The sequence below is a fragment of the Nelumbo lutea genome, chromosome 6 (genome assembly GCF_056320005.1).
Source record: "Nelumbo lutea isolate HS-2025 chromosome 6, American lotus-T2T, whole genome shotgun sequence".
NCBI classification, from domain to species: domain Eukaryota; kingdom Viridiplantae; phylum Streptophyta; class Magnoliopsida; order Proteales; family Nelumbonaceae; genus Nelumbo; species Nelumbo lutea.
The window spans coordinates 29,703,566-29,806,285 of NC_142689.1; the positions used below are offsets into that span (position 1 = coordinate 29,703,566).

General features: G+C 37.4%; 3 protein-coding genes, 1 long non-coding RNA gene and 2 other non-coding genes across 30 annotated transcripts; 3 read left to right on the forward strand and 3 right to left on the reverse strand.

Moving 5' to 3' along the window:
- Positions 1-3,164: 3,164 nt before the first annotated feature.
- LOC148848269 (pentatricopeptide repeat-containing protein At2g13420, mitochondrial-like) lies at positions 3,165-40,633 on the reverse strand. Of its 11 annotated transcripts, none has more exons than XM_088949398.1 (6): positions 40,467-40,626; positions 38,825-40,315; positions 24,187-24,261; positions 23,977-24,092; positions 23,769-23,882; positions 3,165-3,606 (listed from the first exon to the last, which is right to left on the reverse strand). In XM_088949398.1, exon 2 carries the CDS (start codon positions 40,295-40,297, stop codon positions 38,882-38,884), a length of 1,416 nt encoding a protein of 471 aa, XP_088805524.1. In that variant the 5' UTR covers positions 40,298-40,315; positions 40,467-40,626; the 3' UTR covers positions 3,165-3,606; positions 23,769-23,882; positions 23,977-24,092; positions 24,187-24,261; positions 38,825-38,881. The 11 variants fall into 11 exon arrangements, with proteins under 11 accessions (XP_088805524.1, XP_088805523.1, XP_088805516.1 ...); XM_088949397.1 differs by having other exon boundaries at positions 23,769-23,889; positions 23,977-24,099; XM_088949390.1 differs by adding an exon at positions 24,756-24,944 and having other exon boundaries at positions 23,769-23,889; positions 38,825-40,617.
- LOC148848270 (uncharacterized) lies at positions 3,420-48,505 on the forward strand. 14 transcript variants are annotated; one of them, XR_016100685.1, is made up of 6 exons: positions 3,433-3,557; positions 5,944-6,195; positions 41,514-41,559; positions 42,792-42,884; positions 45,907-45,975; positions 46,088-48,505. It is a non-coding gene; the product is annotated as an uncharacterized LOC148848270 (long non-coding RNA). The 14 variants fall into 14 exon arrangements; XR_016100680.1 differs by having other exon boundaries at positions 5,962-6,195; XR_016100678.1 differs by lacking the exon at positions 41,514-41,559 and having other exon boundaries at positions 5,962-6,195; positions 46,088-46,126; positions 48,105-48,505.
- A 12,044-nt stretch (positions 48,506-60,549) lies between these two features.
- TRNAV-AAC (transfer RNA valine (anticodon AAC)) lies at positions 60,550-60,623 on the forward strand. Its single transcript has one exon. It is a non-coding gene; the product is annotated as a tRNA-Val (tRNA).
- A 138-nt stretch (positions 60,624-60,761) lies between these two features.
- TRNAV-AAC (transfer RNA valine (anticodon AAC)) lies at positions 60,762-60,835 on the forward strand. The gene has a single exon. It is a non-coding gene; the product is annotated as a tRNA-Val (tRNA).
- Positions 60,836-61,998: 1,163 nt separating this feature from the next.
- Positions 61,999-73,011, reverse strand: LOC148848273 (cell number regulator 6-like). The gene is made up of 5 exons (XM_088951848.1): positions 72,596-73,011; positions 72,388-72,495; positions 70,521-70,635; positions 65,941-66,206; positions 61,999-62,447 (listed from the first exon to the last, which is right to left on the reverse strand). The coding sequence occupies exons 1-5, from the start codon at positions 72,596-72,598 to the stop codon at positions 62,223-62,225; spliced, it is 717 nt and encodes a 238-aa protein (XP_088807974.1). The 5' UTR covers positions 72,599-73,011; the 3' UTR covers positions 61,999-62,222.
- A 10,223-nt stretch (positions 73,012-83,234) lies between these two features.
- Positions 83,235-87,112, reverse strand: LOC148848274 (uncharacterized). 2 transcript variants are annotated; one of them, XM_088948410.1, is made up of 3 exons: positions 86,010-86,953; positions 84,162-85,886; positions 83,235-83,747 (listed from the first exon to the last, which is right to left on the reverse strand). In XM_088948410.1, the coding sequence occupies exons 1-3, from the start codon at positions 86,815-86,817 to the stop codon at positions 83,332-83,334; spliced, it is 2,949 nt and encodes a 982-aa protein (XP_088804536.1). In that variant the 5' UTR covers positions 86,818-86,953; the 3' UTR covers positions 83,235-83,331. The 2 variants fall into 2 exon arrangements, with proteins under 2 accessions (XP_088804536.1, XP_088804535.1); XM_088948409.1 differs by having other exon boundaries at positions 84,162-87,112.
- Between the last annotated feature and the right edge of the window lie 15,608 nt (positions 87,113-102,720).

Consider the following 102,720-nt stretch of genomic DNA (forward strand, 5'->3'; position numbering starts at 1 on the left):
GATTTTCTTCAAAAACCGTCGATTTTGGTTAGCAAACCGCTGACCCAGTCAGTTAACCGTTCGAACGGTTTTGACCATTTTTTTGTTAGAACGGGCCGACTATTTGGTTCGAATGGTCAAACCATTTGACCTGGTAACTGTACCCTTGGCCGGTTCGGTCTCTAGATCGGTTTTAAAAACCATGCTGTTGACCCGATCAACAATTTGGCTGTTTTTTTTTTATTATTTTTTTTCAATTAGAATGGACCATTTGTTCAAACCAAATGGTCAAATCATCAACCTAAAAACCGATGGTCAAAACAATTCCAATTTCAATTAGGTTTTTAAAATTTGATTAGGAACATCTTCCATTAATAATTACATATAAATATGGAAGATATTTCCAATGTATAATTGGAACATATTGTGAGGAGCAGATTTGAACATATCATCCATCCAATTGGAAACTTTTCATAAGAGAATGTTCCTCACATCGACCTTACAACCACACCCCATTGTGGCACTATATAATGAGAATATCTCCCATAAATAATAGGGATAATTCTTGATCATTACCCTGTACTTTGGCTCAAGTGACAATTTGGTCCCCAAACTTTAAAATACGATAATTCAGTACCTGAACTTTCAAAATGTGATAATCCAGTATACGAACTTTCAAAATGTGACAATCTAGTGCCTACCGTTAACCATTCCATTAATCAGTTGTTAAGTGAAAGTTGAAAAGTAAAAAATGCCCTAAGAATGCTATCTAATTCTCTTTATTAACCATCCAAACATTGACAATAAAATGAACAGTCCCAAATTCTAGATTCTTCTAAACATTCATCAACTTTTCTGAATAGAAGAGTCTAGGATTTGGGACTATTCAATTTTTTGTCAACTTTTGAATAATTGATAAAGAGAATTACATGGCATTCGAAGAACATTTTTGACTTTTCAAATCACTTTACGATTGATTAACAGTGGGTACTGGATTGTCATATTTTGAAAATTCAAGTACTGAATTATCACGTTTTAAAAATTGAGATACTGGTTTGTCGCATTTTAAAGTTTGAAGACCAAATTACCGCTCGAGTCAAAGTACATGGTACTGATTGGAAAATTTCTCTAAATAATAATATATAAATAGAAAAAATGTTTCCCATGTGCCACAAAATCTAGGTTCGCAACGCCTTCGATATCGACAATCAATGTCACTTGGTTGAACTCTCATAAATTTTAATAATCTGAATTGGTAATCTTTTTCCGACTATCAAGCGCGGCCTTCACGGGTTTAATTAGCGAGAAATGTTGATGGAACATGGAAGAGATTCTTTTTCCGATTATCAAGCGCGGCCTTCACGGTTTAATTAGCGAGAAATGTTGATGGAACATAGAAGAGCTTAATAGGAAAATCACTGGATTTGAGGTGACAATCTGATGTGCCCACTGTGTCACCGACTCCACGCACACTAGATTCTGCAAGTCTTGGGCCGTGCCACCTGCGGCCCAGCATGGCATGGTCCAGCACGACGGTTGACGGGCTGTGCCAGGCCTGGCATGACCACGTAGGCGGTGCTGGGGCTGGGGTTTTAGGTCACAGGCTGGCTTGATACGGCATGACCGAGTGGGCCATGCCGCCCACAGCTCAGCCCATTATGGCCGGCGACACTGTCCATATATATTTTATACATATTTTATATATATTACATATATTTATATAATATGATATAATAATATAATATATTAATAAAATAAATATTTTTTAATTTTATTATACTAATTTATTTAATTGTTGTATATATAAACAATTGTATACACAAAATTCATATAAAATTAAAATTTTAAGTTTTTTATCATTTTTTTTAAATAAATAGCTTAGGCCCGATGCACGGTTCAACCTACACCAAGGCTTGGCCCACGGGCCAGCCCAGCCCATAACACAGCATGGCATGGGCCCGCATAGGCATGGGCCGTGGGCCATCTCGGGCAAACTCTCAAAATTTTCACCGGAGAGGTAGGCACGGCCTATGGGCCAAAACGGCACAACCCGCACTTTGCGCCGGCCGCCCATGAGCCATACCGGCCCCACTTTACACCTCTAGGTTTGGACTAGGTTTGTCCGGTACAAGGATCTAATACTTCAAATAAATTTTGGTATTTTGACCCATTTTACAGCTTACGTGACATTTGGGCATAAAAAATATTGCACATCAAGTAATAGGGGGACTAGGGGAGATCATGGGCCGTAGGCTGGCTGTAATCGGATCAGATTCACCTACCTCCGCATCCATCTGCGTCCATCTGATTGTGTTTAAAATAACTAAAATAATTAATTATTTTAACTTAAACATGTACAATAATGCATATAAACATAAATGCTGAAAATTATAAATTATAAACTTCAAATAGTTATATTTAATACCTATCTATCTATATATGAACTTTTTATCGGATTCGGATTTTAATTGTATTAAAGTTAAATATACTCCATTCCGATAATTAATCAGATGTAAATACTAACATTCAAATCCGGATAATTGAATTCAAAATTAAATCAGGTATGACTTTTAGAGTCCATTGACAACCTTAATGGGTCAATGGGTCGGGTCAAGACACCTTTGATAAGGGCTATAGCCTGGCGTAGCTTGGGTTTTGGGCTTAAAACAGAACCCCAAAATGGACCTTTTTTTTTTTCTGCAAAATTGACTAACTGTACCCCTATTGTTTGCAAAACGATTTAAAGTACTTTCACGTCTTCTAACAATAGAACATTGGATAGAAATATTGAAATGTCTATTTTACCCCTTATTATTCTTCACATTTTCAAAATATGCCTCTATTAAACAAAACAAAGTAATTCTAAAAATAGTCCAATTCTTGACAAAACCAGTGAACTTAAGGGATTGAGGTACGCAATGATACCAAAGGATTTTGGTACTTTTCTTCCCGTTTACCTGTTTGATTTGGACTACAATCCGCTTGTGACTCAAATAAAACCAGCTGACTGTGTATCGGTAGACCATTAATCGATATGTATTAAATTCCAAATCTTATAGTAGAGGTCCAAAGAGCTCCAACATCCAAGTTCAGGTGAAATAAGAGCCATATACGGACCTATGCACATCAACCCAACAATAGTAGGCTTAACCCAGAACTCTGGATCAAGGAGTTTATGTCCAGTGTTTGACTAATCCAAAATACCATTTCTTATATTACGTTTTTGGAGAATAACAATCTAATTTCTCAAAAAAGCAATCACAATAGTCAAAGCTCAAAACGTGGCAGGGAAGGTGCAAATGTGCAATACGTTTTTCTTCCCGAGTTACCGTGGTTTACAGGGGGAGATCAAACATAGTAATTCAACAATGTTGGTTTTTAACAGAGCACCCGGAATGAGTTGATAAACTTTTGGGCGATGGATACAAGGAGAAACTCCTCTCTGGAGACTGGAACTCCTCCTTCAAAGGCGATTGAGGCATCCCAAGGCTTTCTTGAGGGAATAAATCTTCTTTATTCTGAGCTTGTTGCGGCTGAGAAAGGAGATGATTGCTGCAACTTCCAGCGTCATAATTGAGGTTAATCCCATACAACTTTTCTTCAGTCTTCTCACTTTTTCAAATATTTCTGCAAAATTAAATAGAAGCTGATTTAGGGTGCCGTTCCTTCCGATCAAGGAACATATGGCGGAGACATCAAATGATTTTATAAAAACAGGGTAGGATGATTGAGGTGTCAATGCTGAGAGGGAACTTGGTCCAAGTGACCTTATTGACACATAAAATAAATTTTGAAATGAAACTTTAATGAGCAAGTAAAAATGAAATTTTGATGCACATCATTACAAAAAAGCCAAATTTGGTGAAGCCTTTGTTATTCTGATGCTACTATTGCAGAAAAAGCCAAGTTTAATGAAGCGTTTCTTATATCTCTTAGTACTCCCCTGGGTCGATCTAGAGAAACTCACAAACATGAAACCATTAACAAACCGATTTGAGCTTGAACCCAAATTATCCACTTGAAAACAAGATGTTTAAATCCACACCAACATGGTTCCCATGACATTTACTTCATGTCCAGCGACATGATACATGTGGAATCGAAACCCTCACCAATACCACCATGGCTATTGGGTCATTGTTGAGGCAAACAGTTGTAATCGTTTACTCATTGATGGCTTGGTTTTCAGGATTGTTATCTTCAGTGAGTTGATGAAGTTAAGAGAGCTTTTTTTTTTTATATATATAATTGAATAATAAATTCATTAATCAAAAGATAGATCTATTGCAAGTATCCCAGAGAGAGGCAGATGCAGCATCACTCTTAATACAAAAATAATAGAAAATACATGTAAACTACATGTAACCAACTAGAAATGAGATTATACCCAATTACAAAGCTGCCCAAAACAAAGAATCCCAATTAAACCCTTGTTTTGCAAGAGAGTCGGCCATCTCATTTGCTGATCTTCTTACCCATTGGACTTTCACTGTCATATTCCTTGTTAACCAAACCACTTTCTTAAGAAGATCTCTTAAACCCCAAAACAATCAAATCTGGATCCAGAAACCATCCCAATAGCAGCTAGTAGCTCTGCTTTGCTAGTCTCCAAAACCCACTGGGCCTGAGAACAAAGCTAAAACAATGCTGTCCTTATCTCTCAAAACCCCTCCTATGCCAGAGGGGCCAGGGTTGCCTTGGCTGCTCCCATCAAAGTTCAGCTTAACAAAACTCTCATGAGGGACCCAAACTGCACCATAACTCGAGGATGAACTACTAGCCACTGTTAACCACTTTCTCCAGAAGTCATAAAAAAAAAAGATAGGGACAGGTTTGTTGTTCTCAGTTAGTGTACTGCCCAGTGTTTTAAAAGCGCAAGGTGAGGCGTGCTGCACAGTCCATTTTGAAGCAAAGCGCAAAAATACAAAAAAAAAAAGATAAAAAATAAAAAGTCAGAAAATTTAAAAAAAGCCAAAAATTCAAAAATATTAAGCATAATATTAATTATATATATATAAACTTACATTTTAAAATTAATGTTTTAAGGAACCTATTATCTAAAATTAAGATACATAAACATAACATGTAAAATCCACAATCTCTTTTTTTTCCTCAATTGCATCACTTCATGTAGCCAATGTGATGTAAAACATATTACATTCTTGGTTCTACGAGCCGCCTTTGTGCCACGCCCCTCGAGAACCCTTGATCTAGGACCAGCTCAGTTCTAGTCCTTAGAAAATGTTGAATGGTCTTCTTGATCAGAGTTTTATGGCTGTCAATGGCTGTAATGGCTTCTTGAAGAAATAAGAGAGAAAATAGGGAAAGAAAGAAGAGAGAAAATACCTGGAATCACTCACAGGGTGCCTAGAATCACTCTAGGGCATGGGTATCACTCACCATTGCTAGCATAAGCTGAAGAAAACTCAATATATTTCATTGCCTTTGTATAAAACGTCCATAAATATTTATAGACTCTAAACTCATAATAATCCTAGGAGTCAAACTGTTAGACTCATAATAGTCTTAGGAGTCAAACTGTTAGACTTGATAATCCTAGTAGGACTCAAACTAAGTTGTCATATCCTATTTCAATTCAAAGAAGACTCAATAAATCTAAGACTACTTATGTGTTGAAGATTAATTAGTTTTATGATGTTTTTCTGAGTAGATGTTTTGTGTTAGTTGTTAGATAGGAGGTGGGGACCACAGTAGTTATGTGAGTCCAAATTTTATTATGTTTTTTGAGTGTTATATATGCTGTTTTATGTTTTACCGCCCTATAAGGGCATAGTTGTCTTTGTACTGTTCTATTATTTTAGTACAAATAATAAGTGAAGGGGGCAGCCAGATTATTGCTCTCTTTTCTTTCAACTTCTCTTCTTCTCTTTTCTCCTTCTCTCTTCCTTCTCTCTTCAAGAAATTACTTTCTTTCATATATATTTTTTCTTTTTAATTCATCAGATTTCTACTTGGTATCAGGGCATCGGCTAGGGTTTCTTGAAGCATTCTCATGCAGCCCTGGATCAGCCGACTGCATGAAGTAAAGGGCTGATTGATCTGCTATAGATTGCCCAGTTCTTGGAGTTTTTGATGGGATCTAGACATCAGGAAGGTGATCTACTGTTCGACATCAAAATCAGGAAGAACTGGAGTACGAGGAAGAGTCCCAGAAAAGTTGGACTCTTTGTTTTTGATCTGATCTTGGGCGCCCAGGTATTGTTAGTTTTCTTTCAATTTTTTGAAAAGGACGGTTTGGTTTCTGAAATTTTCTAGGCCTCCCGGAGTGATTGATTCACTTTTCTCTATTGGGAAGTGTGGGGAGGAGAGAGATTTCCCTCCAGCTAGGGTTTCTTCTTCCGGAAGGGTTGGTTTCTGTGTGTGGTATTAAATTATTTTTTGAAGGTCTCCAATCTATTTTTTTCTTACTGTTGAACTGTTTGAAATAAATGGAGAGTTGGAATACCGAGATAAAATCTACCGATATTGTGGGACTGAGTGTTAGAGGTAGTAGTGATATTTTTGGGTTTGGAATCATTACTACAATAAAACTTGATGGTACAAATTATTTGGAGTGGGCACAATCAGCTAAGATGGCTATTGGTGCCCGTGGAAAATTAGGGTATCTCACTGGGGAGGAGAAGAAACCTGATACAGACTCTTCCCGATGGGTGCAAGAGAATTACATGGTAATGTCTTGGCTGTGTAATTCTATGTTACCTCATATTGCAAAAAAATCCCTATGGGCTAATACTGCTAAGGAGATTTGGGATGGAGTGACTGAAACCTACTCTCAGAAGAAAAATGAAGCTAGAGCCTATCAGTTAAGAAATAAGATTATAAGTATGAAACAGGGAGAAAAAACTCTTGTTGTGTATTTCTTCATGCCGAAAACCCTATGGCAGGAAATAAATCACTTAGAAATTGTGATATGGGAAAGTGTAAATGATGTAGCAACTTATCACAAACTGGTGGAGAGGAATAGGGTTTTTGAGTTCTTGGCAGGGCTGAACCCCGAATTTGACATTGCTAGGCAACATATTCTTTCTAGGGAGGGTGTGACACTCTCTCAGGCCTATGCTTTTCTCTCTAGAGAGGAGAGTAGGGGGAATGTAATGCTGAGACAGCCTGGGATTGACCAGTTGGCTATGGTTGGTACAACAAAACCTAATTCGAATGGAGACAGGGGGAGTAGTGAGACTAGAAGGGAAGATAAGGACTTGGTGTGTGATTATTGCAAGAAGCCTAAGCATACCAGGGACATTTGTGGGAAGCTTCATCCAAATCTTATGCCTGCTCGGATAAGAAACAAGAAGGGAAATGCAAATGTAGCCACTACAGGAGACTCTTCAGCCCCTCTCTGCCAAACTGATTGGGAATCCATTGCAGTAGCAGCAGTGAGAATAGAATTGGAAAGGTTTGGACAACTTATGAGTAAGAAAGATTCACCCAGCTCTAGCCTTCCAAATGGACAACAGAATGCAGGAGGCAACTACACCACTTCCTTTGCACATATAGGTAGTTCATATGAAACTGTGAATCTTGCATCCACTTCAGGTAAGGAGGGACCTCCCTAGATTATAGACTCAGGAACATCTGAGCATATGACTAATGCCCCTACCATTTTCAGTTCCTATCAATTGTGCTCTGGTAGAGACAGAATCTCTACAACAGATGGTTCACATATGCCCATTGCTGGGAAAGGGAAAGTTAGAGTGACCAATAACTCTGTCCTCTGTTCCCTAAACTTCATACCAACCTACTGTCTGTTAGTTCTTTGACAAAAAATTTGAATTGTTCAGTGACCTTTCTTTCTGGTAATTGTGTTTTATAGGATCTGGAGTCAAAGAAGATGATTGGGAGTGGTCGTGAGGTGAATGGAATCTACCTTTTGGATGAGATTCCGAGACATCAGGGCCATCGTGTTAGTAGTAGTAGTAGTAGTAGTGGGTCAGAGTCAGTAAACCAGATTATGCTTTGGCACAATCGCTTGAGATATCTTTCTTTTAATTCTTTGAAATGTCTTTTCCCAAAGTTGTTTGAATCAATTCAATTATCTACTTTGGAGTGTGAGAGTTGTCAGTTAGGAAAGCATTGTTGACAGTCTTTTAAACCAAGTAATAAAAAAGTACTTTTGCTTTTAATATTGTTCACACTAATGTATGGGGGCCATATCAAATCCCTTCCATGGGAGGATTCCGTTACTTTCTCTTGTTTGTGGATGATTATACACGATATTCTTGGCTAAATTTGATGAGATCACATGATGAGGTTCCTAACTTAGTATGACAATTCCACCAGATGGTTCTCACACAATTTGGAGTGAGAACTAAGGTTTTTAGATTAGATAATGCCAGAGAGTACTTTGAGAAGGACCTAACCACGTATCTCTTAGAACATGGTGTAGTTCATCAGAGCAGTTGTGCATATACACCACAATAGAATGGAGTTGCTGAGAGGAAAAACAGACACATTGTGGAGGTGACAAGGAGTCTTATGATGTGTGCTTCAGTCCTTGTGTAGTCCTGGGGAGATGCAGTTCTTACAGCCGTACATGTGATTAATCGTGTTCCTTCACAGACTTTGGGGTTTAAGGTGCCATTTAGCCTCATTTTTCCAGATGGAGAGATATTTCGTATATCTCTGAGGGTTTTTGGTTGTGTTTTTTTTGTTCACATTCTTGGCCCTCATCACAAGAAATTGGATCCTAAGGCCAAGAAATGTGTTTTTCTTGGGTATGCTCAGAACCAAAAGGGGTATTGCTGTTATGACCCAGTGTCGAGGAGCAGATTTGTCACTATGGATGTTACCGTTTTTGAATCCACATTCTTCTTCTCGAGTGGTTCTCCTCAGGGGGAGAGTTTTGGGGAGGAGTGCTCAGAACCAAAAGGGGTATTACTGTTATGACCCAGTGTCAAGGAGCAGATTTGTCACTATGGATGTTACCTTTTTTGAATCCACATTCTTCTTCTCGAGTGGTTCTCCTCAGGGGGAGAGTTTTGGGGAGGAGAACTCACAATTTGTTCCTCAGGGGGAGAGTGGTTCTCCTCAGCCAGCACCTGCACCTCCAGTTTCATTACCTGAGCCACTACGGGCAGCCTCACAGCAATATCAGCGCCGACAGATGATGGTTGACTCCACAAATCCTCGACCCACACCACTCTCTGTTAGTCCTTCTGAAACTCCAGATTCGACAAATACAGTTCCATTTATTCCTCTTGAGCCTGTTATGTTTTCTGATGATAATGTTTCTGTCCCTAACACCATTGTTGCAGTTGATCCCACTGACCTTGATCTTCCCATTGCACTTCGTAAGGGGAAGAGAAAGTGTACAACCCACTGCATTTCACACCATCTTTCCTACAGTGCCTTATCACCCTCCTATCGTGCTTTTCTTTCTTCCCTGGATTTTGTGGCTATACCCCGGAATGTTACTGAGGCTCTCTCCAAACTTGAGTGGAAAACAATCATGCAAGATGAGATGGATGCTTTGGTCAAAAACCAAACTTGGGAAACAATTGATCTTCCCCCAGACAAGGAGACAGTCGGATGTCGATGGGTATTTACAGTGAAGTATAAGGCCGATGGCAAGATAAAGAGGTACAGGGCAAGGTTGGTAGCAAAAGGGTATACTCAAACCTATGGTGTTGATTATCTGGAAACCTTTACACCAGTAGCTAAGATGAGTTCAGTTCGTATTCTTTTATCTCTAGCAACCACCTATTCATGGCCCTTGTTCCAGCTTGATGCCAAAAATGCTTTCCTCAATGGTGACTTATAGGAGGAGGTATATATGGACATTCCAGCAGGCTTTTATGAAAATGTTGGTAAAGGAAAGGTGTGTAGACTCAGAAAATCTCTGTATGGACTGAAACAGTCACTTAGGGCTTGGTTTGACAGGTTCAGAGGGGCACTCATCCGTTTTGGATACACATAGACACAGTCTGATCACACCCTCTTTCTGAAGAGGAGAGATGCTTTGGTGCCAATTCTGATTGTGTATGTGGTGACAAGAAATGATCTGGAAGAGATTGATGATCTCAAAAAATCATTACAGCAAGAATTTGAGATCAAAGATCTTGGTGAGCTCAAATACTTCTTAGGACTTGAAGTTGCAAGATCCAAGCATGGGATCTTCATTTCACGGAGAAAGTATGTACTTGACCTAATGCGAGAGATTGGGAAGCTGGGGACCAAACCAGCAGACAATCCTATTGATCCAAATCACAGAATTAATGGTGTGGATGGTGAATTCGTAAAGGATGTGGGGAGATATCAAAGAATGGTGGGCCGACTGCTGTATATGCGTATGACACGACCATATATTTTTTATGCTGTCAGTGTTGTGTGTCAGTACATGCATGCACCTCGGGTTCAGTACTGGGAAGCTATTGAAAGAATACTTGCATATCTGAAAAAACACCCTGGCAGATGCATTCTTTTCTCAAATCATGAGAATCTAAAGCTAGAATCTTATACAGATGCAAACTGGGCAGGATGCTTAGATGATAAGAGGTCTACATCAGGAGTGTGTACCTTTGTAGGTGGAAACTTGATCTCCTGGAAGAGTAAGAAGCAAGTGGTTGTGGCAAGGTCAAGTGCAGAGGCTGAGTATAGATCCATGGCTCATGGTGTCTTAGAACTTCTTCGGGTTAGATCTCTTTTGAGTGAGATTGGGGTGAAAGTAGAAGAACTTATGATGTTATACTGTGACAATCAGGCTGCAATCAACATTGCCCACAATCCAATTCAACATGATAGGACAAAGCACGTTGAAGTTGATACACTTTATAAGAGAAAGGGTAACCGGAGAAGTTTGTTTACCTTATGTCTCTTCAGAGTTGTAGCTGACTGATGTTCTCACTAAAGGGGTGGCAACGAACAAGCTTGAACATGATCTACACAAGTTGGGAATGTGTGACATTTACCCCCAACTTAAGGGGGAGTGTTGAAGATTAATTAGTTTTATGATGTTTTTTTGAGTAGATGTTTTATGTTAGTTGTTAGATAGGAGGTGGGGACCACAGTAGTTATGTGAGTCCACATTTTATTATGTTTTTCGAGTGTTATATATGCTGTTTTATGTTTTGCCACCCTATAAGGGCATAATTGTCTTTGTACTGTTCTATTATTTTAGTATAAATAATAAGTGAAGGGGGCGGCCAGATTATTGCTCTCTTTTCTTTCAACTTCTCTTTTTCTCTTCTTCTCCTTCTCTCTTCCTTCTCTCTTCAAGAAACTACTTTCTTTCATTTTTTTTTAATTCAACAGATTTCTACTTTATGTAATGACTTTGAAATTTTAAACATAAACAAACTATAACTAGACAATCAAACCCTATTATTGGACCCTACAGAAAAATTATAAAATGGCAAAAATACCCTCGGTGTTCAATTCAGTCCAAATCCCAAGTACCATCACTATGCCATATCAAGACCTGTTGTAAGGATTTCTTATTTCTAGAATAAGTCTTCAAGGGTGCTGATCGATTCCTATCATCTCTCCTTAGCTTGAAAGAACTCGACCCCGACGAGTTAAAAGCATGGTACCTTTCATATAGTACGTGTATCTGGTGGTAAGGTAACTAAGTCAATTGGCCTCTTAGGCTGAATACCAGTCACCACTTCAAATGGACTTCTTCTTGTGGATCTATTTACTGAGTTGTTATAAGCAAACTCAGCTATTGGAACTTGAAAGCACTAGATCCCATCTAGAAGTATGATCACCAACTAGACACCGTAAAAGATCTCCCAAGCTTCTATTTACTACCTCAGTCTGATCATCTGTTTGGGGGTGAAATGATGCAGAGAATTTCAGTTGAGTATTATGTAATTTCCAAAGCGTCTTCCAAAAATAACTCATAAACTTAGTGTTCCGATCTGATACAATAGTAGAAGGTACTCCATGAAGTCGAACCGCTTCTTTGAAAAAATAGTAGCAATATGCGAAGCATCATGTGTTTTGTTGCAAGGTAAGAAATGAGCCATCTTGGAGAAACGATCCACCACAACATAGATTGTATCGTGACCCCTAGCAGTCTTGGGCAATCCAAGGACAAAATCCATGGATAGATCTTTCCATGGTTCATGAGGAATAGATAGGGTGTATATAGCCCAGGGTTCTGCTTTCTTCCTTTGGCAAGTTGGCATGTCCTGCATTGCTTTATTAAAGCAAGACTATGCTAGTTGTAAGGATTTCAGCATCATCTATACTGACTTACAAGCTGTGAAGCAAGATGAGTATCCTTTGTTTTCACTGCATAATGGTTATCTGTTTTATGATACCCGCCTATGTCTACCAAATACCTCTTTACGGGACTTTGTTATTTGGGAGTGAGAAGAGTTGGAACAGCACATGGACTAAGGCTTTGTCTAATAAAATCTTTCTTTAGGAGGTCATCAACTCATTGTTTAAGTTCTTGCTCTATAGGATTTATAAGATAAGCCGGTAAGTTGGGCAATTGTGACCTTGGCTGCAAGTCAATAGCATGTTGAATGTCTCTCTTGGGCGGTAACTCATTAGGTAGCTCTTCTGGTGCCAAATCTGAAAACTCATCTAATGCTTCAACCACTTCTTTAGGCATTTCAGTAGGTGGAACAACATTTGATTGCTTTACCTCCTTGGATATTACAACATACACAACTCTTGTCTCCTTGCTTTCTACTTCAAACTCTTTTTTGGAGAGAAAAATGTAATGGTTTTTTCTTAGATTCAGCAACGGGCCCTTGGGCTATAGTCTCCTTTTGAGGTGGTCTGGCATGCCTTTTAATAACTTCTGGTGACATTGGCTTCATGATAACTCGCTTCACATTAAATAGGAAGTGATAGGTGTTCTCTCTTCCACAATGGTAGATATCCCTATTATACAACCAACACCACATAGAATTAGAATAACTACCATAAGAAATAGTCACAAGGGCTCGTTTAGTTACCGGAATTGTTGTCTTATCAACCCAAGCAATCTTGTATGGTTGTGGATGTGGTTGTGGTGTCAACTTTAGCCGATCCACAGTGACTTCAGAAATCACATTCATACTACTGCCACCATCTATGATGAGCTTACAATACTTGTCTCCACTCTTTACTATAGTTTGAAATATTGTTGTACAAAGGCAATCTTCCTTGATTCTTCCTTTGGGATGTAAGAATACGCCAAACTATACCAACATAGTTGCTGTCTTCATCGAAAGCATCATCATCAGTGATGGAATAATCCTCTTCTTCAGCCAAGTCATCACTTGGGTCACCTACCGCTTCAATGCCATCTTCATAAATGATATTAAGGCTTTTGGTAGGACATTGGTAAGACATATGGCCCTTTCCTCCACATCTAAAACAACTAGTATCAGGCTGTTTTTTTTCTTTTTTTTTCTTTTTTTTTGGGTAACACCACTAGCAACTGATTTACTCTTATAGCCAGCCCCTTGATAAGGTCTGGACCCACTAGGCTTATTAGAGCTGGCATTACAATATGCTGGCCTAGAAGTCTTTCCCCCATCAGCTTGCTTACGAGCTGCATACTCCCCGGCTTGTGATACAAATTTCCTTGTATTTGTTTGCTTTAAACTCTTCTCAATTTTGATAGCAACTTGGTAGGCATCCTCTAAGTCAAAGACTCAAGCAGTTACCATCTCTTTCTTGATTTCAGCACGTAGTACATTCTTGAATTGAGCCAACTTTTGTCTCACTTTCAGTAGTATCACATCTAATAGATATTTCATCAAATTTACGCATGTACTACAGATAGTGTACTTTGCTTGAGGTTAGTCAATTCCTCATATAACTCATCTTGGAAGTCCATTGGGAGGTAATTGTCTCTCAAATGTTTCTTCATTTCTGGCCATGTAGAAATAGGACCATCACCTCTATTCTCCAATCACCGCTCCATGCTTCTCCACCATACTTTAGCATGACCACCAAGCTTCATATGTGCAAATTTGATCCTCCGATCATTAGTCATCAGTTAAAATATTCCTCTAGTGCAGCCAGCCAATCTGAAAAAGATTGAGGGACTAAATCTCAATTGAAATCAGAAACATCCACCTTTACCTACTTGGTTACATCATCTGGCATAACCACCATGTTCAGCTTGTTCCATCATCTCATCAAATAGATTTATGAGTGATGCTTCTTAATCAATCCCTTGATGGGTATTTTGGGTTCGATTAGCTTGTGCAGGTGGTACCCTTGTGCAGTTTGCAGCTCTTTGTCGTCCTCTAAGATTAACAGATCATTCATCTTCACCATTATTATCTTCATGGACAGCTCCGTTGTTTCGTCCTCCATCCCTTTCATTAATTAGAGGTGCTTCTTGTTGGATTTCTTCTTCTTTATCTTCTTGAAGTTCTTTTACTTGTGCTTCAAGGGTTTCAATTCTCTTGCAAAGGGTAGAAATCAATGAATCTCTTTGCATATTAGTCAGCCGACCCCTGTACTGCTTGCCACTACGTGTAGCCATGATGATAACAGCCTATAACCTTGGCTCTGATACCAACTAATGTAGGACCAGCTCAGTTCTAGTCCTTAGAGAATGTTGAATGGTCTTCTTGATCAGAATTTTATGGCTGTTAATGGTTGTAATGGCTTCTTGAAGGAATAAGAGAGAAAATAGGGAGAGAAAAAAGAGAGAAAATACCTGGAATCACTCATAGGGTGCCTAGAATCACTCTAGGGCATGAGAATCACTCACCATAGCTAGCATAAGCTGAAGAAAACTCAATATATTTCATTGCCTTTTGTGTAAAACATCCATACATATTTATAGACTCTAAACTCATAATAACCCTAGGAGTCAAACTGTTAGACTCATAATAGTCTTAGGAGTCAAACTGTTAGACTTGATAATCCTAGTAGGACTCAAACTAAGCTGTCATATCCTATAGCAATTCAAAGAAGACTCAATAACTCTGAAATTTTAAACATAAACAAACTATAACTAGACAATCAAACCCTATTATTGGACCTTACAGAAAATTATAAAATGACAAAAATACCCTTGGTGTTCAATTCAGTCCAAATCCCAATTACCATCACTATGCCATATCAAGACCTGTTATAAGGCCTTCTTTCTAGAATAAGTCTTTAAGGGTGTTGATCGTTTCCTATCAACCCTCTATTTGCTAATGTTGTTCATTCATTCATCTTAATAAAATATCTTCTTAGATTCATCAAAAATAAAATATCTTCTTAAAAGGCAATTAAAATTATGAAATCATTATTTTTTGTGTGAAAATTAAGAATTTATAACCCTAACATGGACTTGGTAAAGCCCCGACCTAGTAGCTAGGTTCAAAGAAAGCAAAAAAGCATAAATTTTTCAAAAGGCACACGCCTAGGCTAAGGCACAAGGCGCATCAGGCGTGTGCCTTTCGAAAGTGCTGCACCTAGGACCTAAACGAGGCGCCTACCCTAAAATGTGCCTCGCTTGTGTGCCTAGGTGTGCCTTTCAAATCACTGGTATTGCCCTTATCAAAATGCAGTCCTTGATCTTTGAAAGGCTTCTCTCCTTATTGTGGAAAATTCTACTGTTCCTTTCCTCCCAAATAGTCCATAAGGAAGCTGCCTTAATACACCTCCACATCAACGTTCCTCTTTTTGATTGCCAACCAAGGCCTAAGGCTTCAAACAACTGAGAAACTTTTGTTGGCATCAACCACCTGCAACCAAAGAGGGCAAAAATCCAAAACCAGAGAGCTGTAGCAATGGGGCAAGATAAAGGCAAGCGGTAACAATCCTCATCATTAGATCTGTAGAGAGAACACCAGTTTGGGGATAAGCATAAGTAAGGCATACTCTTCTGCACTTTGTCCAAAGTATTTATCTTCCAATGAAATAATTCCCAACAAAACACAAAGACCTTTAGGGGAATGGACTTGGTTCAAACTTCTTTACAAGGAAGGGTAATGTAATCATTCATGGAGAGAGAGAGACGAGAGAGAGAAGGAGAAGAGGTAGATATGATTGAGAGAAAAAGAAAACTACTTCTGGCTGCTGCCAGTTCATTATTTATATTAACTTAATATAAAAAGAATGGAGATTACAAGTATGCCCTTGGCGGCACTCCCTAGAAACAAACTAATAAGAAAGAAAGAAAATAACTAACTGACAGCATCTTAAGCTAACAACCCACTAACAACAACTATAAACTAACAATTAAATAATCCTCACAACACTCCCCCTCAAGTTGGGCTGAATATGTCTATCATGCCCAGCTTGTCACATAACTCATTGTGCCACGAGTATGGAAGCCCTTTTGTGAGGACATCAGAGAGTTGTTCCTTGGAGTTGACATAAGGGATGCAAATTTCCCTTTTTTCCAATTTTTCCCTTATGAAGTGTTTGTCCACCTCAATGTGCTTGGTCCTCTCATGTAGGACAAGGTTGCTGGCGATGTTTATGGCTGCCTTGTGTTTAACTGTAAACACCCACTTACACCCCAACGGGTCTTTTCCCTTTGGAAGATCCACCAATTCCCAAGTTTGAGTTTTATGAAGAGCATAAATCTCCTCCTTCATGGCATCTGTCCATTCGGGGCATTTTAAGGCTTTTGCAACATTTTTGGGAACAGGGATGCAATCAACTGTGGATAGAAAGGCTTGGTATGAGGGGGAAATGTGATCATAGGAGACAAACTGGGTAATGGGGTGTTTGGTAGTGCATGACCTGACTCCCTTTCTTTGAGCAATAGGAATGTCAAGGTCATCCACAGTAGGAGTAGGGGTATCAGTAGATGCAACAGGGATTGGACTTACCTCCTGAGAGTCTAATGGTGTCGGTTGCTCAATGTTTCGTTGCTCCACATCTCTATTACATTGCTGATCTCTACGACGTGTACGTTAAGACACAAAAGGGAGCAAGGTTCGGAATAGAAGGAAGAGAGACTTGGCGGACCTGAACCTACTTCTCCTCTTCCACACTACTACTCTCCCCCTGAGGAGAAGCAGAGAAGAATGGCTCAGACTCAAAGAAGGGCACATCCATAGACACAAAAAACTTATGACTAACGGGATCAAAGCACTGATTCCCTTTTTGAGAGGAGGGATACTCCAGAAAGATACAAGGAATGGACTGGGGGTCTAACTTCCCTCGAGACGGAGACAAATCATAGACAAAGGCACGACAACCAAAAACTCTCATGGGAATGGAAAATAAAGGGGACTGAGGGAACAATAACTGATGAGGGGCCATGTAGTTCAGAACTTTGGAGGGCATGCGATTGATGACATAAGTAGCTGCAAGTATAGCATCCATCCAAAACCTTTTTGGAACATTCATGTGTAACATCATCCCGCGAGCTACCTCAAGGAGGTGTCTGATTTTTCTTTTTGCAACACCATTTTATTGTGGTGTTTTGGCACATGAGCTACTATGAATAGATCCGTGGGAGGCAAAGAACTCATTGAGCTCACCATGGAAGTATTCTTTTGCATTGTCGAATTGGAAGATCTATATTTCAACATAGAATTGCGTAAATACCATCCTCTGGAAGTCTTTCACAATCTTTGAAACTTCGTCTCCACTACGCATAGGGAATACCCATGTATAGGGAGAGTAGTCATCGATCAATGTGATAAAGTACTTATATCCGCCCTCAGAGGTTACAGTAGTAGGCCCCCATACATCAGAATACACAACATGAAAAGGAACACTTGATCTTTTATTATTTGAGTGAAAAGTTGTTCTACATTGTTTGCTCAACTGACATGTTTGACACTGGCACTCTGACACTGAACGTGACTTAAATAAAACTGGAAACAAAGACTTTACTATTTCAAAAGAAACATGACCTAATCGACTATGCTACAAAAAAAAAATTGACTCTTATTTGACTGACTATGTGACTCTGAATATGACACCGAGAGACCAACTTTGTTGTCGAGAATGTAGAGATCATCCACTAGGCTCCCTCTACCAATCGTCCTTCCAGAAGTTAGGTCCTGAAAAACACATGAACCAGGAAAAAAGGTTACACTACAGTTTAAAGAGCTTGTGATACTACTAATTGAAAGCAAATTTATAGGGAGTTGAGGGACATGCAATACACAATTCAGGTTAAGGCCATGGGGAAGAGATATTGATCCTTGGCCTACAATGGAGGAGAATGAGCCATTTGCAAGCCTCACTTTATCCCTTCCAGACAAAAGGCTATAAGTCTGAAACAAGTTCGGCTTACCGGTCATGTGGTTAGAGGCCCCTGAGTCAATGATCTAAGGGGAACCAGCGGGAGTGACATGGAATGCAGAAGCCGTATTACTTGATGTAGATGAAAATGAAGTAGGAGTACCAGTGACTGAGCTATCCATCTGTGGCAAAGCCCTACCATATGACTCCAAGTGGTCTCTAAAGGAATTCATTATATCTTCCTTGGGGTCAAAATTATTAAGGTGGTCCCGGGTAGTACCAACAACCTGAGTATCTTGGGTTGCCACATGTGCTGCATGTTGTGTTCATCTTCTTCTAACCTTGCCCTTTACCCAGTTCTTGGTTCTTCACTGCCCACTTGGGTTTCTCGTGAATGTCCCAACATGTGTCACGTGTATGCCGTGAGCGCCGACAGTGGGTACAAAACAACTTGTCTTTATCATCAGCCCTCTTGGTGTCCCTTTTCTTCCCCATGTTGTTATTACTCATTGCAGCCAAAGCAACTTGTTGCTCCCCCTCGGTTGTAACCATCACACTCCGCCTACTTTCTTCCGATTGAACAAGGGAGTATACCCCGTGAACCGACGACAACTCTTTGCTTCCTAAGATCTGAACTCTCAAGGGTTCATAGGCAGGGTTCAATCCCAACAAGAAGGTAAACACACGTTGCTGAGAAACCAACTTCCTGTAGGCCTTAGCATCGCCATCATGTTTCCACTCTATAGTTTGATAATAATCCAATTCTTTCCATATGGAAGTATGGGCTGAATAATAGGAAGACAAACTACGATTACCCTGTTTACAGGTCGAGGATTCAACTTGCAACTAGTAAACCTTGGCATAATGCCTTTGCTCAGAATAGGTAGTTTTGGCCTCTTCCTAGATCTCACTAGTGGTGTCTGCCCACATAAAGTTCTTCACATCAGGTTCCATGGCTGCAAGGAGCCAAGACATCACCATACTGTTTTCTTGGTCCCACTATCATGTTCAGCTGTCTCACTCTTGGGTTCTTTCACCCTTCCATTTATGTAACCAGCTTTTCCCCTTGTCGTTACATAAAGTTTTACACTTTTAGCCAACTCCAGGTAGTTTAGACCATTTAAAGGGGTAATGGGCATGAGAAACATCATGTTTTCACCTCCCATACCACCTGTGCTGCGGGTTGGTGTAACCCCTGATGAAGTTGAACCATAGTTTGCCATAGAGTACTGCTGAACTCAGACCAAATCCCACACAACTACACAACAGCCACAAACAGAATACCAACCCTCAAGAAATTTACTTATGAGATGTGGAAAAGAAAACAAAAAACTGCTGAAATCAACTCAGTGGTGGTTCAGTCATTAAAACAGCCCAGTAATCAGTCCAACACCACCCAAGGCAGACGTTAGAATAGTATACTATCAGTCTGACTACAGCCCATACAGTCTAACAATCCAGCATCCAAACGAATGTATAGAACCAAGGAATTAGGCCTTCACACCATTGGCCAAAAACAAAAAAAAAGAACACATACCCTGTCTAGCACTTGTACGAAGGTGCCAACCAGAAATTGACTTCACAACATCGAACAAAGAAGAAAGGGAGTCTCTTTCTGCATTGCCTTTCTTCGACTAGGGTTTCCTTGATATTACGACCAAGGAAGAGCCGCAAATAGTCTGTTAGAATTTTTCTGTCTTCCACGTCCAAGAAATCAAAGAAGGAAAAGAGAACGAAGCAGGTTCAAATAGGAGAGACCGAAATTCTTTTATAACCCAGAACCTTGCTCTGATACCATGTAATCATTCATGGAGAGAGAGACAAGAGAGAGAAAGAGAAGAAGAGGAAGATATGATTGAGAGAAAAAGAAAACTACTTCTGGCTGCCGCCAGTTCATTATTTATATTAACTTAATATAAAAAGAATGGGGATTACAAGTATGCCCCTGGTGGCACTCCCTAGAAACAAACTAATAAGAAAGAAAGAAAATAACTAACTGACAGCATCTTAAGCTGACAACCCACTAACATCAACTATAAACTAACAATTAAATAATCCTCACAATAGGTAAAAAGATAGAGGACAAGCGATTTTGAAAAAAGAAGCAAATGAAAAGGAAGCTTTAGGCAAAGGGAACCAAATCCTTTCATCAAACAAACATTACCCAAGAGAAGTAGAAGATCTGTAACACAAGCCAATTCTTACTCAACCCCTTCTAAATCCAAAAATCCCAACACAGAATCAGGGATGATAGGATAAGAAAGACACTTGGCAACAAGCTCATTTTTTCACAGGGAAACTGAATAGAGAGAAGAAAACAAATCCTTAAGGGCTGAATTACCCACCCAAATGTCTTCCCAAAACCTTACTAGATTCCTAGAGCAAACATCGTACCTGATATAATGAAGGAATTGGGGGAGGATCCTTGAAATTGCTTTCCATGGTGAAGCCAATGTAGCCCAATGAGATGAGCCAACATCCCAACCATTCTCCACTCACGTCCATGTATACTACTGATCATCTCATGCCACAAAGACCCACTCTCTTGGGGCCACCGCCATAACCATTTACCAAATGAAGCCACATTATTTCACACTATGTTTCCTAGAACCAAACCACCCTACTATTTGTTCCTACAGACCAAATCCCATCTTACTAAGTGATCCCTTTTCTCCTCCTCAGGTTCCCAAAGAAAATTCCTCATCATCAACCTCTCTAATCTCATAGCTTCCCCTGTAGGGATTCTAAAGACAGAGATAATAAACTGGTAAGTTGGCTAAGGTGGCCCTAATGGTATACTTGTCATTGTATTCAGATTTTTTTACGAGTATATAAGATAATGAAAGGTGCGGCCAGATCTGATTTTGTCCTTTTCCCATTCTTTTCTATTTCTCTCTTCTTCTCTTCTTTGTAGAATCTTTTTTCTTATTACTTTTCTATCACGGGTTTCAGATCAGTTTGGAGTTTTGCAGTTTCTACTCTCTTATTAGAAGAAGGGCCCAAACAAACATTGTCAAGAGAAGAAAGCAACTTAGTGACACAAGGAAGTTCAGCCACCTACAAACCTCTACGAAAACTGAAGTCCCAGACTCCTAGTTCAAAGCAAGAGGGAGGACTAGAGGGGAGAGGAACGAGGAAATAGGTTCTTTTTTATAAAGGGAAAGAGAGTAAAGAGAGGGGAAAAGGTCTTTGAGAGGCAAGTTACCCACCCAAGTATCTTCCCAAAAAAGAACAAGATTGCCCGCACAAACATCATACCTTACACATTGGAGAAATTTGAGAAGAATGCCATGTATTGCCTTCTAAGGTGTTGATAGGGTAGCCCAACGAGATACTCTGGCACCTTAGCCTGAATTAGAACAGCCATGAATGCTACCCACCACACTAAGCTACAAACCCTTTCTCTCTCTCTCTCTCTTCATTGACCATCTCCAGAACCACTTTCCCAACAAGGCTTCCATTTTAAGAACCAAATTCCCTAAACCTAGCCCCCTCACTTTTTACTATGACTAACTATCTCCCAACTGTATAAATGATCCATTTTTTCACCCATGATTCCCACAGAAAATCCCTCATCGACTTTTCAAAATTTCTAGCCTCCCTAGAGGGGATCTTGAAAATAGAAAGGAAGTACACCAGGAGATTGGTAAGTGAGACCCTGATCAAAGTTACTTTTCCCCCCGAGGAGATGCGATTCGTTTTCCATGTTACCAATAATCGTTTTTCAAATTTCTCCACAATTGGATTCTAGAAGCTACTTTCCTTAGGATTCTCACCCAAAGGTAAACCCAAATAAGTCAAGGGCCAGGAGGCAACAGAGCATCCTAAGTATGCAGAAATGGACTCAACCTCACTATCCTCCAAATGAAACCTACCCACACAGAAAGAAGTCTCTTACTACTCCATTGACTAGCACAGAATAATGAGCTGAAGTGAGACATCCAGAGATCCGGTTACACCATCTTTCCCCAAAGCCATACAAGTGTTTCTTTTTCTATTTTAACATTGTAAAACTTTCATCCTGATAAATATACCCTTCATACTCGTACTCTAATTAATAACTCTATTTGTGCTAGTTTAATTGGACTTCAAATCAAAGTTAAAAGTATTGGTATTACAAATAAAGTTGGAAAGGTAATTTTTAAGAAAGGTTGAAAGTATTGCAACATATTGACATGCATCGTATGATATGTATTGGTTTGGGTTTTAGGATAATCCATACATTAAATACTTTGAACTGGTTAAAATGCACAAGTTTAAATAAAAGTGATGGCAATAAAGTACAGGTCTGTAAGACCAAAAAAAGTACAAAAAAAGAGTATCATACATGCTCTATACTCAATTGAACATGCTGATACTTTGAACTTTGATTTTAAGTTGTATCAGGATACATTTGGCAAATACTTGGATACAGTCGAACAATAACGATATGTGTAAATATATTAGAAAAACCCATAAATCCCACAAATGCATCAACAACACTAAATCCAAGGCCCAGATGACTTCACATAAGGTATAAATGCTTAAGAAACATATTTTAAAAATTTATGCAAATTGCAAAATATGAACCATAGGGGTACATTTGGAAAAAATGTTGGAAGAATTAAGATATAATGATATATATGAATTCACTTATGAAACCAATGGAAATCTCATTAATACTTGAAAAATACTTGAGTTAGGGGGTATTGGCCAATTTGAATGGTTTTTTAGCAAAAATAAATGCTATGTCAGCAAAAAAATACATTTTTGCTGATGTGACAGTTCTTTTTTGTTTATACATTGACGAACACTCCCTTAATGATCAATTATTTTTTAATTTTCTGGTTTGATATAGAAAGACTATAGCTCCATATTTTCCAAAAGCCCAAAACAAATTCATTAATATTATACATAGATACTCCGGTGTGTTTCACATCTACCACATGCCAGCCCCTTGAGTAGGTAATGAATTGAATCCAATCTTGGCATTTCAATAATTTACGATTGCCAAGAAACAATTTAAACAAGGTGCCTCTAGATCTTTAAGAAATCAATTGATTCCATTTCTTCTTTACAACAGGAAATATTTTCACTTATTGGACCACCGTTCAAGGGTCCTGCTTGCTTTCCCAGAACCAACACACTCCCTTCCAGAAAAATAGAATACTACAGTAGGAAAAAGAAGAACAATATGATACTACAAAAAAAATCTAGACTAGTAGGTACTAGGTAGCCCTTCTATCTAGTGTATCTTCTCAAGGGAGACCCCATCCCCCCACCCACCAGCACCAAAAAGAAACAAAAGGTCAAGGGAAATATCTTGGGTCTGGGTATGCAAGACCTTAGATGGATATAAGACCCTAGTAACTAACTTGCAATCTACTGATGTTTCAAGAATCACGACTTACCACTAGACTGGTCCCAGTTATAACCTTCATCATATCACAAATCAGAATAATCAAATCATTCTCAAGCTTGATACCAGTTAGGACCCAGTCTACGGTGGGATACTTGGAGTTTCATTCAACCTTTTTCCATCTTTTCTTCTTCACACCATGAAGAAAAGTAAAAGAAATGTTTTTAGTTGGATAAGGCACTTCACAGAACAGAATGATGAAACAAATTCATGTAACCCATTATAGTTGGGACAAGGCTTAGATGATGATGAAGAAAAAGAAATTGGCTACCTTTGTGTTATTGCATTTCTTAACTCTACAGCACCAGCACCATCTCCACCCTGAGTGGATTTAGACATCATATGTCATCCACGTCGCAGGATCTGAGTGCAACTTAAAAATTGACTGAATCCTTCATCAGGCATGAGTTAGAAGTAATGGTTCAGAACCAAACTAGAAAGATAATTAAAGAATGATTTGGAACAAAACAAAATTATACCTTTATCATTTATTGCATTTCTTAACTCTACAGCACCAGCACCATCTCCACCTTGAGTGGATTTAGACATCATATGTCATCCACGTCGCAGGATCTGAGTGCAACTTAAAAATTGACTGAATCCTTCATCAGGCATGAGTTAGAAGTGATGGTTCAGAACCAAACTAGAAAGATAATTAAAGAATGATTTGGAACAAAACAAAATTATACCTTTATCATATCCACCATTGGCATCAGAGATGAATTTGGAGTGATAACATGGCCCATGGGGCAAAAACTGCAATGCTACATACCACCAAATAAACATTGTATGTGTCAAACACTTTATATTTTAGTGTAGATTCTTTTTTCATCATTGAATATTTTTAGTGTAAATTCACGTCATGGGTAAAACAGGGCATAAAGCACAATGGAATAAAGTTTAGCTAGGAGATAAATAGCAGAACCATAACAAAGATCTGACTATCAGTAAATAAAACAGAATGGGAAAAAGGATTAATTTAAAAAAAAATGGTTCTCCATTATTATTGTTCCATCTTAAGCCTTCTATTAGATATGCAAAGGTCTGATTATTATATAGACTCAAATTACTAAATCCTGAATCAAACATATTCTATTTTATATATTGTATCTGCTTTCCTTTTATTTCCTCGCATACATGGGCACTAATAAATGGCAAAAAATACAATAGAAAACCACTCCTCTACATGCACTACCATTACTACTACTTCAGCACCACGATATGCAGCAGAGTGAAAGCCACCAATGGAAACACCTACCTGAAACAAAGTGAGAGCCATCATGGAAAGAGATATCTACTGCTAGAGTGAGAGCTGCTGGTGAGAGAGCTAGTGCTGCAAAAGTGAAAGCTACCTGATCCACTGAGATGTTGGCTGGGGAGTTGTGGAGTAAGATGGTATGCCAAACGTGATAGTCTTAAGAGGTTAACTTGCCATGTTCCATCAGTCCTAGGGGTTTTGGCATATTGGTTTCAATGAGTTAACATGGTGGCAAAGCTGATAAAAAAAGTTAACATGGTGACAGCACTTTCTTGCAACCCGACAATAAAACACAGAAATGCAAAGAATCAAGCATACAACCAAATTACCCAATGAGTGGTTGCCTTTTTTCCTACCCCAAATGGCATAAAAACAACCCACTAACATATTAAAAAATAGAGGCTACATCCACGGTCTACTATCTTAATATGACAATCAAGAACTGCTAAGGTAGCCTAATATGTGATGTGTGTAGTCGTATGATCTACTACCTTACCAACACAAATTAAAAATATCAAGAGAACCTAATATGTTAAGCAATTGGTACAAGTGAAAAATCAAATCACCCAATGAGTGCATGCCTGGATGATTTGGTTTCAACAAGTTAACATGGTGACAACACTTTCTTGCAACCCTGCAATAAAACACAGAAACCTAACAATCACATATAAAACCAAATTACCCAGTGAGTGATTTCTTTTTTTCCAATCCTAAATGACATAAAAACAACCCACTAACGTATGGAAAAATAGAGGCTACCTCCAAGGTCTACTACCTTACTATGACAATCAAGAACTGCAAAGGTAGCCTAATATGTGTTGTGTGTGGTCACATGGTCTACTATCTTGCCAAGACAAATTAGAAATATCAAGGTAGCCTAATATGTTAAGCGGTCGGCTCAAGTGAAAAATCAAATTACCCATTCAGTGCATGCCTGATTGATTTTGTTTCAACGAGTTAACATGGTAACAACATTTTTATTTTGCAAACCTACAATAAAATAGAGAAATGCTAACAATACCAAATTACCCAGTGACTGGTTAACTTTTTTTCCTACCCCAAAGGACATAAAACCAGCCCACTAACATATGGAAAAATAGAGGCTACCTCCAAGGTCTACTACCTTACTATGACAACCAAGAACTATAAAGTTAGCCTAATATGTGTTGTGTGTGGTCACATGGTTTACTATCTTACCAAGCTAAGTTAGAAACATCACGGTAGCCTAACATGTCAAGTGGTTGTTTCAAGTGAAAAATCAAATCACCAAATCAGTGCATGCCTAGTTGATTTAGTTTTGACGAGTTTCAATGGTGACAACATTTCTTGCAACTCTACAATACAGAGAAATGCTAACAAAAAAGTGCAAAACCAAATTATCCAACGAGTGAGCTGACAAACAAAAGATGAAACTAGGGTTTAGAGAAGAGAGAAAGCAAGAGGAGAGAAGAAGAAGAAGAAGAAGAGAAGACGTGTCAAGAGGTGTGTTCTAGTTACTATTCACACCCTCAAAAAAACTTTATACTTTTGTTAGAATGCTCGAGTCAAGGGTATTTTGGTCATTCTGGATTATCTGCTTGAGAGTGAAAGGTCTATTGTATCTGAGTTTAAGTTATGTGTCCCATCTTCTATGAGGGACAAAATGGTCTTTCCTGTAACTCTATGTTTTTTGAATAAATACAAGGTGGTCAGCTAGGGAAGATGAGTTAGACTCTCTTCTAGTCTGGCCGAACCTTTCTTTCTTCTTCTTCTTCTTCTTCTTCTTCTTTCTCTTTTCTTTCTTCTTCTCTACTTCAACCTAGAATCTGGTAGAGTCTACTAACATGGTATCAGAGCTGTAAGGTCGTATCCTCATTTCTTTCTTGCTGCTGTTCTCCTTCTGGGTTCGCCGCCAACTTTCACAGTCATCTTCTTCCTTCTTCGACTGACCTGAGTGGAGGTTCGATAAGGGGCTGAAAAGGAGCTGTCGTTTTGTGGGCCTGGAGGTGAGGATGCCTCCCGTCGTTGCTGTGGTGGTCGTTGGAGTGGTATACTAAACCCTCTATTCAGTATCGAAGAGGGCTGAATGTGGACAGGTATGAACACTACTGTTGTTTGTCCAAGGGACTGTGAATGTTTCTTTTTTTTTTTTTGTTTCAAAAGTTGGTTGTGGTGGTGGTACTCAGTGTGACTGATATGCATCTCAGTCGTGTTCCTCTGCATTTCTCTTCGTATGTATGTTGAAAGAAGAGTTGTCGACTGCTGAAGTTCACAACAGCAGTAGATTGGTGGTGGTTGTGTCGTGGTGATTGGTGTATCTATGTTTCAAAAAAATATAAAAATATTTAAAAGTGATCTCCTATACCTTGTGTGTAATCAGTTCTGCAGTGTGCAGCCCAAGTGTTTGATGTGAGGACTGAGTGATTTCAGTCTTAGTGTGTTGATGGTGAATGGTTCTGCAGTGTGCAGCCCAAGTGTTTGATGTGAAGACTGAGTGATTTCAGTCTTAGTGTGTTGATGGTGAATGGTTTGCAGTGTGCAGCCCAGGTGTTTGATGTGAAGACTGAGTGATTTCAGCCTTAGTGTGTGGTGTGTAATGTGTATTTAAAGAAGCTGGAATTGGTGGTGTTATAAGTGAGATAAGTCTTGTGAAAGAGTGTGAGGTTGTGTTGTATATTTGAAGGTAAAATAATTAAGATGGCTTCAATTGAAAATGGGAATGATAACAAAACAGGTGTAATGCTTTCTCCAGACTATCTAAGTGTTCAAATGACATCCATCAAGTTGAATGGTGAGAATTATGTACCATGGGCAAAATCTGTGGAGGTGTTCTTGAAGGCCAAGAGAAAGGTAAAACATGTAAGAGAGGAGAAGCCTCCCTCTGATTCCCCTGGGATCAGTGACTGGGAACAAGTAGATGCACAGATAATGACATGGCTCTGGAACAGCATGGAACCAAAGATTAGTGTGAACTTCATGTTCCTAGATACAGCTAGGGAAATCTGGGATCATGCTAAGAAGTTGTACTCTGGACAAGACAATACAACTAGGGTGTATCAGTTGTACCAAGAGTATTTCAATTTGAAGCAAGGGAGTCAAAGCTTAGAAGAGTACTATGCAAGTTTGAGGAACATTCGTAATGAGCTTAATGTGTATCATCCTCTAACATCAGATGTTCAGATCCAACAACAGCAACATGAGCAGCTTGATGTGACAAGGTTTCTTGTGGGGTTGAAGGCTGAGTATGAGCCTGTCAGAGCACAAATATTGGGAGGATCTGCTCTTCCCTCACTTGAAGAAGTTTTTGCTCGTCTTAAGAGAACATCCATTGAATTGGTAGAACATTCTTCTCTCTCTAACAGATCTGGTTTGGTAGTGACTAAAGGGGGTGGTCGTGGAAATAGAAGTGGTGGTGTCAGGAGTGGACTCCCAAGCAACCGTGGTGGTCACATGTTTAGCAGGGCTAGTGGTCGGACTGGAGGTCGAGACTCAGGGGGAGGTCGGGGAAGAGGAAGGAGTTATACTCAGAGAAAGTGTACACATTGTGGTTTAGAGGGGCACACAGTTAATTTCTGCTATGATTTGCGTGGTACACCCAACACTTGGGCTAACCATGCTAGGACTAAGGGTAGTGACACAATTACTGAAAGTCAGCAAATTGACCCAATCCCCTCCACATCTACTTGTGCTTCTGAGAAGGAAATGGTGAGTGTACCACGTGCAGTATATGAGCAGTTCATTCAAACATCTCAACAGAACACCGCTACACTTGCCCATTCAGGTATGGCTTGCTTAGCTTCCAAAGACTCACACTGGATCATTGACTCCGGGGCCTCGGACCATATGTCTGGGACTCATGATGTATTTTCTTCCCTTTCCCACTCCTCCACACCTCAAACAGTTACACTTGCTAATGGTTCTACATCTCCTATCTGTGGTGTTGGTGATGTTAATCACCCCTCATTGCCTTTATCATCTGTTTTATATGTTCCTAAGTTTCCTTTTAACCTTATGTCTGTCAGCAGATTAACCAAGTCTCTTAATTGTTCTGTAACCTTCTACCCTTCTTCTTGTGTGTTTCAGGATCTCAAGACGGGGAGGAAGATTGGTGGAGGGCATGAAGCAGGTGGATTATATTACCTTGATGGTGGTGGTCCTCCAGTAGCTTTTCAGTCATCTCTTACTCCTCTTCAGTGGCACTGCAGACTTGGTCATCCTTCTCTCAAGGCCTTGAAGTTACTGGTTCCTTCCTTGAGTCATCTTTCATCATTAGATTGTGAGTCATGTCAATTGGGTAAACATCATAGAGTCTCATTTAGTCCAAGAGTTGATAGTCGTGTCTCAAGTCCTTTCTCTTTAGTTCATTCCGATGTATGGGGTCCAATTAAAGTGGTGTCATACAATGGGTATAAGTATTTTGTAATCTTTGTTGATGACTTTTCAAGGATGACATGGATTTATCTTATGAAAGATCGTAGTGAGTTGTTCCCTATTTTTCAAAAATTTTATGCTGAAATACGCACTCAATTTGGTGTTCATATTAAAATCCTTCGCTCCGATAATGCCAAAGAATACAACTCCTCACCATTTCAGCAATACCTAGAACATCATGGGATCATTCATCAAACTTCTTGTGCCTACACCCCACAACAGAACGGTGTAACTGAACGAAAAAATCGACATCTTCTTGAAACTGCTCGATCCTTGATGATTAATATGAATGTCCCAAAACATTTTTGGAGTGATGCTGTTCTTACATCCTGTTTTCTTATCAATCGGATGCCCATGTCAATCCTTGGAAGTCAATCCCCTTTCTCCGTGTTGTTTCCCACTTTATCTCCATTTCCTCTTACCCCAAGAATCTTTGGCTGTGTTTGTTTTGTTCAACACTTGGGGCCTGGGTTAGACAAGCTAGATGCTCGAGCTACTAAGTGTATCTTTCTTGGCTACTCAAGGACTCAGAAAGGGTATAAGTGTTATAACCCAAAATCTCATAAATCGTTTGTGTGCTCTGATGTCACCTTCTTTGAGTCAATTCCGTTCTTCTCAGATGCTGGGGTCTCTTCCTCTCCCTCTGTGGTTCCCCTTCCTATACCTGTTGTGGACATCCTTCCAGTAGCTCCTGTTTCTACTGCAGATGCACATCCTATGCCTGTTACTACTGGGAAGCCGCCGATCACTCAAGTGTATACCCGCAGAAGTGCATTGGGCCCTCCTCCACTTCAGCCCCTGTCGACAGATCCTGCTACTGCTCCTCCTTCAGATCCCGATCTTCCTATTGCTCTGCGAAAAGGTAAACGTACTTGTACTTCTCACCCCATTTCACACTATGTTTCTACTGCTCACCTTTCTGCTTCTCATTGCAAATTTATATCATTACTCTCATCTGTTCCCATTCCCAAGACTGTCCAGGAAGCTCTTGCCTCTCCAGGGTGGCGGCAAGCCATGGAAGAAGAACTCTCTGCTCTACAACATAATCACACATGGGAACTCACCGCTCTTCCTTCCGGTAAGCACACAGTTGGATGTAAATGGGTCTACACAGTGAAGTATCTTCCTGATGGCAGTATGGAGCGATTGAAAGCGAGGTTGGTGGCCAAGGGTTATTCTCAGATGTATGGTGTGGACTATATGGAGACATTTTCTCCTGTGGCTAAGATTGGTTCAGTTCGGGTGCTGATTTCATTAGCTGCTATGTATGATTGGCCTCTTGTACAACTTGACATCAAAAATGCCTTCCTGCATGGTGATCTAGTTGAGGAGGTGTATATGGAGCAACCACCAGGGTTTGTTGCTCAGGGGGAGTCTGGCAAAGTGTGTAGGCTCAAAAAGGCAATTTATGGACTGAAACAATCTCCACGTGCTTGGTTTGGCAGGTTCAGTGAAGTGATGAAAGCCTTTGGGATGAAACAATGTCAGGTTGATCATTCTGTGTTCAGCTATAACTCAAAGGATGGGAAAATCTTGCTAGCCGTGTACGTGGATGATATTGTCATAACTGGGAGTGATAGCAATGGAATCAACAGGTTGAAGAAATTCTTACAGGATCACTTCAATACGAAAGATCTGGGGAAGCTGAAATATTTCCTGGGAATAGAGGTTGCGAGGTCAAAACATGGGATCAACCTATGTCAGAGAAAATATGTTCTTGATCTACTTGAAGAAACAGGGTTGTTAGGTGCTAAACCAGCAGAAACTCCTATGGAACTCAATGCCAAGCTGAGTGTTGATGCGGGTGAAGAGTTTGATGATCCTGGAAGATACAGAAGATTGGTGGGCAAATTGAACTACCTGACCATTACCCGACCAGATATATCATTTGCTGTGAGTGTGGTGAGCCAGTTTATGCAACATCCTCGGGTTCCTCACTGGGAAGCTGTTCTGAGAATTGTTAGGTACCTAAAAGGTGCTCCAGGTCGTGGTTTGTTATACCAAAGTGGAGGAACTCTTGAGATAGTAGGGTACACAGATGCTGACTGGGCTGGTTCTATATCAGACAGGAGATCAACTACAGGGTATTGTACCTTCATTGGTGGCAATCTTGTAACTTGGAAGAGCAAGAAACAAACAGTGGTGGCAAGAAGTAGTGCAGAAGCAGAGTACAGGGCTATGGCCCATACCACATGTGAGTTAGTATGGCTAAAGAACTTGCTTCAAGAGATGGGATTCTCAATTGACAAACCCATGAAATTATACTGTGATAACCAAGCTGCTGTTCACATCTCTTCCAATCCCGTCTTTCATGAGAGAACTAAGCATATCGAGGTTGATTGTCACTTTGTAAGAGATAAAGTAATAAGTGGGGTGATAACCACATCTCATGTGAGCTCAGGAAATCAGTGGGCAGATCTCCTCACAAAGGGATTGTCTCGGGGAAGAATAGATTACATTTGTAACAAGCTAGGACTATATGATATATACTCTCCAGCTTGAGGGGGAGTGTTAGAATGCTCGAGTCAAGGGTATTTTGGTCATTCTGGATTATCTGCTTGAGAGTGAAAGGTCTATTGTATCTGAGTTTAAGTTATGTGTCCCATCTTCTATGAGGGACAAAATGGTCTTTCCTGTAACTCTATGTTTTTTGAATAAATACAAGGTGGTCAGCTAGGGAAGATGAGTTAGACTCTCTTCTAGTCTGGCCGAACCTTTCTTTCTTCTTCTTCTTCTTTTCTTGTTCTTCTTCTTCTTCTTCTTCTTCTTCTTTCTCTTTTCTTTCTTCTTCTCTACTTCAACCTAGAATCTGGTAGAGTCTACTAACAACTTTGAACATAATAATTACAAGTAAGCCCTTACTAGGGGGGCCAACTACAAAAATAGTACAAGGAAGAGAAAAAGTTTCAAAAATACCCCTGTCTAAGCAATCTCAACACTCCCCTCAAGCTGAGCATATATGTCAATCATGCTCAACTTGTCAAGGTTCTTAGCAAACTTTGGATGGTGGACACCTTTAGTAAGGCAATCAGCTAGTTGGTCTTTCAACCTTACAAAAGGAAGGCAAATCTCTCCGCTAGCAACCTTTTCTCTAATGAAGTGTCTATCCACCTCAATATGCTTTGTACGATCACGTTTGACAGGATTGTGGGCAGTATTTATGGCTGCTTGATTGCCACAATATAGTCTCATGGGATATCTGCTTTGATGCCCATCTCAGTCAATAAGGTCTTCGACCAGAGTAGTTCAGACACTCCATGAGACATTGCCCTATACTTTGCCTCAGCACTAGAACGAGCAACCACAGATTATTTTTTATTTCTCCACGAAACCAAATTGCCTCCCACTAAGGCATAATAACTAGATGTAGATCTTCTATCATCAATGAACCCTGCCCAATCAGCATTTGTGTAAGCCTCAATCTTTAAATGGTCGTGGTTGGAATACAACATCCCTTTACCTGGGCATCCTTTCAGGTAGGCTAAAATTTTGTTAACTGCCTGCATATGAGATGTCCTGGGTTCATGTATATATTGACTAACCACTCCAACAGCATAGGATATGTCAAGTCTAGTCAAGCAGAGATACAGAAGACGACCTACCAATCTTTGATATATCCCCCTGTCTGGAAGAACTTCTCCTTTAGTGGAACTCAACTTGTGGTTAAGATCAATTGGAGTTTCTACAGGCTTACAACCTAATTTCCCAACTTCATAAAACAAATCAAGTACATACTTCCTTTGTGACAGAAAAATTCCCTTCTTGGGTCTTGCAACTTCAATGCCAAAAAAATATCGGAGATTACCAAGGTCCTTAATCTCAAATTCAGAAGCAAGGAAGGACTTTAATTGTGAGATACCTGTGATATCATCACCTGTCACAACAATGTCATCAACACATACTATCAACATTGTTACTATACTATCAACTCTTCTAATGAATAAGGTGTGGTCAGCCTGAGATTGAGCAAACCCAATCTTTAAGATAGCATTTTTGAACTTGTCAAACCAGGCTCTTGGGGGCTGTTTGAGCCCATATAAGGACTTCTTTAGGCGACAGACTTTTCCATCACTATTAGGAAAGCTTACCCCAGGTGGTAAGTCCATATACACTTCCTCTTGTAAGTCCCCATTAAGGAAGGCATTCTTTACATCCATTTGATATAAAGGCCAAGAATAATGGGTAGCAAGAGACAAAACCACACGAATATAGTTCACTTTAGCAACCGGAGCAAAGGTTTCTAAATAATCAATGCCATAAATTTGAGTGTATCCTTTGGCTACAAGTCGAGCTTCGTACCTCTCAATTGAGCCATCTACCTTGTGCTTAATACTATAAACCCACTTACACCTAATAGGAATCTTATCTTTTGGGCAATGAACAACCTCCCAAGTCTGGTTCTTTATTAGGGCCTACATTTCTTGGTTCATAGCTTTCTTCCAATGTGGGGATTGCATTGCCTTTGTAATACTACGAGGGATGAAAACAAAAGAAATTTCAGAAATATAGGCACAATAGGAAGGTGAGAGATCATCATAAGACACATAGTTAGTAATAGGATACTTGATACTTGTTACATGTCCTCTTCCCTTTTCGAATGGCAATAGGAAGATCAAGGTCAGAATCAATAATAGGATTATCAAGAGCTTCAAGATTACCTGAGTTTGGGGAATCAGATTGTGATGAGCATTCAGCTTCAGGAGCCACCCTCTTATTGTGCCTGATGAAAAACTGTTTCCAGGACCGAGGTCGATACACTGGAGGAGGAGGAGGAGGAGGAGAAGGAATACCATCGTTACAAGGAAGAAAGAGAGGAACAAGAAGACAGAAGGGAGTCCAATCTTCACTCGCATTCTCCCCCTGAAGAGAATGATGGGATGACTGAAAAAAGGAAGAGGACTCCAAAAATGTAACATCTTTAGAGACATATCTCTTACCAAATAAAGCATCAAAGCATCTATAGCCTTTCTAGACTGGAGAGTAACTAGGAAATACACATTTAACTGATTTAGGATCAAACTTACGTCGAGAATGACTCATGTCATGAACAAAACAAACACAACCAAAGATCTTGAGGAATAGATTAAAAGGGGGGTCATCGGGGAAGAGAAATTGATGAGGATAATGAAGGTTTAGGACCCTTGATGGGAGTCTGTTAATAAGATACACAGTTGTCTCAACAGCATCACCCCAAAAACGAATCGGAACATGAGTTTGAAACAGTAAACCACGAGCAACTTCAACAACATGCATGTTCTTCCTTTCAACCACCCCATTTTGTTGTGGAGTATGACTGCATGAACTTTGGTGAATAATACCCCGATCTTCAAGAAATCTATGCAACTGATGTTCAAAGTATTCTTTGGCATTGTCAGATCTTATTATTTTCACTCTTTTATCAAATTGTGTCTCTACCATATTCATGAAGTTTTGAACAATCATAGGAACTTCATCCCGACTTTTCATCAAGTAGAGCCATGTATACTGACTGTAGTCATCAATGAAGATGATGAAATATTTATACCCACCCATGCAAGGGACAACATATGGGCCCCAAACATCAGTATGGATCAAAAGGAAAGCAACATTACTTCTTTTATAGCTTGCAAAATATGTGGTTCTACATTGTTTGGACAAATGACAAACTTCACATTCAAAATTCAACTTTGGCACAAAGTCAAACAAGTTTGAAAACAAAAGTTTTATAAAATTGAAAGACATATGACCAAGACGACAATGCCATAATTTCAAAAGACTCATTTTTTCATTTGAACAAAACTCAATCTAGCTTGATAGTCCATGCTCTGAAGGTCCATCAAAGAGGTAGACTCCATCAACTTCATGCCCACTTCCAATCATCTTCCCTGTGCTTAGGTCCTGAAAAAATACAATGGATAGGAAAAAAGTCACTAAGCAATTATGGGATTTCGTGAGAGAACTAACAAACAACAAATTTTTATATAGCTGGGGCATATGAATAACAGATCCAAGAGAAAGGTTATGAGTGAGTTTGACTTCACCCTGACCCGAAATAGGGGTCTGAGATCCATCAACAACAGTAATCTTGCCCTTCCCTAAGGTTAAATTATATGAGGTAAAATGTGAGGGTATACCGGTCATATGGGCACTGGCCCCAGAGTCTACAATCCATGGGCTAAAAGATGTGGAACAAGAAAGTGCAGTACTTGTTTTGGCATATGAACTAGATGGATTACTAGGTCTAGAACCAGATGAGGAGGATGTACCACCCTTTTCCAGCTGCAACAATATATCCCTAAGTTTGTCCATTACGTCAAAGGAATCAAGCACATCAGAAGGTTGAGCACCATTACCAACTGTAGACAAGTGAGCGTTGCCCTTCTTCCCGGTTTTGTACTTTTTCGAATTTAAATGAGGATTGAGCTTCCAACACCTTTCCTTAGTGTGTCTTGGCTTCTTGCAATAATCACAAATAGCATCCTTAGCCTTCTCAGTAATAGGGTGCTTGCTAGTATTTTGCTTAGGTCGAGATGACATAAAAGCAAAGTGATCAATCATAGGAGGTTGCATAATGGCGGTCTTTCGACTTTCTTCCCCTTGTACAAGGGAGTAAGCGGAAGCAAGAGAGACAATGCCAGCACTAAGAATGTGTTGCCTGGTAAAATCAAACTTTGAATTTAAGCCAGCCAAGAAATCAAACACGCTATTCTCTTCTATGTACTTCCGATATTGCTCACCATCTTCAGGGTCCTTCCATACGAGTGCTTTCAAGTGATCCATTTCTTCCCGAATAGATTGTAGAAAAGAGAAATACATAGCCACAGATCTCTCCCCTTGACACATACTACAAGCTTCCCTCCGAAGCTGGTACACTCTAGCTGTATTATTAACTTGGGAATAAGTGGCAACAACTCTATCCCAAATATCATTGGCCATTGGAAGAAACATGTACTTTTGGGCAATATGAAGTTGCATTGAGCAAATCGGCCATGACATCACAAGGGAGTTATCCTATTCCCACTTTGCAAATTTCGGGTCTTCAAGATTTGGCTTCACCTTATTTCCTGTAATGAATCCTAGTTTACCTCTCCCAGTAATAGTAAGTTTAGCAAATTGAGACCACTTTAAAAAATTGGTTCCATCAAGTTTAACTGTAGTTATCATCCCACTAACAATATCAGCACTTCCCGGGAATACACTGGAAACCATCTGAACATCCTTAGATGATTCTATATTCTATCAAGACACTTTCTTGCCAACCAAAAAAAGACCCCCAATACTTAACCAAAGCCACAAACCCAAGAACCAAGGTCGCCATACGGTTAAGATGCAAAAGGAGGCCAAAAAACCAAATTGGCAGCAAAATAAAGGGAGAAAAAAAACTCCCAAAAATTATACAGGGCTAAGAAAATTACGGGACAACTTTCTATCATTCCCCAAGATTAAAATGACTTGAATGGTCTAGGTTTTAGAACAGAAGAAGCCATTAAACATGATGTACAAGGCCCAACATTAGATCTGAAATTTCTGCGATTTCCCCTTGAAAAAATCACTAAAAATCATAGAAGCTTCGAATGAGGGCAAGAGTCATACCAAAATTCCGCTAAAATCAGGGCAAATCAAACCATGTAAGTTTCATTGGCTGCCGCCAACACCTGTACGAACTGCTGACGTCATCCGGCGGTGGTCTCTGATGTCAACAGTTCACCTCATGAGAGAGGATCAGCATGAGATGTATTCCAAGTTCCCTTACCCGCTCTGATACCAAGTTGACAAACAAAAGATGAAACTAGGGTTTAGAGAAGAGAGAAAGCAAGAGGAGAGAGAAGAAGAAGAAGAAGAAGAAGAAGAAGAACAAGAGATGTGTCGAGAGGTGTGTTCTAGTTACTGTTCACGCCCTCAAAAAAACTTGATACTTTGAAAATAATAATTACAAGGAAGCCCTTACTTGGGGGCTAACTACAAAAATAGTACAAGAGAAAAAGTTTCAAAAATACCCCTGTCTAAGCAATCTCAACAGAGTGATTGCCCTTTTTTCCTACCCCAAAGGACATAAAAACAGCCCACTAACATATGGAAAAATAGAGGCTACCTCTAAGGTCTACTACCTAACTATGACAATCAAGAACTGCAAAGGTAGCCTAATATGTGTTGTGTGTGTTCACATGGTCTACTATCTTACCAAGAGAAGTTAGAAATGTCAAGGTAGCCTAACATGTTAAGCGGGTTAAAGTAAAAAAATCAAGTCACCCAATGAATGCATGCCTTGGTGATTTGATTTCCATGAGTTAACATAGTGACAAGTGACAACACTTTATTGCAACCCTATAACAAAACACAGAAATGCTAACAATCAAATGTAAAACCAAATTACCCAGTGTGTGATTGCCTTTTTTCCGATCCCAAATAACATAAAAACAATCCACTAACATGTGGAAAAATAGAGGCTGCTTCCAAGACTTACTACCTTACTATGACAATCAAGAACTGCAAGTTTAGCCTAATGTGTTATGTGTGGTCACATGGTCCACCTCCACCATCTTACCAAGACAAATTAGAAATATCAAGGTAGCCTAACATGTTAAGGGATGTTGAACGAACTCCTTTGACAAATAATTTGAAGGTTTCATAGCTGTAATGGCTGCTTGCAATTAAAGAGAAGTACAAAGATAAAGCCTAGAATCAGTCTATCGGAATCACAAACCATAAGCATTGTATACAGGAAAAATCATTCAAATGTCATTCCAAAATCATCCACCACATTTTTGCAATAATACACACATGTATAGACTGATGAGGTCAACCAGACTCTTTCCTAAATAAAGGAAAGTCAAACTTCCGAATCCTGATCCTATCACTCACACTCCAACTAAATTATGCACAACTAAATTATGATTAGATGAACCAAGCTAATAGAATAAACCCCACAAACAACCTAAAAATGACCAAAATACCCCTACTGTAAAAAAAGTATACAAAAATCCATAAAACACCAAGTTTGATTTTTCTTTTTGTTCTTGTATGACCGTATCACCTAGACTAGACTAGACTAGTTACCATGAAAATGAATTCAAAAAAGGAAATAATTTAAAAGAAATGAAATGAGAATGTAAGGCTAGCTTAACATACCTCTAGAATAAATTTAAGTTGTGAAAAAACAGATCATATTTAAGACTAGCTTAAATACATTCACAAGAATGATTAAATGCAAACAACTATAATATGAAAAAACAGAATATATTTTTGATGGATATAACTAATTACAACAATAGCAGAAAGATTCAAGTTGTGCAAGGGTTAGAAGGGAAGCATATCAAGACATGGGGATTACATGCAAAAAATGCATTATGTGAAATTGTGGTAAAAAACAAAGCACACTAAGATTAAAAATGAAAAATATAAATAAAATTCAACCAGAATAATCTCTTTGTTTTACAGAAGTTTATGCCCTGCATGTTTACAGCAGTACAAAGACAGTACTGATAACTCAATTTGATTTGGAAAAATATGCCATGGAAAATTAAATGTAGAAACAGATAGGACTAACAAAACAAGTACTAAAATGTTAGAAATTAATTTTATTCTAGGAGTCTAGGATTAATAGTCCAGGCTGATTTTCAAACCATAATGTAAAAGAATCAATCATGGAACATAACTGTGGGAAAATGAAATGTTAATACCTTATAACTCAGAAGTTTTTCTTAACTCAATAGTCAATACCCTTGGCAATTGGCATATCACCTCCTATAAGGTTTGAAATGATAACGCTGAAATTCAGAACCAAATGTTACAGACTCTTCCTCAAGCTTCTTCTTCAATCTTCTCCAAGTTCTCAACATATCAGACTGTATGAGACCTCGGTAGAGAGTCTCAAATGTAATCTTCTGTGGAAGAAAACCCTTTTCTATCATTTCCATGAAGAAATGGCAAGCATCTCTCCACTTCTTCTTGTCACACAACCCATGAATCAATAATGTATAGGAATCCAAATCTGGCCCAACTCCATTCTCTTTCATGTCATCCCATATCTCTCGTACAATGTCCATCTGATCTAGTTTTGAAAACATTCCCACTAAGATGTTATATGTGTGCATGCTAGGCATGCAAGAAGATCCATCCTTCATCTTCCTATAGAGTTTCAAAGCACTATCCGCATCCTTCCTCCCTCTGTATTCCTTAAAGAAACAGTTATAAGTGGCAGCAGATGGGCTTACTCCATTAGCCACCATTTCCTTAAGCAGTTCTTCTGCATCTTGTAGTCTACCACAGGAGCAAAGGCATTTAATGACGGATGTATACGTTGCTATTGTAGGACAAATTCCTTTGTCTTTCATCAAATTTATCTTATCAAGAGACAAGTCTGGTTTATGGGCCCGGCTATAAACATGGAGAACAATAGAATAGCTTGTGACATCAGGTTCTATTCCTTTCCTATGCATTTCATCAAGCAAGTTCTCTGCTGCTCGAATGGTTCTCTCAAATCGGGCTTCAGGATGCAAACTTGATCTCCGACAGATCCCATCTAAGAGAACATTATAAGTAACAACGTTTGGCTCGAATCCACGATCCGCCATTTCCCTAAAGAATTTTTCGGCCATTTGGAGTTTGTTCAGCTTACACCAACCGTAAATCAGAACTGTATAAGTTTTAGCATCGGGTTCAAATTTAAATTTCCTTTTATTAAAGATCTCCGTAGCAACCTTCACATATCCGTATTTACAAAGCGTATCAAGAAGGTAGCGGAAATCTTCTCCATCCGCTTCTCTCTCTATGAAATTTTCCATGTCATCAAAGGCACGAATTGCTTGACGAGTAAGACCTGCAGCTATTAATCTACGAATCAAGATGCCAAAAGTTTTTGAAGTGGGTCTCAGATTCAGCTGGTCCATTTCAATGATTAACTGCCAAGCGACATCGAATTGGCGTACTTTTCCTAATATATCAATCATCAGATCATAGGCGGCGGCATCATGCCGATAATTCGCCTGATCTTTTGCCCAAATGAAGAATCCTAATGCGATCTTCGAGACATTTCTTAGTCGACTTAGAGTTTGGTGAACCAGATGAGTGCAAACTCTAATGCCGTTAAGTTGTAGAGAGGATTCCATGGTATGAAAAGGATTATGCTGTTCGATTAAGATTCTGGAAACCATGTCTACGTCTTTGGATATCTGGAGAGAAGGAAGCGCGGGTTTTAGGGTTTCTGAAAACCTTAGTTCCATCTCTTCGTTTTGGAGGGGCTCGTTAAAATGGGATGCGTAGGATAAGAAGCGTATTTTAAAAAAGGAATAGGACACCAGAGAAAAATGGCGATGAGCTAACCTGAACGCCATCGGCGACGTCGACTAACCTCTACCACCAAGCCTCAGGAAATGCTCACCGAATTGCCACCTTGTCATGTATTCTCTGCAATGTCGCTAGAGGGTAGAGTGTGGAGGCAACAGAAGTAGCGGGAACACAGCGGCGGATCTTCTTTCCCTCTTTTCTTCATTGCATTTGTTTTATCAGGCTAAATAATGGGCTGACTTGGGCTTGATCTTCGTCCTGGGCCTCGGGGAACTTGGGTGGGCTCGGGTTGGGAAATTGTCAAAAGGCTCGGCCCGAAAGACCATACCCGATACAGTGTATATTCTTCGGCTACCCGACCGGACAGGCGGCACCCATACTGAAAGTTGGAGATAACTCCTAAGCCGAACGGCCCAAATCCAACCCCGTTAGTCTGGGCCTCGGGTCTTAATCGGATTGCATGTCGGATCGGATTTCAAGTTTCGGAGTCCATTGACATCACTACGGTTTTCAAGATTAGTTAACTATATATTAAGGCATGGGCAAAATGGTCCAAATCTTTAGTTAGATAATCATGGCTAAAAAATACTTCTTTCAGTGATGTTGAATGGGATCTATAAAAATGGGCAAAATGGGATCTATGAATGGTAGGGGTATTTTACCAATATATATATATATGAATTAGGGCTGCAACTTGGGCCGGATTGGCCCGAACCCAACCCGAAAAGGTTGGGTTTGTTGAGTCGGGTTGATGATCAAGTTAGGGTTAGGGATGAAATTCTTGAACCTGAACCTGACCCCTATAGTACTAGACTACTAATCTACTAGTCTACAACTCTACTACATGTCATATATATATATATATATAACATACCATGATTTGTTTAGATGCATGATAGTTGTATAGCCCCCCTACATACTATCATGCCTTTCTTTAAGTTAATCACATTCTAATCAAGTAATCAACAAAACTAAAACCCTAATAACCTTTTATCTTTTTTGAAAATTTTATTCTTCTCCTCTCTCCTCTTTGCCGCCCATCTAAAGACTAAAGTGTTCTACTCTCTCTTGCTTGCCGCCCAGACGCCCATCACCCATAGCTGCCTGATGGCTTGCTGCCGCATAACTAGTAAGTGTTAAATCTTAATATATATATTTTTTATTTCTTCCTTTCCTTTCACGTGAGATTAAATCATCAAATGGTGTTTTTAGTTTTTTACTAATATAGAAAAATATGAATAAGCTGTTCACCTGTTCGTCACTCACAACTCATGGCTGATGGCACACCATTAAATATTTTGTCTCAAATGGTGTTTTTTTAGTTTTTTACTACACACACTATTTCAGACTTTTGGATTAGGTTTCTTGTTCTAGGATGATTAGAATAGGGCAATAGGGCCTGTCATTTTACTATTTATGTAACTGTTACTCTATTAGTGATTTAAGTTTTTACTTTCTAATTGTTGTACTATTTAATTGTTTAATTGTTCATTGGGTTTGCCAAATCTTTAACTTTCTTTTATTTTAAAATCTAAAACAAATATTTGTTTAAAAGAGGAAATATATTATTTTATCAAAAAAGTAAACAAATGTTTGACTTCATCTTTGTTTTTATTCTAAATCAAGGTTGTATTATTTTAGAATTGGTGTAATTCTTTTATCCTTTATTTTTCTCTACAAATAACTCAGAAATCATAATAGGAGTAAAACTATTAAAGTATTCTCTTTCATAAAAATAACTATTTAAGTATTCTTTCTTTTCGGCAGACCAACAAAATATTTTTTAAAAAACAAAAAAAAAATATTCAAATGATATCAGCCATTTGCCACATTAAAAACTTAAAACATGTTCTTTCCATTGGAGTAAACGACAGGTCACAGGTGTATCCAATTATCCATTGGATCATTTGCCTTTGCCTGTGAATGACCTACATTTGGGCTCCACCAAATTATTCTCCAAGTTCAAGCCCATGGATTATAGAGGCTACCCTCCAAGTCAGTTGAACCCAGCCTATCATGAGCCAAGACAATTTTGGGCCAATTTTTGCCTAGTTGCATTTATGGGCGGACCAGATTTCGCAGGATTCAGCAAGGCCAATTTTGGAGTTGTTTCATGGAAAGCCCACCTCATATGGTTAGGTCCTTTAGCAAAACAAGATAGCCCAATAGCCTATACTTTGGCATGTAGGTGAATGGTGGGCTCCCGGTTCCATGATTGTTTGTTCTTCTTAGTGTTTGACTCTTTTTTTTTATGTGAGTTTTTTAGTCTTGTATATGTAATATGTTAATTCATCACCATCCATATAAATGTAAGTTTATTTATTATACTAATTTGTTATAATATGTTTATCTTTTTTGTAGATATCAACTATGGGAGACAATGACATTGAAATGGAAAACAAAAATGGGTTTGGACCTCATAATGATGTGAATACAAAGAAAGCAACTTCAGAGGTAACACCCAAGCAACCAAGCAAAAATGCATCTTCTGTTTGGAAGCATTTTACTAAAAAGAAAAATGCAAATGATTAAAAACCAACCTGGGCAAATTGTAATTACTGCAATCAAGAATTCGGGTGCGCAAGTTCTCAAGGAACTAGCACACTTTCTAGGCATTTATCCAAATGTAGTAAATGCCCTTTTAGTGCGAAGGACAAAAATCAACAAGTTTTGTCATTTTAACCAGCTACATCAAATGAACAAGAAAAAGATGTCATAGTTAATTGAAAATTTGAACAAGAGCATTGTCAGAAACAACTTGCCCGGATGATAATTCTTGATGAATTGCCTTCCAATTTTGTGGAACATGAAGGTTTCCAAGATTTTGTGAGGGCTTTACAGCCTATATTTAATATCATGTCCCATACAACTGTGACAAAGGATTGTTTAGAGTTGTACAAGGATGAAAAAAAAGAAATTGAAAGACTTGATTTCAACAATGGATCAATGCATTTGCCTCACTACAGGCATGTGGACATATAGGGGTGAGCATTCGGTTTATTCAATTAAAAACCGAATCGAATAAACCAAAATTTTTAAAACTGAAACTGAAATTGATTTACAATAAAACTAAAATAACCAAACCGGAATTTTCAGTTATGTTTTTGGTTATTTCGGTTAAAAACTAAATTTAGTTATTATATATATAATATTATATATTATAACCTATAATATATATTATGAAATTTAATTTCATTATAAAACATTATATATAATATATTAATATATAAATATATAGCATATTATATATTAAATATTGTATATTATATATTATATAATTAATTTTAGCTAATTCGGTTTTTTCAATTAACCAAAATTTTAAATATGAAAACTAAAACCGAAAACTAAAATTGTTAAAAATTGAATTACCCAAAAACTGAAAAAACAAACCAAAAAAATCGAAACCAAAATTTTTGATTCGGTAATTTGATTTTAATCGAATAATGCTCACCCCTATAGACATCTAACCAAAATCTTATTTACATGTGCCTTACAATGCATTTCATCGATAATTCTTGGAACCTACAACAAAGGATTAACAACTTTTGTATAGTTCCGTGTCCACATAATGGTGAGGTGATAGCTCAAAATGTAGAGTTTTGTTTAATGTCATGGGGGATAGAAAAGTTATGCACTCTTAAAGTAGACAATTGCACTGCTAATGTTGTTGTCATTAGAAGTTTAAAAAGAAAACTCATGAAAAAAATGGTTTATTATTAGATGATGAGTACTTTCATGTATGCTGCTATGCACATATGTTGAATCTGATTATGAGAGATGGAATGGAGGAGATGAAGGATGTGATATCAAAAATCCATAATAGTGTAAAGTATGTAAGGAGTTCACCGCAAGGCATCAACAATTCAAAGCTTGTGTTGAACAAGAAAGGATTACAAGCAAATGCCTTGTCTATCTAGATGTTCCAACTAGATGGAACTCTATGTACTTTATGTTAGATACGACTTTGAAGTTTCAAAAGGCTTTTGAACGTCTTGATGAACAAGATTGGAATTTTTCCAGAGACCTTAAGGAGTGTATTCCTACGGAGAAAGATTGGAAGACTGCAGAAATTTTGTGCAACTTTTTGAAGAAGTTTTATGATGTATCAAAATGATTATCTGGGCATTCTTATGTTATATCAAATATTTATTTTCATAAAATTTGTCAAGTTAAAAGATTTCTAATACAATGATGCATGCATGTAGATCCTTATTTTTCTGATATGGCTATGAAGATGAATGAAAAGTTTGACAAATATTGGGGAAATGTTGACAATGTTAACCTAATGTTGGTATTTGCTATGATTCTAGACCCAAGGTATAAATTAAGTATGTGAAATTTGCTATTTAAAGATTTATGAAGCTGAAAAGGTCTATGAAATGATTGAAAAGGTTATGGATGACTTGAATTGTCTCTTCAAATACTATCAAACTACTTATTCAGGCCCCCAAACATCAACTACTGAGGTTGGACATTTTGTTGAGCTTGCTATGGATGACGAAAATATAAATACTTAAGATGAATATTAGAGCTTTTTGATGGAAGAAGAAATCAATCAATTAAGGTCAGAATTGGATAGATATTTGGAAAAAAAGTATCGAAAATGACACACAACATTTTGATATTTTGAAATGGTGGAGTTCAAGTGTTGCTAAATTTCGCACCCTTTCTTTTATGGCACGGGACATTTTTACAATTCTAGTGTCCATAGTTCCTTTAGAATCAGCCTTTAGCACTAGAGGTCGAGTGCTTAACAGATTTTGTAGTTCTCTAACACCTAAAATTGTTCAAGCTTTAATGTGTGCACAAAATTGGTTACGATTAGCGTCCCCAACACTAGAACCTGAAGGAAAACTAGAAGAATTTGAGGATGTAGAAAAAGGTGAATTGTTTTATCTATTTATGTTAATGAATTATGATAATATTGAAGTAGTTTAATGTGAAACTCTAATGACTATATTTTCTAATTTTCAAACATTTTAGTTGATGAGGGTAATACTACACTCCACTTTTTTCGTAACATGTGATGTGTCTCTTTCAAGATAAGATTGTTAAATAAGCATAATCTAATGTTATTATTTAATATATTTTTATAATAATGTTAATATATTATTATTTATTTTTTAGGTCGCAAGAGTGAATGATGGAGTAGGAGGACAAGAGGACTAGGGAATAGTAGTTTTCATCATATCAAGGACTTAAGAGCCAAGACTATATGAATTTTTTATTTTTGAGTTTATTTTTATGATTGGATGAAACATTTTAGAACCATCTATTGTATATTTGGACAATTAGAAATAGCATGTTACGGAATATGGAGCTTTGGAACAATTTTATAATTGTGGCGCTTAAATAGTTTTTTTAAAATTGATATGGTTATGTTTTTCTTTGTTTGTTTTCTTTTTCTTTTTTTGCATGAGAAGTTGATTCTAGTGTGATTATTGTAATTTTTTACTCTTGTTGTGATGTTGTCTAGGAGAACTAATTGTAAATTCAGCCAAAGGATAAGTTGTAGGTGAAGAATTCATTTCTAATTGAACTAAAAGTTAAGTTGATTTCTATTCCACTTATTTGCATGAATTAAATTATATCATTTATTTTATTATTCAGGAGTGTTTTCACTAATTTTGCCATTGTTGTTTCTCTTTGTTTTATAGGTATTTAGGTATATGCTTATATTGTTATTGGGGTTATAGGTGAGGTGTTCATTTGTTTCATTATTCACACGTACTTGACTACTTCTCTTTTCCTTTTGTCTTGTAATTTTTATGTTTGACCTATCAAATAGATTCTAATTATTTGCTTAATCCTATGAGTTGTTATTAGTGATTTTATTTCCATAATTTTATGTTTCATTATTGTTGATTTCATGAATTTATATTTTTGAGAAAAATTCTATCATAAGTCATAACTCATGATAAATAAATACTTATTTTTCTACTAGATTTTAAGGGATGGGAAGGTTGGGTTGGGCCCAACCCGAGTCCAAACCAACCCAAAGTTGACATCGGGTTGGGTTAGGGTTGAAGGAATTAGTTAGGGTTAGGGTTAGGGTTGGGTAGGTCGAGTTGGATTAGGGTTAGGATTGGGGGTTTAGAACATAGGGTTAGGCTAGGGTTGGCCTCAACCCGACCTAACCCGTCCTGACTTGCAGCCCTAATATGAATGGTAGGGGTGGTGGGTTGGGCTGGGTTTTAGCTCAACCCAGGTCCAACCCTAAGAATTGGACCCAAGTCCCAAGTCCATCAAGTTTGAACTATCCAATTCTTGTCCAATCACACTAAAATTTGCTACATTCAGGTTGGGTTCAAACCTAGGTTGAATTAGGGATTTAGGGTTGGTCGATCAACCCATATAACTCTTAACAATGACTCTTTTATTCATAGAAGTCATTGTTAGAATGGACAAAATTATCCCAATACATTTTGTCACATTTCCCCATGTGGGAAAGCTACTTACCCACCTAGGAGATGGGTATCATTTACTTGAATAAGTGATATTATCCTACATAAACGTGAAAAATAAACATGGGAAAAGTGGTCAATGGGACCGACTCCCCCTCACCTCTCCCGAATCTGAAAAATGAACAGTGAAAATTGGATATACTATGTATGTGCAGATGTATACATATATGCATGGTTTGTCGAAAAAAAATTGTATGGATACAAACAAGTGTCTATGTATGCATATATGCATGCATACAATAAGCTTGGGCTTAGGTTAGGATAAGGTTGAGTCAAATTTAGGTTGCCTAAGGCTAGGCACATGCCTGGCAAAAAAAAAAACTAATCTTTAGGGCCTAAACCTAGATTAAGGATTGAAAATCCAAACCCAATCAATGTACATTTGTGAGTTGGGCCAATCTCACCCAAGTTGCATTTCTGAGGAATAGTGGTAATTTATGTAGCTAATCATTAAATAAAAATGGATAAAAGACTTAAACTTCCCCTCACATTTATGCTAAATACTAAGACCATCCATGTTGTTGTTAGGTGATGTCATCAAACAAAACCTTTGTTAGAAATGTGTTGAAGATTAATTAGTTTTATGATGTTTTTCTGAGTAGATGTTTTATGTTAGTTATTAGATAGGAGGTGGAGACCACAGGAGACTCTTTAGCCCCTCACTCCCAATCTGATTAAGAATCCATTGCAGTAGCAGTAGTGAGAACAGAATTGGAGAGGTTTGGACAGCTTATGAGTAAAAAAGATTCACCTAGCTCTAACCTTCCAAATGGACAACATAATGCAAGAGCTAATTACACCACTTCTTTTACACATACAGGTAGTTCATATGCAACTGCAAATCTTGCATCCACTTCAGGTAAGGAGGGACCTCCTTGGATTATAGACTTAGGAGAACCTGAGCATATGAAAATTTTGCATCCACTCCAGGTAAGGAGGGACCTCATTGGATTATAGACTCAGGAGCATCTGAGCATATGACTAATGCCCCTACCATTTTCAATTCCTATCAGTTGTATTCTAGGTCTCTACTGTAGATGGTTCACATATGCCCATCGCTGGGAAGGGGACAATTAGATTGACTAATGATATAACTCTGTCTTCCGTTTTACATGTCCCTAGACTTCATACCAACCTATTGTCTGTTACTTCTTTGACAAAAAATTTGAATTGTTTTGTGACATTTTTTCCTAGTAATTGTGTTTTGCAGGATTTAGAGTCAAAGAAGATGATTGAGAGTGGTCATGAGGTGAATGGAGTCTACATTCTGGATAAGATTCAAAGACATCAGGGCCATCCTGTTAGCAGCAACAGTAGTAGTGGGTCAGAGTCAGTGAACCAGATTATGCTTTGGCACAATCGCTTAGGACATCTTTCTTTTAGTTATTTAAAATGTCTTTTCCCAAAATTGTTTGAGTCTGTTCAGTTATCTACTTTGGAGTGTGAGAGTTGTCAATTAGGAAAGCATTGTTGTTAGTTTTGTAAACCAAGTAATAAAAGAAGTACTTCTGCTTTTAATATTGTTCACACTAATGTATGGGGGCCATATCATATCCCTTCCATGGGAGGATTATGTTACTTTCTCTTGTTTGTAGATGATTATACATGATATTCTTGGATATATTTGATGAGATCACGTGATGAGGTTCCTAACTTGTTACGACAGTTCCACCATATGGTTTTTACACAAATTGGTGTGAGAACTAAGGCTTTTAGATCAAATAATGCCAGAGCACTTTGAGAAGGACCTGACCACGTATCTCCTAAAACATGGTGTAGTTCATTAGAGTAGTTGTACATATACACTGCAATAGAATGGAGTTGCTAAGAGGAAAAACAGACACATTGTGGATGTGGCAAGGAGTCTTATGGTGTGTGCTTCAGTTCCTATGCAATTCTGGGGAGATGTAGTTTTCTTACAGCCGTTCATTTGATTAACCGTGTTCCTTCATAGACTTTGGGGTTTAAGGTGCCATTTAGCCTCATTTTTTTCAGATGGAGACATATTTCATGTACCTCTAAGGGTTTTGGTTGTGTTTCTTTTGTTCACATTCTTGGCCCTCATTGCAAGAAATTTGATCATAAGGCCAAGAAATGTGTTTTTCTTGAGTATGTTCAGAACCAAAAGGGATATTACTGTTATGACCCAGTGTCGAGGAGCAGATTTGTCACTATGGATGTTACCTTCTTTGGATCCACATTTTTTCTCGAGTGGTTCTCCTCAGGGGGAGAGTTTTGGGGAGGGGAACTCAAAATTTGTTTATCTTCCTACTTCTGTGGTGCCTTCATCAGTTCAACTAGCATCTTCATCAGTTCAGACAGCATCTACACCCCCAGTTTTATTACCTGAGCCACTATAGACAGCCTCACAAAAATATCAGTGACTACAGATGATGGTTGACTCCACACATCCTCAACCCACACCACTCTCTATACCCAGGAATGTTACTGAGGCTTTCTCCAAATTTGAATGGAAAACAACCATGCAAGATGAGATGAATGCTTTGATCAAAAACCAAACTTGGGAAATAGTTGATCTCCCACAGATAAGGAGAAAATCGGATGTAGATGGGTATTTACAATGAAGTACAAGGCCGGTGACAAGATAGAGAGGTACAAGGCAAGGTTGGTAGAAAAAGGGTATACTCAGACCTATGGTGTTGATTATTTGGAAACCTTTGCACCAGTAGCTAAGATAAGTTTAGTTCGGATCCTTTTATCTCTAGTAGCCACATATTCATGTCCCTTGTTGCAACTTGATGTAAAAAATGCTTTCCTCAATGGTGATTTACAAGAGGAGGTATATATGGACATTCCAACAGGCTTTTATGAAAATGTTGGTAAAGGAAAGGTGTGCAGACTAAGAAAATCTTTGTATGGACTGAAATAGTCACCTAGGGCTTGGTTTGACAGGTTCAAAGGGGCACTCATCGGTTTTGGATACACACAGACACAGTTTGATCACACCTCTTTGTGAAGAGGAGAGATGCTCTGGTGTCAATTTTGATTGTGTATGTGGATGATATAGTGGTGACGAGAAATGATCCGGAGGAGATTGATGATCTCAAAAAATCATTGCAGCAAGAATTTGAGATCAAAGATCTTGGCGAGCTCAAATACTTCTTAGGGATTGAAGTTGCAAGATCCAAGCATGGGATCTTCATTTCACAAAGAAAGTATGTACTTGACCTAATGCGAGAGACTGAGAAGCTGGGGACCAAACCAACAGACACTCCTATTGATCCAAATCACAGAATTAATGGTGTGGATGGTAAATTGGTAAAGGATGCGGGAGATATCAAAGAATGGTTGGCCGACTGCTGTATTTGTTTATGATACGACCAGATATTTCTTATGCTGTCAGTGTTGTGAGTTAGTACATGCATGCACCTCAGGTTCAGCATTGGGAAGTTATTGAGAGAATACTTGCATATCTGAGAAAGCACCCTGGCAGAGGCATTCTTTTCTCAAATTTTGAGAATCTGAAACTAGAATCCTATATAAATACAGACTGGGCAGGATGCTTAGATGACATGAAGTCTACATTAGGAGTGTGTACCTTTGTAGGTGGAAACTTGATCTCCTGGAAGAGTATGAAGCAAGCTGTAGTGGCAAGGTCAAGTGCAGATGCTGAGTATAGATCCATGGCTCATGGTGTCTCAGAATTTCTTTGGGTTAGATTTTTTTTGAGTCAGATTGGGATGAAAGTATAGAAATCTATGATGATATACTGTGACAATCAAACTGCAATCAATATTTCCCACAATCCAATTCAGCATGATAGGACAAAACGCATTGAAGTTGATAGACACTTTATAAGAGAAATGGTAACAAACAAAGAAGTTTGTTTGCCTTATGTCTCTTCAAAGTTGTAGTTGGTTGATGTTCTCATTAAAGGGGTGGCAAAGAACAAGCTTGAGCATGATCTACGCAAGTTGGGAATGTATGACATTTACTCCCAACTTGAGGGGGAGTGTTGAAGATTAATTACTTTTATGATGTTTTTCTAAGTAGATGTTTTATGTTAGTTGTTAGATAGGAGGTGGGGACCACAGTAGTTATGTGAGTCCAAATTCTATTATGTTTTTGAGTGTTATATATGCTATTTTATGTTTTGCCGCCCTATAAGGGCATAATTGTCTTTGTATTGTTCTATTATTTTAGTATAAATAATAAGTGAAGGGGCGGCCATATTATTGCTCTCCTTTCCAACTTCTCTTATTCTCTTCTTCTCATTTTCTCTTACTTCTCTCTTCAAGAAACTACTTTTCTTTTATATTTTTTAATTCAACAGATTTCTACTAAATGTATCAAAATCTATTTGTATGTGACATCACATGTGGCTAATGACCCAGAAAACCGAAAACCACTTGAAATACTAGAACTGTATTCTTCTTTCTCTCTCTAGTGAAGCACCTCTTTTTGAGATCTCCCTGTAATTCTTTTTTGTTTATTTTGAACTGTGTATAGGGTGATCTTAGGAATTTCAGAGTAACAAAGACTCAAAGTGAGAGATTAAAGATATCTAGTGGTGAAAACACCCATTGGTGTTACAAATGCAGGTGGGTTGTTAGAATCCATGAGCTAACATACAATCTGCCCCATTGCAATAAATGTTTTATTTATAACCTGAAAGGATTACAAGAAATTAAGGTCTATCTGAGTCTTGGTTGGCCTTGTTTTAGATCCACTCTGGTGGTCCCTCTAGAAACAAACCAGACTCTTTTAGACCTCGCTTTGCCAACTTATGGGCTACAAAGTTTCCCAATCTATTAACATGAACAAAGTGTGTAGAAATCCTACTATACACATAACTATGTCCATATGCAAAAAGCTTGCATCCGAGGCCAGGTCGAAATTTTTTGAATTCAAAGCTTGGACTAGAGTCAAATTGTTTGATTCCACGATAATAGTTCTTTCCTTGAACCTGTTTAGCAAATCCAAGCTCCTTGCCATAGCCATTGCTTCTTCTTGGATTGAGGAGGCAGCAGTAGATTTTCCAAAAGCAACTGCTAGAATAGACCCAGAAGAATCCCTCAAAACAGCTCCAAATCCTGAGCAACTTAGGGACAAAAAACTGCCATCAATATTTAACTTCAGATGTCTTGGCCTTGGTGCTTTCCAAAAAGAGCTTGTCCCTGATTTAAGGTCTCGTTGCTGATGAGGAGAACCTTGCAATTCTACTGGGGAAGTCTTCAGCCTCTCTTTCCACATCCTGTAAATCATAGTAAGAATAGATCTCGGGTGTGGGTCAGTATTTTCAAATACTTTCAAGTTTCTACTTTTCCAAATATTCCATATAGTCAGAAAAGAAAAAGCAGTCAATTCATTTTTGGAATTTTTATCAATCATGCACCTAGCTAGCCAGTTGTAAATCCATTATTTAAAAGAGCTTACACCTCCCCCCATCCATGATTTTTAACCCTAGATGGCTGCCAAGCCACATTGCTTGAGCATGAGCACATTCTACTAAGCAATGCAGTACTGATTCTGGCTTGAAAGAGCATACTGGGCAAATATCATTTGAGGCCAACTTCCTTTTAACCAGATTTTCCTTAATTGCAATAGCATTTACACAACATTTCCAGATGAAATTTCTAATCTTTGGATCTGTTTTTGCTCTCCAGATCTCTGACCACTTATTCTTCTTTAAGTCTTCATTATTTACATCCATTCCCCTGGTTATGTTGCTCCCACTTCTCATGGTTTTTAATGAAAAGTAGCCAAATCTTACAATGTATTGCCCACTTGGATGAAGCATCCATCTAAGCTTATCCTCCCAAAGACCCACAGATAAATTTATACTAAGAATGTTTATAACTATTGGGTCCCCAAAATTGTCCTTAATTAGCCTCTCATTTCATCTCCTTTCATTTTCAATCATGATATCTTTAACCCAAATTAGTCTAGGATTGTTTGGTCTAGGATCTATGATCTTAAAAGATTCAATCTTTTGCAACCACGGATCATCCCATATCTTGAATTTTGTTCCCGAACTTATTGCCCAACAAGCTCCTTTTTGAATAACTTCTCTCATTGCTAGAAGACTCTGCCATCCCCAAGACCATTGGATCCCTCGATTTCTTTGGCTTCAATGCTCATGATGATCCTGACCAAAGGAATGGTTTAATAGAACACTAATGGAGTAACCCATGTTAAGTATAGGGTTGTTTATTTATTTATTTGTTCTGTACATTGTAGTTACATAGTGTGAATTCGATTGAAGTTTATTATTAAATTTTTATATTTTCATCTATTGAGTTGTTAAGTAAAATGAAATGTTTGATAGTCTAAAATGAATTTTGGATTATGTAGTTCTACATTAATTGAGAAAATAAAGGTAATGTAAGAGAGTTATGCTCAATTTAGAAGGACTACAAATGCAAATACATATAAAATAATACAAGATACAAGGTTTTACACTCTACATATTTGTATTTGTACTCCTTCCAAAGTGAGCCTAGGAGGTGATATTACTTAATCTGTTGTAGAACGAAATAAGACAAATCAACCTTTCCCATAATCCTTAATATGTAAAAGGACATCTATAAATTAAATTTTTTAAATTTAAACATGTAGAAGAAAAATGTATTAGGTTGGTAATAATAGAAGTGATGCACATCTCTTAAGAATAGTCACTTGTTGATCACCACGACTGTGGGGGTACAGAAGGTGCTAAACCGATGCCACAAGAACACTCGCGATGAGTCCATGACTCGGCTCACATCCAGGATGATCTCAGAACCCGCAAAGACTTGCAATGAGCTTAACAAACCATCACAGACTTGCAATGAGCTTAGTAACCATCGCAGACTTGTGATGAGCATAAAACATCACTTGGGACCCATAGTGAACAATGGGCGTCGCCTGAGACTTGCGATAATATCGCCGATCTTGTCCTCTAACATGTGGTCATTGGGAAACCCGTAAGGGGACGTAGCCTACACATGCCACGTGAGAATCCTTAAGAGAAATGAAACTTTGTCTTTGAAGTATCTCGTTGGACACATGGAAAAACCCCAATAGTTCCCCCTTAATAGCCAACATAAAGATAAAGATCAATTTTCCTAATAGGAAATGTCTGCTTTTAGATCATTTTCCTCATAACCTTGGGATCCTCTCTATAAAAAGGGGATAACTCTTCCCCAGGTTAGACAATATCATATAACCTTGACCTAGGGCTTCTCAGAATAGGACTCTCCCTTCTCTCCATTCTCTTCCCTGCTCTTCCCCACATTCTCTCTCTTTCCTGTCGCCTTCTTTGGACCTTCGAAGGCTTGACCAACCTCCATCGCCTTACCACGACCCAACACTCTCCTGAGTGTCCCCCTGATTTGGGATCCCAAAAGAGGTCTATGAAACCAGTGTTTGCCGCTTGCAATTGGATAAGCTACTGGACAATTACTTTTAAAGCAGAACCATACAGATGAAGAGCTAACAAAACATAGTTCTATGCTCAACCCTCATGGGTGATCTTGCAGCTACAGAACCTCGGTGCCAACAAAACCGCAAAGAAGCTTGCGGGAGATTTTTGATGATCAAGAAAAACGAAATGGCGAAATTAAGAAAGTGGACTTTGGACTAAACTCAATGCACTGCTTCTCCCCAGCCCAAAAGTAGTGCCAACACAACCGAAGCTCAGATCACCAATGGATTCATGCTGTTTAGCATGGTGGGTGCTGATGCCTTGGAGGCGGAGGACTGGTGGTGGTGGTGTTGGAGGGCGAAGAATGGGTGGTTGGAGTTGTAGAGAAAGGGGAACGAGATGGTCATGATGGAGTACTTGCTGCAGAAACCGTGATTGCTAGCTTCATCCTAGAGGCGCAGTGTACCGATGTCCAATAAATGGTGGTGCTATGGATAAATATCTGTATATCATTTGTTCTGAATGCTAAAAACGAAATTATGGTGATTCCTGGACTTTGGTGAAAGATGAACGATGACGACATATATGAAATCAGACCCTCATTCCTGATATATTTTCGCACGACGCAAAGAAATTCACATGCCGATGCCATTTATTGGACGACCAAGCACCCATTTGCTTTAATATATACATAAATAGATTAGAATCTCTCTCAACCCTGCACCTAATGAGACAAAGATTATCGGGAGAATCCATGCTATTGATATCAAAGGGAGGCTTGCTACGATTCTTGAAGATAGTATGGAATTTGGTAATGCCCTTTGTCTTTATTTCATGGCCAAATCCCTGCCAAAATGACCCAGAAAATGGTGGAATTTAGGTCCTCAATGGAGGTATGAAAATGGTACATTCAACTCTTGTTTTTAGAATTTTCCTCGTATTTTTAGTATGGATATCCATCTTCTTGTATCATAGTTAGTGCTTCAAAATGTATATCCATTGAGATCTGAAACTCTCCTTGTATGTAATCATATCCAGGGCGCTTGGTCAAGAGAGATTCCACTATTTTGAAAATTTGAAGATTTAGCAAGCTTAAAAGTGACTTTTTGGTGATTTCGTTAAGCATAACTCTGATGGAAAGGCCTTCGAAAAGAGGAGATATTTTACTATTTACGAGAAACGTCAAGGGAGATTAAGTTTTTTACCCATTAAAAATACAGGAGTTTAATGTCATAAAGGATAGTTTAGGGGGCCAACGTCAAAGTACACGTGGGTTCCCTGTAATTTAACTTAAATTATTCCTTTCATTTTTCAAATGAAACAAACACGTGCCCTAAGGGTACGTTTGATTGCTGAGAAAATGATGAAAAAATGGAATATTCCTGAATGTCAATGACTCAGGCCATGTTTGGGAGCCTTTATGTTAAAAGTAAGTGCTTATTCAAATAAGTATTTATTTGCATTTGGTACTCAACTTTTTCAAGTGATTATTGTTTTATATTGGGTGTTTGATAGTTTTTTTCTCTAATAAGCACTTGTGATTATTTTGTTTTTCATTTCTTTCAAATTTTTAAAATATACACTGTGGGTAGTGGGTTCTTTCTCTCTCTCTCTATTGGAACTATTTATTCATTTTTTTTAACTAACGATTCTCTGTAGATACAAATTAAAACAATAAAAACCAATCTCTCTCTCTCTTAAAGCTATTTATTCATTTATTTAATTAACGATTCTCTGTAGCTACAAAAACAACAAAAACCAACCTTTGTTAATAGTTATTGAATGCTCAGTTTTGTTTGGTTTAACCAAAGTGAGAATTCTTTGTTTATATTTTGATTGATTCCTTGACTCGTTATTTTAATTTTTTTAGTCTTCTCAGGCTTTCTATGAAAATGATCAATGACAGATTTTGACTTAAAATGAATTGCGCTTTTCCATGCATCACACGGGTCTTCATTAGTTTTGACTGTATAAAGAAGAAGCTCATTTTCAGAGTAAGCAATGTTTTTTATTAATTATTATTTGCTGATCATAAGCTTAAATTTGGTACGAAAATCCCTTTTATAAGTAATAAAAAACATTTATTTAATTGTTTGAATATTTTATTCAGAAATAAAACCATAAAACAATAAAAAACTAATACAAATAAAATAATGGATATTAGAGTATAGATAGTATTTACACAGTACTTCACATTTCTACTATGCCTAGAAGTAGGGTCAATTACTAGGGGTTGGGGCTATGAGTGTAGATAGACTCGCAGTCTTGTGGTAGATTTAAGGGTTTTTGTATTTTTGAGTTTTGATTGGGCCAGTTAGATCGGTTTTACTATCTTGTGAACAGCCCTAGTTCTTACAAGAGAAGTTAGAGATTATAACTTGAAGATTTGAATAAGTTCCACCAAGAAGAGCGTTAGCATCATCTTATGCAATTATACATTTATGCTGCTTGACTCAAATAAGAAAAATCAGCTTCGAAAAAATTAGAAAAATACTTTTATACCATTGAATAAAGATTTGGGAACTGTCCAGGCAAACGGTTCTATTTTACCCCAAACTTGGTCCCTGAAAAAAAATGTAAAATTGGTCAACAATCCATTGAATTGGACGATCGAACCATCAAGCCGTTCAACGGTTTTGGCCATTTTTATTTTAATTATTTCTTTTTAATTTTTATAATTTTTTTGTTAAAACGTGCCATCCATTCAAACCAGGCGGTTGAAATGTCAACTAGAAACCGATGGCCAGAGCGGTTTAGGTTCCGAGTCATTTTTTTAAACATTCGGTGTGGTGGCATAGTTATCTATCACATCTAACACACTGGATGGCTCCAGTTCAAGTCAGGGCGATACCAATATTTTTTTTTTGCCAAATTCAATGTGACAATAATTTATATATTTTACTATTTTTTGCACTTTTTTATTATGACTAGTAATTAAGCACATGTGTTACACGTGAGAATTTTTTTTCATATTAATTACTTAAATTTTAGATATATCATAGTTAAGATAGAAATTGAAAATTAACAAAAGTAACAATATGATTAAAAATAAACTTAAATTCTTGCAACAAATAACAACTATTATTATTATTATTATTATTAAATTTTGTATTGCATTTTTTCATGAATAAAAATAACTTTTATTTTAACAATTATTTTATTTAATATGATGAATATATAACATCAAAAATGTTCTCAAATGTTTTTGACAAAACTCTGTACATTTTTATTTTTGGTGTTCTATCTTTTTTTTTAAATATTTATTATTCAATTATGACATCACGGGTTTCTTTGAAAAGTTGGATCGTTGATCCACCATCTAGATAAAAAAATAGCTTTGCTTTTGGATCGGTTTTAAATTAGGGAAAATTATTATTAGAGCCGATTGTACATTTAAAATTAGGCTACAAGTTGGTCCATAAACCAACAAAACTTTGATGTTTCGCTCTACATTTCAAATAATAAAAACCCTCGCCATGTCATCAGAAGCTTATGTGGTTGTTGCCAACATGGGACTCCTAATCCATGTTGGACACACAAAAAGCTTATCCCTCATACACTCTCACTCTCATAGTCATCTTTATCTATTCAACGACTATGTAATTTGAAAATAAATAAAAATGATTTTTTGGTTTTTGTATTTATGTTCTCTATATCAATCTCTCTCATTCTCTTTCTCTACATATCATTCTCCCTCAATCTCTCTCATTCTCATTCTTAGTCGACCTGTCCTTCTCCCTTAATTTCTATCGTTCTCCCTTATTTTTTCTCCCGCTCCCTCTTTTGTTCTTTTTTTATTTTATTTTATTATATACTTATATGGTATTAATCAAATTGTATAAAAGAACATGAGACTAACTTGGTATGGTTAAAAAATCATAGCACCAAGTTGATAAAAATTCACAAAAAACTCTTAGCTATGAAATTTACACCAACTGGAGAACGATAGAGATTGAGGAAGAATGATATATTGACCAAGAGGGAGAGTGAGGGAGAAGAATGAGAGAGATTGAGGGAGAGGTTTTGATTTCGCTATAGACAAAAGCTAAGAGAGTGGAAGAGATAGAGGGAATGGGAGATCGAGAGATGATTGTGAGAGTGAGAGAGAAGGGAGGGAGATTGAGAGATAGAGGGAGTGGGAGAGAAACTAAAAACCTATTTTTAGTATAGGTTTTTTATTGTGTCCAACATGGACTAAGAGTCCCATGTTTGCAATAGCCACATAAGCTTCCAATGACATGGCGGGGTTTTTATAATTTGAAATGTAGAGCTGGTTGTTAGAGTTTAGTTGGTTTTTGGACCAACCTGCAACCTAGTTGGTTTTTATAATACAACCTACTTGGTTGTATTACATATACATCATTGGTAAAATTATTTCTTATGTATACAACTTATTTTTATTCAATATAATGACTGCATAATATTAGAGATGTATCCAATATTTTATTTTTTTTATAAATATATAACATTAGATATGTGCCCAAAATTTTCTCTATCTTTTTTTATTCATGTGATTCTTTGTATTTTCTATTATTAAAAGTTTTATTATTTGACTATGACAACATTTCACTTCTAGTTGGATTTTAAATTTGGTATTCTATTTTCATCATTAATAAAAATACTTTTTACATTTCATAGTTATTTATTTTATTTTATTATTATTTAATTATGGCATTATTTATTAATCCATTTGATCCCAAATGGTCGAATTGCTTGCCCACCACTGGGAGGGAAGAAAATGGTTTTGTTTTCAATTTAATTTTCAAAATATTTATTTTTATACTATTAAAATTAATATTGTGGATTTAATTAAAAGAATTTAATGATGAGAAAAATATATCTTAATATAGGATTCAATGAGAGAAAATAGAAAAATATTTTATTCCTGATTATTTTTAAATTTTACATTCAATTTCCATCATTAATAAAAACATTTGTTATTTATCATACTTATTATTGTCTAATATGTATGTTAAAGATGTTCCCATTTTTTTTTTAAATTTCTATTTCTTCATTTTATTATTTAATTGTGGCAACATGGATTAACCCATTTGATCCAAAATGATTTAATTAATTTCTTATCACCACCTAGATGAAAACACTATTTTTGATAGGTAGATTTTAAAAGTATAAGATTTTATGTTATTGGAATTATTAAATTTTTAAGTATGGATCTAATAAATATAACTTAATGATGAGAATAAACAAAAATAAATTAAATATATGATTCAATGAACATGATTGCAAGTTAATAACTTAAATGTTGGATTTAATGAGAGAGAATTGAATGCATTGAATATCTTAAAATGACATCTTTTCAACTTATTTAATATTAATAACTGATTACCCTATTTGTCCTCATTTTTATCAATAAATTTAAATATAGAGTGGTAAATTTTGTCCTTAGAAAATTCTGGAAATATTCTTGAAGTCATTCGTGCTTTTTATAGTAGTATATATTTAATGAGGAAGGGATTAAATTGTTAAAGATATAGATGGTGTCGTGGTGTAGTTGGTTATCACGTTGAAGGTCTTTGGTTCAAGTCCAAGCGATGCCAATAAAAATTTTGTGCCAATTTCTAAGTGGCATTAATTTATATTTGTATACTTTACTTTTTTTTGCAATTTTTATTATGAATTAACAAGGAAGATATTAAATTAACTAAGATATAGCTGGTGTTGTGGTGTTATGGTGCTGTTGGTTATCATGTTAGTCTAGCACAATCAAGAATTTCTAGAAGGGCTCTCTTTGGGGTAAAGCCCTATAAAAATAAAAATAGTCTAACACACCGAAGGTCTCTTGTTTGAGTTCGGGAAAAATACTAAAATATTTATTTACATGTTAATAAATTATTATTTTTTAATTAATACACACTAGCGGGGGCCCATGCGATGCATGGGCTTTATTAAGCGAAAGATAAAAAATAGAAATATATAAGAGTATACAATTGTTTTATATATTAACTTTTTAAATAACTAATAATTATTTATATTTTATATAATAAAAAATAACAATAATTAATTTTAATTAAGGTTGTTCATCAAACCAATGAAACTAACTAACCCGACTTGAATTGTTTTGTTTTCTAGTATTTTTTAATTGACTTTGATTTAGCAATTTTACCAACCCGATCAGGTAATAATATAATTGATTCTGAGCAGACATGATCTGAGACTGACTCAATTGGAACAAAATCATGAAACTAGAATTGAGATAAACAGTCCAAAGAGTCATACAGAACCCTTTCATTAACTCTGCTATAAGATATATTTACAACAAAGAATGGCTGGTGTCGTGGTGTAGTTGGTTATCACGTCAGTCTAACACACTGAAGGTCTCCGGTTCGAGTCCGGGCGACGCCAAAACTTTAATAAAATTTTCTTTTAAATTCAGTGAACCATTAAGTCTTTTACTATTTTTAGTAAATATTTTCCACATCTTTTTTTAGCTGCAATTTTGATTTAAAAGGATTGATTAGTTTTAGATCATCAATCACCGATGGTCTCGTGGTGTAGTTGGTTATCATGTCAGTCTAACACACTGAAGGTCTCCGGTTCGAGTCCGGGCGACGCCAACCGGTACTTTTGCGTTGCATGACCGGCGATCTAGTTTTATTCCTATACAATGGTGCTCCGATACAGCTTTACCGATGCTCAACAAGATCAATATTATTGTTTCTTTCTGTCACTAGTGTTTGGTCGTAGTGCAAATAAATTTGCACTGATGCAAAATTATGATAGTATAAATTCGATTTATTTTTATTTCGAACTTTATTTTGTTTGATTGCAGTACAAATGAAATAAAACAAGACGTGAAAGGTGAAACATAATGAAATAAAATCCAAAATCAAATTAAACCAGATTTTGCATTCTCTTCATTTACACTCCCATGCATTTATACTATTGCAAATAAGATTGAACTGCACCCAAACGCAGCCTTTTGAAAAAAAAAAAAACTTCATTTGGACCTTGCTGTAAGAAGGGGAGAGAAGATGCTAGTGGAGAGATGAAAATAAATGTTAACTTTTTTACATGGTGGTCTAGACATGAAGCCAGAGCAACCAGTATTGCTATTGTGTGACTTGTGTCAGCCAATTTCCAAAATTACATGGGTCATGCAACATGCTAATGTCAGCACTCAACATGACCCGACTTTTGAGTTTCATTCTCCCTTTTCTTTTACCCTACAGATGGACCGAATCTTGCTTATGTATCCATTTGGATCTGAATCCAAATCTGATAAGGTGATAGGGCCTAAAGTTTGTAGATTCAGATTCACATTTTGTTATCCTCTATGCTCTTTATGAACTTTTATTTATTTATTTTTTAATTAAAAAAATAAAATACATCAAAATAGGACTAACTAATCGCTTATTAAAACCCACATCCCCTTCAGTTTACCTTAGAACTTTTTCAACCCTAATTGTTAAATAAAGCCATTGTCACCGTCACAGCACCACCACCATCATCAACCTTATCCCATTCGAGTTACTAGCAGGATTCCTGTTCGTCTACTACCCTGCTCAATTTAGAACTGATCATCTGTAAGTAACAAGTATAGTATCTAATTTCGCCTAAAAATCTATATAAATCCAATGGTTCAGGCAAGCGACCAAAATTTTTTAATTTAAAACCCTTTTGGATCAATTTCCAAGTGAAACTACCGAGGCATACTAACAATTAATAGCAAATCCGCAATTCGAGAGTCTTCAGCCTTTCATTATGGGAGATTCATAAATTTAGAAGTTAAATGCAATGCCATCACCATAGGTGTATTGTATTCCTCAAAGAATTCTTTTTCTCAATTCCCATCAACATCTAGGATGGTTCGGCTCTTCAGATGCTGACAAGCACACCAGAGTCCAGTATGAAGTTGACCAGCTCCATAAAACATAAAAGAACAAGAAAGGAAAAAACAAAAAAAATTCTCTTTCAAACATTTCTACAAAATCTAACAAAATCCTACAAGGCTTGCATCTGCAAATTAGTATGTTCACCGTCATTAATGGAGGTTGACGTAGACTCCTGGTTCTCACTGGCATTCATCTCTTGCACCTGAGGAGGGTTGACAATGGTCATAGGCGTGACCATATTATCAGAGAGGCGTTCCTTCATCTCTCGGTGTTCCTGACACAATGCACACCAATGCATGCAGCAATGCACCACACATGGGTCACAGGGAGAGTTCTGCAGACAATGCAATGGGAATTAGCAAATGATAAGTCCAAAATTAGCCATTATATCAAGTGATATCATCTAAAAAATCCCTGACATTCAAATATCCAATTATGCATGTGTGAATGGAACACGACCATAATATTAATGTCATGCATTTTTTGTTGTTTGGCAATCATAATGTAAAACATCCTTTATCATAAAGAAATACCACATGGACCTTTTCATTTGTGTTCATTGAGAATTTCTCATGGAATCATTATCATTATTTCTTTTATGTTTTAGTATTTTTCAACTAAATATTCATAAAATATGGCCATTGCTAACAAAAGTTATTAGTAAAACAAATTAGACACATTATTTTTTTTTAAGTTCTTGGAAATTTTTATATGTTATTCTTATATGGTTTTATTAATGTAACATACTCAATTCAACTCAACTCTGCCTTATGATACAAGAACAAAAGAGTCGATGCTTGAATTTTCTGGTTTTTACATATTTCTGTGCTTACAGACAGTAGGGGTATTTTGGTCATTTTAAGATGTCTGTGGAGGGGGGGTGGGGTCCAGCCTATTTGTTCGATTTTTCTAGTCATAGTTTAGTCGTGTTTAAATTATCAGAGTATTTGGTCAAGTATTTTAAGAGTTATTTAGCTTCTTTAAGTTAGTTCATAAGCGGTAGAAAGTCCATATTTATATGTAAAGTTGCTAAACATTAGTAATGGATATTGAAGCTCTATGCTTGTGTAACTTGTAATGAGTGATTCCTAGTCTTCTCTCCTCACCATCTTTTATCAGTAATATTGGACACCTACAAACTACAAGTTCACCAATTCGGTCTACAACTAAGTCCAATCTAATGTGCTAGTTTCTAATTCTGTCCTTTCTAGTCTTTCCATTCATCCATCTCAGCTAAACTAATTTTATGAACATGCCAGTTCTTGATTCCCAGGAACCTGTTCCAAAATTACTAATCTTATAGTTGTCTTATAAAATTTTTCTTTTAGTCTCATTGGTATATGTACCTCTCCACTTCAACCACCATAAATTGATCCTATAGGCAACTTCCTCTTCAAGGTCTTTGATCCAAGGTACCAGAAGTGCTTGGTTTGAGGCATCTCTTGATCATCAATCTTCATTGCACCACCATCGTTACTACTATTTTTACTAAAACTACAATACGTGTATTCTGTTTTAGTCTGACTTATCTTGAAACCTTCTGATGCTAAATCATTTTTTATCCATGATTCTAAATCATTTTTACATTGTGCTAGCTTTGCACTCAGACCATATTTAATCTTATTAATCAATACTATATCATCAGCAAACTACAATATATTGCAGGACCTCATCCTATAAATGTTTAATTAGTTCATCCATACTGATGCAAAAAGATATGAATTAAGTGCTGTCCCTTGTGCTGTGTTTGGTTTGAAGGAAAAAGTAGGGAAAGGTAGGGAAATGTAGGGAATCCTTTACAAACCTTGTATAGGTTTCCCTACTTTTTCCTTCAAACCAAACATAACCTTGGTGTAAACCCATTGTGATGGCAACTCTCATCTCCCCTTCTGAGTCTTGGCATTGGTTATATATATGCCCAACGATATCAATGTGAATCTCCTCCTTTTCCAAAACCCATCAAATGACTTCTCTAGGGGCCCTATCATAGAAATACCAGACAGAGATCTATCCTTTATTCTCTTAACCTCTCAATCTTTTAAGTAAAAGATAACTTACATGGTTGGTCTCTTTGACATGAACCCAAATTGTTTTTTTTTTTTTATACTTTAGTTTCATATCTTAAATGTTGTTGGATCAGATCATAATCCGGTCCGTTTGCACCCCTATACTCTCATTATCCTAATTTCATGATAATTATTATAACTTTATATAACACCATTTTTTTTCTTATATATAGGAACTGTTGGACTTTTCCTCCACTCATTTTGGCATTCTATTTGTTTTAATAATCATATTGAACTAGTCAGTCAATCATAATAAGCCCACCTGACCATCTTTTTCACCTTCTTGTATAGTTCAACATATGCTTTAATTTTAAATTCACTTATTGATTCCCACGATTCTTTTTTTAGCATTTTTTATATCTCTAACTTCTCTCAATTTTGTATTTGTTTGATAGGCCCCTTTGTTTTAATGGCTTGTTGAACTTTTTCATTCCACCACCAAGTCTGTTTGGATAATTTTCTTTTATCTTTTGATTCTATAAGGACCTCTTTAGCAACTATTTTAATGCAATTCACAATTTGAAATCACATAAATTTCTTCACATATATTCCACTTTCTTTCAAGTTTTAATTTGTCCTTAAATTGCATTAGATTTTATCCCTTTAGATTAGGGCTCCTGTTCTTTTTCCCCTTCTTTGCCCTTCTTTTGATGAAAAAATCTAAAACCATTAACCTATGTTGCAGGGTTAAACTATTAGCTGAGATAACCATCAATATCTATTAAACATTCTGTCCTCTAATCAGAAAATAATCTAATTATTTACATATTAGTTTATTATGCAGCATATTATCTTAAATATATATATATATATATATATATATATATATATATATATATATTTTTTTTCGTTGGAACGATATTGTATTGAAATATAAAAGTGATAAGAAAACTTGACTTCAATAAGTTTTGTCTAAGCAACAAATATCTAATAAGCTATCTCAAAATTACCAGGATAGTCATGATCCTTTGCATGTTTTTTTCTAAAGTGATATGGCATTCTGGCTATAGCATACACATACAGACATGCACACACACCAACTACTACGAAGGAACAACATAAAATGGAAAAAAAAGAGCTTGCAATTTGTAGAAATAGTCTTTGGAAAGGAGAGGCATAAAGTAACTAATACAGAAATTCAGAGTTCAATAGTAGCTTGTTCATTGGGGATCCCAAATGTAATGATATTTTCAAATGATCTTCAAATGACTCATTTGCAGCAGTTTATAAGATCAGATTCTACCTTCACACAAGACTTCAACCTTTAATGTTGTATATCCTGACATAAATCCATGCCCAATAACTAAGTTTTGCATTAATGCATAAGTGGTTTTAATCTTTTAGGTGCTGATGTGCCAAAGATGTATCAGAAACTACCTTTGAATATGTTAGACCAAGGCAGTAATAGCCGCAGTACAAAATACTCAATTAGTCATCCAGAGAATTGGTCCCCTCCAGCAAAAGAATTTGGTCATAAAACCAACTTTCTAGATGAATAGGACCCAGTGATAATTATAGCCGATCATATACTATCTAAAATATGATTTTCCTCCCCATAAAGATACCTAGATGGATAGGCTCAGTTATTATAGATTGGTAAATGAGGAGAATACTCCATGGTTGTGTGTCAAGGGTAAAAAGGTAAAAGTCCAATGTGCAATAAAATACTCCAAATTTGTATGTGTCTGCTTATTTCCAAGTGTATATGCTAGTAAATCAAGTGCAAGTTGAGTGATATATATGTAAAGAAATCAAGTTCACCTTGAGATGATATTTCTTCTGCAGTGATTGTCGAAAGAGACCAGTATAGATACCACACATCCACCAAGTAAACATCAAACCTTCACAGATGAGAAACGATGTACTTGGATCAATACCATGGAAGATTGACGTTGCTGCTGCTAGTGCAATGCCACCTTCAACGAATATAGCATGACAAATGCATGGGTTGGTCCAAGGAATATCTTCTTTCAAGTTTTCAACATTATGGCCAAACAACACACATGGACAAAACAGTCCAGTCCAACCTGTGGGGAAACAACATAAGGATTTCTTTATACTAATTAGCATCCACATAAAAAGTACCAAAATTTATTATAGATGTGAGGAGGGAAGTTTTCCACTATACCTAATACAGAAGAAACATATTTATTATGGCTTGTAGGAGAAAATTGATATTTATTTTGAAAGGTAATGGTCAGTTTATGGATTAACACATTACACCCGCTTCTTTGACAAATATATCTGTTCCTTCTAAAACTACAAAAGCTGATTGTTGGTCCTGAATGCCAATAAGCATAAATTAAAAAAAAAAGCTGTGGTTAAGCACATGCAAGAACATGAATAGCTGGAGTTTGTATTCATCTATTTGCAATGATGAATCTGAATTGGCAGGGCTATGCCCCTGCAGATATAGGCCCTAAAGGTGTTCTTTAGATTTCAACTTCATCCCAAGTTTCACAAGTCAAAATTTCTCAATAAGATGGAAAAGATATGAGCATATTAGCAGGTATAGGCAATAAATAATTTATGTAAGCCTCTATGTTTTGCTCCTTTCCACAGCAGGCATTTCATAATATAAACATTTTTTCAGGGACCAGCTGACCAGTAACAAGATCAAAAGCATGAATTAATTGTACAAATGAAAAATAAGTGACAATAGTACAGAACCATTTTCCCATACTATGGGTGAAAGACCAAAAAATCTTTTTGACTTGATTTTTGTCCTGATCTTTTTTCCCCTTTTCTTGATAAGTTTTTCTTTTCTTCTTGGGTAAATTACAGATTAGTACCCTGTAATTTGAGGGTAGTGGCAATTACCCCCTGAACTTTCATTTGCGACAAAGATCCCCTGAACTATTAGATTCCAACAAAGACCCCCTTCTGTTATCATTCTCTCAGTTAACCAAAAAGGTTCCCTGTGATTCTTTAAACTTTTCTAAATCCTTATCCTTTTTCCCAACAATTTTCTAAAACAGGTGTTGGGGTTCAGTTCAGCAATTTTTTTTTTTAATTTCCATTTGTTACAGGTTTAGTTGATATTAATTGCATTCTGTGTTTGTTGCACTCCAGGTTTTCATAGAAGTTTATTGGTATTCATTTGTTGCAATTTCCACTTTATAGAGGTTTCTCAAGTGGGTAGTTTGGTAAATTAACTTTTTCTGTCACTCAACTTAAGAGAGAGGGGGGTCTTTGTTGTAATCTGAAAGGTCAGGGGGTCTTTGTCACAAATGAAAGTTCAGGGGGTAATTGACACTATCCCTAAAGTACAGGGTAGTAATCTGTAATTTACCCTTTCTTCTTTTTGGTAGTAAAGATAAAATTCATTGAGAGAAGATGAAGAAAAAAGTTCCCCTAAATAATATTAATAGAGAAGAAAGAATGGCAAAGTATGAAGCACATGGATAACACCCTGATGTTTTCTATGATGACTTCTCTGAATAGTGATAAAATTGTTGTTATTGATAAAGATTGTGATTATGAACCATGCCATCAAGAGTGTGATCTTTGAACTCCTATCTCATGGGCATCTAATCATTCTAGTGCTAATGGTATCAATCAAAGTATCATAGATCTCCTTATTTCAAAAGTCTCTAGCATGCACTGCATTCCCTCCTAACTACACCAAAGAATAGTTTCCATAGGATGCCTCACATAATCTTATGTCTTAACAAAGAATTATCATCATAAGATGCAATTATACATGCTTCACCATAAGAATGACAGAATATCTATTTCATTTTCTAGTGTATATTATGATTCATATAATTAAGTAGGGTGGATGCAGTGGGAAGGCACCCATCAAATTAAGAAGGAAAATTTTATATTATGACTATAAGGTCCACAATTTTACCATTGGATTTGACAGATAATAGTAGGGGAAGCTAAGATGCCAAAATATATATGTTAACATAGTATAGATGTGGGTAAGGGGATACGACTCTAACATTGAGAAGAAATTGAGCTGGAAAAGTGGTAGAAGAAGATGTTCAATTTAGTAAAATTTTGGATCTTTTCTTTCTGATTGGGAAAGAATTTGCTAGGAAAACATTTTTGGAGTTGGAGGGAGGTAAGGAAGATAAGGGTTGCAGATCTCAGAGGTGGAGACGGAAGTAATGGGTAAAAGGACTTGTTAGAGTAGGGGGAGATAAGGGGTTTCGAAGGGACGTATAAAGGTTTTGCTTGTTGGCGTGGGTGAAATAGGAAATTTCCATGTCTGAAGATTTGGATAAGCATTCAAGAAGACTATTCAGATCTGATTTATTATGTTCAAATTTGTTTTGTATAGGGTGCCTTTGGAGGTTTATTTAGATGTTTTGGGTGTGGCAGGTTGTCCCAATTGGTATCATTTATTGCTTTATTTATGTTTTTGTCTTTTTAAGGTGATTTCTCATCACCTGGCAATATATGGAGCCTTTTTAATTTTAATATGTTTTCTTTTTTATTTATTACCAAAAAAGAGGATGTGACTCAATTTCTTGAGATCTAGGGCATAAATACAATAACAGTTATCCCATTTAATGTTCTGATGTTGTGCTTCTATATTGCTTGGTGCAATGGTAAAATCTTGGGCTGACAAATGTGAGAATGTTGGTTTGAGTCTGAGGGCAGCCATTTTGTGTGAAAAAAATGCCAAAGATTAGGACTGTACCCAATCTACCCTTCCCAAGACCCCAGATAGCTGCGACCAACATTAAGTAATGGTTTTTATACTGTGCCTCTATATTTAATTTTCTAAGATAAGGTGTTGTTTGATAACCACAGAAATAAGCACTGAAAGCTGAGTGCAGAAAATATTACAAATTTAAAAGAGTCCCCTTCAGCATTTCAGTAACTCTTGACCTACTTATTTGTGGAACCTACTTAAGCTTGAAATCTTTTTTACATTCAGCTTCAACACCTATTTCAGCAGTTACCAAAATCCAACTAGCATTCCTCATTACTTATCTTTTGTCAAAGTTAATTGAACTTCTAGCATCTAAAAATATATCATACATTATTTGTTAAAATTTACCATTTAAATTTTCAATAAGTATTCATAACAAGTATGCTCTAGAAGTCCCCAAGCAAGTATTCTGTGTTGTATCAGGTATTTATTGTGTCCAATACAAGTACTCTAATCATGTAATACTGTTTGGGTAGCATAAAGAGGTGTGAGAAAATTGCGTGTACATGTTAAAGTGATACCAGGGAAGAAACAATTTATTGTATATAGAGAAAGCTGGGTACTTTTAAGGTAAACTTTGATTATTGTGTCATGAATCCATTGGCATAGGTTGAGTTCTAAAGATGAGTTCAGTGAAGCTATTAAGGCTTTCTGAAGTCCTTTGATTACTGAAACTCTATTCAGTAACTCAAAGTCTCTAAGCATGAAGTTTCAACGGTGGAAAGAGACTTGTCAAAAGCTAATCCTTGGTGATCAAGTGACCAAGGAAGATTCTGTTATATGGGATTGGATAATAATGTTGACCAAATGCAGGAACCTCTGTGAAACAAACTTTAACATGTACATGCAATAGATCAACATTGCTAGCCAAACCCATATAACAGAATCTTCCTTAAGGAATTAAGTTGGCTAGCCAACCTCAAAATGAGCCTCCTTAAACATAGGTAATTAAGTTATTTTTTCCAATAGATTAGAGAATTAAATTAGGCTGTATCTGAGGGGCAGGGGCAAAAAAATGGAATTGTTTGCCCCAATTCCACAAGATTCTGAATGCCACTGTTCTGTCTACTTCTATGGTGGTGTGGAATTCAGAAACTAGCGAGTTTTAAACCTATGCTGTGTTCTTGAAGATTCCAAAGTTCCAAGAGGGGCCATTCATTTCAGTTCTGTGGAATTGGAACAACAATAGAGTACATTTCAATCCAATCCAGTTATTCAAACAGTGATTTACAAAATCTTTCATATTATTTTCTTTGTTCAATACATACCATTTGTTTTATAGGCAACAACAATGAAGACATTTAGTTCAATAGGGGAGAACAAAATAACATATAGGGAGGATGTGGAAGTCATGAAAACCACACAGCCAAATTACAAAGGAAAATGTGCTATAACACAAGAATCCCTTTAAAATTACCCTTCACTATACTATAACTATGCTTTCATCTTTATCATCTAGGCTTTCTATGAGTTATCTTGGTGATAAAATGCACCAAAAACAGGTCTCTATACTATAACTGTGCCTTCACTATACAGGTAAATGCCTGAAACAGGAAACGCATGATTTCCTATTTAATCATAAACAGTAATATTTAATATTTAAGTTCAAAGCATAAAAAAGTAGTTGTGGCTTTGGTTGTAATCCACATAAAACTATTTCAGAAAACATCCTTACAACTATCCATATCTTCAGCACAGCCAAAAATCCCAGTTGTCCAAGCTTCATCAGCTGGGGGCTCATAGCTTTCAGGAAGGGGCTGACCACACTCACTGCATCTATGAACAGTCAACTGCATAATAAAACATATGATCATGGTCACATTAAAAGTTCAAGAATTTTTGCCCAAGCCCAAACAATTTGAAACATCACTTTAACCTTCTGGTTTGGTGGAGGAATCACAAATGTTGATGTCAAACCTAAGGACAAGAACCTATTTTTGCATGGGCTCTCCAAAATGGATGATGTGTCCACATTAGACACACATCGAATTCTAGTACTCCACAGATTCTTGAGGGACACCTCTTTGTAACATTTTCCTTTTTGTCCTAACTTATTTGAGATAAATTAACAGCTAATGTACATTATGAATTCCATTTCTCCTATAAAACAACATTAAGTAGCAAAAATAATCTCTTGTCCTATGAATAAAGGTGCACAGTTAGAATTCAAAAACATGCCAAATAGAACTCCTATTTGTCGAAAATTAAAAAAAAAAAAACTTGATTTAAGGAAAAATAAGGGAACAATATTCATGCAACTTGAGATGATCGGTGTCCTGATATAATACCTATGTAAAAGGCAACATTACTAATTCAGTATCAGATTCTGAAGATAAAACATTGAAAATCTGGACAATATAAGTTCCATATGAAATTATATGGATTTGAAGATGCATGACCACATTCTCACAGATAATTCACAAAATGATGAGTTGGTAAAAAATATATACGTACTTAAAGCTGTATTACTATGATGATTGGACTCTAAAATCTATATTGCGCTACAAGAAGGGAGAATGTGATTCAAGATTTGCATTTGGTGTATCATGTTTAAGACGTTATCATTTTGGGTCATTAATGTAAGAGTTCAGCTCAACTAAGCCTTATCATAACTATATGATATGGGTTGGCTACATGAATCCTCTTCTGTCATTTTGCCCAATTCAATGGCTAAAGCTGTAGTACTATGTTGGGAACCCAAACTCTTATGAACATGGGTTCTGAATTATCATTAATGTAGGAAAACTAATTTGAATGGTAAAGAATAATATGTTTTAATTAGCACCTATTTAAGTCTCCTAATCTTCCATTACTGTTATTACTTAAAAGTTCTTTATAGTTTTCATTGTTTTAAATTTGGAAAGTAATGAGCAAAGAATAAAGAACACATCTTCATTATCACCAATTCTAATCGTTGTAAACTTCTACTAGTTGTTGCAAATAAAAGTTCTTCATAGATTTCTGAATATTCTCCATCTGTCCTTCTTTAATGTTTCCAATCTTTCACCAATTTCCCCATATTTCCCATTATTTCAGAAATGTCGTCAATAGTTCTCCAAATATACTCATTTCCACTGGGTGTGATACTTTGAGCCTTGCATCTACCTGCATTCAATTGTGGAACTACAATAGATGAACCAAATAAACCATGTAAATTTAGTTAAACCCAGAAGGCCACATGAAATGAAAGCATATTCATAATTTGATATGTTCGTTTGTCTTAAATGGAAAACGTGATTGTTATAAAAACAAAAATGATAAACATTCCTAGAAAACATGAAAGATCTCATTACAATTTACTACTAATATTTCAGAAGTGCATTCAACAACATTCAAACGCTAACAAGGAAAGCTCCATTACGATCCGTCAAAAAAATACGACAACCTTTCTATTAACTGTTTCGAACCAGCACTAACGTTGAAAATTGCAATTACATCAATCGGTCAACATTGAAAATCAAATAACAACAAATTCTTGATAACCTCATGGATCAAAAATCAAATCACAAACTTTCCATTAAAAAAAACAGAACAAATCAGACCTGAGGAACCTGAACAGGCTGGTTAAGCTCCCCGGGCGTAATCTCCTGCAAGTCCACTTGATCCTTCGTAAGCTTCACGTAACGAGATTGTGTACTCCCCTCCGCCATCTGATCCAACAGTATAACCACAAACAAAAATACTCAAGGTTCCCCTGAATGAAACTTAGAATCCTATTTGAACTCCAAATTCAACTCGGGAACTACAAACCATATCAATCTTCCTGGAATTTAAGATTCCAAATTCAGAATTCGCATCCAAATACGTCAATAAGCGCCTATTTCCGGCTTTATTTCTCAATATGAATGATACTCTGCAACGCGTTGACGAATCAAATCTACAAAACTTGCCCAGAGCCCAAACCTTCAAATTTGGCAATGTCGTTTACCAGTACTGGTCGTTGAAAGAAAATCACCGCCAAATTTAACGGAGCTCCGACATCTTTAACAAGCGAACATTGCCTCCAAATAAATTACTCGAAACGCCAGTTTCAGATGACGAGTTTATGTGCGACGACGTTGTGCCGACTGCTACACATCCGGGATCCATGAAATTTCGGGTACGTTTCTGGTTGAGAGTCCGCATCTCTCGACGTGCGACTAGAATATCAATAAACTACTCAGGTTAGGAAAAACCTTTCATCCGGAGGATTGATATAATGGATATTTGCATTGGAATTTGGAAGTATCTGCATACTGCATTGGTTGTCCTGCCAGTGGAGACTCAAACACCGGATGATCATGATCAATCTCTCAGATTAAAGATTCCAATCAAACAGTTTTACCATGAGGAGGACTGAGGACAGCTATACTGTAAGCCTTAGGTTGTCCCTCCGTGGGCCTAAAGAGATATGGGCCGTGTTGGGCTGTGGTGTTTTATCCAGAATAGTTGGTTTCTCTCTGATCTCATAAACAATAAACACCGAATGAGTGAGTAATACTAATACCAAATAAAGAAAATGGCCTTGTATTTGAAGTGTGGGTCACACAGACGGGAACCGCATGTGAATGGCCTCGACGTCTACCAGGAGGTGAGTAAAAAAGGAAGGGGTAAACTTGTCGTTTGCGGTGTTATAATGAATTGTCAATGATTGGCCATAGGTAATAGTGTGATTGGGACTAATGCCCATTGCGAGTGGGCCTCCTTAACCAGTTATTTCATGTTTTGAATTGGCTGGCCCAGTAAAAGGCCAAATTCTCTTGTTTGAACTTTGAACTCGTAGAATAGAATGGTAACTTTAAAGCCCACGAGATCCTTAACCAAACTCAAAACTATTTTGGGGTGGAGCTTGGGCCAAGCTGTGTAGAGAGTGTGTCAGAAATATGGAATGGGCTCGAGCCCAAGTCCAAATTCAACATAATTGAAATTCTTCAATCAAGCAACCAATTTCTGGCACTGCTTAGTGCTTACAGTGAATGAAAATAGCACCATTTCTAGTTGGAGCCGCTGAAGGTGTGTCCGTCGGAGTCGTTTGGACGCTTTTAGGTAGGAGATTGGCAGAGTTGGAATTTCGTCGGTGGTTGAAGGAGCCAATGGAGAAAGGTTGTTTGGAAATGAATAGGGGATTGAGAAAAGGGTTCAATCTATGGTACTCGAAAAACTTAGGCCCCGTTTGGTTAATAAGAATGGGAGTCCAGAATTGGAGTCGGAATGGATTATTCTGATTTTAACTATTTGGGAATGAAATCTCATTCCTTCTGATTCCAATTCTCATTCCCATTCCTATCTGAACCCAACAGACTATGGGAATAGATCATTCCGATCCCGATTCCAAAGAATTTCGATTCCGATTCCGACTGTAAACCAAACACCCTTTAGTTTAGAAAGAGTAAAAGTACAAATATGTTGATACGAAGCAATAAAGGAGACAAGAGAAAATAATATTTCTTCATTTTTCTACTTCAACCAGGTTACAACCCTTATTTATAATAGGGCAGGGATACAAGGTCAGCTAGTTTAAGTTAGAATACAAGGAGGATAGGTACACTAACTTTCGATAGGATTGTCTCTCCTAGAATTAAGGAGATAACATTATCTCTCCTTAATTCTAGGATACTAATGTCGATAGAGTACTAACATCCCCCCTCAAACTCAAGATGGTAATGTGTTAGTCATCTGGAGTTTGCCAACTAGAGCACGGAAGTGAAGAGGAGAGTGAGCTTTGGTAAATATATCGACAGACTGATCCTGGGAAGAGACAGGAACAAGACGAATAGTACCCTCGAGCACATGATGACGAATAAAGTGACAATCAGTCTCAATATGCTTAGTGTGCTCATGGAAGACATCATTGTGGGCAATCTGTATGGCGCTACGATTGTCACAGTAAAGTGAGGTTTCAGCTGAATGAGTAAGTCCCATGTCATGGAGTAACCATCGTAACCATAACAACTCGGAGGTAGTGTCAGCAAGAGCTCGATATTCAGCTTCAGTATTAGAACGAGAGACAACCATATGCTTCTTACTACGCCAAGATATAAGAGAATCTCCAAGAAAGAAGCAATAACCAATAGTGGAGCGTCTATCAGTAGGATCACCAGCCCAATCAGCATCAGAGTATGCAATCAACTGAAGAGAGGAAGAGCTGGAGTAGTGAAGTCCATGAAATAAAGTGCCCTTGACATAACAGAGGATACAAAGCACAACAGCATAATGAGTAGTGAGGGGCAGACATGAACTGGCTTACAATATGAACAGCATACGCAATATCAGGACGAGTAACAGTAAGATATACAAGACTGCCAACTAGTTGCCGATATAAGGTGTAGTCACTAAGAGGAGTACCATCAGTGGCTGAAAAATGGGCATTAGGCTCAATCGGAGTGTGAACAGTCTTAGTATCAGTGAGTCCTACACGAGAAATAAGATCAGTAGCATACTTGTCCTGAGACAAATAATATCCTGATTGGTCGGAGGAGACCTCAACGCCTAGGAAATAAGTGAGGTGACCAAGATCTTTCATTTCAAACTGTTTGCTAAGAAAAGTCTTAAGAGCGGAAATGCCTTGCAAATCATCGCCAGTAATGATCATGTCATCCACATAAAGGAGGAGAAGTACACAACCCTGAGAGCTCTTACGGATGAACAAGGCATGATCATAGGTGCTAGATTTAAAACCAAACTGACAAACAGTAGAGCTAAATTTGGAGAACCATGCTCGAGGTGCCTACTTAAGTCCATATAGAGCCTTACGAAGACGACAAACCTGATTAGGGAGATGATCATAACCAGGAGGGGGCTGCATATAAATCTCTTCAGAAAGATCGCCATTGAGGAAAGCATTCTTAACATCCATCTGAAATAGCTGCCAGTGCTTAGCTGTAGCAATTGCAATAAGACTGCGAACAGAGGTGAGACGGGCAATCGGGGCAAAAGTCTCTTCATAATCAATGCCATACTCCTGTGTGAACTCTTTAGCTACCAATCTAGCTTTATACCTCTCAACGGAACCATCTGCCTGGGTCTTGATTTTGTAGACCCATTTACAACCAATCACGAATTTATCTGGAGGCAGGTCAACTAAGTCCGAAGTGTGAGTGCTTGTAAGAGCTTGAATTTCGTCTGCCATTGCTTTCTGCCATAGAGGGTCAGTACTAGCCTCGCGATAGGTGCAAGGCTCGTATAAAGATACAATGGTAGAATAACAATGAAAATCATGAAGAAGAACAGAAGGTTTAGTGACCCTACTAGAACGACGGAGTGGAGCATCAAAACGGTTAGAGTCAAACTCGTCAGGAGCAATCAAGGGCTCAGAAGAGGGTAGGGTTGGAGGATCCACAGCCAAGGTAGATGCAGTCGGAGAGGTTGCAGGTTGTGCAGTACTGTTAGAGCTATCAGAGGAAGAAGTAGTCGAACCTGTAGGCAAATCATCAGGAAAAAGGGAGATGGTAGGATCAGTAAAGAAATGTGAAGGTGTCGTGGTAACTCGAAATGGGGAGAGACTTGAGAACATTTTGTGTTTCCAAAATGTAACATGACGAGATATGCGAAGTCGTTGGGAAAGAGGATCCCAACACCGATATCCTTTATGTTCAATACCATACCCGAGAAAACAAAATAAACGTGCTTTTGGTTTCAATTTGGTACGTTCATGAGGTTGTAATAAAACAAAACAAGCACAACCAAACACACGAAGAGATTGGTAATCAGGGCAATGGCCATACAAACGTTCATAAGGAGAAATGTTACCAATAACAAGAGAGAGAATGCGGTTGATGGTATAAACCGCAGTGAGGGCTGCTTCCCCCCAAAATCGTTCAGGACAAGAGGAAGAGATTAAAAGAGCTTGAACAGTATCGATAATATGCCTATGTTTTCGTTTTGCACATCTATTTTGTTGAGAGGTACCAGGACAAGATCTATGAATGATAGTCCCATTTTGTGAAAGAAATTGGATAAGGGTAGAATCTCGATATTCCATGGCATTATCTGTGCGAAAAATTTTGATAATAGAGGAAAACTGAGTTTTAATCATAGTGGCAAATTGAATATAAATCGTAAGTAGTTCAGATTTATTGTGCATGAGATAAATCCATGTATATCGAGAGAAGTTACCAATGAAAATCACAAAATAACGCAAACCACCCATAGTATTATGAGGCGAAGGTCCCCAAATATCAGAATGAATAAGATCAAAAGGTGCAGAAGAAACGAAATCACTTGTATTAAAAGGCAAAGCATGATGTTTTGAAAGAGGACATGAAACACAATCAAAGTGGGTTGTTTTAACAGGACCCAAACACCCATTAGAAATTAAAGATCCTAACCTAGAGGTAGAAATGTGACCAAGACGAACATGCCAGATACTAGAAGTGACAACAACAGCAAGGGATGGTAATTGGAGAGATGGTAGCTCAAACAGTCTCCAAACCTTACGGCCTGTCCCAATGATCTTCCCTATCCATGGATCCTACACAATACAACCACGACTTGAGAAATGTATTTCAAAACCAAGTTCGTATAATTGTCCAACAGATATAAGATTTAGAGATAATTAAGGTACCAAAAAGGTGTTAGGAAGTGATAAACGAGGTGTTGAAATAGTTCCTACACTTTTGACAATTAAGGTGGAACTATCAGCAGTATGAACAATTGGTGCAATAGAAGGTTGTGACTTGGAAGTAAAGAGGGATGAATTGAATGTCATATGATTGCAACAGGCAGAATCAAAATACCATGATGAGGTAGTACCTGGAGTGACGGACAAGACTGAATTGGAAGTCATACCAGAAGCAGGTTGGAGCTGGTGAAGAAGGGCTTGGAGTTCTCGAAGAGAAAATTTTGGAGAGGTGTTATTAGAAGAATCCCCTGTGGCAGCAGCTGCAGTAGAACTTGAAGCCTGAGAACCCACGGACAAGTACTTTTGTCTAGACGCCTTTTTGGTTTGCAATCGGTGGCACTCAGAGATAGTATGACCAGTCTTTTTGCAGTAATTGTAGAAAGTCCGTTTTGAAAATTTAAAGGAAGTTGAAGAAGCAGCAGACATACCCAGAGTAGCAAAAACGGCATCAGTAGATAATAAGTATTGCTCATCTCGATGTGTTTTTAGTCGGGTTTCTTCATTGAGCAAATATTTGATTACAATGTCAAGGGAAGGCAATGGGCTACGATGAAATAGAGTACCATTAACAGGTTCATACTCATCCCTGAGAGTCATCAGAAGATGCCAAACACGTTGGCGATCGCGAAGCTTAGAATAAGTAGTGGCTGCAGAGGTACTATCCCATTTAGGTTCACACTATGCTAACTGATCCCAAAGAAATTGTAATTCAGAGACATAACTATGAATTGTTTGTTCAGGTTGCTGTTTCATACGGTGAAGATGCCTATAGAGCTGAAACTGATGTACGTCATCAGAAATAGAATAACGAGCTTGTAAGAAATCCCACACCTCTTTAGGAGAGTTATATATGCGAAATTCCAACTTGATGCTTGCAATACAAGTATTGCAAAACCATGTCAATATTTGATGATTTTTTTCGCCCCATCTTTCTACGCGTTCAGCAAACTTATCTTCTGTTTCATCAACAACTTTAGTAGGTTTGGGAATCTCACCAGTCACATATCGCCATAGAAGTCGTCCCTTGAGAAAACTGCACATCTCTTGGGACCATAAATCAAAATTTGAGCAATCAAAGATAACGGTGATAGGATGAGAAATATATTGAGCAACTTCAGATGAATCCATGAGGAGAGACACAAAACTTTGCAGCAACACGAATCAGGGAAAACCTAATACTAACAAGCTTTTGCAGAGAGGAGCTCTGAATCTGGAGGAGAAAATCTTTCCTCAGTTGCAAAGAAAAATTGCAAGGAAAAGCTTTTACGTGCACACCAATGTCCAGAGGAGGGAACACTTCCTTAGAATTTCGACTCTGCGTTCAGTCTATGAGGCTCTCCCTGTCAACGTCAAAGAGAATTCCAGGCTTCCTCGCTACCTTCGGTCGTTCTCTTCAACCGACATCCTCTCCAGTGATTGGATCCTATTGAAGCCGAACACCATCCCAAGCCTCAGCTAGTATGGGTCTTCGGCATTGAGACTGGAATATCGGGAAAAAACCGTTCAACGAGTTGAGAGCTGGTAAGGCTTGCGGCAGCTGTCAGCTATAGCCTATAGAGTAACATATCAGAATAGAGATTGACAACTGCAAACCAGATGGATTGGCAAGGACAAAAGCTCTCGGAACAGTTGATGCAGATCTTGCTCGTCTTGTTTGCCACGATGGCTTTTGTCACTGGTTACCTCATGGGCTCATTCCAGATTATGTTGTTCATTTATGCAGCTGGAGTCATCCTAACCACTTTGATTACGGAGGGCTGTCAGTTGAAAAAAGTTAGCAGGCTGGGATTTCTGTGGGAACACGTCCTGAGAAATGAAATCGAGATCCCTGACTACATGTATCATCACGACGAGGAGCTGGAGTACTGTCCGATGATGGATTACGGGTTGGAGAGTGATCACCTGAGACAATACAGCGTATCGACGATTGATTCTCTGGTTTCTATGAGCTCTGATACCATGATACGAAGCAATAAAGAAGACAAGAGAAAATAATATTTGTTCGTTTTTCTACTTCAACCAGGTTACAGCCCTTATTTATAATAGGGCAGGGATACAAGATCGGCTAGTTTGAATTAGAATACAAGGAGGATAGGTACACCAACCTTCGATATGACTGTCTCTCCTAGAATTAAGGACTTAATTCTAGGATACTAATGTCGATAGAGTACTAACATATGTATAGCATAAATTTATGCAAAATAATGTAAAATAGGGTAAAAGACTTGACTCCCTTGAAGCTTCTCTTAAATACCGAAACATCTCCAATTAAAAAAAAAAAAATTAAACTAAGATCCCTCATTGAATGACGTCACTGGACAAATACATCCCCTCCATTAGCAATTCATGCAGATTCATTTGTACATAACATTTCAAAACCCAACTTTACCCATCTCTATATTATTTCTTCGTCCCCTTGGAGTATATATTAAGAGTAATATATCCACGAGTTCTTCTTGCGTCTTCCATGACTCAGCATATGTGCCAGTGGTGGCTTTACTCTGAATAAAATAGTTAGCGGATCCTTCAATTTCAAATTCTAATATTTACATTAGGAGTGCTAGTAGCTTGAATGAATTGATTTTATAGAAATAAAGTTGATCATTAGGAATTTCTCATGGTTCCAGCTTCCAAAACCTTTGATTGAAATAGAGTTTTAGGTTGACATAAAGCAAACCATCTTCACACTCATAGAAAGTGTTATATCCAAACTTTTGAGGAGGACCCAAACTTGAACCTAAGATTGGCAATGGTGGAACTAGAAGATTTTGATGATAACATTGGCCATCAAATATCATATCACACTAATTCTTTTGTTCATTTCTCAGGAAATGGACTGGTTGGTGGAACATGGGGCAAGGAAAGGTCAGAGGTCTCTAAACTTAATTCTGGCATAAAAAAACCTTAAAAAATCAAAATAAATAAATACTTGAATTAGAATTATAGTTGGAGGATATGATAGTAATAAAAATGTAAAAACAATCAAAGAAAATAACATGTTATTTCATCAAATACGCCATGATTAAATCAGAAGGTTCTAATTTCTGAACAATAGATTAACATGCCTGGTTTTGAAGTAACAGAGGCCATGACAAAGTTTATAATTCAAAAACGTTTATTTGATTCTGATCTCTCAAAACATCATAGAAGCGTTGATCGAGATAGATGATCTTCTCATTGGGATTTGTAAGCCTTATCTTTCTTTGTTCTATCCCGTAAATTTCCTTAGTAGTTTAAGTCTTGTGCCCTATAAAATACAAAGTTTTACACTTTATGTATTTATATTTGCATTCTTTCCAAATTAAGCCTTAGGCCGTGTTTGATTGCAGTGCAAATTTGTTTGCACTAGTATAAATATATGGGAGTGCAAATGTAAAAAATGCAAATTCTTGTTTAATTTTGTTTTGAGTTTTACTTTATTCTACTTCATGTCTTAAGACTGTGTTTGTAAACGATACAAATGGAGTATAAATTCTGGTTCAGGGTAAATCTGTACTCTGATTCACTTTTGTTTGTGTTTGACAACATTACATTTTTGCATTGACAAATGACAGATCAATGCATATTTACATTCATATTTACATTGATAATAAGATGTAAAAGTACATCAATAAAAAAGAAGTAAATTTGCATTCAAGTGAGATTTTGATAAAAAAAAAAGCATATGCTTTATTGGAATTCATGCTTGCATCCATTACAGCTAAAAGTCTGTTTGGTAAGAAGGTAAATTTATCAATGCAAAACTAACCCAACTTTAATTTATTTGAACAATTTTACACTTTACATATTTGCATTCACACATATTTGCATCATTTCCAAACGCAACTTAATTTACTTCATTTGTACTGCAATCAAACAAAATAAGCTATAATTTAAAACAAAAATAGGTCAGAATTTACAGTCAAATAATTTGCATTGTGTTGTTCATAGGATTCTTTCTCTAAGACACATTAAAAAATTAATCCATTAAAACTCCATCTAACAGTAATGGGATCATGCTTACCACAATACGCTAGCCACAAGAACTTACAGCTATACAGCGGAAACATTTCCTGTACTTTGTATATTGTCATTCATTGTACATGTAGATGTTCCTATATATGGTTGTAATGTATTGTAGCCAGTATGGTCAGGGCTGGAGGCATGGCTTATTGTTGTTGTGGACTAACATGCCATGTGGAGAGAGCCTGTAGGTGGAGCCAGGGGTGGCCGGCGGAGGGGAGCAATCCCCCCTCCCCTCCATTGCCTTTTACTATATTATTGTAATAAGGTTGTGTTTGGTTGCAATGCAAATAAATTTATACTAATGCAAAACTGTGGCAGTGCAAATGATTTGAGTGTAAATTCTAACTTATTTTTGTTCCAAATTTTAGCTTATTTTATTTGATTGCAGTGCAAATGAAGTAAATTAAGACATGAAGCAAAGTAAAGTAAAACCCAAAACAAAATTAAATGAGAATTTGTATTTTTTTCATTTGCACTCTCATACATTTGTACTAGTGCAAATAGAATTGCACTGCAACCAAACACAGCATATAAGTATGAATAACTCCCCAAGGTTTCTGGGCCTTTTCTTCTAAAATACTCCTCTTTATAGATTTGGTCTCTCGTGAGGGCAAAAATTGTAATTTGAATACCATTTGTTAGTTTATTTTATTACCTGTTATCAAGCCTAATGTTTAAGGTATTAATGCTCATTCCCTCTTATTGAATCTTATATTTAAGGTATTTTTATTTTCCATCATTAAAGAATTTGTAGAATTTGATTATTTCTCTTCTATCTCATCCGTTATAAAGATTTTATTCTTACTATAAGTATTGAAATTTTGCAACGTATCAGCTCGTATCAGCCGATACTTATTGTATCAATGACCCACCTATACGACACTTTAAGTTGTGTTTCAGGGATTGACATATTTCACAGGGTAGATGGGCCTTGTACCAACTCTGTTGAACAGGTAGAGATGGATTAAAATTTTAGGATGGGTTGTTTTTTTAGTGAGGCAAAGGCAAGTATCAGCATTATATTAATGATTTATGCCACTGTATGTTTTTATAACGATGCATGCTTGCTTGGTGGAAATTGAATTGGATCCAATTGTCACAGAAGGGAGCTCAACATACAAAAACACATCATTGAATTCCCAAATCGGAATCGAATGGTTTTAGCCCAACTAATGATAAATGGTTGCACAATTAAGATGCTAGATTGTGGTTTTTGGGTCTGAAAATTTTCACATTGTTAGTTAAGCTGTTAAGATGGTTAATCTCTAGATTCCCTATCTTCTTCAATCGACTGATGACTGATGATTGTCCATCGCTGCCTCTTTTTGGAGGGTTTGGGCCTGGGTATAAAGTATAGATCTACTGTACAATCACAAAAAAGGGAATAAAGGTTCAGCACTTCAGCCCACCTTCTTCTGCTTCTGTTTCTTTATTATGTGTTGTCTCAGACAAACAACCCTTTGGCAATTGATGTAATTGATCGCTGGGGTTTCCCTTGATCGCTGAGATGGTATAACTCCAACGTACAAAAGTTTCCCACGCCAAAAGAAGCGACAGATGGTTATAATCATTCACTCTATTGATAAACTTCTTTTTTCTGTCTTTTTTTTTTTTTAATTTAACCTGGAAATACTTTGGATGCTCAGCCTCTCCATGATCCCAGAAAAGTACCCTTGGCCCTTTCAAAGGACTAGCTAGACAGCAATCGACTGAATTGCCAACTCAAAAACCAACTTACCTGTGATTTAGTTGAGAAAAACAAAAAAAAAAAATTTCCCATCAGGATAAAGAGGAAAAAAAGGACAAATTCTTTATTCTATACCAATCCCCATATTATAATTAAAATTTAAAACAAAAAAAAAAAAACTGAAATTAAATTATATTAACACTCTACTCCTGGCTTGTGAACAACAAGACTAGCACCACCACCAATGACACTATCTCCGCCACCGCCCAGGCTGCCCGGAATCTTCCTTTTGGGCTTGGCTTCTTGCAGCATCGACACCACGTCCCTCATGGACGGTCTGTCGGCCGGATTACGACTTGTGCAAAGTAATGCAATTCTTAGCACTAGCACCATCTCTTCCCTCACCGAAGCGCACGAAGCACCGGCGTTCTCGTCTAGGATATCCGCCACATCGTTCTTTGTTTTGATCTTCGATCTCACCCAGTCGACAATGCTGTTGCCGTCTCCGAATTCGGCATCCACCGATCTCTTCCCACTTAGTATCTCCATCAGTACCACTCCGAAGCTATATATATCGCTCTTCTCGTCCACTTGCAATGTATAAGCATACTCTGCAAAACGCAATAAAGCCGTCTGAATTAGTTTGAATAGACCAACTGATCTAATGATCTAATTTCCTTATCTAATCATGTTCTCTGCTTGTATAAAAGGCTATATTTATCTTTTGGGATATACTAAATTAATTAAAACTAAAGCGGGGAAAAAGTATATCACGCGCAATAGTGCGCAATGCACTCCAATGGGGAAAAATGGCGCGGTGACAAAAGAAGAGAATCTTGCTTCCATGCCACCTTTCGAAATTCGAAACAAATGGAGGAAGAGACGATAGCACCAGTCTCTTCTCTGGTGCTCTCTGTAGAGTTTTACACCATCCCCCCGTCAGCTCCCCAGAGAAGTACCACGTCGTTAATACCCGGATGTTTCCCACCCGGCGCACATTATCAATATGCAAACGTACTACGTACCAGGTGCAATGTAGCCGTACGACCCTGCAATGACCGACATGGACTCGTCGGTTTGAATCAACTTGGCGACTCCGAAGTCCGCCACCCTCGCTTCCATCTCTGCATCCAGTAAGATGTTGCTTGGCTTCACGTCCCGGTGCACGATAACAGGGTCACAGTCGTGGTGAAGGTAACAGATGCCCTGCGCAACGCCCAGTGCTATCTTGTACCGGGTGAACCAATCCGCCACCAGATTCTCTCCCTTATTCTTCCCGTGCAACAAGTCGTCCAAGCTCCCATTCGGCATGTACTCGTACAGTAGCAACGTAGCCTCGTTGTTGCTGCAGCAACCCAACAGTCTCACGATATTACGGTGTCTCACGTTACCCAGCACATCCACTTCTGCTAAAACACCCCGTCGCCTCCGCACCGTCTCTTTATGCTTCCCCCATAGCTTCTTAACCGCTATGATCTCGCCACTTGGCATCTCCGCCTTGTATACAGTCCCGGTGGATCCCATTCCGATGATCTTATCGCTCATCGACAAACACTCAAGCACGTCATCAGCCGTGAAATTCAACCGCTGAAATGCGGTTAGTTTCCATGGTCCCGCCTTTTGATCATCCACGAATCGACGGCCGTAATTCGCTTGGAAGCAGCGGCTACCGGCAATAAGGACGAAGAAGCCTACGCCGAATGCTGCAGCCACGATCCATACGATCGCTCCGGCGGTCTTGTTTGGTTGCTCTCGGAATCTGGAATCATCGGTTGCCATCCTATCCGAAGCGCAGGGTTTCTCCACAATTCCTCCACAGAGGCCCTCGTTTCCGGAGAACGACGACGGGTGAAGGTTCGGGAAGATCGTACCGAACGACGGGATGGGGCCAGTGAGGAGATTGAATGACACATTGAAACTCTCTAATGTACTGCAGTTGCCGAAGTTCGAAGGGATCGTACCAGTAAGGAAGTTATGGGAGAGATCGACATCGGTGATCGATGGGAGCGTCGAAAGCTCCCAGGGGATTATCCCAGTGAGAGAATTCTGTCTGAGATTCAACCAGAGAAGCTTCTCGCAGTGGTCAATGTCCCACGGAATGCTTCCATTAAGCGAGTTCCCCTCCATTTCCAGCTTATACAAGCTTCGACATCCAATGAAATCTGGCATTTTCCCGGTGAGTTTGCAAAAACTGGCGGAGAAGATCTGTAGGTTGGGAGCACTCCATATGTTGTCTGGTATTCCACTGTTGAATGAGTTCTCAGAAATGTTGAAGTACTCCAATTTCACGGACTTGCCGAGATCTCTCGGGATTTCGCCGGTGAAGTTGTTCTTGCTGAGGTCCATGAAAGTGAGGTTTGGCAAGAGACCGAAACCGGAAGGGATCGTTCCCGATAGTCTGTTATTTTCGATCCGGAACCTCCACAGAGAAGTGCAATTTGAAAGCGATGGAGGAAGCTCGGAGTCAAACCTATTGGAAAACAGAATGAGTCGAACGAGTCGGTTTCCGAGGCAGAGACTCGGTGGAATCGGACCGGTTAGAGAGTTGGATGAAACATCGAGCTTCTGCAACTTGGAATTCGAGCCAAGCTTTTGGGGGAGATATCCAGTAAAAGAATTGTTCCAAAGCAGTAAGGCTTCGAGGTTAGGAAGTTCGCCGATTCCAGCCGGGATCTCGCCGGATAGATCATTGTCCATTAAACTCAGCAAAGTCAACTCCTTTAACGAAGAAAATCCTTCTGGAATCGGACCTGAAAGGCGGTTATCTGACAAATCAAGCACCTTCAGTGCTCCCAAACCTGAGTAACTTGCGGGAATTGGGCCGTAAAATCGGTTCTTGAATAGAAAAAGTGATTCGAGCATCGTTAAATTACCAAGCTGTGGCGGAAGAAGACCGGATAAATTTGCAGTGGCAACGTCGAGATATCGGAGTTCCGATAACTGCCCGAACTCCACCGGTATCCCTCCAGAGAACTCGTTGTATCCAATCTCCAAATGCTCGAGCTGAGTCATAAAGCCTAAATCTGGTGGAATCGGTCCATGCAAGAAATTTCCAGCTAAATGTAAATACTTTAATCTTGATAAACTGCGAAACCCCCCCGGTATACCACCTTTGAAGAAGCTCCCGCCGAGGTTGAGCTGCTCAAGAAACCGAAGCCGAGTAATCCCATGTGGCAGCGGACCGGTGAAACTGTTGCTGTAAGCGTTAAAAATCGTCAAAAACTTGAGCTTGGAGATACCAGGTGGGAAACTACCATTAAAATTGTTGTGGCTGATGTCCAGAGTCCTGAGCTGTGACAATTCAAAAATGGCGTTGGGAAAAGGCCCTTCAAAGGAATTGCCGCTGAGGTTGAGGTGGTTCAATTGAGATAAGAACCGGATTTCTGGAGGGATGAACCCAGAGAGGTTCTTGTAGGTGAGATCAAGTGAAGTAATTAGGGAGGCATCTCGGCCGCACGTAACCCCTGTCCAGGAACACCAGGGCGGCGTCGAAGAAGGAGAGCTAGAAATGGTGGTGGGATTCCAGTCATGGAGAGAGGAGAGAGGGTCCTTGAGGGAGGTTTTGAGAGATAGGAGAGAGAAGAGCTGGGGAGGGATAGTTGCAGAGACTACAAGATTCGTTTCGAGGAAAGACAAAGAGAGGAAGAGGAAGAAGAACAGAGGATGAGAGCTGGTTTTCATGGTTTTTTTGGGGAGGAGGTGAGATGTGAAAGGGTTTAAAGAGGGTGGATTTAAGGGAGGAGAGGTTTTGACGAGGAGGAGAAGTGCTTTTGGGGAGTGCTGGGCGCAGAGGGTGTTTCATGATGATTGGTTCAGTCTTCAGTCTTCAGTCTTCAGTGCTGTGTGGGAGGGAGAGGGAGAAAAAGAAGAGAAAAGAAAAAAAAAATAAAAAAATAAAAAGAAATTGTTTCACTGATACTAGTCTACAGTGGATGTCCATTTGTACTCATACACTAGTCTCCCCTTTTTCTTCTTTGGTTCCTATCTTTGTCTCTCTCTCTCTCTAAATATTATACTTTTTGTTTTCGAATTGTTGATTAGCTACCTTTTTCATCATTCCTTGTTTCCTTTGCGTTTGGATAACCATCATGTAATTTGTCACCGGATCCTAGAAAAGTATTTAATTTCATATGGGAAAAAATGTATAAACCCACTTAAGCACAGTTATTTGTTAAACTGATAATATTACAAAAATGATTTTCAATCGCTGTACTGCTTTGAACCTCCCAAGAAAAAAGAAATTCTTAGCTCACAGAATTTGTAAGAAATAATCAGTCAAATTGGGTGAAAACACCAACAACATTTACATAACTTTATCTGCTCTGCACCATTTGTTTTGGTCCTTTGGATTGTATTTGATTATGAGAGATGGAGAAAAGAAAAAGAAAAAGTGAAGAGGGAAAGATTCAGGGTTTCAAGTAGATGTGCCACTTGGAGGCTGATCTTGTCAGATGGCCCTGATGTCATGGTGATCAAATACCATGCAGCTTCATTGTTGCCTGTCAATTACCTGTTTACATGCTAACATGGTATTGAGGATTCACCTTTTTTCCAATGCGTACAATGATGAATATTGGCGGGTCTTTTGAAATGTTTGAAATGTCTAAAATGCCCCAGTTGAGGATTACAGCAATGGAGATAGAATTGGGATCATTTGGCCTTAATACCAACATCTTGTTGCTTGCTATCAGTTTTGACTTTTTTACTTATCAACATTCAGCTGTTAAAGTAAAGGTGGGATAGGATTAGGATTTCGCATTAGCCAGGCCCCATCTCTTTCCTAAAAAAGAGTAGAAGCATCTATGCCTAAGAATTCTTTCTTTCTTTCCTTCTGGATTGATTTGAGCACACCCATTTATTTTGAAAATGGGGCACACCACTAATCATTACTCAGATTTCAGATTTTAAAATTTATATTTTGACTTCTTTTAATGGTTTCTTCGTCTTTACACTAGGGATGTGCCCCCTAATAAAAAATGGGATTTGCCCTAATCATTCTGCTTTCATATTTATATAAAATCATTATTTGAATACTTCCAATAAAGTCGTTTAATCCCAATAACAAACTTCTTTTTTTCTTTTTTTCTTTTTTTTTTACGGATTATGCCAATGGCTTCTCAGTTCTCAGTCAATAATATCATATTATTGCATAGATAATTGCTTCAAAAATATCTATACGACTTAGATGTCAAACTTAATTATGGTGTGGAAGGAAATGTTTCAAAGACCTTAGAATTACGGTAACATTACCACTCCCAATGCTGATAAGTTGGTCTAAAAAAGTATTTGTCATTCTTGGTTTGTTGATAAGATTGTGGCGGTGGATTTGATTGTTATAATTGAACTTTACATAACAAAAATAAAATATATATATACTTGGTATAACCAGATATGATTGCACTAATAGTCATAGCAAATGAATAATTTCTTTCTTTCAATAATTTGAGTTCAAGAAAAGATATAGGATATTAGGAATAGTGTCTTTATGGCTTAGTTTGGGAAGAGTGCAAATATAATATGTTCGGTGCAAACTCTAATATTTCACTTTGTATTTATACTGTAGATATTATATTTTGCACTCTTTTCAAATTGAGCATAACGAAAAATATAAAAAAAACAAAAATAGTGACCTAAAGAAAAGACTTTCAGCGAAAAAAAAAAGGCATTATTCAATACTGATATTGATTAACTATTGTATTGAGAGGGGTGGATAAGAATAGATATGAACCTAACTACTAGAAAATTTGTACCAAATGGTTTGTGTTAGATTCAATTCATGTTTTCATGCTTGTCAATACAAAGATTTTGATGGTGTTTAGAAGTGTGGGTGTTTTTTGGGATCGATTTTTAAGAAAAAATATCTATACTTTTAACTCGTTTTTCACAAAAAAAACGCTTTTGTCATGAAAGCATTGAACAATACTATGCTGTTTGGTAAGGTGATTTTCATTACCATTTTTCATGTATGTGCTGACAAGTAAGTACCATATAGGATATGCATCAGTCAATCATTAGGAGAAACGGTTTACCAATCGATGGGATCCCGATTTTTGATAATCGATTGAACCAACAAGGAGATACAAGGGCATTTGTGAAAATGCCTATATGAATCTGACATAACATCATTTTTTTAAAAAACAGCCACGGTTTCAAACATCCCCTTTGTAATTGCACAAAGCAAATGGTCCTTCGCAGGGATAAATTTGGCTCAACCCACGTCCAACTGGATCAAATAGGATTGGATTACCGAATAAACCCCCCCATCATATGAGATTACAATCAATTCCTCCAACTTGACCTCGAGCTGTGAGCGTTAGTGGTGGGGATGGCGATGGCAATTTCTACTCTAACAAGTTGGTACATGCCCCTGGCCTCAGTGGTTTTTTTTTTTTTTTTTGCTTGGAAAATAGATTGTCAGGCAGGGGAAGGTGCAGGTTTTGGGATTTTACAACATGTATGGGTATAGGTTGGATATAATATCAAGCTAAATCTGACCATCCTCTCATCCACATATTGTTAGAAAGCATACGAACTTATATATTAAGTCTTGAATTTAATAATATTTTAAATTTTATATGAAAGATTAGTCAATAGTTTTTTTTTTACATATTTTAATAATAAATAGAAATTTGTTCATGTTATTTTAGTTGTTTAATGATTATATATAATAGCAAAAAAATTAGATGTTGATTTTGGATTCAATGGTTCAACCTACCAATCTAGTATATGTTTGGCACCGATGCTAATGTGTGGGTTGGAAGCACCATTTTCTGAGAAAATCATTTTTTTTTCTGTTTGAAAATGTTATTGCTTGGTAGGATGTTTCCTGGAACAACAACAATACTTTCTATTTGGTACCGGTGCTCCATGTCTGTTTTCTGTATTGTTACCCATTATAGGAAATCTATGTTACTGCCACATCACATCCTCGTTGGCAACAATGAACTGCAATATGAGAAAACCCCAAATTCATTGTTGCTCCAAACCATGCCTTCTCGATTTCTAAGGCGTGGCTTGGAGTACTGTTTTTTTTGAAAAAATGATTTCAAATAAATATGTATTTCCTGAAGCACCGTTTTTTTCGAGGTGGCGCTGATGTGTCACCATTTTCTGGAGCAACAGCATTGATGCTAAACAGACACCTAATCTATTCAACCCTCAAATGTAAGGAGTATAGGGTTGGGGAGGGTTTTACATTTTCATGTGCGATGAAAGTTTAGATTCTGAAAATCCAACTCACTATATGTCTTACGATGATATAATTTGGGAGGTCTAGAAAGTTAAATAAGATCTAGAATTCACAAAAGCTCTTTTGTTGTTGAATGACATATTTACACACTTTTCAATGTTACTAGTACAATGTTATTTGTAATAAAAGTTTGGTAAAGTCTTGCGCTAATATGGAAGAAAGGATTTGTTTTAAACAATACCAATAAGATTTCTATGCACAACATGGAATGGAAAGAAAGTTATGGCTCAATGATATCAACAGATCAAGTTTGATTCAGGTTTGCCTTAACCCAACGTGTTGCAAGCTTGGAGGCGAACCTAACCTAAAAATTGATCAAACTGACCCAAACTTATGGCGCGGGTTAATGTGAATTTAACACTTGATCCATTAACATCCCTAATGCTTGAAAATGGTTACATGGGAATAATCAATCTCAAAAGTGCGGGCATATGTGAGTAAATAGGCTAAGAGTAAATCCCTCCTACCATCAAGAGGTAATACAGCAAAAGGAAATATATCAAATCATTAGTGATTTTCTTTGTTCTAAATATCTTCTGCACACCCAAAGCCTATGCGACACATGTCCAAATTTTTCCTTTTTCTTTATCAGCACACACAGTAAGCTAAGTATAATCATTTGATTGGAGACAAATTGAAGTTTGTCTTCCTCGTAGACAAGACCCATGTATAAAAACCAAACTTGCACCGAATCATGAAAAATTCTCACACCACAATCATTTTTGATGAATTAATTCTTTTTTTTTGCAACTGCGAAGGTGGTCATGAGCCTCGTAAGTCTAATTGAGTTTAGTAAAATAAATAAATAAATTTTTATTATATATAAATAAATATACAATAAATAATTATATTATATATAATAATAATTTATATATATATTATTTTTTATTTATAATAATAAATATTTTTATAATTCTTATTTTTTTGTTTATAAAATGAAACATTTTTATATATATAATTTTTACTTTTTAGAGAAAGCTTAACTTGTAATCAAGTTCGAGCCGAACTAAATTTGAATTTACAAGCTTTGAACCAAGTCGAATTCAAATCCAAATTTATAATTCAAGCTCGAGTTCAAACTTGAACCTAACACAATTTCAATAAGCCGAATTTGAATAACCAAATATTCTATTTGACTAGGCTCGAATTCATCCCCCTACCAAGGACGGAAAGAGATAAACAAATACGAAGCCCTTGAAAAACAAATAAACAAATAAGAAAAGGAGCCACAGGTTTAAAAATGTGGTTTATTCGTGCATAGAATTTTTTCTCAAAAAACCATAGCTTAAAAACTTTGTACCACGCTTATGAAATGCTAATGCTCGTTAAACCACGGAATTTTGAATAAAGTAAGGCCTTTAATCACTACTTTCCCTTTTCTTTAATAAAAATTCCACTTTCCTGTTTTTCATCGATTCTCGATACGACCAGATCAGCCTTTTTTTTCACTTTGACAGCTAACATTAGTTATTCGTTTAATCTAACTGTGGAATGTTGAGCCAAACAAGTTCTCTTATCTCCCTTCTCCTCAGGTTAAAATCCATATTAACGTCGTCATTAAATGATTTGAGCCGCGTATACAACCAGAAGTCGTTTGTTGGCCCACAACATATATTTCTGTGTCCTAGTTCGTACTACGGTACTAGGAGCAGTTCCTAGTTTTCGTTGGTCATACTTTGTTTTGGAGATAAAACTGGAGGATCACGGGTAATCGAGAAAGAATTAAAACAAATTTGATTTATATCTTTTCTCTTTTTTTCTTTATTTTATTTCTTCTTTAAATTTCATATCAGGGCTAGTCATTTCGACTCAGATGGGTCCAATGATCACCATTTCATTGGCGGGTTAATATAGGTCCAATGATCTATTAGGGTAAAAAAAGTTTTGTGTGGGTTAGATTGAGACCTTAAAGGCTATGTTTGGTTCGAAGGAAAAAGTAGAAAAAAGGTAAAAAAATCTGTACAAATCTTATATAATTTTTCCTATCTTTCTCTTCCTTTCCCTACATTTTCCTTCAAACCAAACATAGCCTAAGGGTATCATTACATTGTGAATAGACCTATTCATGGGCCGGCCCAGCCCGGCCCGATCTCCAAACGGGCTTGAACAAGTATATAGACCCGTGGGCTTAACCTCGGGCCAAAAAGCCCGGCCTGTAATAAATTCGAGCCGGGCTCGGGATTTGTCAAAATAGCCCGGCCCGACCTATAAATAAACCTAGAAAACCTAGTTGAATACCCCTCTTTTTTTCACCTCTTTCCCTTCTTTTTCCAACCAAATTCTTCTTCTCCACATCCTCTTTCCCTTCTTTATACATATTTTTTAATATAAATAAATTTTGCATTTATATATTTTTTTAATGTAAATAAATTCTGATTTATATTGATTATTGAATAGGGAAATTTTCTAATTTTTATTATTAGGTTGGGCTTCGGGCTTTTTATTAAGGCCGGGCTCGAGCCCAAGTTGTAGGCCCGTTGGTCGGGCCGGGCTCGGGCCTAACATATTTCTGTTAATGAATAGTAAAAGCCCGACCCAACCCGGCCCATGAACAGGTCTAATTGTGAGGTAGAGTTTAGTTTTTTTTTTTTTTTTGATAGGGTAATTTACTAGAACACCTCTTATTGTTTCACAAATTTACTTAAACTTACCCTAGAATTTTCATTTTACTAAAACACCATCTATAGTATGCAACCTATTTACTGAATTTACCTTTTATTAAGAACTATTTGTTTTGCCATCAGAAAATATTAACACAATCACCAAAACTGTGAAAAATGTTCATTGGCATGTACCATGGTTGTCTTTTCAAAAGTACCCCCCGACACTTATCACTTTCCACTTTCATTTAATGGAATGTAAATTATGTAAATTGGTTGCAAATTATAGAGGATGTTTTAGTAAAAACACGAATTATAGAATATATTTTAATAAATCCATGAACCTATAAGGAGCATTTTAACAAATTAAATGGCCCTTTCTAATTTTTTGGTAATAAGGGTTAAGGTTCAAATGTTTTGGTTAATTCATTATCTGTAGGGCCAAGCTGCAAGGTCTGCAACTTTCACCCAAGCAAAGCAGAGATCAAATTCAGTCCTCATATAAATGGTGCATATACCATATTCATAGCCACTTGCAACTGTGCATTGAAAACATTTCTTCATGAATAAAAGCATACATATACATAGATATTCTCAATATGCGATTGCAATTAGCTGTGAAAATGGAATGAGCACCGTTTTGTGAGGACCGAATCCAAGTTTGGCAAAGCAATGGGAGTAGCCCGTCCCTTTTAACTCGCCACCCCACTTCACAGCCAACCATGGTAGCATTGGGATTTAATCTCGACCCAAGTCTAAGCTATTAGCTATAGCAATTGAAACTGATAGATAGGCCTATCAATAAATTTATATAAATTTATATAATTTTGTTTAAAATACAAAACAAATATTTTAGATATTATGTTATATATAAATTTATACATAATAAATTCAGTATATTATATTTACATTAATTTATTACTATGTATATAAGTTAAAAAATATTTAACTTTTAATTTTTTTTATGTTTAAAAAGATTGGAATCGGATTAAATCTGAATCAGATACAAGTATGTTCAGCCTTAAAATACGATCAAATTTCGAATTAGATTGGAATCTTAATTATTACTGTGCGGACGGGTTACGAAACCCAATCATGAGTAAAACATAAAAGCAATCCGTATATCCAGCAACTACACTATTACTTACGTGTTCGCTCGTGATTGGGTGACGTAACCCGTTGTACACGATTTGTTTGTAAATTGTACAAGTTGTAACAGATCCCGACCCTGCAGAAAAAAGCGTGGTTATGATTGCCGGAATGCCTTCTGCTCCTGGTGCTCTTAGGTCAGTAGCTGCACTCTTCAGAGGCGGTGTGGCCCACTATGACTTTTGTCTCCCTTATCCCCATCACCTGGCAAAACGGCCCAAAGACTCTCTCTCTCTCTCTGCCAACTTTATCATACCTGTCAATCGCACGTGCGATAAACCCTCGCACGCGTGAATAGTGGGGACTAGTGGGGCCTAGTGCCTCATTGTCCATGATGGATGCGGCCACGCCCGCGTGACGTCTGCCTAGTCATGTCTGTTACTCAGCTTTTGTTGTTTGGACGGGGAACGGGATCTGCTCCTCACACTGTGCTGCTTTTCGCAAGGACCAAAGGATTCAGAATTTATAATGAATCATTTGCCACGTTGCACCTCTATCGAGCCACGTTGGACAATAGTGAGAGCTGGAACAAAGCAGATGTGGGTTTCACATGTCTACGGGCTGATACGGTGTTTTGTCGTTGCATACATACATGGTTTCATCTGGTTATGGGTTCGCATCCGCCCCCCGCAATTTTGCCCCCCAAGAACGTCCCACGAGCTGTGAGTTGTCGCGTGTCCTCTCACACGCAGATTTGAGGGACTCGTGGGAAGCTAACCGTGTGTCCTCTTGCCTAAAAGGTCATCCTTCTCATTTCAGAACACTTGACCCCTGGATCTTCTGTTCTCAGAACTGAAACCTGCTGGAGATTACTCCCTTTGAGTTCCGCCGGTCGTTATTGACGACCACTGCAGCAGATTTATTGACCGGAGGTAAGTTTTTCTCATGTTTTATGTTTTATGTTTTCTTTTTCTCATTTTTCTCGGAGTGAGAGCCCCCTTCCAGTTCCACCTGTCGACGCCAACAAGTCAGAACCGCTGCAACATCTGCAACTCTGTCTCTTCCATTGACCAAAACCAAAAATCTACCTATGTCGGTAAAATCTCCCAGACTTCAGTTGTAAACCAAACCAAAACCATTCAACAAATTCAAGATGTGGCTACTACATAACGAAACGGAACCCATACCCTCAGTCCCTCAGAGTAATAACAAATTTTCATGTCTAGTAGCAGAACCATTTCCTTCAAAAAAAAAATAATAACAAAGGGGGAAAAACTGAAAGAACACTCGCCAAAAAAATATAATAAATAAAAGGATAAAAGCAAGGGTTCCAATTAATGTGACTGTGATGGGTGAAAAATAAGTAGCACACAACAAAGCATACAAAATCACCAAAAAGAAACCATTTTGTAGACAGTCGATGCAGTTACCTGCAACTGTGACCGGAGAATTATCATCTTTGGATTTAACCTGATTATTGCCCTTGGAAATCAAGCTCACCTGCACCCTCTGACAGAGAAAGCAAGCCATTTGGACGATTCTAACAGCAACATCCAATTCTGTTGAATATTCCTCTGTTTCAGAGAATATAATCCCCAACTTTTCGTCCTCCATGATCGATGGAGAAGTTCGATGAAAACCCGAAAGAGAAGCAGCGTTTTCTGAGAGACCCACCTTGCTGGAACAGGCAGCTAGGCAGCATATACTACTGGATAATAGCAGAACGCCTACATGCTTTGATGTGAGATTATTTCTTCTCACTACCAAATTATGTGGGAGTTGTGTTGTGTGGCTTGCACAAAATAACGGCATCAAGGACTCCCCTTTCAATCAATTTAAACTATCTTCGCCTACTCGAAAGAAAAATCTATTTTTTTTTTCAAATAACAAATCGGTTGTTTTTTATTGATTATGTGGGTTTTGAAGCACGAAAAACAAACGGCAAAATGGGTTCATGAAAACTGAGAAAATGGATATAACAAGGGACCTATAACCAGGCGTTTGAGTGGACATCTTCTTCGTCGTTTCTCGCTGTTAAAAATGCTTCGCTTTCGGAACGGTCATCGGTGTCGACTGGCGGAATTCAAAGGGGTACAATCTCCGGCGGATTTCAGTTCTGAGAGCAGAAGGTGGAAGGCTGAAGTGAGCGCGTCGACCGGCGGAGTTCAAAAGGTCGAAATGTTCTGAAATGAGATGATGACCTTTTGGGCGTGAAGAGACACGATTAACTCCGCACGAGTCCCTCTAATCCACGTGTGGGAGGACACGCAGCGCACTCATAGCGCGTGGGACGTTTTTAGGAGGCAAAGTTGTGGGGGCCGAATACGAACCCTCTGATTATTGCGCCAAAAGATTAGAGTCTGCAAACGTCGGTGTTGGTAGCATCGCCTTTGTCATTTGGCACAAAATCTAGATACATAAATAATTGATGTCTGAGGAACTTTTTGACATCGAAATGGTATATTGTACTGAGTGGCAAACTGGCAATACAAAATATTTAGGAAGATTACATTATTCCCCCACATAAATATTTCACCGTGTATCGAGAATATCTTCCGTATTTATCATGGGGAGATTTTTCCCATACACGGGTAAGGAGATGCTGACATGCTGTGGGACGCATCTTCATTTTAGGGAGATGCGTGGTATTAAAAATTAAAAATTTCACTTTTGAATTGATTTGGAGGGATAGTATTCGGGATACGGATGTTTAATGAACAAATCAACAAACTACCATGATCGTTTTTGTCGCTTTCTGCTTTTCTTTTATGAGAGGAATACATTCCCAGCCTGCTATCCGTACGGATGCGTTCCTGACACAGTCGATACATTGATTGATTTTTATTTTGAAGGACATCAAAGCGCTAGCTCGCCACCCATAGTTGAGTCAACCAGTCGTCTGACGTGGTCAAGCAAAATCCACGTGGCATATTTAAACTATCAAAGCTCATATCTAATAATTTAACGATACGTGACGTTATCTTCTCCTCACAAATGGGCGCACCGTGCATTGGGAACATTTCCCGTGAATAATACTTATAGGATATGCGTGTGAGGCGTCAGGTGTGAGGAGATCTGATCTCTAATGATGCTAGACCTGGCAAAAAGTTGGCTCAACCTACGAATCCAAACCTACCCAATCCGAAAAAATAGGTTAGGGTCTCTTATTTAGCTATTCGAATGTGAAAATAGATTGATCTGAATCAAGTAAAAAAAAATAAAAAAGCAAGGTTGGGTTGGGTTATGGGCCAATCTGCTGACCTGATTGATCACTCTTAATTTTTTTTTACTTAGTCTTAACTCTTTATTGTTTATTTTTTTAAATTGTTAAATGTTCAAGTTTTTTTTATTTATATTTGGAATTTTTAGGTTAATTCTTTTAGTTTTGTCATTTTTATGTATTTTTTCTTTTTTTTTTTTAATTTTAGTTCTTTTTTTGGGATGACCCGATTTGACCTGTAGGTCAACCCTAACTCGAACATTTAGGGTTAGGATCTAGCATTTGATAACCCAACCCAGAATTCAACATGACCCAAAGTCAACCCGAACCTGACCCACCCAACCGAATTGTCAGGTCTAAAGAATACCCACTAATTCAAGACGGGGGTAGCACATCAGCAACACAAATCAGCTGTCTAATTTGCTTCCCGATAGACATGTCTATATGTCAGACCTCTTCGAAACTCGTCTTTTAGCTTAATGTGGTTCTTGGTGATGTGTTTTATCTTCCAAGGTACTGGGATCTTCATTTGCTCTTATGTCTATATATGAAATTATAATAATCACATTAAGGGGTATATTGATATTGGTGAACATTTTTTTCCTCTAAAAATGTTGTTCTAAATTCTGAATTCTAAATTTTGAAAATGGTCAAATATCCATTTTAACCTTATATATGAGGCATTTTCCTCTAAAAGTTGTAAGATTTTCTCTTAGGCTATTTTTGGTTTGAAGGAAAATGTAGGAAAAGAAAGGGAAAGGCAAGAAAACTTATACAAGATTTGTAAAGGGTTTTCTTACTTTTCCCTTCCTTTCCCTACTTATTCCATTAAACCAAACACAACCTAAGAGATAAGAGTTAAAAAGGGAAAATGAACAAGACGTCATTTTCCCGTATTTAATGCATGTTAATGAATCATAACCCACATTGTCCCTAACCCACCCATGTTGATCTGCTAATAGAAATTTAACACTATTGAACATTTTCTTAATTTTAAATGTAGCAATGGAGTTGGATCAAATTAACCCATGTATACCAATGTAATAAATTTAAGAAATATCCAAACCGAAAAATCGATTAACCGAACTTGTTGGTTTGGTATTTTCAAAAAACTGACAGTTTCTGTTCGGTCTCGGTAACCATTTTAAAAAATCGACGATTAACCGAACTGACCAATATATATACAGTAATATATATTTATATAATATCCTATATATTATAATTTTTTTTTTATTTTTTTTTTTTTGAAAATTGAATAAAAAAATTCGCTTGTATGAGACTTTCAACCTTTCTCTTTGAAAATCGAACCTTTCAATTTAAAATTGAAATATATATATATATATATATATATATATATATATATATATATATATATATATCTTATTTCAATTGAAAACCAAACAATGCGTTACTGCTAGTATCTCAGTTTGACAGTCTCTTCGATTCTTTCTAGTTCAAGAGAATACAAATGACGTTTGGTTCTTAACATCTACCTTTCAGACGATTTCTTGTTAGTGTGGTTGTAATACATCTTGTATTTCTTCTCGGCTCTTCTGAAAGTAGTTCGTTTATCGTTAGGGCCTCTTTCTGATCCGTACGATTTGACCGGCGTGCTGTTCAAGACTTACTACTTCTTCTTTTCATCTTAACAAGTTTACATGGCTTCCTAAGGAGGCTGAGAAGCGGTGTTTTAATTAGTCTCAGTTTTCTTATTTTCCAACGGACCGACGGCCTCCGATGCTTCGCCCTCCGACCGAATCACCAACGGTCTCCGATAATCGAACCACCGACGTCTGACCAGGCGACCAATTGTCTCACTCTCTGTGACACTCATTCAGACAGTCAGAGTCACTCAGTCTCTTCTCTTTAAGTCTCAGTAACTCATCTCTCTCATTCTCAGTTCTGTTCACTCTATCTCAGACTATCGTCCATCGACTCTCACTCAGTCTCTTCTCTTTCAGTGTCAGTCACTCATCTCTGTCATTCTCTCATCTCTCTTAGTCTCAGTTCTGTTCACTCTATCTCAGACTATCGTCGATCGGTTCTCACTCAGTCTCTTCTGCAAGAGAGAAGGTTGTTTCCCTTTTTTATTTTTAATTTTCAGTGCATAAAAAACCGAAAAACTAAACTGCAGTTAACCGATTGCATCGGTTCAGTCTAGAAAATCAGCCCATCGAACCGTGAACACCCCTACCCCAATTCCATGGGGAGAAAAGTTAACCCCCATCCAAAATCTCCAATGGAAATGGGTTCCTAACTGGGGATCCAAAATCCCGAAAATTTAATTAAAAGTTCATAGGAAAAAGAATTACTTAAAATAAATAAAATTTTAAAATGTAAATAATATTATACAAATATTTAATATATACAATGGGGGTTTGGGTGGGGGAACGTGAGGTGTGGACTTCACTTCCCATATGTAGAAAATGTAGGAAAATTATGGAAATGGAAATGGATAAAATGTAGGAAAACTATGGAAACGGATTTTTTTTTTTAAATGCAGATAATTTACAAAAAAAAATAGAAAAATGCAAAAAATGAAAATGAAAAAACAAGATAACTTTGCAGAAAACTGCATATAATTTTTAAAAATAGAAAATATGTAAAAACCCTTGCCGATTAATCGATTCTATGCCACTAATAGCAACCGCCAACGGTATTATTAATCGGTTCTTAGAAGTCAATTAATGCCTATCGTTGTTGAACAACCGTGCCGAACTACAAGTTCTCAAATGCTGGAATTGTTCTCAATTTTGCTGCGATGGCAACTCTTCAATTCTAAAATTCCAGTCCTATGCAACAACCTGAATTCAATTGGGCTCTATTGTCTCTATTTGCTGTTGAAAATCGTTCATCATCTCCACAGAATCAAAGAGATGATACAACAAAAGTGTGAATATCGAACCTAAAATATTGAGATTAATGAAGATAAATAAAATAAAAACAGAGAAGATAGAAGGACAATAAGGTAGTGATTAGTGAACAGTGAACTCACCTAAAACGAATCGAATAGTTCCGTTTATTCTTCTTATTTGTGCCCGACCTCTCTGCGTGTTCACTTGTAGTTCACGAGAATTTTCTTTAGGCTCAGTCTGAAAGGAGTATAAATACAAATATATACTGTGAAACACATACAAAATAATATAAAATATAAAGCTTTGCATTCTACATATTTATATTTATATTTCTTTCAAACTGAGCTTCAGTATAAATACAAATATGTATAATATAAATACATAGAAAATAATACAAAATACAAGGTTTACTCTCTACAAATTTGTATTTGTACTCTTTTCAAATTAAATTTTGAAAAGAATACAAATACAAATATGTAGATAAATAAAGTGCAAAACCTTATATTTGTACTGTATTTGTATTTCACCAATGAATGCAAAAACTTAACCTTAGGAAATTGCGTGATGATGTTCAAAAGTCACCAATGAATCGGATTGCTTGGTGCACACCTTGAACGATCTCTGAAAGCACAATGAGAGTTTGGGAGGCCCTTGGGTGAGGATTTGGACGGTTAAAGATGAGTATTGAAGACAAAATAGAGAGTGAATACGAGGTGGACGAGGTGATTGAATATATTCAAATGGTGGGTAAATGATTAAACGCACACCTTTATATAGGAAAAGGCAATTCGGCTCTAAAGACTAATTTGATTGATTGGCCCACTTTGAGATCTTGGCGCACTCAGCGGTGGATATATGTAGAAGCCGATGTGGTCGATTGCCCCATTGGGATTTAAAAATGGTTTATACATATAGGAAGAATTTAATTTTTTTTATAATTATCCCCACTCAAATAAAATAGTAGGAGTCAAATAAAATTTAATTTATTAAATGACGTACTTTTTTCACGAAGGCCTAAGAGGTGTGCCCCACTAATGAAAGGTCTTGGATCCGTCACAGGCGCATTTGTTTTACAATGTGTTGATGGTATAATGTTGGGTCCACTTTCGGTCTTTGTTGGCCACATAAGGCCAAGTTCAAATCAGCCCCCACAATGTCCCACATAATATCCCGGCGGTGAATTGGGAACATTTCCTTATAATCACATTATTATTCTTAGTATTATCATTCCCAATGCACGGTGGGGATGTGTTGTGGGATGTTGTGGGGGGCTGATTTGATCTCCATAAGGCCATGATGTCATCATATGGTGTTTTAGTGGCTGCGATTTGTCTTTCTCTTCCTAATGCTCTTTTATCCAAACTATTATGCTTGATGGAGCAAAAGTGTTAGAGGGAGATTCAAAATTTCAAGAATTTTTCTCCTCCCTCTTTTGTTGGTCTTTTCCTCTTCCCAATTTGAGTGTATGGAAAGATTATTTGTCCCACATTGTTTGGAAAATGTGTGAAAGTAGAGTATATCTATAGTTTTGCTCTTTCTCTTTATGGGTAGGGACTCACAAGAGGAACACACTATAGATATTCCATGCATGTGAGGGGAGTCCTTTTACATGCACGCTGAGCCGGGCCGAGGCGTGGCATGGTGTGGGTACATGTGCACGATGCACCGAATCGTTTTCTTTTAACCAGATTAAATGTCTGAATTTTGAATTTAATTTTTTAAATAAAAAATGTTTTTTCTTTCCTTTTGTGTCTCTTTGAACAGATTTGAGTCTCCCTTCTTTCCTATGTCTCTTCGAACACGTGCACTATTTTGAAGAGGCACCTGTCTGAACGGACACCTCTATGTCCTTTTAGGTATGAGAACACTCTATAAAAGGAGTGTTGGTCGATCAATTTACACACACAACATTTTCGATTCTTTGTCTTCTTTGTACATTTGAGCATTAGTCTTTTGTGGTTTGCGGAGGTCTAGTAAACGAGTGCACGCCTACTAGTGTCCTATGGGTTGTTTTATCTTGGCGATTGATTTACGATCACCCGGCTGCACCATAGAGGGCAAATGCAATTTTAAAGAGAATGACCAAGTGGCGTGATTCAATTGGAAATATCTTCATATTTGTATGCTTTTTTTCATGGGAGATATTTCCAATTCAAGGCTGCAAGGCTGCAAGGCACTATATTAATGGTGTGGACACGATCTTGTGAGGACCAAATCTGAATTCAATTTGATCTACCTCTCTGTTACAATTAATACAACACCTTACCAACCAACCAGTTAATACTTTGACAAAAATCTTAAATTTAGGAAAAATTCCCCATCAATATCCTATACTTTGCTTCTAGTGACAATTTGGTCCTCAAATTTTAAAATACAACAATTTGGTCTTGTCATTAATGGACCGTCAACCAACTCCATCACGTGACACATGGGTGGATAAATAATTAGAAAATGCCAAAACTATCCTTGTTTATAGTTCTCGGACCATTTTACTCTTTCTCTTTAAAACAAATAAAAGGAGGGAAAAGGGCTCTTTCCTCTTCAATCCTGGGTTGGAAGCGAACAGAAGCA

Bases quoted from the DNA above. Each gene is read 5' to 3' on its own strand.
- LOC148848269 (XM_088949393.1), bottom strand. From the start codon at position 40,477: ATGGCGTTCAGGTTAGCTCATCGCCATTTTTCTCTGGTGTCCTATTCC.
- LOC148848273 (XM_088951848.1), bottom strand. The intron at 70,636-72,387 runs GTCTGATTTGTT...TTTATTATGCAG, and splicing joins AGCCTGTTCAGGTTCCTCAG to TTGACTGTTCATAGATGCAG. The intron at 62,448-65,940 runs GTGAACTTGATT...CATTGTCTGCAG, and splicing joins AGAAGAAATATCATCTCAAG to AACTCTCCCTGTGACCCATG.
- LOC148848274 (XM_088948409.1), bottom strand. From the start codon at position 86,817: ATGAAAACCAGCTCTCATCCTCTGTTCTTCTTCCTCTTCCTCTCTTTG. The intron at 83,748-84,161 runs GTACGTAGTACG...TGCGTTTTGCAG, and splicing joins GTACGGCTACATTGCACCTG to AGTATGCTTATACATTGCAA.